Raw genomic sequence first — 144,179 nt, 5'->3', positions numbered from 1 at the left:
CACACTGAAAAGCAGAAGCTCAAAAGTGTTTGAGGTATAGACTGTCATGCCGAGAGAAACAAGCATGTACAGTAGTATATACGTGTGGTGATAGTCTGTCCGGTGTGCTGTTACATTGTCTACCTGAGTCAGTCGATCCCTTCTGGCAGCAGCAATGTGAGTGGAGTCTGCTTGTTGGCTAGAGGGGGGTGCTGGGATTTAGTAGAGGGGTAGGACTGGGATTTAGTATATGGGGGGATGGCTGGGATTTAGTAGAGGGGTAGGACTGGGATTTAGTATATGGGGGGATGGCTGGGATTTAGTAGAGGGGTAGGACTGGGATTTAGTATATGGGGGGATGGCTCGGATTTAGTAGAGGGGAAGGACTGGGATTTAGTATATGGGGGGATGGCTGGGATTTAGTAGAGGGGGAGGACTGTGATTTAGTAGAGGGGGGTGCTGTGGTTTAGTAGAGGGGAATGCTGTTTTTTTTTTTTAATACTGTAATTTTCAAAATAAACCTACTTTTGTATGAAGATTTATGGTTTTGCTTATGTGGCCTGTGCTAGACTTTGAGTTTGACATGCTTGGTGTAGTTGATTGGAGACATTAAAAGGTGTTCACAGTTATGTTGTGAGAGGGGGTACTAGAATTGTGAGTACGTCCCCTTATCAAGGGTGATCATGGGGGAGAGGGGAGGTATCGTTGAGAGAGCTTATGGACACATCGCTACTGAAAAGAGCCCACAGTATGGTGTGGGAGCCAGTCAATGGAAAATTAGTAGTGCCGGTTGGCTACCATGTGCCAGGTGCGTGTATGAAAGTAAGAATTTGGAACATAGAGAAACAAAAGTAGAAAAAATTATAACAAAACATGACAGTGGAGTAGATCATCATGCGGGCGTCTTGCAGTCAATTCAGGTTGGAGCTTCTTGCCTCTCGCCTTCTCTGGAGGTGAAGGGCACCGTTCTCTCTGGGTCCCAGGTATGTGAGGTGTAGAGGGTCACGGTCATCTTCGATCTTGTAGTGATCTCCAGGGCTTGGAGAAAGGAGTCTCCTTCTGTTAGTGAGGACGGTCTTTTTGTGATGCCCACTTTGGTTTCCATCAGGGTTCGTGGCAGTGTCCATCTATACACATTGCCTGCGTCACAGGTCCCATTGATTGGCATCATAGTAGTGTGTTGCGCTTTAGATCTTGAAAAAAGGTGAGTGGAGTCTTTCCACGGACTGCAGCCATGAATCGGTGTCAGTGGAAGAGTGACATCTGATTAGGACATCCTGGGAGGCTGTTGGTTGGTGCCTGCCTTGGTTTTGGGATTTGAAAGAAGCCATCAAAGGTAAGTTTCTTTGCTTTAGCATGTGGCATGAGGGAGGTGGTGAGGTCTTGACGATAGAGTCTGGTATGCCCCGAATCTTAAGGTTTGTGCGTCTGTGGCGGTTCTCTGATAGATCAACCCTTGTTGTTGGGGCATTTAGCGGATAGATTCTTTCAGGTCTTGTACCTCCTACCTCAGGTCTAAATATCATCCTTAGAGGAATGTGTGCATGCCGTTAATGCAAGTATTTACGTCTTGAGCAGTTCTAGGTCCACGGCGTGCAGCTGTCTCATTTCATGCAGTAAATCAGAGATGTCTTGCTTAGTAGCTGGAGTTGTTTCGTCCTACCGACTCAGTTTGCGGCAATCAGGAAGGAGAGGGCCCTGTATGTTCCTCTATGGGCCACTCAGAACCGTTCGATCTCTCATTGTGGTCTGGCGCGGCCGGCATCTTTGTGGTATCGGGGCGCTGTAACATGGTGCTTCTATCCTGGGTGTCTTTACTCTCACTCAGTTGTGGTCTTTGGGATCTTCTGCCCATGGTGTCCTTATCTCATGGGGGTACCGTGGACATAGACTAATATGGGAATGTTGCCGTTTTGTTCTGGTACCTCCAGCGTGGCCCGTGCAGTGCAGAACTCAAGGTAGGCCCCGGATCGCGGTAGTTTTTTCCTGCTTGATTGCAGGAACAAGAAAGGCATCTACATGCGGCTCACACCAAGTGGTGTCGAGGTATGTAATTTCACACCCGAATGACACAGTGGGGCTTTAGATTTAGGTCAGATTAATCGCCCGGTAACAGGAGCTTCCAGGAGTTGCAATCATTCCGTTCAGGCACCAGGCTCCGCCCCCCTAATTTTGCGCATTTAATAATTAATCATTTACAAAACACAATTTTTGGCAGTTTCCCTTTAAGTTATTTCACATTTTTTCCTGATAGGATCGCAGTGTTTGTAGCCTGTGTTGGAATTACAGACTACGCACTAGAAAGCAGCCTTGTTGTGTTACAGATATGGTATTGTTTGGTATAGATGAGGACAGCAATTTTTGCACCTACCACAAATTGTTTCCAGCCGCCCACCCCTGGTAAGCTGTAGCCCATGTGAGGAAATCTGATTCACAACACCTGATGGAAGAGAGACAGGGGTTTCTTTTAACAGGGTACTTGATGAGAGAGAAAATGGGATTAGAGAAGCTATGACAGATTATATACCTATTGCTGGAACCAAGAATTAAGATTTGGCCAGTTAGGATAAGAAGTTATTATGAAATCTATTGGGAGAGGGAGAGAAAACAGATGATTCAGGACTTCACACACACACACACGCACGCACACACACACACACACACACAAAGACCGCATGATGTCACATTCTCCTTCTCAATGGGATTTCTCTTGTCCTAAAAGCAACAGGATCAATAAATGTAGAAAATGTATTTGTATTTCGTGGAGTGAGGTCCCAGCAGAGAAAGAAGTGGAAGCACAAGAGAGACCGTTTTCACAGACAAATGATGATCAGAATGAAAAACTTTCTTATTCACTAAATGCCAAATATTAGACCATTAACCCCTTAAGACAGCAGCCAAATGTACGTGTATGATCTAAACATAACCTGGCATTTGCGCTATATGTCTGTCCAACCGTAATTCACCTCTTTCATATTAAATGCACCCACACTTATTATATATCATTTTATTCAGGGGAAACAGGGCTTTCATTTAACATCAAATATTTAGGTATGGAACATAATTTAATATGAATAAAATATAGAAAAATGGCAGAAAATAAGATTTTAAAAAAAATTCTTAGTTCTACGTGACATTTTAACTGTGAATGTCAAAATACTGTTTGCTTTTACTGCAATAAAATACACATATTTGTATTCAGCGATATCTCACGTGTAAAACAGTACCTCCTATGTCCAGGTTTTATGGTGTTTTGGGAAGTTACAGGGTCAAATATAGAGTGTTACATTTTTCCTTTTTTTCACATTGAAATTCGCCAGATTGGTTACGTTGCCTTTGAGACCATATGGTAGCCCAGGAATAAGAATTACCCCCATGATGGCATACCATTTGCAAAAGTAGACAACCCAAGGTATTGCAAATGGGGTATATGTCCAGTCTTTTTTTTTTTTCATATCACACAATTTTTAGTGTTTTAATTCACAAACATAAGTGATTTTTATAAATGACAAAATTAAACAATGCTTCCAGTCTAAATGTTGTCTAGTCTTTTTTAGTAGCCACTTGGTCACAAACACTGGCCAAAGTTAGTGTTAATATTTGAAAATGCAAAAAACTAATTTGAACGCCAATTTTGGCCAGTGTTTGTAACTAAGTGGCTACTAAAAAAGACTGAACATACCCCATTTGCAATACCCTGGGTTGTCTACTATTGCAAATGGTATGCCATCATGGGGGTAATTTTCATTCCTGGGCTACCGTACGGTCTCAAAGGCAACATAACCAACCTGGCGAATTTTAATGTGAAAAAACTAAAACGCAAGCCTTATATTTGACTCTGTAACTTTTGAAAACACCATAAAACCTGTACATGAGGTCTACTGTTGATTGACTGATACTGTGTATCAATATCATTGTACGTGTATTTTGATATTAATATATATAATTATATATATATATTAATATTAAAATACACTTAGACAGTGTATGTGTATGTGTGCATATGCGTGTATATATACTTAGCTCATATATATAATAAATATATATATGATCTAAGTATATATTATTTATTTTTACACTGATTTAAACAGTTTTATTTTATTTCCAGACAGCAGGTGGAGTACCTGTCATTACAGGCACCCACCCCCCCTGCTGGCACCGCCTTGGACGGCTATACCGTCCATGTGATCGCAAGGTCCTCGCGATCACATGGCCCAGGGGGGCCGAAGAGGACGGAGGGGGACTCCCTGGGCTCCCAGGTGAGTCTCCATACCGCGATCGCCGGCATGGGATCGCCAGCGACCGGGTAAGTACATAAGATCGGAGGGTTTTCTATGCCGCCGTGCGGCGTTTAAAGTCTTCTAAATAGGGACGGCATAGAACGCCCTGTGGTCTTAAGGGGTTAAAGGAACACTATACAATATGTATTCCTGACCCTATAGTGCAAAACCCACTATTATGGTGGCTTGGCCCTCCTCCCCCCCTTAAAAGTTAATAAAGATCACCTCATTTACAGCAATGCGCGGGTCTGCCGGCACTGGCTCCGTTCCCTTGGTGACATCAGAATTACCGATTTTTTGCCAATCCACTGCTTTCCCAAGGGGAAAGCATTGGATTGGCTAAAATCAGCAAGGGGCGGGACCAAAATTTGGCCAATCAGCACCTCCTCACAGAGATGCACTGAATCCATGCATCTCTATGAGGAAAATTCAATGTCCCCATGCAGAGCGTAGGGGCGCTGAATGGCAGAGCTGCCTATTGTGCAGCCCTGAGCCAGGAAGCCCCTCCAGTGGCCATCTAAAGAGTTTTTTTATCTCTGAAAAGGCAGTGTTTGCATTAAAATGCCTGAAGGCAATGAATATACTCACCAGAACAACTGCATTAGGCTGTAGTTGTTCTAGTGACTAGTGTCCCTTTAAAAAAAAAAAATAACAATGAAGCTTTGAACTACAGTCTAGCTGGAGATTTTTTTTTTTAAATCATACTTTAGACTACTTTTTCAGGGCACTGGTGGAATGGGTGAAGTTGGCAACATTTGCATTACTGGCACACCCACAGCTCTGATAGGTCTGTATGGTATGCATGCACGTCGGGCTGCCTGCCAATCAAATAGCTTATTTGCGTTTAATGATGTGCTTACACTATGCTTGTTGGGGACAGTTCCTGGTATCCAAAAGCAGGACACCAGGGAACAAAGTTGGGATGGTTAGGAAGCCGGGGTTGCCTATGGACTTTTAGGTGCAATAAAAAAAAATACAACTTTTTTTTTTTACTTTAGTTAGTTCTTATTTCCAGCTATGTTAACTGAACTTTAAAATTTGTTATCACCTGTTCTGTTACTTGCCTGCAGCAGACTGATTTTTTCCCCTAACACAATGTGCGAAAAGGGAAATTTAAATATATATATATATATATATATATATATATAAAAAATTATATATGCATATACACACACTATAGTCACCTAAATTACTTTAGCTAAATAAAGCAGTTTTAGTGTATAGATCATTCCCCTGCAATTGCACTGCTCAATTCACTGTCATTTAGGAGTTAAATCACTTTGTTTCTGTTTATGCAGCCCTAGCCACGCCTCCCCTGGCTATGATTGACAGAGCCTGCATGAAAAAAACAACTGGTTTCACTTTCAAACAGATGTAATTTACCTTAAATAATTGTATCTCAATCTCTAAATTGAACTTTAATCACATACAGGAGGTTCTTGCAGGGTCTAGGAAGCTATTAACATAGCAGGGGATAAGAAAATCTTAATTAAACAGAACTTGTAATAAAGAAAGCCTAAATAGGGCTCTCTTTACAGGAAGTGTTTATGGAAGGCTGTGCAAGTCACATGCAGGGAGGTGTGACTAGGGTTCATAAACAAAGGGATTTAACCCCTTAAGACCGCAGCCAAATGTACAAGTTGTGAACCAAAAAAAATGTAAACAAACCACAGATTTTGACTATATGTCTGTTCACCAATAATTTACCTCTTTCATATTAAATGCACCCACACTTATTATATATCATTTTATTCAGGGGAAACAGGGCTTTCATTTAACATCAAATATTTAGGTATGGAACATAACGTAATATGAATACAATATAAAAAAATGAGAGAAAATATGATTTTTTAAAATTTTCTTAGTTCTATGTGACATTCTAACTGTGAATGTCATAATACTGTTTGCTTTTACTGCAATAAAATACACATATTTGTATTCAGCGATGTCTCGCGTGTAAAACAGTACCCCCTATGTACAGGTTTTATTGTGTTTAGGGAAGTTACAGGGTCAAATATAGCATGTTACACTTTTCAGTTTTTTCACATTGAAATTTGCCAGTTTGGTTCTGTTGCCTTTGAGACCATAGGGTAGCCCAGGAATGAAAATTACCCCCATGATGGCATACCATTTGCAAAAGTAGACAACCCAAGGTATTGCAAATGGGGTATGTCCAGTCTTTTTTAGTAGCCACTTGGTCACAAACACTAGCCAAAGTTAACGTTAATATTTGTTTGTGTGTGAAAAATGCAAAAAACTAATTTGAAAGCCAATTTTGGCCAGTGTTTGTGACTAAGTGGCTACTAAAAATGACTGAACATACCCCATTTGCAATACCTTGGGTTGTCTACTTTTGCAAATGGTATGCCATTATGGAGGTAATTCTTATTTCTGGGCTACTATACGGTCTCAAAGCCAACGTAACCAATCTGGTGAATTTCATTGTGAAAAAACTGAAACGCAAGCCTTATATTTGACTCTGTAACTTTTGAAAACACCATAAAACCTGTACATGAGGGGTACTGTTATACTCAGGAGACTTTGCTGAACACAAATATTTGTGTTTCAAAACAGTAAAAAGTATGACAGCAAAAATATCGTCAGTGTAAGTGCCGTTTGTGTGCGAAAAATGCAATAAATTTCACTTTCCCTGACGATATCATTGTTGTAATAAATTTTACGGTTTTGTATTCAGCGATGTCTCCCGAGTAAAACAGTACCCCCCATGTACAGGTTTTATAGTGTCTTGGAAAGTTATAGGGTTAAATATAGTGCTAGCAAATTAAATTCCCTATACTTTCGGCCTGGGTTGTTAGGCAGGTCCTGCAAATTGTAATTAATAAAAGGACCTAATTATGTAAAATTATTACATAAATATATATGTAAAATTATTATATATACACGTGTGTGTGTATATATATGTATATATGTATATCATTTTTTTACTATTATTTTTATTTATATATGTGTATACATATAGTGATGTATACGTATATACTTAGGTATATATATATATTATTTCGTTCTACGTGTATTTTGATATCTATATCTATATATATATATATATATATATATTAATATCAAAATACAGTTAGAACGAAATTACACACATATATATTTTTAATTATAATTTTTTTTATTTATTTACGTATTTACATATTTTTTTATTATAATATATATATATAATTATAATTATGTATATATTTAATCAATATCCTTCTACGTGTATTTTGATATTAATATATATACAGTGGCGTACACACAACCCATGGGGCCCCGGCGCGAAAACTGATCTAACACTAACACACTCACATTAACACTAACACACTCACTAACACACTCTCTCACTAACACACACACACACTAACACTCACTAACACTAACACACTCACTAACACACTCACTAACACTAACACACTCACATTAACACTAACACACTCACTAACACACTCTCTCACTAACACACACACACACACACACACTAACACAAACTAACACTAACACACTCACTAACACACTCACATTAACACACTCACTAACACTAACACACTCACTAACACACTCACTCACTCACACTCTCACTCACACTCTCACTCACACTCTCACTAACACACTCACTAACACTAACACACTCACATTAACACACTCACTAACACTCTCACTAACACACTCACTAAACACACTCACTAAACACACACACACGTTTTTTCTGTTTTTTTTTTTTTAATTTAATCCCCCCAGCCTCCTTACCTGTGTGAGAGCTTGGGGGATTCCCTGGGGTCCAGTGGTGTTGCTGGTCACCCGGCTGGCGGGCGCGCGAGGGAGCACTGTCCCCTGGGTGCTCCCTCTTCAGCTCCCTCGCGCGCCGCGTACTGATACCGGAGCCGGAAGATGACGTCATCTTCCGGCTCCGGTTTCAGTGCGGTGCGCGAGGGAGCTGAAGAGGGAGCACCCAGGGGACAGTGCTCCCTCGCGCGCCCGCCAGCCGGGTGACAGCAGGGCCAGCCTCGGGGGGCCCGGAGGTGGCCGGCTCCTGGGCCCCCCAGCAGAAGAGGCTGGCTCTGTGGGTACATACCGGGTCGCAGGGGCGGCCGGGCCCCCTGGTGGGCCGGGCCCGGTCGCAGCCGCGACCCCTGCGACCCTGGTATGTACGCCACTGTATATATAATTATATATATCAATATTAAAATACACTTAGTGTATGTGTAAATGTGTGCGTATATATATATATATATATATATATATATATATACATACTTAGATCATATATATAATATATATAAATGATCTAAGTATATTTTATTTTTAACTTTAATTTTTATTTTTTTTTACTTTAAGGGGTTAAGAGGGGAGGAGAGGGGCAGAGACAGTGTCAGCCAGTGATTTTACATCACTGGCTGACACACAGGATCAGTGATCACAGTGACTGGCTGTCACTGTGATCACCTCCTGCAGATCGCGGTAATTGGCCACAGGGGGAGTGCCTGGGTGGCCAGGCATGCCCCCCACCGCGATCTGCAGGGGGATCCTGCCTGCAGTTACTATGCGTCAGCCAATAGGCTGACACATAGTAACTCTGATCGCAGTGACAGGCTGTCACTGCGATCAGATCGCAGGGAGAGGCTGTCTCTGCATTCAGATCGCAGAGACAGCCTCTCCCTGCGATCATACTCTGCAGATCGCGGTCACTGACCGCAGGGGGACTGCCTGGGGGGCCAGGCATGTCCTCCGACCGCGATCTGCAGAGTGAAAATGCGGCCGGCTCCATGTGTCAGCCGATTTTAAAATCGGCTGACACATGGTAAATACCGATCGCAGTGACAGCCTGTCACTGCGATCGGAAGCTGCAGACCGCGGTCCCCAGGCACAGGGGGGCTGCCTGGGGGGCCAGGCATGCCCCCCGACCGCGATCTGCAGCGGCCATGTTCCGCCGGCCACGTGGGGGGTAAGACCGCCCAGGCAGGACGTACCATGCCGTCCTGCGGCGTTTAGAGCCGCCCAAATAAGGACGGCATGGTACGTCCTGCGGTCTTAAGGGGTTAACTCCTAAATGGCAGAGGATTGAGCAGGGAGGCTGCAGGGGCATGTTCTATACACCAAAACTGCTTCATTAAGCTAAAGTTGTTCAGGTGACTATAGTGTCCCTTTAATTGTGCATTTTACAATTGATTTAAAATAAAAAAATTACTTGCAAAAGTCGCAGTAGTGCCTTTGCAAGCCCTCCCCTTCTAACCCCGCCCTGACTTTCTGTTGCTGTCCAATCACAGGCTTCCCAATGCAGCTCAATGAGAAGTTTTTGCAAGGGAGAAGCTCTGAGCTATTGTCTGCCTCTTGAATTTAGTTCCACTGAGCTACCCAAACCAATAACATTGCTGGTTGTCTGATTCAAAGCTAAGGTTAATTTATCAAAGTGCCAATTTCGAATGAAATCTGCACGCTTTGCAAAATGAAAGAGAAAAGACACCATCCTTCCAACAAAGCTTTTTAACAAGCTAAAGTGCTTTAGGGTCTGGAGTATCCCCCTTTAACTCCTAAACCACATATTTTAGCATATTTATCCATGCAATGCATAAAAAATAAATTTAAAAAAAAATACTAAATCTGCAGAGCAACACAGAGGATCATAAATAATCATACACTTGTTTTAGATCACAAGATTCCAGATTAGTATAAATATATTGGTGCACAAGTGTAATTTACATTGTTATTTGGATTGGAATGTGGGTTAAACGTTACATGAGGTGCAGATATTTAATGGCTCCATGTTGTGACAGGTCAGTAAAGATGATTTTCAATCAAGTTATTTAATAAAGTGAGAATTCAAAGTGAATTTCACATTTAAGACCAAATTAGCAAAACTGTAAGGATAGCAGGGAATTTTAGCAAGTAACCCCAAATATGATGGCTTGCTTCAAATGGAGAGGGGAATATTTAGTTCAAGATGGTTCACAGTCTATTAAATAGCTTAGTTTGTTTAAGGATGCTCTGATTGTTAAATAGGTGGTTCTGTTGTAGGGAGAACATTACTTTTTTAATAAGGAGCAGAGTTTACAGTAACCCCCCACCCTCCATGTAAAAAAAAAAGCACATGAGAATGGGAAATGATTAAATAATTAATCTAATAATATCGAAGTCAGACTTGTGTGTGAGTGAATGAGATGTGGAGGTATTCACACAGTGAAGACAGTGACCAAAATAAAGTCATTAACAGCTGAGGGTCTGTTAATCTATAATACTGCTTAATATGTACTGGGTAGTAAAATCTCCGGAACGGTAATCGGCAGTGGAACTGCATGAATCCCGCTAAGAGGCCGGTTGTCCCATCCGTTCAGCCCAAGATTGTACGAACAGACTTATATATCAGAACTCTGGCACATCGTTCGTGAGATCTGAGCGCGATTCATATATCTTGTGCGCTCAGATCTGAGCTATCCGGTGAATGGTCACATGGTCAAATTTTCGTATTAAAATATTAAAGTTGTATATTTTTATGTTATTTTCTCATGGGTGGTATTTCCATGTGCTTGGAGATAATTAGGTCATTGTAACCGTTAAGGCCAATTATCTCCAAGCTAGGTGGGGACATTTTCAAATGTTGCACTGTGTTTCCATTGGATAAACTATGTCAATGTCCTGTGTACCATCAGGTCCAGAAGGGGCTGTCCCTTGGTCTGAAATTTGCATAAATTGCCCAGCCTGAGTTCCATTAAATTCAGTTCGTGTTACCCTCAAATCGCAGCCTCGACTCGTTTTGTAGGGAACAGTGTATCCGAGCTGTGCCATAGCTAGTGGGATTATTCTACACTTTCAGAAGAATCTTGTGGATGCTGATAGGAGCGACGTTCTACCTCTCCAACATCGGGAACCAGGATATCCAAGCAGTCCAACCTCCAGCTAGCCCGGAGGTAACCGTAACAGGCTTATTCACAAAATCAGAGATTATGGAGAAATGACAAAAACGGCCAATTTTGGTAAAAAAAAAAAAAAGCAGGTCTATTAAAATGTAGTTTATTGTACAGCGCTACATAATTTGCTGGCGCTATGTTAATAATAACAATAAAAGCCAATAGGATGACAATCAAATTAAACAAGAAACATTGGTAGCAGCATTTAAATATAAGTGATGGGGAAGTTCAGTAACCTGCAGTTCCAAAAGAAAACCACAAGGCGGAGACATGGCGACCAAATTATTATTTATTTATTTTTTAAACACACAAACCTACATTTGAAACAAGAAATAAAAAAAAATTAAAAATTCTCCACTCGTATAGTGTAGGCTACCTTTGTGGAATTTATCTGTCCCAGGTGCCATTTCCATGGGGACTGGGTACCACATCTGTTTTTTGGGAACATCGTTCAGTTTGGGAAAACTATGAATCCTGCCCCATCCCCTTACTGAAAAGATTTTGCATTTGGAGAGAGAAAAAGAAGAGCATCTATCTAGACCCTCTGACCCCAAATATCATTAAAGACTCACCTTGGAGACTGAAGTCCCCAAACATCTGTAGTAGTGACCATCGCTAGTCTAAATTCACAGTCAATACAGCTTCTTCAATCCTTCACAAACTAGGATTCGGAGCAAGAGGCATGAAAAACAGAAAAACACACACGCTTAAAATTGTTACAGGATGCATTAAAATGGTGATGAGATTTTTTTTTTTTTTTTTTTTAAAGCCACTTGTAAATTGTCCACAGAAACCCCCCCACTGAAATAAATGTGCATAAGATAAATGTCCACACAGAATAATATGCACATATAGTAACTTGCAAGTCAAGGTAAAAATGTACGCACAGTTTAGCAATGTAATGTTATATTCGTTCCTTTTACCTACTCTTGCATGTTGGGTTCTATATGCGATGACTACTAACCCATTCCTTTCCCAACTATGACTTCTCGCTGCACTAAATACAAACTGGCTCCTATAGCACTGTAAGACATGTTGATACCTTAGGAATACATCAGGGTAGCCGAACTAGCATTGTTAAGCAACAATTATTCTTGTTCTTATAATCATTATATTAACCAAGCTTGTATTGTTATGTTTACATGACGCCTACAAAAAAACAAACATTTTGGCAGTCTTTCTTAGGGATGTATTGTATACCATCTTGCCGTCAATTACTCATGTTACCCCACAGTACCCCCTCTTTATATTCTGTACCCCATAATGCAAATGCCATAATAAAAGAAAGATTTACAAAAAAAAAATGTACGCACAGTTTAAAGTACTGTCGAGATATATATACAGTGGAAACACCCAGGGGCGGACTGAGAGCCTTTGGGGCCCCCGGGCAAAATTAGATCCCAGGCCCTTTGAAGGCCAAATATATGTGCATTAAATAAATGTTAAATATATCTCATAATACGGCATTCCTTTGGATGTGTATATTGTGGAGACCTGTGTATTAATGCATGTTTGTATTTGAGTCTGTGTGAATGCACTTGTGCATGTCTGGATGACTACATGTGCTTTTTTTTGTATATAGTGTCAGTGTGAATGCATATGTGACAGGTGACAGAGTGTGCGAGGGAGAGGGTGACAGGTGGAAGAGTGTGGGAGGTTGTGACAGGTGGCAGATTGAGGGGGTACCTGGTGGCAGAGTGAGGGAGGGAGGGGTTGAGTGGTGGCAGAGTGAGTGGGAGACACAGTGAGGGGGGGTGACTAGTGACAAAGTGGGGGGGTGACTAGTGACAGTGAAGGGGGGCAGAGGCGTAGCGTGGGGGTGCAGGGGGGACCGGCCGCACCGGGCGCAACATCTGGGGGGGCGCGCTCGCACTCGCAGCTCTCTGCCCCTGCCTGGCTCACTCACTCTCTCTGCAGTGCTGGCTGTGCGAATCCGATCCGAGCCGCCGGGTCGCCGCCCACTGTGGAGGGGGGGGGGGTGCCAGGCGTGCGGTGCGGTGGGTGCGAAGAGAGAGCGAGGGACTATCTGGGGGAGGGACAGTGCAGTGGCCGCCCAGCGCAGCGCTCAGCGCGGGAGAGAATCACACCAGACCAGCTCAGGCAGCAGCAAGAAGAAGCTGGCAGCGGCGGCAGGTGACACAGGCCAGAGAGGAGAGAGGGAGCCAGTGGTGACAGACGCTGCAGGAGGAAAACCTAGGAGGACCTGGAGGAGAAAACCTAGCCTGCTGACTGCTGTGATCGGGTCCGGGACAGCCGGTGAAAAAAAAGGTAGGAGTCAGGACTGACTGGAGTAGTACTGGGCTCAGTGGGCTGGCTGTGTAGTGCTAGCAGAGGCAGAGCATCTCCCAAACTGAAGTTTCTTTGGGATGTTCCCGGTCTGCAGGTCAAGACTGGCATGTTGAGCTGACCAGATGGATTGAAGTTTGGTTGGTTCAACAGTGACGAGACAGATTTCGATCCATATGTAGCTGCTCCAGCTCAACATAAGTTGATGTAAGCCAGTGGGTCTAGCAACCTTTAATTTATTTATTTATTTTTGCTGAAAGAGTAAGGCAATAGGCATGAAGGTGAATAAACATTATGTTAAGAGTAAAGAAATGGTTATACAATGAAGGGGTGCTAAAAGTGCAGCAAGGCAAGAAAGTGATTTTCTTTTTTTTTCTTTTTTTAGAATTTTAGCAGAATACTACTACGTCATGCCATACAAAAAAGAATCTGGTGCACAAGGCAGGAAAAGGAGAAAGATAGAGACAGAGCAACAAGCTAAGTTAGCTGGAAGCCTTCACCGGATTTTGGTGAGTACTGCTGAAATTACAGCAGGACCATCAGCAGCACCACAGGAGACTCGTAATCCTGATCCTGTGTCAGTAGAAATTCCTGTTCCTACATTAGAAGCAGAGACAGTTTAATCTAAGGATGTTTATACTCAGCCAAATCTGCCAGAAAATATTGACCAAAAAGTTTATACTGATATTGGCTATTGGCCTGAAACCATGGATGAAACCTTGAAAACTGAACTTGTCAGGCGAGGGACAGAGGAACTGCAGAATAAGGATGCATGGTTTCCAAGAGACATTAATGGCAGGTCATTTTCCAAGGATTGGTTCTACATACATTTGGACAATGGTGAGACTATGTTAAGGACATGGTTGGTGTTTTCTCCTGTAAACAATGCTGCATATTGCTTTCCTTGCATGCTTTTTCAGAATACATGTGCTTGGGGGGTAAGGGTTTCTTTAACTAATCTAGTTGGAAGAGACTCGAGTGCTAAAATCCACGGGTTAGGGGGCGCAAATTACTTGCCTTGCCCCGGGTGCTGACAACCCACGCTACGCCACTGAAGGGGGGTGACTAGTGACAGTGAGGGGGGTGACTAGTGACACAGTGGGGGGGGTGACTAGTGACACAGTGAGGGGGGTGACTAGTGACACAGTGGGGGGGGGTGACTAGTGACAGTGAGGGGGGTGACTAGTGACACAGTGGGGGGTGAGTAGTGACACGGGGGGGTGACTAGTGACACAGGGGGGGGGTGACTAGTGACACCGGGGGGTGACTAGTGACAGGGGCGGTGAGTAGTGACACGGGGGGGGTGAGTAGTGACACGGGGGGGGTGAGTAGTGACAAGGGGGGTGACTAGTGACAGGGGGGTGACTAGTGACAGGGGGGGTGACTAGTGACGGGGGGGTGACTAGTGATGGGGGTGAGTAGTGAGTGGGGTGAGTAGTGACACGGGGGGATGAGTAGTGACACGAGGGGGTGAGTAGTGACACGGGGGTGACTAGTGACACAGGGGAGGTGAGTAGTGACACGGGGGGTGACTAGTGACAGGGGGGGGTAAGTAGTGACACAGGGGGTTGACTAGTGACAGGTGGTTGACTAGTGACAGGGGGGTGACTAGTGACAGGGGGGTGACTAGTGACGGGGGGGTGACTAGTGACGGGGGGGTGACTAGTGAAACAGGAGGGGGGACTAGTGATACTGGGGGGGTGACTAGTGACACAGGGGGGGTGAGTAGTGACACGGGGGGTGAGTAGTGACAGGAGGGGTGACTAGTGACGGGGGGTGACTAGTGACAGGGGGTGAGTAGTGACACGGGGGGGTGACTAGTGACGGGGGTAAGTAGTGACAGGCGGGGTGAGTAGTGAGGGGGCCGAGTAGTGACAGGGGGGGTGAGTAGTGACATGGGGGGGTGACTAGTGACGGGGGGTGAGTAGTGACAGGGGGGGTGAGTAGTGACAGGGGGGTGAGTAGTGAGGGGGTGAGTAGTGACAGGGGGGTGAGTAGTGACACGGGGGGGTGAGTAGTGACACGGGGGTGATTAGTGACGGGGGTGAGTAGTGACACAGGAGGTTGACTAGTGACAGGGGGTTGACTAGTGACAGGGGGGTGACTAGTGACAGGGGGGTGACTAGTGACAGGGGGGGTGACTAGTGATACAGGAGGGGGGACTAGTGATACTGGGGGGGTGACTAGTGACACGGGGGGGTGAGTAGTGACACGGGGGGTGAGTAGTGACAGGAGGGGTGACTAGTGACGGGGGGTGACTAGTGACAGGGGGGTGAGTAGTGACACGGGGGGTGACTAGTGACGGGGGGTAAGTAGTGACAGGGGGGGTGAGTAGTGAGGGGGCCGAGTAGTGACAGGGGGGGGTGAGTAGTGACATGGGGGGGTGACTAGTGACGGGGGGTGAGTAGTGACAGGGGGGTGAGTAGTGAGGGGGTGAGTAGTGACAGGGGGTGAGTAGTGACACGGGGGGGTGAGTAGTGACACATGGGTGATTAGTGACGGGGGTGAGTAGTGACACAGGGGGGTGACTAGTGACAGTGAAGGGGGGTGACTAGTGACACAGGGGAGGTGAGTAGTGACAGAGGGGGTGACTAGTGACACGGGGGGTTGACTAGTGACAGAGGGGTGACAAGTGACAGGGGGGGTGACTAGTGATACAGGGGGTGACTAGTGACACGGGGGGGTGAGAAGTGACATGGGGGTGAGTAGTGACACGGGGGGGTGAGTAGTGACACGAGGGGTGACTAGTGACAGGGGGTGAGTAGTGACAGGGGGGGTGAGTAGTGACAGGGGGGGTGAGTAGTGACATGGGGGGTGAGTAGTGACATGGGGGGTGACTAGTGATGGGGGGTAAGTAGTGACAGGGGGTGAGTAGTGAGGGGGTGAGTAGTGATAGGGGGGGTGAGTAGTGACACGGGGGGGTGAGTACTGACGGGGGGTGAGTAGTGACACAGGGGGGGTGTAAGGAAACCAAGTTTAGACAAACCGCGTTCGGTAGTTTCCTCCCGAAAGGTCAGAGTCTAAGGTAGTGCGAGCTTGCTGTGATAGTTACAGGAACCGAAATCCATACGGAATGAAACAGCTGCATAAGATAATTCCCTTGTTACAGCATACGAATTCCAAATAACAGTCAGAGTCCAGGTTCAGGATACAAGTAGAACTAACGTTTATTCACACACATGGCTTTTTATGCAGGTCCCCATGCAAGGGGACATCCCACAGGGAGGAGTAACATTTATCCAATCCCGAACAGTAAAAATATAAAACACACCCAATACAAACAGGCAGTTCCCTCCCCTAGTCCTGGAGATAATCAGGTCTGATATAGTAACAACCTAATTATCTCCAGGCTGAAAATTCACTATTTTCCCCAATTTCTGGAACACCCCTTTATACCTGGGGTATCCCCACAAATGCTATATCCCCTGATAGCCCTGATCCGGGTGACCAACATATCCAAATTTCACCCGGATCGGTTCAGGGGTTCGCAAAAAGTATGGAAGTCCTTTGTGACCGGTCCACTGGGGGCGGACTGCCCAAAATAGTTCCAGAGGTTCGTGTGGTTTTGCCGGTCACTTCAGAAAAAGGGAAGAAATGCATAAAAGTACCGAATGAATTCCCCTGGCTCCTAGCAGCGATTGTTCCCCTCATTCGTGTGCGTATTTGTACCGATTAGCGCTCTCCTAGCTAATCGGTATCACTAGTTCCAGCGTTCGCATGATGGGGACCGGTGATTGGGAAGTCGAGTGTCCGATTTTAGTTCCAGACACTCGACGACCAAGTCCCGCTGCCTTTGTTTGGCGAAAACAAGATGGCCGCGGTTTTCTCTGCCACGTGGCGTTCGACAGTACGAACGCTGACCGCACACATAGAGGGTGAAAGTGATGCCGGCTTTGAAGTTAAGTGAGCCAGGGGTGGTCTCTGTTCGGCAGTCCCATCTGCCGAATGAAAAGTACACAAAAAGGCAAGAACTATGCAACAAAATATCTAATAATATAGTCATTTCTTCACACTGCTCCCCTATAAGTCCATAGGTCGGCATACCCGCCTAGACCCTGTCGGGTTGGCTTGGGGATGTCCGAGAAAAGTAGCGGTTTAGGAGTCCAGTTCGGTCTGGCGTGACAGGCCATCCGCATTACCATTTTGTTTTCCGGGCCGGTACTGCATAGTAAAATTATAAGGTTGAAGGGCTAGGCTCCACCGTAATAGCCTGGGATTGTCTCCAGCTACCCGGTTAAGCCATACCAGGGGGTTGTGGTCCGTCATAAGGGTAAATGCCCGCCCATACAAATAGGGCTGTAGCTTCTTGAGGGCCCACACGAGGGCCAAGCATTCTTTTTCTACGGTGGCATAGCTGACTTCTCGGGGTAACAGTTTACGGCTGAGGTATGCCACCGGGTGTTCCATGCCGTCTGTGCCCACTTGGCTTAGCACGGCGCCCAGTCCGAACATGGAGGCATCTGTGTGTACAAGAAATTGTTTAGTGTAGTCGGGTGCTGCCAACACAGGAGCCTCACTCAATGCCGCTTTAAGCTTCTGGAAAGCGTCCGTGCACTCTGGGGTCCAGGAAACCTGTTTGGGGAGGGCCTTTTTGGTAAGGTCGGTGAGGGGTTTGGCCAGGGCGCTGTACTCTGGGACAAACTTTCTATAATAACCGGCCGTCCCTAAGAAAGCTAGTACCTGGGTTTTGGTCCTAGGTTGGGGCCAGTTCGCTATGGCCTCTACCTTCGCTGGCTCTGGACGCTGTCTACCGGAGCCCACCCTGTGGCCGAGATACTGTACCTCGGCCAGACCTACGTGACATTTGTCGGGTTTTAACGTGAGCCCTGCGAGGTGGATTCGTTGGAGTACCCTGGACACATGGCCCAGATGATCTCCCCATGTGCGGCTGTAGACGGCAATATCGTCTAGATACGCGCATGCGAAGTCCTGAAACCCCTCCAGGAGCCTATCGGCCATCCTCTGAAAGGTAGCTGGGGCATTCTTCATCCCAAAGGGCATAACCTTGAATTGGTATAGCCCGAAAGGGGTGACGAATGCCGACTTGGGGATGGCCGCAGGCTCCAAGGGGATCTGCCAATAACCTTTGCACAGGTCCAGGGTAGTCAAGTAGTTCCCCCCCGCCATACGGTCTAAGAGCTCATCTATTCTGGGCATGGGGTAGGCGTCTGTTATGGTACGATCGTTAAGCCTCCGATAGTCTACACAGAAGCGCGTGGTACCGTCGCGCTTCGGTACTAGTACTACCGGGGAGGCCCAAGGACTTTGCGAGGGTTCTATTACCCCTAACTGTAACATATCCCTTAGCTCGGTGAGCATACTCTCACGCACTGCTTCCGGGATCCGATATGGTTGTTGCCGCAGTGGCGTCTCTCCCTGGGTTTCCACGCGGTGTACCGCAGCGGAGGTATAGCCTGGGGTGGCTGAAAACATCTCTTGGTATCTCTGCAGCAGTTGCGTGGCCTCACCTTTCTCCAGGGGGTTTAAATTTTGACCCAAGCTTACTTGGTCAATAGTACAGGGAGCGGTGTCTAGTAAATCGGGGAGGGGTAGTCCCTCACTATCTTCTGTGGCGGGCGCACACACGGCGCCCACATCCTCTGTTCTCTCAAAGTATGGTTTGAGCATATTCACATGGAAGGCTTTGGTCAGCCTTTCATCTGAGCATTTGCTCACGATGTAGGTGGTCTCGCTAACCCGTTCTACCACCTTAAATGGTCCCTGCCATGCGGCTTGTAGCTTATCCTTTTTAACTGGTTTCAAAGCTAACACCTTCTGCCCTAATTCTAGTACTCTATCTTGGGCTCCCCTATCGTACCATTTCCTCTGGTCCTCCTGGGCCGTCTGCAGGTTCTCCCGAACCGATGCGGTGAGCGCCCGCAGACGGTCCCGGAACTCCAGAACATACTGGACGATAGGGACTCCCCCCTCGTCTGTATTGCCCTCCCAGTGCTCCCGTACGAGCTCCAGTGGGCCCCGAACTTTTCTCCCATACAGGAGTTCGAAGGGGGAAAACCCAGTGGAGGCCTGGGGCACCTCACGGTAGGCAAACAGAAGGTGGGGGAGGAATTTTTCCCAGTTCTTGTGGGACTCCGTAAATGTTTTTAGCATCTGTTTTAGAGTGCCATTGAAACGTTCACAGAGCCCGTTAGTCTGGGGATGGTACGGGGCGCTGAACAGGGGTTTCACTCCACAGCTCTGCCACAATTGTTGTGTCAGGGTAGCCGTGAACTGAGTTCCCCGATCGGATAGGATCTCTTGTGGGAAACCTACTCGGGTGAAAATCTGAATAAGGGCTTCGGCCACGGTCTCGGCCTCTATATTGGTGAGGGCGACTGCCTCCGGGTACCGAGTGGCGTAGTCGACCACGGTTAGTATGAACTTTTTGCCCGACTGGCTGGGTCGGCTGAGGGGTCCTATTAAATCTACCGCTACTCGGTGAAAGGGCTGTTCTATAATAGGCAATGGGTGAAGTTTGGCCTTCCGAAGGTCTCCCCTTTTTCCCACCCTTTGGCAGACGTCGCACGTCCTGCAGTAATACTTGAGGTCCTGGGTGACCCTGGGCCAGAAGAAGGTTTGGGTTAACCGGTCTCTTGTCTTTTTAACCCCTAAATGTCCTGCTAGGGGAATGTCATGACTGAGTTTTAACAACTCAGCCCGGAATTTACGGGGTACAATTAATTGTCTTTTGATGACCTGGGTGGCCCCCTGTCCCACCCCCTCGGTCACTCTATACAGTAACCCCTTATACCACTCAAATTTTTCGTGCGGGTTGTTCCCTGGGGTAACGGCCGCTGCCTTCCTATAACCCTCTAATGTGGGGTCGGTACGCTGCTCTTGTTCAAACCCCTGGGGGGTATCCCAGAAAGGAAAGGTAGGATCGGGTAAGGGGGGTATTTCGACTCTTACCTGGTTTTCCTCAGAGTGCAGCGGAGCTTCCAGTCTGGCTTGAGCTCGGGTGGTAACTGGGTATGCCTCGGCAGGGGGGTCTCGGGCCAGTTGAGAGGTCAGGCATCCTACATCATTCCCCAACAAAACCTCGGCGGGTAGTTCTTGCATAATCCCCACCTCCAGCTGTTTGGACCCGGAACCCCAATCAACAAGGATATTAGCGGTGGGCAGTTTGTGAATAGCGCCCCCAGCCACCCTCACAGCGACTGTGCGTCCGGTGCGAGCTTGCGCTCTGATCGTGTGAGGTTGCACCACAGTCAAAGTAGCCCCAGAGTCTCTCAGAGCCCGGGCCCCCACGCCATCTACGGTAATCCATTGGCGGTGGTGGTCCCGGTTGTCACCCCCAGCTTGAACTGGGTTGACCTCGTGTAATACACTCCACTGTTCTTCCTGGTTAGGAACACCGGTTGTGCCTTCCTGTTGCACACAATGAGCAGCTGCCCTGGGTTGTTGTGGGGGTTGCCTTTCCCAGCTTCCCCGGTTTAAGCGAGGGCACTGATTCTTGTAATGCCCTGGTTGCTTGCAATAATGGCACACTGCAGGAGGACGTGGTGTGTTTGCTGGGTTCGGTGAAGGGTTATTCATGGAGGGTCTAGGAGGGGTAGGGGTTGTTGGAGCCTGGTAGTTAGGCTTAAAAGGTGGTCTGCTCACCCCTTGCTCCTTCCTCCTATTATCTTGATACTCATCCGCTAGCCTGGCGGCTTCCTCCACAGTTTTTGGTTTTCTATCTTTAACCCAGTCTTTTATGTCCTCTGCAGAGTGATTAAAAAATTGCTCCAGTAACATAAGTTGCAAAGCATCCTCCAGAGTGGTTGCTTGGCAGCCCTTCATCCAATTGCGGGCCGCCCGTTGTAGCCGAAAAGCCCATTCCGTATGGGAATCTCTCCCAGTCTTCCTCAGCTCTCTAAATTTTTTCCGGTATGCCTCCGGAGTTACAGCATATCTGGCCAACAAAATGTCTTTTACTTTTTCATAATTATGTATGTCCCCCTCAGGTACTGCTCGCAGCGCCTCGGCTGCTCTACCGGACAATTTACTGCTAATGACTGCAGCCCATTTTGTGGAGTCTAATCCCTCCAGCGCACATTGACGTTCAAAGTCTTGCAAGTAACTGTCAATTTCCATCTCATTGTCATTAAACGATTTAAAGGCTGCATAATTTACCTTCTTTGGTATCTCCCCAGTACTTCCCGGGGAGTGTAGTAAATCTCCTTGTGCCGGCCTATCCCGGTCCTCTCGTTCTTTTTGCGCTTGTCTGGCTTGTGCCATGACCTGCAAAAGCGCCTCTGTAGTTGGGTTGGGTCCCAATAGACTGACCATCCATCGGATGTCCTTTTGCATCACGGTTTCTTCCTCTTGATCCATCTCCGTATTACTGGTATTATCGCTCTGTATTAATTCCGCAATTAACGTGGCTTTTGTCTTGTTACTTGCCACTCTGCCTCGAGCTTCCAGTAAATCTTTTAGTGTGGTTCTTTTAAGTAGCTGGTACTGCTGAGCCATTCATTCCCTTGCTTGGTTTGTAACGTCCATTCGGGATTCGAATCCCTCCGCTTGCCACCAGTTGTAAGGAAACCAAGTTTAGACAAACCGCGTTCGGTAGTTTCCTCCCGAAAGGTCAGAGTCTAAGGTAGTGCGAGCTTGCTGTGATAGTTACAGGAACCGAAATCCATACGGAATGAAACAGCTGCATAAGATAATTCCCTTGTTACAGCATACGAATTCCAAATAACAGTCAGAGTCCAGGTTCAGGATACAAGTAGAACTAACGTTTATTCACACACATGGCTTTTTATGCAGGTCCCCATGCAAGGGGACATCCCACAGGGAGGAGTAACATTTATCCAATCCCGAACAGTAAAAATATAAAACACACCCAATACAAACAGGCAGTTCCCTCCCCTAGTCCTGGAGATAATCAGGTCTGATATAGTAACAACCTAATTATCTCCAGGCTGAAAATTCACTATTTTCCCCAATTTCTGGAACACCCCTTTATACCTGGGGTATCCCCACAAATGCTATATCCCCTGATAGCCCTGATCCGGGTGACCAACATATCCAAATTTCACCCGGATCGGTTCAGGGGTTCGCAAAAAGTATGGAAGTCCTTTGTGACCGGTCCACTGGGGGCGGACTGCCCAAAATAGTTCCAGAGGTTCGTGTGGTTTTGCCGGTCACTTCAGAAAAAGGGAAGAAATGCATAAAAGTACCGAATGAATTCCCCTGGCTCCTAGCAGCGATTGTTCCCCTCATTCGTGTGCGTATTTGTACCGATTAGCGCTCTCCTAGCTAATCGGTATCACTAGTTCCAGCGTTCGCATGATGGGGACCGGTGATTGGGAAGTCGAGTGTCCGATTTTAGTTCCAGACACTCGACGACCAAGTCCCGCTGCCTTTGTTTGGCGAAAACAAGATGGCCGCGGTTTTCTCTGCCACGTGGCGTTCGACAGTACGAACGCTGACCGCACACATAGAGGGTGAAAGTGATGCCGGCTTTGAAGTTAAGTGAGCCAGGGGTGGTCTCTGTTCGGCAGTCCCATCTGCCGAATGAAAAGTACACAAAAAGGCAAGAACTATGCAACAAAATATCTAATAATATAGTCATTTCTTCACAGGGGGTGACTAGTGACAGTGAATGGGGGGTGATTAGTGACACAGGGGAGGTGAGTAGTGACACGGGGGTGAGTAATGACAGAGGGGGTGACTAGTGACACAGGGGGGTAAGTAGTGACACGGGGGTTGACTAGTGACAGGGGGGTGACTAGTGACAGGGGGGTGACTAGTGATACAGGGGGGGAGACTAGTGACACGGGGGATGAGTAGTGACACGGGGGTGACTAGTGACAGGGGGGGGTGACTAGTGACACAGGGGGGTGACTAGTGACAGGAGGGGTGAGTAGTGACACAGTGGAAGGGGGGAGGGGGTGACTAGTGCCTACCTTTCTCTCTGCTTCCTCTTCTCTCCTCAGCTGCTGCTCCTTCCCCTGCTGGCTCTGTGTGAGAGTAAACAGGAAGTGGCCCGCCTCTCCCATCACACAGAGCCGCGAGGGACAGGAAGCAGACCTGGTAGAGAGGAGGTGAAGCTGCCAGGTCTCCTTTGAGGATGGGTGGGTGACATGCAGAGCGGTAGGTTGTGGGGCCCTGCACTCCATCATGCGAACAATCCTCGGTACCCAAACAAATCATGCCACAAACATGTGATTAGACACACTTTAGACATTTAAATGCCAGAAGAACAGTTACCTACCCCATCCAAACAATAATATCTCTTCTCCTTTCCACTTACACCATCAACTCTCATAATTACAGGTAAAGTAAAGTCATATTTTCATTTCCTGTACATTTTGTTTATTATTTCTTCCTATATGATTTTATGCATGCAAGGTATTTTTAAACTGTAAAACTTGTGTTAAAATGCTCTAATATTGGGGGGGGGTTGGAACGGATTAATTCAATTTACATTAATTCTTATGGGAAATATTGATATGAGTACCGAGGTATATAAATAAAATTGTAGATTCCCATTAATGAGCATGAATAGGTATTACCCATATTATATATGGTTATCGATATCTTATGTTTAACCCCTTAAGGACTAAACCAAATGTACACGTTGTGATCAAAACATAAACAAAACCTGGCATTTGCGCTATATGTCTGTTCAACCGTAATTCACCTCTTTCATATTAAGTGCACCCACACTTTTTATATATCATTTTATTCAGGGGAAACAGAGCTTTCATTTAAAATAAAATATTTAGCTATCAACAATTTCTTATGAATAAAATATAAAAAAAAAATTTAAATGGGAGAAAATAAGAAATGTTGTTATTTTTTTAGTTCTACGTGACATTTTAACTGTGAATGTCATACTACTGTTTGCTTTTACTGCAATAAATTACACATATTTGTATTCAGCGATATCTCACGTGTAAAAACGTCCCCCCTATGTACAGGTTTTATGGTGTTTTGGGAAGTTACAGGGTCAAATATAGCGTGTTAAAATTTTCAGTTTTCTCACACTAAAATTCGCCAGATTGGATACGTTGCCTTTGAGACCATATGGTAGCCCAGGAATGAGAACTACCCCCCAATCATGGCATACCATTTGCAATAGTAGACAACCCAAGGTATTGCAAATGGGATATGTCCAGTCTTTTTTAGTAGCCACTTGGTCACAAACACCATAAAACCTGTACATGAGCGGTACTGTTATCCTCGGGATTCTTCGCTGAACACAAATATTAGTGTTTCAAAACAGTAAAACGTATTACAACAATATCGTCAGTGTAAGTGCAGTTTGTGTTTGTAAAAATGCAAAAATTTCATTTCCACTGACGATATCATCGTCATAGTGTCTTTTTTTTTTTTTGTGTTTTTTTTGTCAATCTGTATTTTATTGAAGCATTGTGAGGGTAATACAGAGGAGAAGAAAAGGAGAAATATATCAGTGATAAAGCAGGGGTATACAGTGAACATTAACATCAATACATTCTCACATTAACATCGGCTTCATTTTTATGTTTTAAAGGACGTTATGTTAGTAAGTTAGACAGGTTGTTTTTTCTCTTTTTGATTACTATAGAGTAGCATTCAAGCTGATTGATACAGGCTAGGTCTATATTTTATATGAGAGTGAGTGGCGCGTGTGTGGGTTAAGCTTTGCACCAGAAATATAACACAAACTAGGCTATTATCTACTCAAGTAATGCAGGTATACATCGCTAGTTATGTAAACAGGCTAGTGCATTTAGACTCTAGAATAACATTCAAGCTAGGGCTAGTTATGTCGCTTTAGAAAAGTTGTCACCCTGGTTGATCGGGGATGTCTGCGCTGCTCTAGTGGAAATGAGCCGCCGTCTTGGTGGTTCCGAGACCTCACTGACAGGGGGGAGTCCCATAGCTATCCGATACCTGCTCTGCTATTTCTGGTTAGCAGGGGGCGAGCGTCCATCAGAGCAGGCATCAAAGCATAGTCCTTCCATGGTGTACGCTGGGTTCCTTTGGGCTGCTGCCGTGGGTCGTTGAGCTTGCTACTGTTGTGCCTCTGGAGGTTGGTATCCGCCCTATAAGGGAGCATGGTGTCGTCCGCATGATTTCGCAGCCTTCTGGGTCGTCTTGGTGCAGGCTGGATGGGGGGTGAGTGCGAGGTCTGTCTTCCCGCAGGAATATCTCGCTTGGAGGCTGGCTTGGTTATATCAGGCGGGAGTGGTCTTTGCACAACGTTCCTTCCTGTTGTCTGCATGCTTAGGCCACCTGTGTAGCTCCCTGTTGGCTTGGATGGCCGTGGGTGCAGGTGAGGGTTGTTCCGCCTCTCTGTGTTGCCGGACCGGAGCCGCGTTATGGTCTGTAAGCGCGGGGAAGGAGCAAGCCCTCCCCCGGCCCCCTGTGCACATGGCGTCCGCCATCTTAAGTGCAGCGCTCAGACCCCCCGGCCTGGATTGCGATATCTTGGTCCAGGCCACAGGGTGAGGCCCGGGATCACCCCCCGGTCAATAGGGGGGGAACAGAGCCGTGACCGCCCGGGTTTGTGCCTCTGGTCAGGGTTCGTGAAGCAGGATAGTGGGGCAGCGGCTGTCCGCCCCACTCACCGCCGGAGAAGGCCTCAGTCAGGGCAACGAGAGTCTCTCCGCCAGGGGACTGAAGCTCAATGAGCCAGCCTCTCCCTGGGTCCAACAGTCCCCTTGCTCTAAGCATCATCGCTGTCGTTCTGCTTTTGGGTAAAAAAAGGTGTTTTAGCAGTTTAAGTCTTGGTTTGTTGCAGGAGCTGCTCTTGCCTGCGACCGTGCAGTTCGGCGGTCTGGCCCCGCCCCCCCCTGTTTTGTTTTTTATTCTTAATTTTTTCATCTTGGCAGGAACAGTAGACAAATGATTAGCGTATCGGCTTGTGCAAAAGCCACCGAACATGTCATACACTCTCGTTTTATACAATATGTTACCCAGTACGAGGCCCCTTCCACTCTGCTCTTTTTACCGTCCGCCAAGGTTTTTTTTTGTTTTGTTTTTAATAAGAGTAAACATAGCGCACTGCTAACAATGAAACAATATACGTTGCCTCACTTTCTTATTCACTAATGCTTTCTCAGCCCTTCAGTTCGGCCTTTCGTACTCAACGTACGCTATTTCCCATGTAAAGCACAGCATAAATAGTGAAGTGGGAGGAAGAAGGAAAGAAAAGATAAGATAGACACGTAGAAAGAGAGGAGAAAGTGTCGGTACGGAGGGAGGGGTGGCGGGCCCTACTTACATGTGCACTTACGCTGCGGCTCGGGGGGTCTCTGTTGGGGGTGGCTTTCGGTCAAGTCTCTGCTGTGCTTCCGGACCTACCCACTTCCCAATGTGTTCGCTCCCCTATCCCAGAAGGCTGTTGTCCCGGGGTTTCCATATTCTCTGGAACGCTACCATGGTCCCTCTAACACTAGCCGTTAGATCGTCCATTAGTTTGCTATCTTTGATCCTGGAGATTACTCCTGAGAAATTCGGGCCTTCCGGGGACAGCCATGCCATTGCTATCGCTCTGCGCGCGCTGAGAGTGATTTTGTGCAGTAGTTTCTGTTCTCTCCTGGTCCACCCCTCCATTGACCTATTTAACAGATAAACCCATGGGTCTAAGACAGGTGAACTGTTGAAGATCTGTAACAGTAAGTTCTCAAACGATTTCCAGAATCTAATGATAGTTGGGCATTCCTACCACATATGTATGTATGTTCCTCTAGCTCCGCAGACCCTCCAGCAGTCATCTGTGTTTGTTTTGTGCGTTCTGAATAGTTTTACTGGTGTGGTGTACCATCGGAACATAGTTTTCCACAACTGTTCCTGTAGTGTCACGCACATCGACGTATTCTTGTTTGCTTCCCAAATTTCCTGCCACTCTACACCCTCTAAAGTCTAGCCCGGGTCTCGTTCCCATTGGTCAGTGTAAGTCAGTTTGCCCCATTCTGTGGTCTCTGCGCAGAGTTGGGCATACAACAGCGTTATCAATCCCTTGGGTGTAGTCCCTTTTGAGCACATACTCTCGTAAAAGGTCATTGACCTGCAGGCCGCCGCTTTAACATGAGGTTGGTTGGCAACGTGCCTAAGTTGCATATATGTGGAGAAATCCGAGGGCGTTAAGTGGTTGGATCATAGTGTTTTGAAACACTAATATTTGTGTTCAGCAAAGTCTTCAGAGTAAAACAGTAACCCCCCCCCCCCCCCCCATGTACAGGTTTTAGGGTGTCATAGGACGTTACATGGTTAAATATAGTGCTAGCAAATTAAATTCTCTGCACTGTCTGGGTTGTCAGGCACGTCAATCAAATTTTAATTAATTAAATCACATAATTATGTTAAAAGATTACTTAAATACACATACACATACACACACTTATGTATATAGAGATATATATTATTTCGTTCTGTGTGTATTTTGGTATCAATATTTAAATACAGTTAGAACGAAATTACACATTTATTTTAATGTATTTACATATTTTATACAGAAATATAATTATATATTTCATCAATATCATTCTACGTGTATTTTGATATTAATATGTATTAAAATACTTAGACCGTGCATACATACATACATATATATATATATATATATATATATAAAATTTATTTCAAAAACAGTTTTTAACTTTATTTCAGGCAGCAGGGGGACTCTGTCATTGCAGGCACTCCCCCTGCTGGCACTGCTATGGACAGCTATTCCATCCGCGTGGGAGGGCCGGAACGGCAGCAGGGGGACTCCCTGGTTTGCCAGGTAAGTCCCCCCCCCACTGGAATCGCCTGTGAGCGGGTAAGTAAATAGGATGGCGGGTATGTGCTATGCCGCCCGCCGGCGTTTAAAGCCAGGTCCCCAAGGACAGCATTGCACGCCCGCCGTCCTTAAGGGGTTTAAACATTTCATATCTATATGCAACAATTTGTGTTGCGATTTTATCGATGATAATTAAATAATAAATTAGCTGTATTATAAGTATACTAATTCAATGCTAAACAAAAAGGTCAGTTGTGTATGACAAGGGCTTTAATGCGCTCAAGCGTATATGTAAGGAAAAGTAGAGAAAATAAAAGTGAACTGCATTTTAACAATAAACTTTTAATCCACAGTTACACTTGTGAAACATGGTATAGCCCAGATCCCCTTACTATGATTTTAATTTCACCCTATTAGCCAGCTTCCCTTAAAGGGACTCTCCAGTGCCAGGAAAACAAACCGTTTTCCTGGCACTGCAGGTCCCCTTTACCTCCCACCCCTCATCCCAAGTTGATGAGGGGGTTAAAACCCCTTCAGTGACTTACCTGTATCCAGCACCTATGTCCTTCGGCGCTGGTTCAGTGTCTGCCCCCACTCCTCCCCCGCGGGAGACCTAATGCGCATGCGCGGCATTCCATTAGACCTCCCCACAGGAAAGCTTTCCTATGGGGATTTCAGCGACGCTGGAGGTCCCCACATAGCATGAGGACATCAAGCGAGGCTATAGCACACTTTTCGTGTGCTATAAGCCTGGAAGTGCCCTCTAGTGACAGCCACTAGAGGAGGAGTTAACCCTGCAAGGTAAATATTGCAGTTTATGAAAACTGCAATAATTACAGTTGCAGGGTTGAGGGTAGTGGGAGTTGGCACCCAGACCACTCCAAAGGGCAGAAGTGGTCTGGGTGCCTGGAGTGTCCCTTTAAAATCAATTTTTTTCTCTATTGGTTTCTCTCCCATTCCCTCTGACCTGCTTTATGTTCCCTCCCCTTTATTCAGGTTTCCATCCCTTCTGCCTGTGCAGAGCATTTACTGTCTCCTCCCCACAAAGCTACTTGTAATTTTTTTGGCCAATTTGTTTTATTGAGGTATAAAATGACATTTGTGCAAAGTGAAACAAAGCACAATCATGCAGCTAAGCAGTACCGAGTAACCACCTATTTTTCTGATTTTAGAACAACATTTCTCGATAATGAATTAACTACAGCGATCACATTCTGTGGCCGACAGACTTACGTTAGATTTAGCAATGCAGAACCCATTATTTGGTCAATCCTGCTAAGAATAGGAGTATGCTTGTGGAGACAGAATCAGCACACATGAGAATACTTAAAAGGCAGCTTTAGAAATACAGTAAATTCAAAGCTACCCTAATAACATATAGGACTAGGCAGACAGAATAGATAACCAATATTGGGAATTATTTTAATACCTTCCATTCCAGAAGAACAGCTCGTTAGCGTTTGATTAACGTCTTTGATTAGCACTAGTCTTGCTGTGTATGCGCCCATGTCTGAGTGGGTGTGATGAAACATTGGAGGGACTTTGGGCTTTATTCGTGAAAGAGGGAATTGAGAAGTAAACTGCAAAATTACTGCCAAAATAACACAGTTTAAAGTATAATTTAATGAGATAATTTGTCTAACTCTATATTACAATATGTGCATATTATTCCGTGTGGGCATTGATCCGTTGTAACAGTGGGGTTTTTTCCATGTGAACTTTTTCTTCATATAATCCATTAAACCAAGCCTAGCACTGGCAAATAAGCAGCTGCACACAAATAAACACAGAAAAACTATTTTGGCAAACAGAAAGTAGAATTGCAAGGAGATCACAGAAAAGAACCCCAAATCTAAATGAAGACAACACTCGCAACGTTCGTTCCAGTTGGATTTTATTAGAAAACCTGTCCCTTTATTTGGCCCATTCACCCACGCAGTTGTACAGGAGGCAATACGTCTGAATGGAGATCATATCACTAACTTAACGGAGAAAAATAAAAACTACTCATGAACGCAGGGCGACGGGAGAATCATTCAATTAGGAAAATGGAAAAATAAAGCCTACATTTTAGGAGAATTTATATGTTGGGACTAAAATGATGTCGAAATCGATTGCTGCGTTTTCAAGTGGCCTGAAAGTCATAGCAGCACTGTTAGGACTTTGCACAGCTAGTTGATACTGGGCTAAAATAAATATGCAGAATGCCTCCACATATCCAAATTCAGTAAGAGATGCATGTTAAAAAATGCCCTCTCCATCATTTAGAACAATGCCAATCTGGTATTGTTCACTTTTTAGAAAGTCTGTTTCAGGATATTGAGATCACAGTGACTGCCCAGTGCTTCCAGGACAATACACTGATGGTTTGGTTTTCGGTTTAGCTTTGGCTGCTGCATAATCCCAGAGAAACAGTCCAAGGAGGTGGATGAGGGTCTCCAGATTATAGTTCAGTGGAACGAGGCAGACACCCCACATGGTAGGCAGCTGTTCATGTAGGTCAGACAGAGATCTTCATTCATGGATTTTCTTCAGTTCTTTTTCGGTTTTGGGGTGTCGTACTTTCTTTTGCTGGAGTACCACAGCAAGAGAGGGATTCCGATGGATGGAAGTGTCATCACCCCAAATGCTGCCCAGTCCAGCTGAGAAAGCGGTAAAGGAAGGGAAGAGAAAAAGGACTTGTTTATTGGAGATGTCAAAATGGTCCAAAACGTATCACTGTAGGATACAAACTAAACACGGCCCTCCAATTTATTAAATATTAACCTAATTATAAAAATGTGTTTCACTGCTAAAAGTTTCAGCAGTAAAAGCAACTCTGTAAGTTACCCATGTGGAAATCAATACCTAGACATCACTTTGTGATTTGAGAGTCTCATCTCAACGATTTGATAGGAACCGAAAATAATGTTATTTCCTGTCCTATTGTGTTTTATACCCCACGTCCTCTAGACTGTAAGCTGATTTGAGCAGGGTCCGCTTCAACCTATTGTTACCTTAAGTTTTTGTAATGGTCTCATTTATTGTTAAATCTCTACCACTAATAGGGTAAAACGCTATGGAATATGCTAGCCTTATATGAATACTATTACAACTAATACTAATAATGCCTTGACCAAGTCAGATACTTTAAGACTACCGTGCATATGGTTAGCCTTACCACTAGTTAAAATAACAGTGTTCATACTTCTGACAATTCTTAAAATCAAATTATATCCATGGCATGTTACTGTACATTTGCAAGAAGAATGCTTGTCTATTGCATAAAGCTTAATTTCATACTATCAAACTTGAGTACAGAACCAGAGATATAGTGTTGCTTGCCAGAATCTGATGAGGGCTCAGTAGTGGCAACTCAGCAAAAGGACCCTAAATTGCCATCTCCCACTTCCACCAACATTCTAAAGCTTTTCTGATTCTGAATGGTGACTCAGGATCAACCATATAAACTTACAAAGTGAGGAGAGAATCGCCGGTCAAATTCACGCTGGGCCAGTATGCCTCCTTGTCCAGGCGCACTGGTGTAACCAACCTGTAACAAAAAGCACTGTTTATACACAGTAAAATTGGACAGAACAACCAGATCGAGAACAGCTCATATACAACAGATGACTAATTTAGGGAGTCACTCAATCAGCAGCAGATGGGAGAGAAAAAAATAATAAAAAACAAACAAAAAAAAAAAACACAATTTTTTTATGTATAACACATTAATACTCTATTGGCATTATTATTAATTTGATTCCTCACCCTCAAGAAACACTCAATCGTTTTAAAAATAAAGTATTACTTATCTCAAACCAAAGTCCCCGTCACACAATTATCAATAACACTGGAGGTGTAGTTTTTCAACCAGAAACTGCACATCCAGGCTCCTACCACCATCACCATTTCAAAAAGCAGATGTGCCCATGGTGGTTGTAGTGACCGGTTAATGTGTGTATATGGGTGGGAGAGGGAGGGGAACACACAGCTTGGATAACATGATAAGCAAAAATAACTGGGGTGGGTTAGCCCAGGATGATTGGCCTATAAACACCCAGAGTTTGGCAGCTAATGCCAAGACGTTGCCAAACTGCAGACAGAATATTCTGTTTCTTTTACCATAGAATGCCAGGTCACTTCTGTGTTTGCGCCCTTTTTAACAGTATGCCTAATCAAAATATTTCAGATATTTCCAATATATATCAGATTACTCACCACTACTTGTGCTCCTTCCTGGGCCAGGTAGGCAACTGTGGCAGATGTGAAGTTAAAATAGCCAGCTTTCAGTGGTCTCAGTACCACGGTGTGGGATACGTTGCTTGCACTGCATAAGTGCTGGTTAAGGACTCAATAGCCAGAATTATACTTTCAGATGCCAAGCTACAGCGTTGAGATACTAAGAGCACTATGCACTTCAGGTACAGTTACAAAATAAAGGGACACTCCACATTATAGTTTTCCATCAAAGTATCATACCACTCCATGCTGGTTTCTAGTTTCTTAGTACTGACTGGAAATGTGTCTTTGACTTATTTCACCTAGACCATCACATATTAAAATACTACACTATCGGCATTTCATTTGGGTACTTCTCTCCACATATCACCTATGAGATGCCCTATCAATCTATGGTCAAGATCACACCTCTCCACGCTTCCTGGTCTGAATGCGTATATTTCTACCATTTCCTAAGCGAGGAATGGATCACTACATGCTGTTGGCCCTAAGTTAGTTGGTAGTTCTTTATTTCGGAGTGCATTTCTGTCTCTCTTTATACAAACACGACACATATTGAAATTACTACACTATCAGAGATCTATTTTGTGTTTGTTTTCGTTACCTATTCCATATGTTGACTTGTTGAGGAAAACCGCTATTACTAAAATGACCATCTTGTAAGAAGTTACTTCCCACAAGGACCTACTTTAGACTAGTAAAAAGAACAAGGCACAACATAACAATTTGGACCTTTTTAGGGGGTGTAGGTGTATTGTCTGACTAGTACACATTTATTACTGCTAAGCGCAACCTAGAATAGTGAAGTTAGTGGTTATAAATTTAACAGTATTTTACTAGCAGCCCAGTAAAAAGCCAATAGAGAAAATATCACAGCTTTTCCATGTTTGTCTATTTAAGATTCTCTTACAGGGCTCCAGAATGCTTTTACATAAAGTCACTTAAAATGCCAGTCATTCCAAGAGACAAACTCAAGAAAAGAGTGAAAAAAGATACGGTGCAATTCTGTCCCATTTAACATTCAGCATACCGGACACTATTCCAAAGTCTTCCGGAGGGAAGGAATCATCTGACAGCTCCACTTCCAAGGCAGCACTGCAAACAGAAAGACGAAGAAGAGGTTTTGGGACAAGATAAGTAAAATAATGCTCTCAGCCTATCACAGGCCAACCAACAAACATTCCTCATACTACAGCATCAAGGAGAAAGTTGTGTTGGGTGCCAGGGGACCAAATTTGGTATTAAACGGATAGAAAAATTATTTAAACCCAGAAGACAAGAAAAGCCTGTACCACTCCTGCCCCCTGTGATTTCTATGAGCTCATGTTGTTATTGTTCCTTTAATGGCATGCAGTACCCAGTGTATAAAAGCAAAAAAATTAAATAAAAATGAGGTGATCTAGAACAGTTGTAAGAATGTATCGCTGTACTGAGAATATGTAGTGTGCTATTACGGTAGCACAGCAACATTAACATTTGAATCTGAAGATGCCAAGACCTAATGTGAATGCTTCTAGCACACAGGGTCAATTTATAAATGTGAAAATTGTCAGGAATTCATAGAGAATTACAAATTTTAGACCAAAAGAGTCAAACTGGAAGGAGAGCTAATTTAACTTTAAATTCACTATGAATCCTCGACAACTAACTTTAAAGGAACACTATAATCACGCAGAGCACTTCATCTCAATTAAGCGGTCTGGGTGCAGTGTCCCTGTCCTATAATATTGCAGATCTTGCATGGTTAAATGCTCTAGTGACTAAGCAAAAATGCCACTCGAGGTGCTTCAACTGCACCGAAACAGTAATACTCTGTCATGAGCTGCGGAAGCCTCATAGGAAAGCATTGATTCAATGCTTTCCCATGGAAAAGTTTGAATGCACGCTCTGCACTCCCTTGCGCATGCGCATTAGGTCCACAATTCTCTCTACTGGACTGGCCCATCACAGAAGAGGCTCTGTCTACTCCGTGACATTGCTGGGAGAGTAAAGGTAAGCAGCCCTGGAAAAAGGTAAGTAAACTTTTTGTATTCAGAATGCTAGCGCTCCTTCAAATAATCCTGCTAAATTCTACGGTCACTAGAACTTTGTGTACTATCTAGCAATCTATAACCTTCTAGAACACGCCTCTTGTCACATCAGCAGAGTAATTTACTACATTAAGAACTGAAAGGAACTTTCAAGTTGAGGGCCAATTTTTTCCTGATCAATTACCCTGGCCTTACAAATCACTTTGAATTCTTACTTTAGCAAATATCCCTGGAGTGACTAAACCAGTGGGAGGCAACCTTCAGCACTCCAGATGTTGTGGAATGCCTCCCCCATTACGCTCTTACACCCATAATGCTGGCAAAGCATCATGGGAGGTGTGGTTCAAAACATCTGCAGTGCCGAAGGTTGCCTATGCCTGGTCTAAACTATATTTCCCACGATGCAGTCAATATAAAAACTGGTTGAGCGTAGTGTAGTATTTCAAATACACCCAGGATGCCAACGTTGCCAATCTTTATCCTAGAGCAGGCTTCTCCAAACTGTGCTCCTCCAGATGTTGCTGAACTATATAGTTACATAGCTGAAGAGAGACTTGCGTCCAGCAAGTTCAGCCTTCCTCACATCTGTTTTTTGCTGTTGATCCAAAAGAAGGCAAAAAAACCCAGTTTGAAGCAATTCCAATTTTGCAACAAGCTAGGAAAAAAATTCCTTCTTGACCCCAGAATGGCAGTCAGATTTATCCTTGGATCAAGCAGTTATTACCCTACATTGAAAGATTATATCCTTGAATATTCTGTTTTTGCATCCAGTTGCTGTTTGAACATCTGTATGGACTCTGATAAAACCAATTATTCAGGCAGAGAATTCCACATCCTGATTGTTCTTACAGTAAAAACCTTTCCTTAGACGAAATCTTCTCTCTTCCAGTCTAAACGAATGGCCTCGTGTCCTATGTAAAGTCCGGTTTGTGAATAGATTTCCACACAATGGTTTGTATTGGCCCCGAATATATTTGTATAATGTTATCATATCCCCTCTCAGGTGACGTTTTTCTAAACTAAAATAGGTTTAAATTTGTTAACCTTTCTTCATAGCTGATATGTTCTATTCCTTTTATTAATTTTGTAGCCCGCCTCTGCACTTTTTCTAGTGCCATAATATCCTTCTTTAGAACAGGTGGCCAAAATTGCACAGCATATTCAATGTGTGGTCTTACCAGTGATTTATAAAGAGGCAAAATGATATTCTCGTCTCGAGAATGAATGCCCTTTTTCATGCATGACAATACCCTACTGGCCTTGGCCACTGCTGATTGACATTGCACATTGTTGCATAGTTTGTTGCCTATAACAATTCCCAAGTCCTTTTCGTGTGTGGTTATCCCTAATTCGCTTCCATTAAGGGTATACGTTGCTTGTGTATTCTTTACGCAGAAGTGCATAACTTTGCATTTTTCAACATTAAATTTCATCTGGCATTTGAGTGCCCAGTCCTCCAGTCTATCTAAATCCCTCTGCAGCAAAGTAATATCTATGACTCCCATGATTCTCTAGCAATTTACTTCCATCAAAGAACCATGGGTGTTGTAGTTCAGCAACATCTGGGAGGACCAGAGTTTGAAGAACCCTCTCCTAGAGTAAGAGATCTAAATGAATCATAACAAGGTCACTACATGATTGCTTCATGTTCCCCACATGATTAGCACAAAAAATATATAAATCTGACAATTTTCTGTGTTAGGATTGCAGTTGTTATAAATAATAAATTGTCCATACCTGGATCCTACATTGTAGATATTATATTGCAGAGTCAAGTCTTTCCCTTCTACAGCATATCTATTGAGAAGAGACTTTGAAGCCAGTAACCTGGCTCCTTCTTCACACTGGACAACTACCAGGAGACCCAAAAACGCGAGAAACAAGAACTTCATCTGCAAGAAAAATCACAAATAAACACAGCCAGAATGTTATTACAGGTCTGCATAAAATGTTAGCATTCCTCAAATAAGAAGGTGTGTGTTTGAGGGTCGAAGCAACACATAAAAGCGTCTAAGAATTCTCGATAGTTTACAGCATTGGTGTCCAATAATGGACCCAGGCTTCTATTAGAATAAAAGGAATTATATTCCAAAAACTGAGATTTTAAGTGTGGACCCCCCCTTGCTCTGCAGCATCATTCCATTGTAACGCTGATGTGTCACTCTAGGACGGCCAATGTTGTTATCAGCTCTTGTGCTTTACACTCACCACCTGGGGGTGATTCAAACCTAAGTGTACTATTATACAGTGACTATTGACTGTTCAACTTGGAAAACAAAAAACAAAATAAGAAACCATAGAACTAAAAAGATTTTAACTATTTAAGAAAATAATTTAAGTTAAAAAAATTATGAAAGATACACATCATTTTTTTTTTTTTTTTTTAGTTCATACAGTCACTAATAGAGGAGATACCACGACTGCCTTCTAAAGAAATCTCAATATCTCCACATGACAAACTCCTTTGTAAAGCTATGAATGAAGCAGTATCTGAGTGACATGTTATACATATAAACTGGAGAACCCCTGGGCTGTCTGTCAAAGAATGGAACAATGGCTGACCCCCTCAAAGCATACTCTACAAACCCCTCCACCCACATAATACAGAGACCACCAGGGTGGACTCCATTAATAGATACATTGTAACAGAGCTCCTGCAGGCCCTGGCGGAGGTGTAACACCAATAACTGTCCCCTGTGGCTCACTGTCCCACTCTGTCCCTATATATCAGTTCCTTGCCCCCCCCATCACCCTTTGGTGTCCCCCTCCATAGCAGAGCCCTGCCACCCCCGCTCTCACCGTGCCGGTATCCAGCTCACTGACTGTCCCAGCTCCAGCAGCTACTCTTACCCCGCCAGTAAGGACACGTCAGCCAGCGACTGCGCCGGATATCCGCTCTGCTCGGCGCGGAGCATCACGGGAAATGTAGTCCTTGAGCCACATTATCCATGTGACAGCTCTGGCTGCTGGCTAATCTTACACAAACCCTGGAATTAACAAGTTTATGCGGTGATTTCACTCTGTGCTGACACACCCTACCCCAGCAACGTTACTAAACATGTGATATTACCCTATAGCCCGTGGGACTGCCCTAGGAGCAAGGCTGTGGGGATGTGATTGGGGGGATACCTATACATAAAAAAATAAAAGCTATAGTTTAGAGTATTTATTAATAGTCAGTCAAAGTGCAGGGGGTATGAATACCAATGAGAGAATTGTGATATTAAAAGATTACTGCCAGAAATAACTACCTGGTCAGCTGCAGCAAAATACTAAAATGAACTAAAATGAATACTAAAAGGAACCTTTATTCTTATAGTATAGGAGAGTACCGGAACCTTTATTAGTATAGTATAGGAGAGTAGCGGAACCTTTATTACTATAATATAGGAGAATAGCGGAACTTTTATTACTATAATATAGAAGAGTACCGGAACCTTTATTCCTATAGTATAGGAGAATAGCGGAACTTTTATTACTATAATATAGAAGAGTACCGGAACCTTTATTCCTATAGTACAGGAGAGCAGGCCCGGACTGGCCATCGGGCACACCGGGCAAATGCCCGGCGGGCCGCGATGGCCGTGGGGCCGAGGCCGGCAGGGGAAGTCCCAGGATCTCCCCGGCCGGCCCCTGCAGGGCCAGCGCTATCCGAGCGCCGGCCCCGCTGGTTTCAATGATGGGCCGGTGGGGAGATCAAAGATCTCCCTCACCGGCCCACATACAGTATATTCCGGCCGCCAGCAGGGAGAGAGCGAGGGAGCCAGGAGAGGACCCGGCGGAGCTCTACCTTGCAGCTCCGCCGGGTTCCTCTCGCGAGATCCGGAGCGTTGCCATGGCAACGACCGGATCTCGCGAGAGTGAACTCTAGCCCGCAGGCTAGAGTTCACTCACCCACTGGACCACCAGGGATGGTGTCACCGTGCCGGTACCCCCCTCCCAGATACCAGCATGCCGGTCCCCCCCTCCCAGGCTAAAAGGTAAGAAGGGAGGGGGGGACATAATGCCTACTTGTTTTTTGTTTTTATATACCCTCCCAAACACACACACCACTCTCACACCCATCATCCACAGCACTCTAACATACACATCACACACAGCACTCTCACACCCATCATCCACAGCACTCTCACACACAGCACTCTCACACACAGCACTCTCACACCCATCATCCACAGCACTCTCACACACAGCACTCTAACATACACATCACACACAGCACTCTCACACCCATCATCCACACTCCACAGCACTCTCACACACAGCCCTCTAACATACACATCACACACAGCACTCTCACACCCATCATCCACACTCCACAGCACTCTCACACACAGCCCTCTAACATACACATCACACACAGCACTCTCACACCCATCATCCACAGCACTCTCACACCCATCATCCACAGCACTCTCACACACAGCACTCTAACATACACATCACACACAGCACTCTCACACACACAGCACTCACACACAGCACTCTCACACACAGCACTCTCACACACAGCACTCTCACACACAGCACTCTCACACACAGCACTCTCACACACACACAGCACTCTCTCACACACACAGCACTCTCTCACACACACAGCACTCTCTCACACACACAGCACTCTCACACACACACAGCACTCTCACACACAGCACTCTCACACACAGCACTCTCACACACAGCACTCTCACACACAGCACTCACACACAGCACTCTCACACACACAGCACTCTCTCACACACATCACACATAGCACTCTCACACACACATCACACACAGCACTCTCACACAGCACTCTCACACACACATCACACACAGCACTCTCACACACACATCACACACAGTACTCTCACACACATCATACACAGCACCCTCACACAAATAAATCACACACAGCACCCTCACACACCTCACATACACACAGAACCCCCCCCGACACACTGCACCACACACATACACAATACTTCCAAACATATTTATATAATATATATATATATATATATATATATATATACACAGTATATATATATATAATATTCACACACACAAACTATAGCCTGTATGCACACTCTTGCTACATCCCCTATACACACATTCTCTTCAGCCCCTAGCCACATATGCATTACATTACACCACAAACACAACACGACTAAAACCGACCTTATAACACAATACCACACCACAATCAGCTCACTCTGCACACACACAATGGCAGGCTCCAAAACATGCACAATACTCTTTCCTGGCATTTTTGTCTCCTGGTATCCATTTATAGAGACACCAGAGACAAGTTGCAAGGAAACACAGTGCAAGCATGTTATTAAATTTGCTTGCGCTGTGCAGAACAAATACAGGGCTTTTTTCTCATGCTAGAGCTCTTCAGCAGAGCTCTGCGCATGGTCTGCCCTGGAAGAGCATTGAACCAACATGCTCACTTTGAGAGGGGGCGTGTTTGTCATTAATGATGACAAAACACACTCTCTCTGCCCCGCCCTCTTCTTAGTGGGCCGCTGTGATAAAAAAATGCCCGGGCCGAATTTTTTTCCCAGTCCGGCCCTGCAGGAGAGTACTGGAACCTTTATTACTATAATATAGGAGAGTACCGGAACCTTTATTCCTATAGTATAGGAGAGTACCGGAACCTTTATTCCTATAGTACAGGAGAGTATCGGAACTTTTATTATTATAATATAGAAGAGTACCGGAACCTTTATTCCTATAGTACAGGAGAGTACTGGAACCTTTATTACTATAGTATAGGAGAGTAAAAAACAAACAAACATGTTTTTTAATTTACAAATCACTTTTTGTTTATGTAAATTAAAGAGACACTGTAGTCACCAAAACAACTTTAATTTAATGAGGTGATTTTGGTGTATAGATCATGCCAGTGCAGTCTCACGGCTCAATTCTCTGCCATTTAGGAACATTGCTCACTACTTTTGATACCGGAGAAACTGACGGAAGCAAAGCACAGAGAGATGGACACAGGTTTCTTCAGGAAGGAAGAGATTCTTTATTGGATCACCGATCGGGACTCAGAGGGACTAATGTCACCAAAATACAGCAAGTTCTGAGCCCCGGACAATAGTGCAGGCTCCTTATATAGGCACATAACTCCTCCCATATTAAGCTCCACCCGCACATTCTCTTGACCAATCAATACAAGTAAGAATTAACTTCCTGCTTGACCGCATGGCTTGTCCAGCACAATGGAGGAGGGGAATACTATATCCTGTATTCTTGCACATGCTCCGTACACTACTGATCGTATCTTGCCTCGTGCAACCAACTGATCGATACGTCAGCATATGCACGTACACATGCCACGTGGTAATCTCGGCCTACTAAATTTATTTTTACCGAGATTCCACCACACTTTGGCACCGAAAGCATGAGATCTCACCACAAGCAGGTAAGTAACCAGTGACTGCCTATGGCCTTTGCCACAGCCAGCATGCAGAGGCCTGTGAGCCATAAGTGCGCCATATTCGGGATAGATACCTGAGGCCAAGGGAGAGATTAAGGGATCTCCCCCTGTAGAACCGGCACTTGAGACGGGGCTCCACGACCGATGGTGCGATCAAAGATCTCCCTCACCGGGCAAGCTGCCCTGATCAAGTCCTACTTCTGCTGGGTTACCATGGAAACGCTCTCATACATTCCCCTGCTCTGGCTGGAAGGAAATGTCAGACAAGCAGCATCTCACACCGGACCACCAGACCAGGGATCAGTATTCCCCCTCCCTGGCCCAAAGTAAGCCAAAGGGAGGTGGAACACACTTGTTGTTTTTATTTATTTATTTTTATTAAAAATGTTTTTTCTTCTGTTTTTACACTTGCCCCTCAGCCTTTTTCTCCTCCTACCCCCCACTACATTCCCTATCCCCCCAGTCAGTATTCCCCCTCAGCCCATACCCACCCACTTACCAAAGCCCCTAGCCACCCACATATCTACCACTGCTCTATCCCCCAACACATGCCACTGACAGTCCCACAAATCACAGCTCTTAATCCCCCCACACGTCCACTACAGCCCCTAAACTCCACACAAAGACACACTACACTGCAAACTGACCTATTCACAGACACACAACCTCACAAGCAGCCTCCACCACACACAACTCAAACAGCCTACTACCCACATACTGCAACCCCACATACAGCTACTCCCACACACAAAACCTCACAAGAAGTCTACCCACATACAGGTACACAAAACACCACAAGCAGCCTCCCTCTATACACGCAGCCAGCCAGCCTCCACACACATACAAAATCACAGGCAAGCTCCATAAACACATGCCCAACACTGTCTCCCAGATCTGTCCCTCTTTTGTTTCCTAATATTGCACTTTTGGGGACAGCAGAGACAAGTCACCAACAAACGCAGAGCAAGCATCTCTCGCACTGTACTAAACAACTCAGGGCATTTTCCCTATTCCAGGGCATGACCTGCCCTGTAGGGGCATTAAATTGACATGCCCATTTTGTAAAGTGTGCGTGTTATGTCTCCCACCCACGTATTGGGCTGCTCAGCTTTCAAATGCCAGGGCCAAATTTTTGTCCCAGCACAACCCTGTGGAGACTGTTGTGTACATGCTTGCGGCTGTAGAAAAGTCAGCTGGACGTGACTGCTTACCCTAGCTTGTTTAACCCCTTAAGGACACATGACATGTGTGACATGTCATGATTCCCTTTTATTTCAGAAGTTTGGTCCTTAAGGGGTTAAAGAAAATTGCAAGAAATTCATGCTTTTATTTTTTATTTAAAATGTGAAGCTTCTCCGGAAGTTTTCTGACAACCCCCCTCCCTTCCGGCCTGCCCCATTTCTCCTACACCATACTTTTTCACCGACTGCTAAATATAAGAAATCTCTGGCAATTCGGATCTTAAATATGTCAAAACAGGTCGTCCCCCTATACTGGAAACAGGATATACCGCCACCTCTTACTGTCTGGCACCAGGCACCCAGACCACTTCTGCCCATTGGAGTGGTCTGGGTGCCAACTCCCACTACTCTTAACCCTGCAAGTGTAATTATTGCAGTTTTTTATAAACTGCAATAATTACCTTGCAGGGTTAACTTCACCTCTAGTGGCTGTCTACTAGACAGCCACTAGAGGTCACTTCCTGACTCATAGGACCTCCAGCATCGCTCATTTCCTCATAGGAAAGCATTGAAAATCTTTTTCAATGCTTTCCTATGGGGAGCGCTAATGCGCATGCGCGGCATTGCCGCGCATGCGCATTAGGTCTCCTCAGCCAGTGGGCGGGATCAGTCTCGCCCACCGGCCGACGTAGAAAGTAGGAGGAGCGGCACGGAGGAGGAGGCAGTGACGAGGGACATCGTCGCTGCCTCACGTAAGTGACTGAAGGGGTTTCCACCCCTTCAGCAACTGGGGATTGGGGGGTGGGAGGGAGAGGGAACCTCCAGTGCCAGGAAAACGGATTGTTTTCCTGGCACTGGAGTTTTCCTTTAATACGACTGGAAGAATTGATTTACATAGCACAGGACTGATCCCAATTATACGTAGATATTTGGACACATTGGCTGATGACTGCCTACAATATTGACTTTCAGAGGTTGCTGACATATGAAACCCGAGGAGAGTAGGGCGCAAAAGGAGGGAGGAGAAGGGGGTCACAGCGTGATGGGGTCTCGGGTTGACAGCCGTGAGCACCAGGAACATTTTTACAGAGCTCTAGGGATGTTGACCTCCCTTGCCTCTGACCTGTAACCCCCTACGTTAAGACACCTTGTATGTGATGGTATTGAAGACGACTGCAGTCCTATTCTTGGACCTCCTTAAGACGGATCCAAGGGGGTTACAGAGAAATGCTCCTCACTGCCCAGGACGGACTGGTGAGGGGATGGAGGGAGGTGCTCACAAACTATCTATGCTAATCTCTTCCCAGTGCTCCTTAGCTCTTGAAACATGAGTAGATAGAATTGGTGTATTAAACAGTGTTACATTATACTAGAAATACTTTAATTGATCGAAATTGACCTGCGCGTCCTGGCAAGTTTATTATGACGGTCCAGCGCGACCCACGAATTGTTGCTGATTTGGACCTGCGTGTCCACGAATGCTGCATCCGTTGCTCTACTGTACGACTAATAAAAATCTTATTCATAAAAAAATAAAAATAAACTGTGAAGCCGGACGCCTGTGTTTATGTGATTGCGAAATATTATACATTTCATTTTCTAAACATTGATGCTCTGTTTGCACTATAATTCACTAAAATGTGACTTGTGCTGAATTATCCAGAGAACTGCAAAATGCTAAGACAGCTGTTTAGGAAAAATTGTTAAATTGGGGATTTTTTTTTTCACTTCAACTATTTTAGACTAGATTTTGCCTTTACCAATGCTATAAAAATCAACTTTATTCTTAATAAAAATACGATTTTTTTTTTGTTTGTTACTATAATTAGTTTAGTTTTTTTTCAATTAGCGTTGACGGTCATGTTTTTGTCAATTAAAACTGTATCATTCAAACATCACTTTGAGCACTTGGGATCAAAAAGGTTCACCATCACTGACCTACGGTAACAAAGCAGAATTGTACCTCTGTCTCTCTTTCCAAAGAAGGGGGATGGTGTGGGTGAATGGCCACTGTAGGAATCTGACATCTAGAATTTTTATTGTCCCAATTGCCCTGAGCTATTGTTAAAATGCCTGATTTCACAGAGTATTGCTCCTACACACACACAAAAAAAAAGAAAAATGGGATGGACAATAAATAAAGTGGGCTGGTTTAGGTCAAGCCTCTTCAATAAAAAGTATAGTGCACACTCGCTCACTGCTGCTTGAATCAAAGAAGCCTTTGAATACAGCCATAATCCCCCCTAAGGACCAACATGGGTTTGGGCCCCTGGACGTGTCTTGCAGTTGCTCTGCTGTGTACCCAGAATTCGCTACTTCCCCCATTTTCCCTGGCATCTGTGCCAGTCAGCAGGGTACCACTCCTGGATGATTGGACTTTTCAGGAACATCTGGAGAGACGGAACATCCTGGCTGTGATGTTCATCACTCCAAGGTGAGTAAGAATGGAAACTGGGCTAAAGGGAATTTAACAAATTCTGTGTGCACTTTTTCGTTTTAACCCCAAGGCCTGTGAAACGCCACTTTTCTAAAAGGGAAAAGACAAAACTTTTGCAAGCCAATAATCAACTCACTGTTTGCTGAATAGATCTTTTGGATTTAAAAAAAATGGCTTTGGCAAAAGTTCTTGTGTATAAATCATTATTTCATGTTAGACTTAGAATTGCAAAAATGTACATTTGTTCAAAGATGCAGTCCAACCAACATAACCGCTACAGCTCAGCATTGTGGTTATAGTGGGAAGAGACTATAAGCATCGCCATACATTTTTTGCACAAGCTTTTTTTAACATCCGACAAAGGCACATTGACCGTGTACATGTCCAAGTTGCCAGTATTATTATTGCCATTTATATAGCGTCAACAGATTCCGTAGCTTTTTACAGTATTATAAGAGTGGGGGGGGGGGGGGGGGGGGGGGGATTTAACAATAAATTGGACAATTACAAAAAAAACTTACAGGAACGATAGGTTGAAGAGGACCCTGCTCAAACGAGCTTACAGTCTATAGGAGGTGGGATATAAAACACAATAGGACAGGACAATATCAGTTTCATTCAACCTGGATGGGGAAGAAGAGTGAAGAAATGCTTTGCCTTTTACACCAGAGAAGGGATCAAGAGGCCGTTAAAAGTTGCTAAAAATCAGTTTTTAGTTAAATCAATGTTTTTTCACTAAACCATGAATTCTTGAGATTCCAAACTGAATTTGAAGTTAATTTCACATTTAAGGGCAACAAAACTAAAAATATATCTGGCTTGAAAATTTTTCAAATTTGGCTATTTTGAATGAAACTTTAAAATCCACTGTGAATTCCTAAAAATCACTGGTTACTTAGTAACCCTGATAGTATCGCTTTTAACTAATTACGAACCATTGACATTTTACGGTATCATCTCAATCTGGTTCACAATGTTTACTCCTACTCACAATGTTTACATCAATTACTCCTGGTAAAAAAAAAAAAGCCTGAATTATATTGTCTGTTGTAAACAATGCTCTTGTGTTTTGCCCGTGCAGATGTGGAGAATGCATGCGTCTGTCCCCTGAATTCGAGGAAGCCGCTATAAGGCTGGAGGGCCTTTTCTTCTTGGCCAAGGTAAGGATATGGCATCGTTATTATCCCTGTTTTTTGTATGTCGTCAACATATTTAGCAGCGCTGTACAATGGGCATAGAAAAAAAATCGGAATAAACTAATGTAAGTGAGCACATGCCCAGGTTCAGCGCTAAAGTGTAAATTGTTGGAAAATCAAAGCGAATTTGAAATTTCACGGTAAAATAGTCTACCTGGAAAAACTCTCAAAGTTTTCAGTTCAACTATTTTGGTCTGAAATGTATAAAATTTTATTTAAACTCGCTTTGAATTCAAGACATATCACACTTCTTGGAATAACCCTGAGCATTATGAAGGCCCTGCTCAACAGAGCTTACAATCTAAATTATATTTGCTGATTTGCTTGTGATTTGTCAACACTGTTTACACACCCGCAGCGTTTTGAAGATGATTATATATAAAAGTCCAGCAACACACTTCTGCAGCCGTGCAGTACTGAATGTTTTCCTATAGTGTTTTCAGTCTCGTGTTTGGATTTTTTAGGTGGATTGTATGATATCCACACAGATCTGTCGTAGGTACAGTATCCACAAATACCCCACGCTGATGATTTTCCGTGGCAGTGAAGAATTTGGAACATACCATGGCTCTTACACTGCAGGTAATCTCAAACAATGGACAGAGAATTGTTCCAACAAACCCCACAAATTCAAATGTGTATACATAAATATTATGTTTTTGCAAGTATTTATCCAATTGCTGTTTGAACATCTGCATAGACTCTGATAAAAACACCTCTTCCGGCAGATAATTCCATATCCTTATTGCTCTTTCTGTAAAGAAAACATTTCCTTTGCCTTAGATCAAATCTCTTTTCTTCCAATCTAAATGTGAAACCTCATGTCCCATGTATATTCCTGTTCATGAGTAGAATTCCAGACAATTGTTTGTATTGGTCCTGAATATATTTGTATAATGTTATCATAGCCCCTGTGAGGCGCTGTTTTTCTAAACTAAACAGATTTGCATTTATTAACCCCTTAAGGACAAAACTTCTGGAATAAAAGGGAATCATGACATGTCACACATGTCATGTGTCCTTAAGGGGTTAAAGGGACGCTATAGTCACCAGAACAACTACAGCTTATTGAATTTGTTCTGGTGAGTAGAATCATTACCTCCAGGCTTTTTGCTGTAAACACTGTCTTTTCAGAGAAAATGGAGTGTTTACATTACAGCCGATTGATAACTTCACTGGCCACTCCTCAGATGGCTGTTAAGAGATCCTTCCTGGGTCATGGCTGCCTAAAATGCATCCAAACATTCAGTGTCTCCTCCCTCTGCATGCAGACACTGAACTTTCCTCATAGAGATTCATTGATTCAATTCATTTCTATGAGGAGATGCTGATTGGCCAGGGCTGTGTTTGAATCATGCTGGCCCTGCCCCTGATCTGCCTCTTTGTCAGTCTCAGCCAATCCTATGGGAAAGCATTGTGATTGGATCAGGCTACCACTTCTGCTGATGTCAGCAGGCAGTGGGCAGGTCAAAAGGAAACAGGGACAAAGCAAGCAGCTCCAGACTTGAATACAAGTAAGATTTTACTATTTTAGGGAGGCATGAGGGGACAGGGTGGCTAGATGGTGGTGTTAACACTATAGGGTCAGGAATACATGTTTGTGTTCCTGACTCTATAGTGCTCCTTTAACTTTTCTTCATAACTAATTTAACTAACTCCAGTTTTCTTAGGTGGTGTGCTCAAGATATTCGGAAGAATATTAAGATTTCATATGTATTTTTTTTTCAGATTTTTCAATAGAGCACTGCAATACCAAAGTCTAGAAGAAAGAGCATTCACAACTTGTCATGACAGATTAATTTGCGGGATAACATAGTAAACTATAATGTTCTTGAGCAGCCTGGATTGTGTGATCTTATGGGATATATATTGGGTTTTTTTCGTAGCTTCCATTGTTCGATACATAAGGAAAGAGGCTGATCCAAACTCCCAAGAGATTCGGTCCCTGGAGCAGTTAAAAGCCTTTACAAGCAACCCCGAAGCAGGCATTGTTGGTAAGCTTTCATAACATGTGTCTGCTACTATTGGGACGTGTGAAAATGGGAAACCATGCAAAAACACTGGAATTGGGGTATACCAGTGATACCAGTAATGGCCATCAATGCTAATGTGCTGAGGCCTGTATAGCAGCCGAGCCAATGAATGGTCTCATATGGGCAGAAACACCTGGCACAGTGTTGCTCCAACCACTGCTTTTTGAAGTGGTTATGGTGGTAGGAGTCAGTATGTGCAGTTTTCAGCTAAAAACACTGCATATCCAGAGATATTTTTAATTGTGTACCGGAGGCTAGTCGCATGTGATTCTGTTACGGGCTGAGTAATGTCAGTTGTAAGAATATTTTACGTCTGTAACTGCTTCTCTCTTTTAAGTTATTTTAAAATCCTCCCTACTGGAGCAGCCATTTTGGCTTGGTTTACAATATTAGTCTGCCTGTTAATTTACTAGGTTCACTTAAAAAAATACAATGAGAAGGGACTGCACTCATGGTTTTTCCTTCATACCCCACAAAGAAGTTTTGGTGCTCCTGGATCTCGGGATTGGCAATTCTCAATAGTTCCACTGCCCATGTTTCTGCCTATACTGACCTTTGTCAAGTAGGCCGAAATGTTGTCACCCTCTGATTTTTGTTTCCATTAAAAATCTGCACTTTATAGAAAATATTGAGTGTCTGAGTCTTCTATTTTATATGCAGTTTGAAAAAAAACCAAAAAAAATGACAACCCCTTAACATCATACATCATCACTCTAAAAGGCCCTGGTACTGAACATCATTACAGAGCTAGGGCCGGGGGGGCCACTGCTTGTTCGGGAGCGTTAATGACAGTGGTTACAGCAATGTACCCTGAGATAGAAGTTAAGAAGTTTTTGGTTAGTTAGGGTTTCACCTGGCTTAAGATCACAGGCTTTAAATAAATTAATCTACGAATCTTAATGTTTTATAGAATTTCTACATTGTTTTATATTTTAATTCTATCTCATGTCTTAATGATAAGTCTTTCACTGTATAACCCAAGATAAGATTAATTCTGATTTCACTGTTAAATAAACCCTTTTCGTCTTACAGGTTTCTTTGCTAATCGGAGAAATCCCAACTTGCCCAGGTTCCTAGAGGCAGAGAGGTCTCTGGAGATCTATAGATTTTCTTTTACCTGTGTTGCTGATCTTTTGCGTAGGCATGAAATTGATCATGAGTAAGTGGCTCGTGATTATTTCACAAAAGCACGGAGAGGAATGCTATGGTGAAATGTAGTCTTCAGGGGTTGGCTACTTATAAAAGTATTATTAGGGACAGCTATGTGGACAGCTTACCCATGGCCACTGGTGATTGTATGGACAATTCTGTCCAACCTAAAGGAAAACTATATCCTTGTTATATTTTTGTAATGAATATATATTTAGGTTAATAACGTGTTAATGCGTCTCGTGGTCTATCCTTGTTCCTCATGGGAGAGCTTTTTTAGAATTCTTTGGTCTGAAACATCTAACACCATTTATCTGCGAAGTCCAAGCATAAGCTCTGAGTGTCAAAACCCTAAGTAGGGTTCAAATTTTCTACTCACCCACTAGCCACTATAGAGTAAAAACTTGCCCCTGGTAAGTGTGCTATGGGCCCTTTCTTTTAAGCCTGTCTAATAGTGTGTAGGACCTGAATTATTGACCCCATGCATTTATTTTTAGATAGAAATTCACTTTACTTTTTTCTCTTATTTTGTTTAGAGGAGTTGTTCTCTTCCGACCATCCTACCTGCACAGCAAGTTTGAGAATAGCACAGTGAAATTTAGAGGTTCTATATCGGTGACTCAAATGAAGATGTTTATTCAGAAGAACTTGTAAGGAACATATCTGAAAACTTACAGAGAGCATAGATGGGGTAAAATATGCACTTGTTTTTTATTATGGCCAGCGAGACTGGAGCTAAAATCTCAGGTAATGAGGTAATTAGCTGAAGCTGGACTCTAACTTACTGATAGATTGGATGACAGTGGTGGGGGCGTCGGGTAACTCCTGGCATCATTATGGTGCTGCAGTGTTCCCGTGACCCACCTCCCTTGAAATAAAATAATATTGATAACTCTTATAATTGCCTAAACATGCATAATGATTTTAACTAAGTTATAAAAGCCAGAAAATCTGATAGAAAACTTTAGTAATTGGTCAGCCAATGTTTAATTGGGATTATTCATATTTTATGGAGACTTGGCTACACGATTCCTATATTTTTGTGCTCCTTATCTAAATATTTTCACAGTTTTTGATATTGCACCTTTTTAACAGTTTCGGCCTGTGTCCCGTCATGACATTGGAAAACCACAAGCAGCTTCATCAGAAGGATCTAATGATGGCATTTTACAATGTGGACTATAAAACCAACCCCCAAATGACTAGTTACTGGAGAAACAGGTGTGTTCCATCACAACCCATCACCTGTGCAATTTTGTCATACCACTGGTGCTCACAATAAAATATCCTTGTCCCTTGAGCCGTAGACTTTTGATGTCACCCATTTATGCTAATTGAACAGGTGTATTTCCTGTCCACTAACATTCTCATTCATAGAATACTGATGGTTGTCAAGAAGTTTCGGGATGCTGGAAAGAAACTAAATTATGCCATTGCAAATCGACAGGAGTTCTCATTCGAATTATCTGAGTATGGAATAGAAAACAGATCTGGTGAGACACCTACGATAGTCATACGGACCACAAAGAGACATAAATACCTTATGAGAGAAGAGTTCACGTAAGTCTTAGTGATAAATATTAGCAGAACAGAGGTAATTTCATACAAAGGATGTTAATCTGAGTGTTGTACAGGTGACCTATTTTTGAATTTATAATTGTGTGTTTCCATGCTGGGGTTACAATGTTAGACTAGATCCAACTCATGAAATGTAATTTGGCTTAAATGTTATTTAAGACACAAGTGCCTTGTACCATATTTTAAATAAATCAGTGTCCATCCTTTGAGCCTTCTGAATGTACCGTATATACTCGAGTATAAGCCGACCCGAATATAAGCCAAGGCCCCTAATTTTACCCCCAAAAACTGGGAAAACTTATTGACTCGAGTATAAGACTAGGGTGGGAAATGCAGCAGCTGCTGGTAAATTTCTAAATAAAATTAGATCCTTAAAAAATTATATTAATTGAATATTTATTTACAGTGTGTGTATATAATGAATGCAGTGTGTGTATGAGTGCAGTGTGTGTATGAGTGCAGTGTGTGTATGAGTGCAGTGTGTATATGAATGCAGTGTGTGTATATGAGTGCAGTGTGTGTGTATGAGAATGCTGTGTATGAGTGCAGTGTGTGTATGAGTGCAGTGTGTGTATGAGTGCAGTGTGTGTATGAGTGCAGTGTGTGTATGAATGCAGTGTGTGTGTATGAATGCAGTGTGTGTGTATGAATGCTGTGTGTGTGTATGAATGCTGTGTGTGTGTATGAATGCTGTGTGTATGAGTGCAGTGTGTGTATGAATGCTGTGTGTATGAGTGCAGTGTGTGTTTGAGAATGCTGTGTGTATGAGTGCAGTGTGTGTGTATGAATGCAGTGTGTGTGTGTATGAGTGCAGTGTGTGTGTATGAATGCAGTGTGTGTGTATGAGAATGCTGTGTATGAGTGCAGTGTGTGTGTATGAGTGCAGTGTGTGTGTATGAGTGCAGTGTGTGTGTGTATGAGTGCAGTGTGTGTGTGTATGAGTGCAGTGTGTGTGTGTATGAGTGCAGTGTGTGTGTGTATGAATGCAGTGTGTGTGTGTATGAATGCAGTGTGTGTGTATATGAGTGCAGTGTGTGTGTATGAATGCAGTGTGTGTATGTGTGTGTGTGTAATGCAGAGTGTGATGCAGAGCCTTGGTGGGGGGTGGGCATTTTTATTTTTTAATTATTATTTTAATATTTTTTTGTTTCATTACATTTTTTTATTATTATTTTTTTATTTTATTATAATTTTTTATTTAATTATTATTTTTATTTTATTATTTGTATTTTTTTTATTATTATTATTGCTATATATAATTTTTTTCGTCCCCCCTCCCTGCTTGCTAGCTGGCCAGGGAGGGGGGCTCTCCTTCCCTGATGGTCCAGTGGATGGGCACTGTGTAGGAGGGGGCTGTGGGGGCTGCAGAGAGATGTTACTTACCTTTCCTGCAGCTCCTGTCAGCTCTCTCCTCCTCCGCCGGTCCGTTCAGCACCTCGGTCAGCTCCCAGTGTAAATCTCGTGAGAGCCGCGGCTCTCGCGAGATTTACACTGTGAGCTGACAGAAGAGCTGAACGGACCGGCGGAGGAGGAGAGAGCTGACAGGAGCTGCAGGAAAGGTAAGTAACCTGTCTCTGCAGCCCCCACAGCCCCCAGTCTGTATTATGGCAATGCAAATTGCCATAATACAGACAATTGACTCGAGTATAAGCCGAGTTGGGGTTTTTCAGCACAAAAAATGTGCTGAAAAACTCGGCTTATACTCGAGTATATACGGTAATCTAATTTACAATTCCTTATGATATCCTTAGTTATTAAATGGAGTGGATACTTCTTCAGAAATGGCAAACTCCCAGTCACTAGAATTTATTTAATGATATTAATGTTGACGTTTGTGAGCAACTTGAAAAGTTGGTCAAGATCTGGAACTCCTCATTGGTGGTCCTCATTTAGCGATTTACCTGTTTTATGACGGCTCGCACTTACGACCAGATGTAAGTGCAAGCCGTCGTGGGGATTCCCTGCTCTGGTGCGCATGTCTATGTTCGGAGAAACTTCCCCGAACATAGAGGAACGCACAAGAGCAGGGAATCCCTCTAATCTGTATTCAGGGAAATTTCCCCGAGCATAGATTAGAGTGGTTCCCTACTCTGGAGCGTTAGTCTATGTTCAGGGAAGTTTCCCCAAACATAGAAAAGCGCACCAGAGCAGGGAATCCCTTAAATCTATGTTTCGGGAAATTTCCCTGAACGTAGATTAGAGGGGTTCCCTGCTCTGGTGTATTCGTCTATGTTCGGGGAAGTTTCCCAGAACATAGACGAACGCACCAGAGCAGGGAATCCCTTAACTCCTCACTTACCGACCAACTCGTTCTACGACCGGGTCGTAGGAACGTAACCCGGTCGGTAAGTGAGGAGTGTCTGTATTATAATTTTCATGTTTCATTATAACATTTTTATTGAACTAACAGAATTTTGGAATGGCAAGCTGTTGGGAGAACCTCACTATCTCAAGTCTAAAGCATCAAAGTTGAGTTATGATATAGAGGTTAGAGCGGCATGAGTGTTTGAAAGAGAGGTTCTCCTTGAAGTGATGTATCATTTGTTCATAGTTACATACTGGCACAATCTTGATTATGGGTAGATTCTGAATCTTTTTAATCCATATCCGAATGAATTGATTTCTAATTCATTGAATAACACTCCCGTACATTTTGAATTTTGATTCAGATAAACCACCCAAAACAAATGTTGGCACATGTCTACTGGGAGCCACATATTGAATGATATCATTGTAATGTTTATATCTTTGGTCCAACTAGGAGAGATGGTAAAGCTCTGGAACGGTTCCTATCGGAATATTTCAGTGGGAGGTTAAAACGTTACTTTAGATCTCAGCCAATCCCTGCAAAGAACGATAGCGCTGTACAGGTTAGTATATCAATACCATACATCCTATCCAGGGCCGGCGCGTCCATAAGGCGGCACAGGTGGCTGCCTTAGGGCGCACGGGCTCTGGGGGCGCAAGATTTCAGTGACCGGCAGGAGGGAAGCTCTCCCTCCTGCCAGCCACCATCTCTGCCCCCGGCGCGGCTGTGCTGTGCTGAGATCAGACGTGGCGAGGGAGCTCTAATCTCACCTCTCTGCTCCCTCGCGCGCTGTCTGCTGATACCGCGGGATCAGCAGACAGCGCGCGAGGGAGCAGAGCAGAGAGGTTAGAGCTCCCTCGCCGCGTCTGATCTCAGCACTGCCGCACGCCGCCCAGCAGCCCCACTGGACCAGGGAAGGATTCATCATCCACACCAGCTCTCCAGGTAGGGAGGCTGGGTGGAAAATATTTATTTATAAAATAATTAGTGAGTGTATGTGTCTGTGTGTGTGAGTGTATGTGTCTGTGTGTGTGAGTGCGCGTCTGTGTGTGACAGAGTGCGCGTCTGTGTGTGACAGAGTGCGCGTCTGTGTGTGACAGAGTGCGCGTCTGTGTGTGACAGAGTGCGCGTCTGTGTGTGACAGAGTGCGCGTCTGTGTGTGACAGAGTGCGCGTCTGTGAGTGACAGAGTCCGCGTCTGTGAGTGACAGAGTGCGCGTCTGTGAGTGACAGTGTGCGCGTCTGTGAGTGACAGTGTGTGCGTCTGTGAGTGACAGTATGTGTGTGAGTGACAGCGTATGTCTGTGAGTGACAGCGTGAGTGTGAGTGAGTGCGTCTGTGTGTGTGCATGTGAGTGTATGAGTGTGTCTGTCAGTGTATGATGAGTGTGTTTGTCAGTGTATGAGTGTGTGTCTGTCAAATCAGTGAGAGTATGTTTGTCATTGAGTCTGTGTGTAACTATCAGTGTGTCTGTCAATGAGTCTGTGTCTGTCAGTGACGTCTGTGTGTTTGTCATTGAGTGTGTGACTTTCAGTGTGTACAGAGTGTAGCGGAGCGGAGCGCGGTACAGGAGCTTCTGTTTCCTGTACCTGGCCAGACTGACAGGAGGTGCTCACAGAGAGAGCACTCCCTGTCAGTTCGGCCGGGTACAGAAAACTGAAGCTCCTGTACCGCGCTCCGCTCCGCTACACTCAGTACACACTGACACACCATGAAGGGGAGTGTGACCACTAAAGGGGTGTGGGGTGCACCAAGGGACAGGGAGGGAATGGGAGAGAAACACCAAGAGACAGGGAAAAGAGGGGGGAGGGGAGAAGAACACTAAGGGACAGGGAAGGGACCCTTAATGGTCGGGGAGGGGAGAGGGGCTGGTTAAGAGGCACATAGGTGAAGATGTTTTTTTGGGGGGAGGTGGGGGGGCGGAAAAATGCATCTTCGCCTATGTACCTAAAAATCCAAGCACCGGCCCTGATCCTATCAATCTTAGCCAAGTGTTTTTGAGAAACGATTGTGCCGCTGGCGAACTTGGCAGCTTCATACCCATTGGCTGACACTATGATACAAAGTTTGCCTGTCTATAAACGGGAAGCAATTTCCAATGTATATTAGTTAAAATAAAGTAGCTCAAACAACCTACATGGCTGATGTAGACTTGGACGTGATTGTAATGTTTCCTCAGATAATTGTCGCTGACACTTTCAATAAGATTGTCAATAACCAAGAGAAGGACGTGATGATAAACTTCTTCGCTCCGTGGTGTGGTCTATGTCAGAGCCTGGATGCAACATACAAAGAAGTAGCTGAAAAGGTACAGAGAGATGGTTTAATAAAATGTTTCGCCCAACTAAAATTTCAATATTATTAAAGGTTTATTCCAAGCATCATAACTGCTACAAACGGCTGTAGTGGTTATGAAGTTAGGAGTACTCTGGCACACTTCCCTGGTAATGGGGCAAAGCATTTTGCCTTGGTTTGCCTCTTACCTGGGTCCTAGCTTCTAAATGTGAGACAGGAGGCTCACATCTAGCTTCTGCAGCTTCAATAGCCATTGGCAAGTGAATATTTAGCCCTGTCGAGTAGAAATTTACCACTGCTGACTGTGCTATGGATATTCCAGGCTTAGCATTTGAAAGGCTACTCCAACTCTTTGGAGGTCTGTGTAAAACGCCCTACTGGGCACGAGTAATTAGGTCCCCTCCGTTTGCAGCAAAACCTACAAAAAAATAAATATTTACTTACCTGAAATGCAGTGTGTCACGATTCGGGGAACCCAACACGCTAACACACACACACACACACACAGAAAAGGTGCAGTACCGGACCTTAGAGTGGCCGGGCTAAGCACACAGAGAATAGTCAGGAGACAAGCCGAGTAAGGGGAACCAGAAGACAGAATAACGAGAAACAAGCTGAGGTCAAAGGGTAGGAGAAAGTCACAAAGTCAGATTAACAAGCCAGAGAGTACGTAACCAGAAACACAAGTTTCAGTAGCGATACTAGCAAGCAAAGACCACAACAGGGCAGGGAGGAACAGGAAAGGTAAGTATTTAAATCATAATGTTAATTCTGATTGGATAATTTCCAATCAGAATTAACAATCACACGTGGGAGATATCTAAACCTCCCACTGTGATTGAGGCACTGTGCCTTTAACGCCGGGTCAGGTGACTGACCCCAGCGTGTAATATATGGGGCGGTCTCCCAGCGTGCAGCGTCATGCATGCTGCCGCTGGGGGACGTGGAGGAAGCCGCGGGCGGCATCCGAGGCTGGAAGGATGCCGCTCGCCGAACCCACGAAGAGGAGGGGACCGCGGACGGCTGGAGGGTGAGTACTGCGAGCGGAGTGCAGCCTCCCCTCGCAGCCGTCTGCGGGATCCCGACACAGTGCCAGATGTTCCTGGCACTGACTTCTACACCCCCTTCTGATGTCAGCTAGGTCCTCACACGGTCCGATCACAGGCTTCTCATAAAGAAAAACACTTGACAATGGACATATTTTATGCATAGAATTGGCATTAGGCAGCCTGGAAAGAGTTCAAGGCTTCTTAAGTCATGAGCTCTAGCAACTAGCCACGGAACACAAGTGCAGAGTACTCAGTATGTACAGTGTTTCAAGCTGAAACAAACACTGCACATACATACTCCTACCACCATGACCACTTCAAGCCACCTAATGTGGTCTTGGTGTTTGGAGTAAACCATTGATGCCTGGCTAGTAGCATAGGACATGACATTTTAAGGCCTGCTGCCATTTATTGGCTAAGAGCATCAGCTGACCGCTCTCAGGAAATGAATGTCTATGCACAGAAAATGCTCAGAATTGACATTAGCCACACCAGAGCTCTCATTCCAGGCTAGCTAATGACATTGCTGGAGGTGTAACTCAACCTCCAGCAGATAGCCTAAATATCTCCATATGTGCAGCTTTTCATACTGATACGCTGCACATGTAGACTCCAAGGACCATGAACATTTTTAAAACACTGACGTAATCAGGGTGCTTGGACTAACCCTCTAATATCTATATCGACCTATCCAATCAGATACATGTCCTTGCATTCTCCTGTAACCTCCTCTTTGATACACATCATGCGTTAGTTTTTGAGATAGCTCAAGTTTGTCAATGTGCACGGTAGTAAAAGTTCAAATTTTAGGGATCTACTCTTCAAATGAGTAGGAGTAGGGTAATATCTATAGCTCAGAGCATATTTGAAAACAATAAAGTTTCTCAGTATTAATCACTGATTATGTTTGTAGCTCATGCACGATCCGCATGTGGTTATTGCAAAGATGGATGCAACCGCAAATGATGTACCTCCGCCTTATGAAATCACAGGGTAAGAGCTTAAAAAGGCCAAGATATTCAAATAAACTTGTATTCTGTTTTAACATCATATATACAGTTGCTAAAAACAATTACGTATATAAGTATTTATTCAAATAATACAAACAAATTCTGCGTTGCTAGATAGTTACTTTATCGTAATTTGTGTTGTTAAACAAAACCAAACCAAACATACCTGTGTCCGATCCCAAATCACTATGTCCATTTATATAACAGGTGTTTGGTATTACTGAAATGGCCAATATCAAGGCAGGTGAGCTTACACTTTAATGGCCATTATGGTACTACAAACCTTGTTTACTTTAGACTGATGAATTCTATAGATATTGTTGCCACCCAAGAGGAGCAATAGTTTGACAGCAAGGCGAATTCCTATATTTTATTTACTTTTTGTATAACTCTCGTTACTGAGGCAAAGAGGACTTAAATAGGGCTAATATGCCTAAAATTTGTTTGCGTCATTCGTACAATGCAAAATGATGTGCAATCGATGTTGCAGGAGTGCACCGGAGTGTTTTCATTGGAAATAAAACAAGGTGTCCAAGCATCATAACCTGATGAGGGTTAGGAGACCAATGTCCAATTCTATGCCGGAAGGACATAAGAATGGGAGGAGTTGGGGGCGGAGCCTGGAGTCTGAACGGAGAGGTCGCCATTTTCCAGAGCTCCGGAGAAAAAACGGCAAAAACGACTAAAATACTCGGAACCCGTAAAAAAACTCACCTCACACCGAGGGTACCGGCTTCAGCACAGCGTACTGAGCCCACCGATGCCCTTCTTTTCCACACCGGGCAGGAAAACCCGAAAACGAGGCGCCAAGGCCTACCCCGGGTGCGGACACGCGGCTGGACTTGCGTGGGGATTCAGCCCGCATTACACACCGGACTATCCCGACATAACTGAGGCAAGTGATATGGGGCGCAGGTCGCAAAAGCAGCCCCTACACGACACGAAAACACAGAGGGACATAAGCTTAATGCTGCAGACCCCACCATCCCCAGTGAACCTGGCACCGCCGGCCTGTCAGATGGAGGGAGACAACGCAGGCAACCTCCCCCCTAATACTCACCTGGTAAAGGCACTACCAAGACCAGGAGACCGCACAGACCCTCTCCCCTACACTGCTCACCCTCAGGAGGCAACGCCAAAGACAAGTGACCACACTCCTGCCTCCAGAAGTGACATCCGTGAAATGCTTACGAGCTTACAGGACAACCTTAAAAGCATGTGGGAGAAGGATCTGGCAGTACTCACCGCAGAAGTACACTCTGTAACAGCCCGCACACTGGCAACAGAAACAGGCCTGGCGGACTTGAAGCAAGACCTGCAATCCCTTGGGGAAACTGTACTCACTCTGCAAACATCACAGGCCCTGATGGCCAAACAACTTAATGTAATAGATGACAGAGGCAGAAGGAAAAACATAAAAATACGGGGCGTCCAAGAAAACCTGCAACTAGAAGAGCTGCCCCACTTCGTCAGGCGCCTGGTGGCAACGATCCTGCCATCCAAGCAAGCCAAACAATTTCAGTTTGATGGAGTATATAGGATTGCAAAATCGCCTAAGGCCCCCACCTCAGCACCACGAGATGTTATCCTGCGCTGCTGCACTATGACCGACAAACTGGGACTAATGGCAGCATTTCGAGGACAAACCCCCTTCGAGTTTGAAAATAGCCAACTTTCCCTATTTCAGGACTTGAGCAGAGACACTCTCATATGGCGCAAGACCATGAGGCCACTCACTGCAACCCTCCAGGAAGCAGGCATTAACTACCGATGGGCGACACCACAGACCTTATGGGTAACCAAAGAGGGAACACACTACAAAATCTTGGACCCTGCAGAAGGACCGGCACTGCTAAACACATTGGGTCTAAAGAACCAGCGCACCAATGTACCTTCAAGCCACCGGCGAGAGCCAGCGAAGAGCGGAGAAGCTCCTGACAACGGGGAACTACAAGAAGAGACTACCTAATTGGAAACCTACTTCACTCAACCCCAGTTGAAAAACGGGACAATACAAGTTCTACAGGACATTCTCTCATACTGCCCAAACCCCAACCAAAAGAAAGGTTCCACACAATCCGGAGCTCGAACACCCCTCCTACCTCCCCCCCCCCCCCCGCCCCTGGGTTACAGGGGAATAGCAACAGATGGAGCCCAAATACCTCCCAAGCGATCCCACACTCATTAATGCCTGACACTAGCAAAGTCACAATCAGACGGAACAGGTAGGCTGCCACCACAGGCTTCGCAATAGACATGTAAGGACCCACTTTAGCTAAACCCTCCTTGGCTCGGACCTAACATACACGACTAGACCACCCACGAATAGACCTCACCTAGCGAGTCACCACACGACAAAAGCCTACTCGACTCCCTCATAGGTACACATGCTAAGCCCTGCTCCGCCCACGGAGAAATACCCCGGTATTATCGCCTGGCAGAGGGCACTGACGAACACCAGTCTCAATAGACTTGGTGCTTGAGGCATACCAATACGACCAGGCCAAGTCAGTGGTGACAACGTCTACTGTATGTCTCACACACTACTATTAGGTAGCGACTACACACCGTTAAAACCCAATAGCCCTGCTATAACAAAAACATGTGCCAAAATGTACCTTCAATATGCATCACCTGTAACATGTTATACTGTTGATTTTTTGATATAGCCATTACGGCAAAAAGTTGTAAAACCAATACATTTTGCACGGAAAATAAAGAATTTAAAAAAAAAAAAAAAAAGAATGGGAGGAGTTGCCTGTCAGCATTCGAATTGATGTGGAGGTGACATGTGGCCAGAGTGGGTGCCAGAATGATGCACAGATATAGCAGGTGCTGTGACACTCCATTTCTGTTTCAATACCGATTTTTCCTTAACGTTGAAAGCAGCAAGGTGAATTTTTAGCATAGGACTCACCTAAGAGGTTTGCCTTGATGTTGGTAGGTGGACTTACACTTTAATGGCTATTGCAGTGGTAAAAAGTCTCTGTTATTTAAAAAGGACATGGCGATTTGGGGACAATCTGCAGGTACCTATGCTTTGCTCTTAGTATTTTATTTATACATTTATGCTAATAATTACTATAACAGTTGCTGGCAGTTTAAAACACAGGACTCTGTGTTTTTGATTTTTATTGCTAGTTTACAGTAATTTATTTTTTTCTAAATTAAACGATTGGACTATTAAGGTAATTATTTTAGAATTATCTGCAGCAGTGATTCCATACTGAGGTCACCTTCTTGTATTGTGGCAAGGTTTTTTTTTTTATCTCTATTCTGCTACATTTGAAATGCCTATTTAATTTTTTTAGGTTTCCCACAATATACTTTGTCCCAATGGAAAGCAAACATGCCCCGACTCTGTACGAGGTAAGAAAATTGTAAAACGCGTCAGTTAAAACATATTGTTAATGTTTGCTTGTAATCTGGTGTAACTGTTTATTGTAGGGAGAATGGCAAATGAATGATATTCTCAGGTTCTTAAAGAAGACATCTACCCTTAAATTGAACATCTATGAATCAAAAAAACTAAATAAAAAAACTGAGTTGTAATGCAGATAAATTGGAAACAGACTGATCCAGCATTGATGGTGTTTTTAAAACTCGAGCATGAAATAAGGCGCTTAACAGGAACCAAAGAATGGATATATCTAAAAAAAAAAAAAAAAGTAATTGATTGCGATTGAGAGATGTATTCAAGATTTGAAGTGTTGGAAATTGGCTGAAATTTTTGATCACAGGAAATGGCTTAGTGGACGCCCCAGATGTTTTTTTATATGATGCCATCTTTATTGAACTTTTCATTACAGGAGGGGAGAAGAGAAAAGGTGGACAGACAATTGTCCTGTTTTAAGATTAAAAGATTATCAAAGATAACTTTCTTGAACGACTGAGACTATAGTTACTACCGAAAAGAACTGTGACTTTGTTCTTTGAAAAAGAGAGGGATTCAAAATGTATTCTGGTAAAAAAAAAAAAAAAAAAAACGGTCAAAAATAAAATAAATAAATGAATTTTTGAGTGAGTGCACATATTGCACATAATTACATGTGGACCCATAATATATATATGTGTGTGTGTGTGTAAAATAAAAAAAAATTACAAATGAAATTGTGAGGGGATCTCAGCTAGCTAGGCCCAAAATGTAGTAGACCTAAAATCTCCACATGGTATATACAAGCACATGTATCTGTTAGCTAGTTATACGTAGTCAGGAAACTGTCATCAATGTACTGAGCATGTGCAACAATTGAAACCACATTCCATTCTCTCCTAAGTTCCATATTGCCTGTCCATTTAAGGTAATCCTGTGTATCCTTGATTATTTACTAGCAGTAGAAAGAGGTGTGTGCGGAAAATTTAATTTAAGTACTTGTCTACAGATAGACGACGAAGGACAATCTTACTAGTCACATGGTTAAATTGACACACTTACCTACTCAGAGCTGGAACTGGTATAATCCAGGTAGTTGATTCCGAAGCTGGTATGAACAGTTTGGAGGGTTAAAGGCACTGGTAGGAGGAGTGGTAGTTATCATTGTCTTATGTCTCTTACTACCCTGCATGATTCCTTTAATAATACGGTCTGTACGTAGTTTTATCGAGGACACTATTGAGAGAAAGACGGCAGCCCATGCAATGGCCATCTGGAGATATAAACCTCTATTCCAGAGAGAAGCAACCTGTAATCAAGTAGTTGAGTTTTAATAAGTTTACATAGGAACTTCTAGGGTTAAGTTTGAAAAGCTTCTATAGTTTTTCCTGTTCTGTATTTACCTGAGTGGTATTGGCAAAGTATGGTAAGTGATGCATCTGGAGTACATAGTATCAGAAGCATCAAAGGGGGGAATGTGAGGGGATCACAGCTAGGCCCAAAATTTAGTAGGCCTAAAATCTCCACATGGCATATACAAGCGCATGTATCCGTTAGTTAGTTGTACGTAGTCAGGAAACTGTCATCAATGTACTACAATTGAAACCACATTCCATTCTCTTCTAACTTCCATATTGCCTGTCCATATAAGGTAATCCTGTGTAACCTGTTTGCTGATTGGTGTAAGGGTACAGATGGGGGATGTATAGTCTATAAAAAACCTGTACTCCATGTGATCATGGCTCAGACCTTGGACACTAGTCGACTGAGACCCGATCGGTGAAAATAAAGATCTTTGCTTCCCGAACTGACCTGCGTCCGGACTCTCTGTGTGTGGCATCTTCAGTGTTCCCCTATAACAAAATGAATATCCAAAGGATTTCTGAGCAATAAAGCGACACATAAATTCAAAGTAGAGTTGTGATTCAGGAGTTAAAGAGACATAAGTGCCGATAAGACACAGGTATGATAGAAAATAGACACCATTCTCACAGAGGGTTGAAAATATCCTGTGTGAGGATCACAGAATGAGGGGAGAGAGAAAAAAAAAACAATTAACAAACAGCGCAGGAGATGGTGATAGGAGGGGAAAAGTTAAAAAAAATGAATTACACAGATTAAGAATACATTTACTCACATCTAAGAATCCAGAATATACATGCAGGCCTATATACAACCTACATATACATATATACACATATACCTATATATGAATTCAATATACATTCAACATAAAACATATATATATAGGAGGTAGTGTCAGGAAGCAGCGCCTGTAGTAGTCTTCTCAAGCTCAGTAAGCTATAAGGGAGAGAGGAGAGGACAATGGTATAGTGTAGTATGTTAAATAGCTGTTAGTGGTAAATAAAGAAAAATTTGCAATTACAATTTTCTGGAGCTTATTTTCAGCTCCAGATATATGCGCCTGGACGGTACAAAATTTTAACTACTTCTTTTGTTGCCAGAGTGTCATTTCTTTTGTTGCCAAGGGTTTAGACATTAATGGCTGTGTATTAAGTTATTTTGAGGGGACAGCAAATTTACACTGTTATACAGGCTGTACACTTACTACTTTACATTGTAGCAGAGTGTCATTTCCTCAGCTTTGTCACATGAAAAGATATACATATATATATATATGTATACACATATATGTACATACATACACTCATATATATACAGACAAACACACATAAATGTATATACACATACATGCGCATAAATTCACATACTGTCACGGGAGCTGTAACCCAACACGCAGGAAAGAGGAAATCCAAAAAAGGTGGATCCAAAAGGCGTATTACCGAGCTTTAGTGTGGCCAGACTTAACATATTAATATAACAAGAATCAAGGTCAAGGATACAGAAATACACAAAGTCAAGAAAAATGATAGGACAAAGAATATGGGCTACAGCAAGCCTGAAATAGGCTCACCTGTTTACTGATTGGTCCACGTCATCATTGCGACTCAAAATAGATTAGGATCGCAATGATGACGTGGCCACTTTAAGAACAAATGTGGCATAAAGCCTACACTCTATATAAGGGAGTCCTGCTACGCGGCCACATGGACCCGCTGGACCACGCGGCATGAGGAGGGCTGCGCGGCCGGAGGTAAGTACATGCCACACATACACATATAGAAATGCACACACACATATACGCCTACATCCAGGGCCGCCATCAGGGGGTGACAACCATAACGGTTGTCACGGGCCCGGTGGCCCTGGGGGGCCTGGCTGCCCTGGACCCCATGTGGTGGGCCCATCGGGTGGCCCACACACTTAGGGCCACCCGATGGGCCCCCTCCTTTAGGGGCCCGGTCAGCGCTGTGGCCGTAGTATAGCACGACCGGGCCCCTTTAAAAAAAAAAAAAAAGCAGCCGCAAGTGCTGCTGGGAGGAAGTGGTTACTTCCTCCCAGCTCACTCCGCGCGGGAGGAGCGCGCGTGCAAGTGAAGAGGGAGCCGCGCCGACTCCCATCATCCCCAGCCACCCTCCTGTAAAAGGTAAGAGACAGGAGGGTGGCTGGAAAATGAGCAGTGTGTGTCTGTCTGTCTGTGTATGTCTGTCTGTATATGTATGTATGCATGTATGTGTATGTATGTGTATGTATGTATGTCTGTCTGTGTATGTCTATGTATGTATGTCTGTGTATGTATGTATATGTATGTATGTCTCTGTGTATGTGTATGTATGTTTATATGTATGTATGGCTGTATGTCTGTGTATGTCTATGTATGTATGTGTATGTATGTATGTCTGTCTGTGTATGTCTATATGTCTATGTATTTATGTCTGTCTGTATGCATGTATGTATATGTCTGTCTGTATGTATATCTGTATACATGTATGTCTATGTCTGTCTGTATGCATGCATGTGTCTGTCTGTGTATGTATGTCTGTCTGTATGCCTGTCTGTATGTATGTATTTCTATGTATGTCTGTCTGGATGCATGCATGCATGTCTGTCTGTCTATGTATGTATGTATGTGTGTATGTATGTCTATGTATGTATGTATGTATGTATGTATGCATGCATGTATGTCTATGTATGTATATATGTATGTCATTATATATGTATGTCTGTATGTCAGTATGAATGTATGTCTGCATATCATTATGAACGTATGTCTGTGTGTATGTGTGTATGTATGTCTGTATGCATGTATGTCTGTCAGTAGGTCTGTATATATGCATGTATGTCAGTCTGTATGTATGAATGTATGTCTGTATGCCATTATGAATGTATGTGTGTATGGATGTCAGTGTCTGTATGTATGAATGTGTGTATGTATGTGTGTGTGTATGTATGTCGGTGTCTGAATGTATGTATGTGTCTTTATGTCCTCATACATGTGTCTGTATGTATGTTAGTATGTGTCTGTCTTTTACTATGTATGCCTGTGTGTATATGTCTCAGTATGTGTGTGTCAGTATGTATGCCTGTATGCGTGTATGTCTGTTTCAGTATGTGTGTCTGTTAGTATGTATCTGTGTCCTTTTGTATCAGTGTGTGTGTTTGTGTCTGTGTGTGTATTCCTGTGGGCGGTATTTGGAGGCGGACCCAGTGGGCGGTATTTGGAGGCGGACACACACCCTGAGCTGAGTTAGGGGCCCCAAAATTTCTGGTGGCGGCCCTGCCTACATCCATTTGAGTATGGGAAAGCATATGTCTACACATGTAACTATATACACAGGTATGCCAATAATCAACATGCCATTAGCATGTATCTTAACATGTGGATACATATGACAGAAAAGTAAGATTACAATGATGAGGAGTCATGTAAACCTTTGGTAATATGATAGGAACCCTAAATCAACATTTAGTCCTCTATTCGCGAATAAATTAATCGTTGCAGCTTCAAAAGTTTTTCTTCCTTGGGTATTTCTAAAATCCCCTTTGAGCACTCTGATTTTTAGGTCCTGAATTGAAATGTCAGGCTGGGTAAAATGGTGTCCCACGGGAGTGCAGTTAAGACTTACTCCTGAAGAAATATGTAAAATTATTATAGATCTGCAACTAATGCTAGCAGAAGATGAGTCTCTGAAAAATTTTTTATTCGAAACACCAATTTTGGCCTTCAGGCAACCCCCATACCTTCAACCAAAATTAGCCAAGCTCAAATAATGGGAAGAATAAAGACCAGACAATGCAAAAAAAAATACCTCGCTGCAAACGGTGCCAGACAACACAGCTACCCACAATAAAACCTATAGCAGTAAAGGATCATATTCCTGCACATGCATTAATGTATGATACAAGTCACAATGCAGCCTGGGGTGCTATACTGGGGAAACCACCCAGCAATTATATATCAGAATGACACTCCATTAAACACAAATCTTACTGCACTCCCGTGGGACACCATTTTTAACAGCAAAAATAGAGGACTACGGAATTTGCTGGCGCTATATAAATAATAATAATAATATGTATACACATGTTAAGGCATTCTAATGACATGTTGATTATTGTTATACTGTCTTTGTTTTGTCTTTTGGACCATAATAAAATATTCCTGACTCTTCACCCTGCACCATGTAGCCTGCGCAGTTGCGCCCTAAGGGTATTTCTGAAAAGGAGCCCGGTCGGACTTGACTGGGCCCCTTTTATATTGGTATGCTGGGAGAAAGTGAGATCAGTGTGCGGGCCGGGCCGGAACACATGGCGGCGGGCACCCTGTCGCAGATGTCCACAGGGCGGCTAGGCCTCCTGAAGTGACCGGCCCGGTCGCATCTGCGACCGCGGTAGTCCCGCCACTGGATGTGTGTATTAGTGTGCGTGCACGTAGATGTAGTGCATTTATATGTATGTATCTGTTTGTTTGTATGTATATATGTTTGTATGTATATGTATAAGTAGGTTGTACATGTGCTTTTATACATATTCTGAATTCTTGGATGTGAATTCATACATTATATTCTGTTTAATTGTTTTATCGCTACCCTTTCTAGTCCCATGTCTGGCGCTGTGTGTTTCTCTGGCCCTCACACTGGGTATTTCGGACTCTCTGCCGTGTGTTTCTCTGGCCCTCACACCAGGTATTTCAGACTCTCCGCTGTGTGTTTCTCTGGACCCTCACACTGGGTATTTCAGACTCTCTGCCGTGTGTTTCTCTGGCCCTCACACCGGGTATTTCAGACTCTCGCTGTGTGTTTCTCTGAACCTCACACCAGGTATTTCGGACTCTGGGTATTTCGGACTCTCCGCCGTGCGTGTCTCTGGCCCTCACGCTGGGTATTTCGGACTCTCCGCTGTGTGTTTCTCTGGCCCTCACACCGGGTATTTCGGAATCTCCGCTGTGTGTTTCTCTGGCCCTCACGCTGGGTATTTCGGTCTCTCCGCCGTGTGTTTCTCTGGCCCTCACACTGGGTATTTCGGACTCTCCGCTGTGTGTTTCTCTCGCCCTCACACTGGGTATTTCGGACTCTCCGCCGTGTGTTTCTCTCGCCCTCACACTGGGTATTTCGGACTCTCCGCCGTGTGTTTCTCTGGTCCTCACACCGGGTATTTCGGACTCTCCGCCGTGTGTTTCTCTGGCCCTCACGCTGGGTATTTCGGACTCTCTGCTGTGTGTTTCTCTGGTCCTCACTCCGGGTATTTCGGACTCTCCGCGGTGTGTTTCTCTGGCCCTCACACTGGGTATTTCAGACTCTCTGCTGTGTGTTTCTCTGGTCCTCACACCGGGTATTTCGGACTCTCCGCCGTGTGTTTCTCTGGCCCTCACGCTGGGTATTTCGGACTCTCTGCTGTGTGTTTCTCTGGTCCTCACTCCGGGTATTTCGGACTCTCCGCGGTGTGTTTCTCTGGCCCTCACACTGGGTATTTCAGACTCTCTGCTGTGTGTTTCTCTGGTCCTCACTCCGGGTATTTCGGACTCTCTGCCGTGTGTTTCTCTGGTCCTCACATCGGGTATTTCGGACTCTCCGCCGTGTGTTTCTGTGGCCCTCACACTGGGTATTTCGGACTCTCTGCTGTGTGTTTCTCTGGCCCTCACACCGGGTATTTCGGACTCTCTGCCGTGTGTTTCTCTGGCCCTCACACCGGGTATTTCGGACTCTCCGCCGTGTGTTTCTCTGGCCCTCACACCGGGTATTTCGGACTCTCCGCCGTGTGTTTCTCTGGCCCTCACGCTGGGTATTTTGGACTCTCCGCCGTGTGTTTCTCTGGCCCTCACACTGGGTATTTCGGACTCTCCGCTGTGTGTTTCTCTGGCCCTCACACTGGGTATTTCGGACTCTCCGCCGTGCATTTCTCTGGCCCTCACACTGGGTATTTCGGACTCTCTGCCGTGTGTTTCTCTGGCCCTCACACCGGGTATTTCGGACTCTCCGCCATGCGTTTCTCTGGCCCTCACGCTGGGTATTTCGGACTCTCCGCCATGCGTTTCTCTGGCCCTCACGCTGGGTACTTCGGACTCTCCGCCATGCGTTTCTCTGGCCCTCACGCTGGGTATTTCGGACTCTCCGCCGTGTGTTTCTCTGGCCCTCACACTGGGTATTTCGGACTCTCCGCCGTGTGTTTCTCTGGCCCTCACACCGGGTATTTCGGACTCTCCGCCGTGTGTTTCTCTCGCCCTCACGCTGGGTATTTTGGACTCTCCGCTGTGTGTTTCTCTGGCCATCACGCTGGGTATTTCGGACTCTCCGCCGTGCGTTTCTCTGGCCCTCACGCTGGGTATTTGGGACTCTCCGCTGTGTGTTTCTCTGGCCCTCACGCTGGGTATTTCTGACTCTCCACCGTGTGTTTCTCTGGCCCTCACACTGGGTATTTCGGACTCTCTGCTGTGTGTTTCTCTGGCCCTCACACTGGGTATTTCAGACTCTCCGCTGTGTGTTTCTCTCGCCCTCACACTGGGTATTTTGGACTCTCCGCCGTGAGTTTCTCTGGCCCTCACATTGGGTATTTCAGACTCTCCGCTGTGTGTTTCTCTCGCCCTCACACTGGGTATTTTGGACTCTCCGCCGTGCGTTTCTTTGGCCCTCACACCGGGTATTTCGGACTCTCCGCTGTGTGTTTCTCTGGCCCTCACACCGGGTATTTCGGACTCTCCGCTGTGTGTTTCTCTCGCCCTCACGCTGGGTATTTCGGACTCTCCGCTGTGTGTTTCTCTGGCCCTCACACCGGGTATTTCGGACTCTCCGCTGTGTGTTTCTCTGGCCCTCACACCGGGTATTTCGGACTCTCCGCTGTGTGTTTCTCTGGCCCTCACACTGGGTATTTCAGACTCTCCGCTGTGTGTTTCTCTGGCCCTCACGCTGGGTATTTCGGACTCTCCACTGTGTGTTTCTCTCGCCCTCACACTGGGTATTTTGGACTCTCCGCTGTGTGTTTCTCTCGCCCTCACACTGGGTATTTTGGACTCTCCGCCGTGCGTTTCTTTGGCCCTCACACCGGGTATTTCGGACTCTCCGCTGTGTGTTTCTCTCACCCTCACACCGGGTATTTCAGACTCTCCGCTGTGTTTCTCTCGCCCTCACACCGGGTATTTTGGACTCTCCGCTGTGTGTTTCTCTCACCCTCACACTGGGTATTTTGGACTCTCCGCTGTGTGTTTCTCTGGCCCTCACGCTGGGTATTTCGGACTCTCCGCTGTGTGTTTCTCTGGCCCTCACGCTGGGTATTTCGGACTCTCCGCCGTGTGTTTCTCTGGCCCTCACGCTGGGTATTTTGGACTCTCCGCTGTGTGTTTCTCTGGCCCTCACACCGGGTATTTTGGACTCTCCGCTGTGTGTTTCTCTGGCCCTCACACCGGGTATTTCGGACTCTCCGCTGTGTGTTTCTCTGGCCCTCACACTGGGTATTTTGGACTCTCCGCCGTGCGTTTCTTTGGCCCTCACACCGGGTATTTCGGACTCTCCGCCGTGCGTTTCTCTGGCCCTCACACTGGGTATTTTGGACTCTCCGCCGTGCGTTTCTTTGGCCCTCACACCGGGTATTTCGGACTCTCCGCCGTGCGTTTCTTTGGCCCTCACACCGGGTATTTCGGACTCTCCGCCGTGTGTTTCTCTGGCCCTCACGCTGGGTATTTCAGACTCTCCGCTGTGTGTTTCTCTGGCCCTCACACCGGGTATTTCGGACTCTCCGCTGTGTGTTTCTCTGGCCCTCACACCGGGTATTTCGGACTCTCCGCTGTGTGTTTCTCTGGCCCTCACACTGGGTATTTCGGACTCTCCGCTGTGTGTTTCTCTGGCCCTCACACTGGGTATTTCGGACTCTCCGCTGTGTGTTTCTCTGGTCCTCACACCGGGTATTTCGGACTCTCCGCGGTGTGTTTCTCTGGCCCTCACACTGGGTATTTCGGACTCTCTGCTGTGTGTTTCTCTGGCCCTCACACTGGGTATTTCGGACTCTCCGCTGTGTGTTTCTCTGGCCCTCACACTGGGTATTTCGGACTCTCCGCTGTGTGTTTCTCTGGCCCTCACACCGGGTATTTCGGACTCTCCGCCGTGCGTTTCTCTGGCCCTCACGCTGGGTATTTCGGACTCTCCGCTGTGTGTTTCTCTGGCCCTCACGCTGGGTATTTCGGACTCTCCGCTGTGTGTTTCTCTGGCCCTCACACCGGGTATTTCGGACTCTCCGCCGTGCGTTTCTCTGGCCCTCACGCTGGGTATTTCGGACTCTCCGCTGTGTGTTTCTCTCGCCCTCACGCTGGGTATTTCGGACTCTCCGCTGTGTGTTTCTCTGGCCCTCACACCGGGTATTTCGGACTCTCCGCCGTGCGTTTCTCTGGCCCTCACGCTGGGTATTTCGGACTCTCCGCTGTGCGTTTCTCTGGCCCTCACGCTGGGTATTTCGGACTCTCCGCTGTGCGTTTCTCTGGCCCTCACGCTGGGTATTTCGGACTCTCCGCTGTGTGTTTCTCTGGCCCTCACACCGGGTATTTCGGACTCTCCGCTGTGCGTTTCTCTGGCCCTCACGCTGGGTATTTCGGACTCTCCGCTGTGTGTTTCTCTGGCCCTCACACCGGGTATTTCGGACTCTCCGCTGTGTGTTTCTCTCGCCCTCACGCTGGGTATTTCGGACTCTCCGCTGTGTGTTTCTCTGGCCCTCACACCGGGTATTTCGGACTCTCCGCCGTGCGTTTCTCTGGCCCTCACGCTGGGTATTTCGGACTCTCCGCTGTGCGTTTCTCTGGCCCTCACGCTGGGTATTTCGGACTCTCCGCTGTGTGTTTCTCTGGCCCTCACGCTGGGTATTTCGGACTCTCCACTGTGTGTTTCTCTGGCCCTCACGCTGGGTATTTCGGACTCTCCGCCGTGTGTTTCTCTCGCCCTCACGCTGGGTATTTCGGACTCTCCGCTGTGTGTTTCTCTGGCCCTCACGCTGGGTATTTCGGTCTCTCCGCCGTGTGTTTCTCTGGCCCTCACACCGGGTATTTCGGACTCTCCGCTGTGTGTTTCTCTGGCCCTCACGCTGGGTATTTCGGTCTCTCCGCTGTGCGTTTCTCTGGCCCTCACGCTGGGTATTTCGGACTCTCCGCCGTGTGTTTCTCTGGCCCTCACGCTGGGTATTTCGGACTCTCTATTTTCTATCCGCCCTGTGTATTATCTGCACTCATGTCGCTTTACCCCTAGTATTATAACTGTGCTCTGAATTCAGTGTATGTGGGAGCTTCTCTCACCCTATCCCCTTACCCTATACCTAATTTAGTCATCAGACACTTTCTTACGTTAGGGGCGGGCCTCAAAATATAAATCTACAAACTGCAACACCCTGCATGCCACTCCCAGGCCTGCAATGAAATAAACTGTCACTAGGGGTTCTGAAACTACAACTCCCGGCATGCTTCGCGAAGCATCGCGCAGGCGCACTGTCCCAACGGTCACCACGCGGCTTCCATCTCCATGCTGCGCGGCCAACCAAGCTTGCCAAGGCGAGCCCGCTGTTCCCGCCCTCCCCCCCTCCCGAGCTCCCATTGGACGGAGATGTCCTGCGGCGGGTTCTGATTGGTCAGACGGACGTCACGTGCCGTTAGGGTGCGCACGCAGGGGGAGGAGCCGTTTTTTTCTTTCTCCAGAAGCTTCTTCTTCCTTTTGCCGGTACGCAGCGCAGTTTGTCCGCCGCCAAGATGATGGGCCGCCCGGTGCTAGTGCTCAGTGAGTGGGGGCTGGGGGAACGGCACACGGGGGGTGCGGGGAGTATTTCTTATAATAGAGGGGAAGGAATCCGCCATGTCATTACCACAGCACGGCGGGGCCGGACACGGACAGACACCCAGTATGACAGGATAGACCCTCACTGTGAGATTACTATAACAGTCACAGCAGGGCCTGAGATGGACAGACACCCTGTATGACAGGATAGATCCTCACTGTGAGATTACTATAACAGTCACAGCAGGGCCGGAGATGGACAGACACCCTGTATGACAGGATAGACCCTCACTGTGAGATTACTATAACAGTCACAGCAGGGCCTGAGATGGACAGACACCCTGTATGACAGGATAGACCCTCACTGTGAGATTACTATAACAGTCACAGCAGGGCCTGAGATGGACAGACACCCAGTATGACAGGATAGACCCTCACTGTGAGATTACTATAACAGCCACAGCAGGGCCAGAGATGGACAGACACCCAGTATGACAGGATAGACCCTCACTGTGAGATTACTATAACAGTCACAGCAGGGCCAGAGATGGACAGACACCCAGTATGACAGGATAGACCCTCACTGTGAGATTACTATAACAGTCACAGCAGGGCCTGAGATGGACAGACACCCAGTATGACAGGATAGACCCTCACTGTGAGATTACTATAACAGCCACAGCAGGGCCAGAGATGGACAGACACCCAGTATGACAGGATAGACCCTCACTGTGAGATTACTATAACAGTCACAGCAGGGCCTGAGATGGACAGACACCCTGTATGACAGGATAGACCCTCACTGTGAGATTACTATAACAGTCACAGCAGGGCCTGAGATGGACAGACACCCTGTATGACAGGATAGACCCTCACTGTGAGATTACTATAACAGTCACAGCAGGGCCTGAGATGGACAGACACCCTGTATGACAGGATAGACCAGGGGTAGGCAACCTACGGCACTAGTGCCATGCACGGCACTCGTGGTGTCTTTGCACGGCACTCAAGGCTGCTAGAGTCAAACAGGCTCTGGCCTATCAGGAGTCCCAGTAAAACTTCAGATATCTGCTAATCCGAAAAGGTGGTGAAGGACAATCCTCAATTTATGCATTGCAGCACATAGAGGTAGTGATCTTAGATCACTTCCTCCCAACACTTGTGAATAGGAAACCACACTGTAGTAGAGCAGCTCGCAGTTGCTGTTGCAGCTCCTGTCCTTGACCTGTACCTGGCCAGACTAGTCCCCACTGGAACCCAGGGAAGCCACCCACACTGCTATATATACACAGAGCTGCAGAATAACCCTCCCCTCATACAAATAATACGGACAGCCCACACACAAACATACACACAATCCACAACGAAACACCACTAACAATCCACATACATGCACACAACCCCACATGCAATACCCCAAACAGCCCCCACACACTACCAAACACACACTTTGACATATCCATCCACACACACACAATTCCACAAGCAGCACCCATACACAGCTTACATTCATTAGTATCATACACAATACCATAAACTACTCATGAACATAAACAATATAATAGCTCATATACGCAGGGCCTTCTTTAACGTGGGGCAAACTGGGCAGCTGCACCGTGAGCCCTGCTGGCCTCAACTATTTCTAACCCTCTGGCTGGTAATCTGCACACTAAGGAGGCCCACCGGGTGGCCCATGCACAAAGGACCACCCACTGGGCTTCTGTCAGCAGGGATCCGGCACACGCTGAGGTGCTTTAACAGCGCGAGCAGGCCCCTTGCTTTTCGGCAGCAGGCTGGGAGGAAGTGACGGCCACGCATCACTTCCTCCCACAAAGAGAGGAGCACGCAGGAAAGAAGAGTAGGCAGATTGGAGGGGGGCTGGCCAAGAGCTCTAGACCCCAACTCCGAACGCCTTCAGCCACCAGCAGGAAAGGTAGGAAACTGGAGGGTGAGTTTTAAAGTGTATGTCTGTGTCAGTATGTCTGTCAGTGTGTGTGTGTCAGTATGTTTGTGTGTGTGTCAGTATGTCTGTGTGTCAGCATGTCTGTGTGTCAGCATGTCTGTGTGTCAGTATGTGTCAGTATGTCTTTGTGTGTGTCAGTATGTCTGTGTGTGTGTCAGTATATCTGTGTCAGTATATCTGTGAGTGTGTGTGTCAGTATGTTTGTATGACAGCATGTCTGTGTGTATGTCAGTATGTCTCTGTGTGTGTCAGTATATCTGTGTGTATGTGTGTGTGTGTGCTTGCAATCACGCCAACACCACATACAAACATATTCCACAAAAACACACAAAAACTGCTTAGTGCTAAATACAGACCTGCAAACATGAGTAAATGGTAGAGCCCCAGCTGTCAATGCATTTCTGGAGTTGCACGACAGATGGGGATCTACCTTTTTATCACCCGTGCAACAGGGAGACCGCCAAGAATTCTTGCACCTCTCTACTTTAGGTCTGCCACTGTGTTGAGGTGGAGGACGTGATTGCATGCCTGGGAGGGGGGACAAGGTCCAGGGGGCCCTAAGCAAATGCTTTGCCCAGGGTCCAGTCATTATTAAAGACAGCCCTGCATATATACGCACAAATACAACGATACAAAGCAATTACAGTACAAATAACACAAGCAGAATACGGCAGCACACACACCTCGATTTATAAAAAAAATAGGACCGGCACGCTACGGGACATCACAATCCTATATCGGCACAGTGCTGCTAAAAGGTTGCCTACCCCTGGGATAGACCCTCACTGTGAGATTACTATAACAGTCACAGCAGGGCCTGAGATGGACAGACACCCTGTATGACAGGATAGACCCTCACTGTGAGATTACTATAACAGTCACAGCAGGGCCTGAGATGGACAGACACCCTGTATGACAGGATAGACCCTCACTGTGAGATTACTATAACAGTCACAGCAGGGCCGGAGATGGACAGACACCCAGTATGACAGTATAGACCCTCACTGTGAGATTACTATAACAGTCACAGCAGGGCCAGAGATGGACAGACACCCAGTATAACAGGATAGACCCTCACTGTGAGATTACTATAACAGTCACAGCAGGACCTGAGATGGACAGACACCCAGTATAACAGGATAGACCCTCACTGTGAGATTACTATAACAGTCACAGCAGGGTAGTGATGGACAGACACCCAGTATGACAGGATAGACCCTCACTGTGAGATTACTATAACAGTCATAGCAGGGCCGGAGATGGACAGACACCCAGTATGACAGGATAGACCCTCACTGTGAGATTACTATAACAGTCACAGCAGGGCCTGAGATGGACAGACACCCAGTATGACAGGATAGACCCTCACTGTGAGATTACTATAACAGTCACAGCAGGGCCAGAGATGGACAGACACCCAGTATGACAGGATAGACCCTCACTGTGAGATTACTATAACAGTCACAGCAGGGCCTGAGATGGACAGACACCCTGTATGACAGGATAGACCCTCACTGTGAGATTACTATAACAGTCACAGCAGGGCCTGAGATGGACAGACACCCTGTATGACAGGATAGACCCTCACTGTGAGATTACTATAACAGTCACAGCAGGGCCTGAGATGGACAGACACCCAGTATGACAGGATAGACCCTCACTGTGAGATTACTATAACAGTCACAGCAGGGCCTGAGATGGACAGACACCCAGTATGACAGGATAGACCCTCACTGTGAGATTACTATAACAGTCACAGCAGGGCCTGAGATGGACAGACACCCAGTATGACAGGATAGACCCTCACTGTGAGATTACTATAACACTCACAGCAGGGCCTGAGATGGACAGACACCCAGTATGACAGGATAGACCCTCACTGTGAGATTACTATAACAGCCACAGCAGGGCTTGAGATGGACAGACACCCTGTATGACAGGATAGACCCTCACTGTGAGATTACTATAACACTCACAGCAGGGCCGGAGATGGACAGACACCCTGTATGACAGGATAGACCCTCACTGTGAGATTACTATAACAGTCACAGCAGGGCCAGAGATGGACAGACACCCAGTATGACAGGATAGACCCTCACTGTGAGATTACTATAACAGTCACAGCAGGGCCAGAGATGGACAGACACCATGTATGACAGGATAGACCCTCACTGTGAGATTACTATAACAGTCACAGCAGGACCTGAGATGGACAGACACCCTGTATGACAGGATAGACCCTCACTGTGAGATTACTATAACAGTCACAGCAGGGCCTGAGATGGACAGACACTCTGTATGACAGGATAGACCCTCACTGTGAGATTACTGTAACAGTCACAGCAGGGCCTGAGATGGACAGACACCCAGTATGACAGGATAGACCCTCACTGTGAGATTACTATAACAGTCACAGCAGGGCCGCAGATGGACAGACACCCAGTATAACAGGATAGACCCTCACTGTGAGATTACTATAACAGTCACAGCAGGGCCTGAGATGGACAGACACCCTGTATGACAGGATAGACCCTCACTGTGAGATTACTATAACAGTCACAGCAGGGCCTGAGATGGACAGACACCCTGTATGACAGGATAGACCCTCACTGTGAGATTACTATAACAGTCACAGCAGGGCCTGAGATGGACAGACACCCTGTATGACAGGATAGACCCTCACTGTGAGATTACTATAACAGTCACAGCAGGGCCGGAGATGGACAGACACCCAGTATGACAGTATAGACCCTCACTGTGAGATTACTATAACAGTCACAGCAGGGCCAGAGATGGACAGACACCCAGTATAACAGGATAGACCCTCACTGTGAGATTACTATAACAGTCACAGCAGGACCTGAGATGGACAGACACCCAGTATAACAGGATAGACCCTCACTGTGAGATTACTATAACAGTCACAGCAGGGTAGTGATGGACAGACACCCAGTATGACAGGATAGACCCTCACTGTGAGATTACTATAACAGTCATAGCAGGGCCGGAGATGGACAGACACCCAGTATGACAGGATAGACCCTCACTGTGAGATTACTATAACAGTCACAGCAGGGCCTGAGATGGACAGACACCCAGTATGACAGGATAGACCCTCACTGTGAGATTACTATAACAGTCACAGCAGGGCCAGAGATGGACAGACACCCAGTATGACAGGATAGACCCTCACTGTGAGATTACTATAACAGTCACAGCAGGGCCTGAGATGGACAGACACCCTGTATGACAGGATAGACCCTCACTGTGAGATTACTATAACAGTCACAGCAGGGCCTGAGATGGACAGACACCCTGTATGACAGGATAGACCCTCACTGTGAGATTACTATAACAGTCACAGCAGGGCCTGAGATGGACAGACACCCAGTATGACAGGATAGACCCTCACTGTGAGATTACTATAACAGTCACAGCAGGGCCTGAGATGGACAGACACCCAGTATGACAGGATAGACCCTCACTGTGAGATTACTATAACAGTCACAGCAGGGCCTGAGATGGACAGACACCCAGTATGACAGGATAGACCCTCACTGTGAGATTACTATAACACTCACAGCAGGGCCTGAGATGGACAGACACCCAGTATGACAGGATAGACCCTCACTGTGAGATTACTATAACAGCCACAGCAGGGCTTGAGATGGACAGACACCCTGTATGACAGGATAGACCCTCACTGTGAGATTACTATAACACTCACAGCAGGGCCGGAGATGGACAGACACCCTGTATGACAGGATAGACCCTCACTGTGAGATTACTATAACAGTCACAGCAGGGCCAGAGATGGACAGACACCCAGTATGACAGGATAGACCCTCACTGTGAGATTACTATAACAGTCACAGCAGGGCCAGAGATGGACAGACACCATGTATGACAGGATAGACCCTCACTGTGAGATTACTATAACAGTCACAGCAGGACCTGAGATGGACAGACACCCTGTATGACAGGATAGACCCTCACTGTGAGATTACTATAACAGTCACAGCAGGGCCTGAGATGGACAGACACTCTGTATGACAGGATAGACCCTCACTGTGAGATTACTGTAACAGTCACAGCAGGGCCTGAGATGGACAGACACCCAGTATGACAGGATAGACCCTCACTGTGAGATTACTATAACAGTCACAGCAGGGCCGCAGATGGACAGACACCCAGTATAACAGGATAGACCCTCACTGTGAGATTACTATAACAGTCACAGCAGGGCCGGAGATGGACAGACACCCAGTATAACAGGATAGACCCTCACTGTGAGATTACTATAACAGTCACAGCAGGGCCGGAGATGGACAGACACCCTATATGACAGGATAGACCCTCACTGCGAGATTACTGTAACAGTCACAGCAGGGCCTGAGATGGACAGACACCATGTATGACAGGATAGACCCTTACTGTGAGATTACTATAACAGTCACAGCAGGACCTGAGATGGACAGACACCCTGTATGACAGGATAGATCCTCACTGTGAGATTACTATAACAGTCACAGCAGGGCCGGAGATGGACAGACACCCTGTATGACAGGATAGACCCTCACTGTGAGATTACTATAACAGTCACAGCAGGGCCTGAGATGGACATACACCCTGTATGACAGGATAGACCCTCACTGTGAGATTACTATAACAGTCACAGCAGGGCCTGAGATGGACAGACACCCTATATGAGAGGATAGACCCACACTGTGAGATTACTATAACAGTCACAGCAGGGCCTGAGATGGACAGACACCCAGTATGACAGGATAGACCCTCACTGTGAGATTACTATAACAGCCACAGCAGGGCCTGAGATGGACAGACACCCAGTATGACAGGATAGACCCTCACTGTGAGATTACTATAACAGCCACAGCAGGGCCTGAGATGGACAGACACCCAGTATGACAGGATAGACCCTCACTGTGAGATTACTTTTTATGATACTCCATATACAGATAAATAGATAAATTTATAAACTGAGATCATTTTACCTTTCATCTATAGAGAGATATGGAAATAGGTTAGAGCAAGACCATCTAACATATCGTTTACACATGGTTTTCTAATGTAAATAAATAAGGTTAAGTGCATAACCTTGGGCTATAATAGTAAATCAGTTACCCGTATACAGAGTGTCATCATTTGTGTATGTGTGTGCATGGACCATGCAGACTGGTATCAATTACACATGTATTTGCATGTACCTAGACAGTGGCGCTGAATCTGACATTCCTCACTTTAACGTTTGAATGCAGTGCAACAGCTTAATTAGCATTTTACTTAGTGTTGTGTGTATGTGACCAGTCAACTTGAGTCAGATGTAATATTATAGGCATGTGTGTTACCGTCCTCTGCTCATATTATTTATACACACTTGTCTAGGTCATCTCTGATTTTGTGTGTATGTACATAGACTAATCAGCCATAACATTAAAACCACCTGCCTAATATTGTGTAGGTCACCCTTCTGTTGTCAAAACAGCTATAATGGGGGGCGGGGCCGGACCGCCGAGCGGGAAAGTCGCATGAAAGAGCAGCTCCTGCTAATTTACAGCCAAAACCGTGCATAAAATCGACAAAAAATGTTAATTTCGGACCGACAGCAACAGTTCTCAATGCCGAAGAGGTGCTGGTTCCAGGGAGAGGCCGGCTATTCAAGTTTCAGTCCCCTGGAGGGAAGGTCGCCGTCAGACCGGGCGAGGCCTTCACCGGCGGTGAGTGGGGCAGACGGCCGCTGCCCCACTATCCTGCCAGAAAGCACCCGGCCAGAGACCCAGCCCCGGGCGGAACCGGCCCCGCTTCCCCCCCCTATGGACCGGGGGGGTGATCCCGGTCCTCACCCAAAGGCTACACGAGCAAGGCCCAGGGAGATTGTCGCCCCGCATGGGGACCCAGGCGCACTACCTAAAATGGCGGACGCCATGTGTACTGCAGCGGGAGAAACGGGCCACCACCACAACGAGCCCTCGGCAAAGATCAGCACTGCGGGTAGGAGCCTTGATGGAGCGGAGAGGCCTGCGACCCTCATACCTCGCACCATAGCTCACCAAGCGAGGCCTACACTATCTCGCCACCGAGAGATACCACGGGTAAGCGGGGCACGTAATGGGACGAAACTGCTGAAAGTGCTTACCTACCATGGCGTACAGGGACTACTACACACAGCGACATGCCCTCACAAACCGACCACAAGCTTGCCCGCTGACCATAAGCTCTGCAAGGCGGCAGCCCAAACGAAGGGGCGCAGACGACACCAAGCGACAGACCTCCTCAGACATAAAATGTATCCCAATGGACTCTGCCAAGCTGAGGCCCGACCCGGGCGGCCTGCAGGACACCAAACACTTGACTCTGCCCAAACGTCCACTCCGGCGGAAAAGTGTACCCGACAACCCTATCTAGCCCAACGAGTCATCAGCTGTACAAGAAGCGACGCATATCGAAGAGGCAGCTTCTCCGTCCCACGGACATTTCCCAGGGCCTACACCAGCAAGCGCAAATCAGACCAGCCTGGGTGATACTACTCATCTAGACCCATCTTAAGAGCATGTTAAACCTCAGAACACCTGAGTAAATATATTGAGGCTAATACATGGTTAAACATAGCCCACTTAAACGCCACGTACAGCCTAACCGAGCGCATGACCTTTATTTTGGCCTACCACTTATATTTTTTGTTTTCCTCACTATACATCTCAATTGCATCTAGCATGTTCCAACGTAATACAAAAAAACAAAATGTGCAGTTTTTACGTGCCTATCTGAAAAATCTGTTGACTAATCTATGCGTGCTGTTGTGGCACTTTTGCTATACTTGTAATTCTTCTTGCACAGTAAAAATAAAGAATTTAAAAAAAAAAAAAAAAAAAAAAAAAAAAAAAAAAATAAAAAAAAACAGCTATAATGCATTGAGCCGTTGATTCCACAAGATCTGTGTGTCCTTTGGTATCTGGCACCAAGGCATTAAAGGGACTCTATAGTCACCATATAAAAGCAAGAAAGACAGGTCCCCCAGCCTTCCTTCTTGCTTTTATATGTACTTTCATTTATTTAAGGGGGACCTACTGCCCCCCCCCACCCCTGAGCGGCGGGTGGGGGCCATAAAATTATCAATAAGGGGGGGGACCTATTGTCGGCCCCCACCCCTGAGCGGCGGGTGGGGGCCCTAAAATTATCAATAAGGGGGGGGGGGAATCTACTGTCCCCCCCGGCCCCCACCCCAGTGCTCTGTGTCATTTTACAAGCGTGGGAAAGTTCTTTGGAATTTTTCAATAAGGGGGGGGACCTATTGTCCCCGGCCCCCACCCCTGAGCGGCGGATGGGGGCCCTAAATACAAAGGGGGGGGACGACGACCCTAGTTAACCCCCCCCCCCCCCCCCCCCCAAAAATTATCTCCCTACCTACCCCCCTCACCCTAAAAATAATGAGGGGGGGACCATTTTCTTGAGCCCCAAAAAAGGGCAAATAAAAAGCTATAATATCCGACGCAAAAAAACCAATCCATGTTCACCCATGGAGGGCTCTGCGCAGACTGAGCTCCGCAGGGCCTCTTGCCCCGCCCTGCAGTTAGGCTAAGAACACTCTGATTGGTGGGTTTAAGCCAATCAGAGTGCTCTTTGTCATTTTACAAGTGTGGGAAAGTTCGTTTGGAATTTTCCCACGCTTGTAAAATGACACAGAGCACTGTGATTGGATGGCTTGAAATCCATCCAATCACAGTGCTCTGTGTCATTTTACAAGCGTGGGAAAATTCCAAAGAACTTTCCCACGCTTGTAAAATGACACAGAGCACTGGGGTGGGGGCCGGGGGGGACAGTAGGTCCCCCCCTTATTGATCATTTTAGGGCCCCCATCTGCCGCACAGGGGTGGGGGCCGGGGGGGGGGGAAGGAGAGTAGATCCCCCCCCCCCCCCTTCAACCACAATTGTGGACAGACAGCATCCCTGTGGGTTCGGGCTTCAGCTGTCAGCTGAAGCCACGCCCACAGCAGTGCTGACAGGCTATCAGCACACAAAGCGCGTTCACAGTGCTTTGTGTGCTGTTAGCCCGTCTGAAGTATTCACCCCGAATGCATCAGACGAGAGGCCTTTTTAGGGCCTCTGAACTCGGAAGTCCCTCTGGTGGCCGTCTGATTGACTGCAACAAGAGGTGTTCCAAGCTTCCAATGTAAACACATTTTCTCAGAAAATACAGTGCTTACAAGAAAAAGGCTCCGGGTAGCTGTAGCACTCACCAGAACAACCTCATTAAGCTGAAGTTGTTCAGGTGACTATAGTGTCCCTTTAACAGCAGAATCTTTAAAGTCCTGCGAGGTGGGGTGTCCATGAATTTGATTTATTCTTCCAACACATCCCACAGATTCTCAATTGGATTGAGTTCGGGTGAGTTTGGAGGCAAAGGCAACATCTTGAACTGTTATGTTCCTCAAACCATTCCTGAACAATATTCACAGGGTGCATGATCCTGCTGAAAGAGGCCACTGCCATCAGGGAACACTATTCCTATGATGGGGTGTATGTGGTTTGCAACACTCATGAATACCAGGACCAAAGGTTTCCCAGCAGAACATTGCCCAAAGCTTAACACTCCCTAAGCCAGCCTGCCTTCTTCCTATAGTGCATCTCTTCTCTGCCTGATTTAAAAGAAAACTTAATTCATCAGACCAGGCAACTTTCTTCCATTGCTCTATGGTCCAGTTCTGACCCTCACGTCACCGTTGAAGGCACTTTTAGTGGAGGACAGGGGTAATCATGGGCACTCTGACAGTCTGTGGCTGCATAGCTCCATACGCAGCAAACTGCGATGTAATGTGTGTTCTGACTCCTTTCTATCATGGCCAGCATTACGTTTTAATCAATATGTGCTACAGTAGCTCTTCTGTGTGACGGAACCAGACAGGCTAGCCTTCGCTCCCCACAATGTGCATCAATGAGCCTTGTTTGTATATGACCCTGACGCCAGGTCACCAGTAGTCCTTCTTTGCACCACTTGTGGTAGGTACTAACAACTGCATACCTGGAATACCCCACAAGACTTGCCAGTTTGGAGATGCTCTGACCCAGCAAGAACTATATGGACCTTGTCAAAGTCACTCAGATTTTTTTCATTTGTCCATGTCTCCTGCTTCCAACACTTGAAATTCAATAACTGACTGTTAACTTGCTGCCTAGTATATCCCACCCCATGACAGATGCCATTGTGATGATATAACCACTGTTATTCACTTTACCTCTCAGTGGTTTTAATGTTGTGCCTGATGTGTTGCTCTCTATAGCACCAGGCTACATATAGCTGCCAGCACATGCTAATTGGTTCTCTACTTCCCCCTTGAAAAAAATTAGAGGGACACTCAAAGCTTCAAAACCACTTAAAACAAAAACAAAATTACTCCAACAAAAAAAGTGTTTTTTCTTTCCTTGATCTATGTTACTTGTAGCAGATTAGAGAAAAGCCAACTCTTCAAATCATAGATAATCATAAACAATCTCTTAATGCATCTGTGTGGGTAACAAAATGATGTTTGCCAAATGAAGGGAAGACTTATTTAGTCGCACTTGGTATGTTTAGCGTGGCCATGAAAATAATCTAAGTTCCTGCACACTTTGTAGACTATATCACAGGCATTTCACCAATAAAAAAAATATTTCAGCTCTTGCGGGAGTAGAATTTCTAATTGCCAAAATATATATGGTTACATTCTAATTATCATTCACTTGCATGATTGTGAGCAATCCATACCATTAAATTGGGTAGATTTGATGATAAAACACATAAGGAATGATTCATATTTAAGAATTCCTTCTCACCTCTGTCTTACAGGTCAGAACGTCAGGAGAGAGTCCGGAAGAAAGGTCCAGTCTGGGAACATTAATGCTGCCAAGGTACAAATCAGTGTCACAAATGTTTTTAGAATTGAGTGTAACTCCTAAATGGTCTGGTTTACCAACCGCCGTCTCTTTAAATTTCCAGACTATTGCAGACATCATCCGGACATGCTTGGGACCAAGAGCCATGATGAAGGTGAGCTGTCATCTGTAGTGGAAAAAGTATTAATTATGCTGATTTAAAGGGCACTGGTCCTCTTTTTGTTGCAGATAATCTTGTTTTCTAGCATATCCTGTTTTCTATGCATTTGTTAACAATGTGCTAAATACAAGATATAAATTAAGTTCTGTTTTCCATATATCTATGATTGGTACACCTTATTGTGACTTTATATTTAGACACCCAGATCCTAAAGGTGTGAGTAGTCTATTTAAAAGATCGCTCAGGCAGTGTAGCCAGCACAGCCCATTGTAGTGGTCATGATGCCAGAGTTGCCCTGTTGCTGTCCGACGGTAAGTAATGGAATTATTTTTAGCACTGTGACACCACTTACCTGTGTCCCCAGAGTGTAACCTGCATTTGGTCTTCTGTTGGAGAAGCTGGATGTCTTTTCAGAATAAAGCACGTCCCTCAATGGCCCTGCTTAGTGCTGTAGAGCTATCCGGATTCTCCTGCAGAAGAATGCTTGGGCTTTGGCCATCGGCATTCTGAGTGACTCAAGTAAGTTTTACAACGTACTACTAAAACAGTTTGCTTAGTATAGGAGGTTGCAAGTGCACTCTTGGCACCATAACCACTACAGCGGGCTGTATTGTTTGTGATCAGTGGTTTATATACCCGTATATACTAGAGTATAAGTCGACCCGAATATAAGTAGAGACCCCTAATTTTACCCCCCAAAACTGGGAAAACTTATTGACTATATGTATATGATGCAGTGTGTGTAACCTTGGGGGGGGCATTTTTATTTTTTTAAAAAAATATTATTTTGATATTAAATTTTTTTTTTTTATATTTTTATTTTAATAGAAAATTTTTAATTATATTATTATTTAGATTTTTTTTTGTCCCTGGTGGTCCAGTGGCATGGCCTGTGCAGGATGTGGGCTGACAGCGAGCTGTTACTTACTTTTCCTGCAGCTCCCTTCCCCTTCTCCTCCTCCTCGGTCTGAGTGCCGTGTGGAGCGTTGCCATGGCTCTCGCAAGACTTACAGTGGAGGAGAAGGGAGCTGACAGGAGCTGCGGGAAAGGTAAGTAACAGCTCGCTGCCAGCCCCCAACAAGACCGCCGGGCTTGTAATGAGCCCGGCGGTCCTGGTCTGTATTATGGCAATGTAAGTTTTCATAATACAGACATTGACTCGAGTATAAGACGAGTGGGGGTTTTTCAGCACAAAAAATGTGCTAAAAAACTAATCTTATACTCGAGTATATACGGTAATGTATCACATATAAATATTTATATATTTTATTGCTTTAGGGACTGATAAAATCTTACCTGTTGCCATTTGCTCTTTGAAAGGTGCATACTTGAACTCTGTGCAGTTGTAACTGCTTGGGGACCCTCCCTTAAGCAGGGCATTCATTACGGGTGACGCAGACAATCCTAGCTTCATAGCCAACATGTCTGCCCCAGTCAGTGTGAGAGTGACACTGTGACACAGAGCAAGAGAGGTGCTTGAGGGAGACTTCTACTGCTTTCTTTGTTACCCAATACTTCTTTATAAGACCTGTGTACTGCCGGCATATAGCTCTAATTCCGCAAATTGACAGGTGGGCAAGTGGCTAAACTGTGGCTTTAAATTAAACTCTATACTTCAGCTAGCAATGTAATGCTCTTTAAATGAAAGTCAGCAGTGTGTGCCATGAGTTACACTTTAATAAATTATTGTATATGTTCACATATTTTGATATAGCAACTGAGCTATAATTAAATTCCAGTTTATTTGCTGTTTCCTCACTAATTACTAAAGGTAGTGATTTAACAAATGAATTGTAAATGGTCAGTCGGTTTAGTACTTACTTGGGTGCCCAGGACCGGCTCCTTTTTAGAGATCATTAATGCAGAATTCCCTACTTCCTCATTAGTGACACATTTTTGCCCATTTTTTGGATAGAATTCTTTGGCTGTAGACTACAGCTGATGCTCTCAATTTATGAATTCCATCCAAATAGAGGCAAAATTGCTATCTAATCCGAAAGGCAACATTTCTCTTCTAGTACATCTGAAGAGGGTGGAATATTGTAGGTGACTATAGGAATCGTGTAAATCACAAACCATTCGAAAACAGTTATTTCTGGGACGGCTCCAGGGGGCACCTGGTAGCATCACCACAATAGCAACCTGTAGTGATTGTAGTGCTTAGACTGACTCCTTAATGGCAAGATCTTTTTTTTTTTTTTATGTTAATACCCTTTTACTTTTCTGTTCATTATACAACATAATAGCTACATTTCTTTTTCCTTTTCAGATGCTGTTGGATCCGATGGGTGGGATTGTTATGACCAATGATGGCAATGCTATTCTACGAGAGGTCCGTGTGCACTACTTTGGCAGATACAATATCACTTTACCTAAAATCTTCTGTGTTTTTAAGAAACAATGCTATGAATGTGTTCTTGTTAGTCACACTGATAACCAGGAGAAGAGCTTCCACGTGGAAGAATGCTTCCTTATGATAGCAAATTATTGTGCAATCTCACTGCATTTGATTGGTGCGCTTGGGGCATTTGCCATAAAGCACCAATTTTGCTGCACTGGAAGGGGGAGACTGTTGTCACTGACAGTTTTCCCCTGGGCAGAATAGCTGGGAGAGGGGACTTTCTATTTGATAAAAGTGTGAGTAAAAAGATTTACTGTTTGTTTTTGTTTTTTTTCTAAATTGTTTTTTATTTAGTTTTGTGTGATTGAGAGTACATTTACAACCATAGATATTGAATGTTCAAGTAACATACTGTGGGTAAACGGCATGTGTACGATGACCAAAAGTTCCAGAGGGGTAGTATGTGTCAATAAGCTAGGAATCTCCATGGTTTATTTATTTCTTTTTAGTCAGGATTAAGGTTAGGAAGGTGGCTCAGAATAACTAGCTGGGCATAGTATACCAGCGTTGTTTGCTGTGTAGTGTGGGCAATACTATAGGTCTTTATGTTAAATCTTGTTGGTAGTCGTTGGATAGGAGACTTCAGCCCTTGGTCCTTTTGGCCATCAATAGCCAGAAGGCGGCGAGCTAATTTGTGAAAAATCTGTGTAAAGCACGAGTAAAAGGTATTACTGCAAATTTTTGAAGTGTTCCTTAAAGTGTGTTGGATATTCAATTTTTTGGCTTGTTTTAACTTTAACGTTCCTTGTTTCCCGTATTAGATCCAGGTGCAGCACCCGGCAGCCAAATCCATGATTGAGATCAGCCGAACCCAAGATGAGGAGGTTGGAGATGGGACCACATCTGTCATCATTCTGGGTAAGTGTCCTGGATGTTTCAACCACTTCCTAAACGGTATTCACAAAGTTCTGTATGTCTAAATGTTCCGCTTATTTTATTTTTATATTCCCCAGCCGGTGAAATGCTGTCTGTCGCTGAGCAATTTTTAGAGCAGCAAATGCATCCGACTGTGATAATCAGCGCCTACCGCAAGGCTTTGGATGATATGATAAATCATCTTAATGAGTTAAGGTAAGACTGACGAACACTGCATTTTGTGTGGCAGGTAGGCGCTCTGGCAGCAGACGAGACAGTGTTTTGACTTCTAGGTACAGTGCTTGCACCTCTGTCTGTGAATGTCTTGATCCCACTTAGGGACATGAGAAAAAAACCACTAAAACACAATTTATTTGGGGGTTCACAATATCTTGGTCTATCTACCTTATCTATATCATGCCTCTTGGGGATACCCACTTCTGAGACAGACTTTCTGGGTAATTGGGATATGAGCCACACAAATAGCTGGGAAATATAATTTAATATACGTTTATTGAATAACTTGTTGATTAAAATGTACTGGTTATGGTAAAGCAATTTAGGCTTAGGTTTTAAAAAAAAATTCAGGTAAGTGACAGAAGGGACCTGTTGGATACTACGGTGCTATGAATAGAACTTTGTATTCCTTGCACTATAGTTTTCCTTTAATGTTTTAGAAACGTAGAAAATGTCACTTTAAGTAAATAACGCCCATCCCTGCAATTGTAGCAGCTTAAAATAAAGTTCTCACAGCATGCCATCACTAAGCATTTCTTTAAAAGAATCAATTTGTTTCCATCTTTTTTTTTTTGTTTTTATTCCAGTTTGAAAATCTGTTATTCTTTAGCCATGCTGCTGTGTTCATTGTATTTTCTTTTTTTCGCAGCACACCGGTTGATGTTAATAACAGGGAGCTGATGCTGAAAATCATTAACAGTGCTGTCACCACTAAGGCGATCAAGCTCTGGGCAGACTTGGCCTGTAATATTGCTCTGGATGCCGTGAAAACTGTGGAGTTTGAGGAGAATGGCAAAACGGAGTTTGACATCAAAAAATATGCTAAAGTAGAAAAGGTAAGTCAAAAACTGCTTTATAAGCATCAAATGTCTGCCTGTAGACGTGTTGGGCATGTTCTCTCTTACTTTGAAACATAAAGCCTGGTGCTTTTAGATAGAGGGATGAGAGAACATCATAGGTTAATTCATTGGAGTGTTGTGATTGGTCTGAATCCCCTAGCCAATCAGAATACCAATGCTGGTCAGTGACTATATAAGGCACAGATTACAACTTCTCTTTGTAAATATAAGTAAAACATACAAAGATCTTGGCTACATCTCCTTTCCTTGCTGAAGTACTCAATGCCTATTAAGTATCCCATTTTTAATAATCCGCCTCTCCGGCAGTCATTTAAACTTACGGGAGGTTCTCTTCCTCTTTCTGTTTGCTTTACTACCTCTGCCATCTCCCACAATGTAACGTGTTCCCTCTTACTCCTGAGCACAAGCCAGCGTATGTGTGTCATTTTGCGTGTTCTCATCCCCTGTTTTCTGCAGCACCCCTTCCTTTCTAAAAGGGCAGCTCTTCTAGGGGAAAAGAGGGGCTTGTAGAGGCTGCAGCCATAAGAACTTAAGCATTCACAGGCTCTTACTAGAAATAACCACAATGACTACATGCATACAAAACTTAGGCATGTATTAATTTGGGGTTTATCTACTAAACAGTTTTTTACTGTAAAATTGTACTTTTTTTTTATTTTATTTTTATTTAAAGCTGTACTGTTCTTGTAATGGCAGCCCTCAAGCTGTTGTAGTTGTATGATTCACAGTGATTGCTCTGTCCTTGGAACCCCAGTTTATAACACAGGGCTTTGTCTCTGTTGCATATCTGCTCCTTCTCCCCCCACTGAACCCCTCACACTATATATCCTGGCATATTCTCTGTTTGGTAACAGGCCGCTTATGGACGAGGATGTCCTTGGAATAAAGTTAAAAAGAAAAGTTAACTTGAAAATGTCTCTTGGTGCACTGCTCAGTGTGCCTGCAAACCTCTACCCCATCAGGTTGTGAATTTAATCGTTAGCAACTGGTTAGTAGGGAGGGATTATTATCTTTGAAAGCTCTCTCCAGCAGGGGTTTATGATTCCGGGGTGCCCAATAGCCAGATCCCCAGATGTTGTAGGACTACAACTCCCATGATACTGTGCATGTCTTTAGAATTCCTTAATGGGTTTAAAACCTCTGGGGATCTACCTTTTTGGTAACTCTGATTTTAAACTAAGGAGCTCTCCGATGTTAAAACCAAGATCCTGTTTTAACTTTGTCTGTGTTCCTTTATCCTATTACGAACCAGGCACCAATAATACATTAAGGCTTACTCATCTTGACATCCGGTGGGGAGCCGCTTCTTGTGGCAGTGCTGCTCTGTCCAAGGATACTGTTTGTCTGTGACGACAGTTTCCTCATCCGGTCCGGCAAAAGCAAGCTGAAGTGATTTAGGGTGTCTCTTTAACTCCTTAAGGACCAAACTTCTGGAATAAAAGGGAATCATGACATGTCACACATGTCATGTGTCCTTAAGGGGTTAAGTAAGATCATTTTAAACCATCATAAATGCTTTTTCAGTTTATATCCAGCCCAGTTAACTGTTTAGAGTTGACCTGGAGGACATTGCAGTACGTTTGAAGTGCTTATGGTACTGAGATTTTCATACATGTTCGCCTACTTTCTTTTGTCATTGTGATAGCGCCCATTTCTTTCTTCAGCACAATAGGCTTTGCAGTAGGTTGAGGCTCTCTGTTTTTTTCAGTTGGTTTCTAATGGACAAATGTAAAGTGTTTGCATAGCAACAAGGTGGGTCCATATTAGACCGCCACATTTATTGTTTTAGTCTGAAAGGACTAAGGCGGAGTGCATTGCAGAATAACCGGAATATGAATGAATGGGTTGTGTGTGAACAGTTGATCTGTAACATTTCTGACTCTCTTTGCTGTTAAAATGTTGGTGTCAACAAGCTTAAAGGGCCAGTAATGTCTGTAAATGGCTGTTTATATAAAGTAGCACACAAATTCAGATAGTTGTACAAAATGGAATAATCTAACTGGCTGCTTGATGTCGCCCGCCAATCAGAGAGCACATTTAGGCTTTGAATAAACTGTCAGATACTTGCCTCCAACATGAATGAGTTAATGTGGAGGTTCATTTCTGCATTAGTGGTGCCCCAACAGAGACGCCATGGTTTAGGACTTTGACTGGTGCACCCCATTTTTGTTAATCAGCTCATGCAATTTCACACAAACCATGATGACTCCAGCCACTTTGCACTAGAACCACTCGAGTACAGTTTGGTGAATTGGCATCACTGCCATGCTTTTCCAGTTCACTGGTAGATGCTGACTTAATGCTCCTGTTTTGACAGATACCTGGAGGGATCATTGAAGACTCCCAAGTTCTGCGAGGTGTCATGGTGAACAAGGACGTCACTCACCCAAAAATGCGTCGGTATATCAAGAACCCACGTATCGTTCTCCTTGACTGCTCGTTGGAGTACAAGAAAGGGGAGAGCCAGGTGAGATTAAAGGCACAGTGTTAATCAGTCAGAATCAATGTAGTACAGTTAGGATAACAGTTTAAATGTTTACACCTGTCACTGAATCACCCCCCCCCCCCCCCCCCCTTTCCTACAGACTGAAATTGAGATTACACGCGAAGAGGACTTCAATAGACTTCTGCAGATGGAAGAGGAGTACATCCAGCAGGTCTGTGAAGACATCATCCGCCTCAAGCCAGACCTTGTTATTACCGAGAAGGGAATCTCTGGTAAGGAGGGGAAATGTATACATTATTGCACATGACCTGTCACCTATAGGATAATACTTAATGCTTGTCTATATCGGAGACTTGGAATTTGTCCATAGCAAACCCAATTGGGTTCTGAGAATCTTCTGTACATCTGTGAATTGTAAGTTTGTAGGAATTGGGATTTCAAGTCAATAAGTTATACAAGGCCTCCTCTATATAGAACACCCTCTAGTTCCTCGTATATTTTACTGTCTAGTTTGCAATTGCAGGGCTCAGGCCACTAGGTGGCGGTGTAGTCTAACAAACCTGTTTTATTTGTGGCATGCTGAAGTCTGCACAGAGAAGTGTTTCTCCATATATAGACATCTATAGCATGTATATCAAGGGCTAAACATTTTCACTTACTATTCACCATGGCACATACTAATTCACCACGGAGAATGCTATGACTTGCAGCATCAAGCTAATTTTAAGGCCTGGCTAGTAGCCCAGGACATAAAATGTTAAGCCCTGTATATTTATCCAGATGTTTTGACTAGGAGATTGTCCTAAACTCAGTTCCACCAAAGTGTGAGTAAAGTGTAGTGATGCTTACCTAGGTCAGAACCCAAAAGCTGGTCTCCATGCAATTTCTGTAAGTTTACAATAACACGTCATAGTGATCACACCCAAGGTGGTTGTGTTTCTGTACAATCTCCCCCAGTCCAGTGGGGACTCCTTTGACTCTAGGGAGGGAGTAATGACTGGGTTTTTCAGACTTTTTAGAAATATTCCTGTTGATCGATTAGTAATAAGCCCAGTCCTGTGTGTGTTCTTTGGTTCCCTGTCTAAAAAGATTAAGAACCAGTGCTTTAGATGGTCCATGGACCTCACTATTCTGGCTGTTACTTTTCCGGAGGTAACAGTTTATCATCTCTCGCCCCACTAAATGTTTTCTAAGGGCTTACAGGGGTGCGTTGTGGAGGCAAGCAAAGACTCCATATATAGCAGCATGACCATGGCCAAGATGGTGGTGATATCCCGTAATGCTCTGGGCTCACTATAGCATTCCATCCATAGTGCCATACTCGTGCTGCAGTGTGAGGGTTAAATTAATTTACATGGTGTACTCTGGACAGGGCTGCCACGTGTGGAGTCTAAATTAGAATCCCAAAAAACTATGTAGACTTTTTAACATAAATGAAAGCACAGTCCATAACAAGTTTTAGTTGGTTATCAGGCTGTGCAAGAAAATGGGAATGTGACAGTTTCACTTAATAAAGTTTACACGAACATGAGTCATCCATAAGGTTTGAGTTAAAGCCTTTTCTCCTTTCCCAGGAATTAAATTGGCATAAGCCTGAATTCCAATCAAGCTCTCTGTCCTTGGCCGTTGTACGATCAACTGTTCTCATGCTACGTTTTTTTTTTTTTTGTTTCCTCAGATCTGGCTCAGCATTACCTGGTAAAAGCCAACATAACAGCCATTCGCAGAGTACGCAAGACGGACAACAACAGAATAGCCAGGTAAATGGATGGGTTGAGCGTATGTAGCCGAGATGAACTGCAATCTCTAATTACGGAGAATAAAAACCCATTTATTACACTGGCTTGCATTAAAGTGATTTTTTTTTTTCTAAGTTTCTTAGGGTCCTGCTTGCGTTCTTAGTAGTTTCTTGAAATCATCTCCCACTGTATTGTTCTATTTAGTAACTCTGCATTATTAGAACGAGACCGCTGGTATAAAGAGACCCCTAAGGTCTTTGTAAGAGTATTCTTTTGGACTGCAACACGCTTAACACCCGCGTCCTTCTAAGACATGTATGTAGCAACCGTTCTACTGCTTGGGCCTATATAGTGTTTAACTCTGGTTTATATACCACCATGGAGATAAGACAATATGAAAACCATTCTGTCTTCCACTGCATTAATGTTGGTAAATGCGTGTCCTGAAAGTCTTAGTGTTTTATTTTGAATGTTTTTTTAAGATTGAAACTGAGTCCTTTCTGTTCTTTAACACAGAGCCTGCGGTGCCCGTATTGCCAGCCGCACAGACGAACTTAAGGAGGAAGATGTGGGGACTGGATCTGGACTATTTGAAATCAAAAAGATAGGCGATGAGTATTTTGCTTTCGTAACAGAGTGCAAAGAACCAAAAGCATGCACCATTGTTCTCCGAGGAGCCAGCAAAGAGATTCTTGCGGTGAGTGTGTTCTAGCATGTTGACCAGTAATTGTTTTGAGGGAGAAAAAAAATCTGTTTTGCATTTAATTATTTTTTCTTCTTGCACCATAAACTGTACTAGGATCAGATGTCTTTTATGGTACATGGAGTGTTCCTTTAATTGTGGATACAAATATTTCTGAAAATGGGCATGCAATTATGTTAGGGGCTATGTACAGAACAGATCATTATCTAAATGTGCCAGTGGTATATTCACACTCAGACAACACATCCTAGTGAAACAAAGTGTGATTTTTGTCTCTAACTTTAAATTCTATCCCCTGCAGGAAGTGGAACGCAATCTTCAGGATGCCATGCAAGTCTGCCGCAATGTGATGATCAGTCCCTACCTGGTGCCAGGAGGAGGAGCCACTGAGATGAGTGTGGCACACAGCCTTACCGAGAAATCCAAGGGCATGACTGGGGTGGAGCAGTGGCCATACCGCGCAGTGGCTAACGCACTCGAAGTCATTCCAAGGACGCTAATACAGAACTGCGGAGCTAGCACTATTCGTCTGTTAACATCTCTCAGAGTAAGAAGGATTCAGTGTTTCTGATTGCTAGTTAGTAAATGCTTTTCTGGAGAAGTCCTCTGCAACGTCTCTAAAGACGTATTATCTGTTAACCACTGATTTCAAATGTGCGTCTCTGCTCCCTGCTGTGTGCCTGGTTTTGACCTGGTTCTTCAGTATCAAGATTATTGTATTTCTTTACGCGCAATTGTTTCTAGGATTAAAAAAAACAAAACTCAAATTGCTAAATATTTTTGACTAATGACTGCAACCTGTTTCCCCCATCCCTCTCCCAGGCAAAGCATACTCAGGAGGGATGTCAAAGCTGGGGTGTAGATGGCGAGGCTGGTGTAATTGTGGACATGAAGGAATTGGGAATTTGGGAACCAATGGCTGTTAAATTGCAAACTTACAAAACTGCTGTAGAGGTAAGTGTTACAGCCCCCTTTGATTTTTTTTTTTTTTCTTCTTTAATGTCAATTAAATGTCAATGTCCTTTTCTTTATACATCGGCTTCCCTCCCCATTACATCCTGCATATTCACCCATCATTTTGGGTGGTTTGCTATAATTGATGCAAGGTACCCCTAACGAGATCTAAAATGCAACATTACTTGTATACACACAGCTTACCTGTACATTTGTCTTGCTCACAAATTCTTCCTTCCTCCCCCGCAGACTGCTATTCTGCTGCTGCGTATAGATGACATAGTGTCCGGCCAGAAGAAGAAGGGAGAAGACCAGGGCCGACCTGCCCCAGAAGCACCTCAGCATGAATGAAGACCATAAGAAGACTAGATGGTATTGTCTGGATGTCCCATCTGAAATGGCACTTGTTACAGCTCTCCCTGAAGCTGTTCGAGAATACTCGGTCCTCTTCCATTATACTGTGACCTGGCGGGGGAAACGTTTTGTATTTATTTCTGTATGAGATAAGGGTCATAGAGAAGTGTGTAGAATGAGATTACCTGTAACGTCACTTGGCGCAAAAATAAAAACGACTTGAAATCTGACTGTGTATATTTCTCTTTGGCCTTATGTGAATAATGAAGTGAGGGCTGTGCCCAAATAGACCTAAACTCCCAGAGTACCTGCCTTGCACAGACTTCTCATGGATCTGCATTGGGTAGTCCTGTGATTGGACAGCCACAGAATGTCTGGGTGGGGTTAGAAGTAGAACGAAAGCTTTTGACAGCTGTTTAGATATGCACCCAATGAAAAAATATTTAATGGCATGCCTGTTTTCAGGGGGGTATAGCTACTAAATTGTAGAAGTTTAATTGGAGTGTTAATTTAATACAACACAGGACATAATTGTTAGGTAATGGGTAATTTTTTTTATAACATTTTCGGGTGTCCTCTCTCATCTATACATTGATACCCCTGGACCATCTTGGGGTTATAAACGAAATTGTGAATGTCAAATTCTGGCCGTAGTGGTTACAGTGCCAGGAGTGCCCTTGCGAACCCTCCCTTCTCCTGAGCTAAACCATGCAATGCAGGACTAGCTGGATAAGGACATAAGTCGATCTTACTCAGCCAATGAGCGAAGTCCTGCACTGCTGGGTCTATCTTGGACAGGCTCTGGTTCCCTTTTGTATTTGAGCTGTAGAGCCAAACTGTTAAAAAATGGTTTTGACTACTTACATTGTGGGTGTCAGGGCTCTCTTGGCACCATAACTACTACAGCACACTATAGTTATGGTGCCTGGAATTTTTTTTACATTTTATTTAAATAAAGTGACAATCCATTTACCCCTAATGCAAAATGGCACCGGGGTTCACTAGACACTGCCGCAAGAAAATAGTTTTGCACATTAATCACCGACTGAAGGAATTTCATATATTCTACCTGTTAGAGGTCAACTTTTTTATTTTATTTATTATTTGAATTCTCCAAAATAAAAATGTAACCTTGCAAAAAAAAAAAAATTAACCATCAGCCCAAGAAGCCATGCTCCCTGGCTGTGTGTGATGGGAGTTGCAGTCCCCGGCGTTTGCATATCACTCAGGGACTTTGTATTTGTGTTTTTGAAAGAGCAGTACACCCCACCTCCCCTCCCACGCAGTCAGCTGACTGATCACATGACACACCGGAAGTGGCCGGCAGAACGTTCGAAAACATGTGGCTGGAGGTCTGGCTGGCAGCGCTGAGCACACTGTGTGCTGGCCTGGGGGCTCGGGGGGAGCACACCGACTACAGCCGGAGGGTGAGTGTCTATGACTGGCCGAGGAGGGGGGGTGCCCATTTTATTTAGCAGCCTCCTGCACCTCTCATTGCATGTTATTGGACAGTAACAGGAGGGTGGGGGGTACATACCTTACACGGTGAGTAGTTACTGGGGGAGGGATGGCTTCTAAGGGTACTTACTAAATAATACGTGGAATGATTGGGGTGGTAGCGGCCAGAAGGAACGTTCTGGGTAAATGGAGGGAAGGGAGCTGGTGAGGGAACATATCTGGAATTAAATAGTCTGGTGATAAAGTCATTGTAAACAATGGCGTTTGGGGCAGGGAGAGGATTTAAAATGAGAACTGTCAATCTTCAAGGGGCTGGTCTGTTACCTTCATTGAGAGGTTTGAAAATGAAACAATGGAATGAGGGGAGTTTATCTCTTATATGTTGAAAGCTAGATACCTGCAGGTGGTGTAAGGTTTATCCTTGTTATACAGAGGTACTTTTAACAGAATGGTGCATTCAAATATTCTGAATAAAACGTGTGATGGGACAGGTTTGTTAAATGGTCATGCAAGCTGAAGAGGCACGTGTGTTTTTAGTAAAAATCCAGCTAGTATTTGTTTTAGATTAGAGGTGCAGGCACTGCAGGATCTGTGTGCTCATCTGGTGATGAGAAATCTATTTAATCAAGATAGCTGTACTTTTTATGTTCTGCCTTACTATCCCCCAGCTCTCTGATAAATGCTAACTACGTAGTACTGATTAAGGAACACATGATCCCCTTTAGCACCACATCCCTCCCCCTTACTCTCTGACACTCCATCCTGGCTCTATAGTAACAGATTTATGCACACTGTGAAGGGTTACATCAGAATTTACATTATTTGTGGAAATGAAAGTTAAACCATAGCCAGCCTCGTTACCACAACCTCAAATGGAGATCACGAAAAACTTGCAGGAAATAGCGAGTGTCTCCTCTTATTGCTGCGTCTAGCTTGGTCTGTCCAGGGGGGGTATGAAATGTGTTTTAGTTAAAGTATGTGACCACACCTTACTATGTTTTTATTTTTTTAAATTTTAGGTTTCACTGCAGTACAATCCTGGAACCAGTGACCAGTCTGTGAACCTTTTGCATGTACGTGCTGTGGACAATGTCAGCACCATTCACTATGTATGGAGTACCATTGGGGTCCCCACTGCTCTCCTCATATACACCTCCAGTCCGACAAGTGAGCTGAACATTAATTGGACCAAATTAACATCACGAGAACCATACGGTGCTATCGCAATACAGCCGTCCAGCAGTGTCCTTTACTCTACTGCCCTGATGTTCACAAGAGTAAGTGCATGGTGATTAGAGGATTTTTCATGTAACTATTTCATGGCTAGGTTGGCAGAAGTGTAAACGAATACTCCAAGCACATAAACAATAGACTAGAGTGTGCTGTAATTCATACACCCCAACATTGCTTCCCTTGAAGTGGGACACGGTTGGATGGAATAGAATGATGCACTAGTGCTATGTTTTTTGGAGTCAGTCCCCTCGTATCCCCAAGAGCAGCACAGCAGGGAGCCAAGTCAGAGCAGCGGTATAGGATCCTAAAATTGAGACTGTTTTGGTCCCTGGTAATGGTTATTTGTCTCCCATTGTAAATAGTCAGACCTTTCTTTTATCAGGAATCCGACGGCTGCTTGCCGCCTCCACTACTGGAGACATGGACACTTTAGTGTTAGGAATAGTTGTTGTACTGATTTACTAACCTTTTTCCAGCGCCACGCAGGGCTCCTCATGTATGGCCCCATTCCTGATCCGCCTCTTTGGCATAATCAGAATTGGTAATCTCAGCCACTCACAATGCTTAGCCATAAGAAAGCTTTGGATTGGCTGAAATTGTCAATTCTGATGATCTCAGCCAAGGAGGCGGGGCAGAGCCAAACTCTGCCCTTGTCCGATCAGCATCTCCTTATATAGATGCATTCAATCAATACATCTCTATGGGGAAAGTTCAGCGTCTCCATGCAGAGGATGGAGACACTGAATGGCGGTGCTGCACATTGTGTAGCACTGCCCAGGAAGCACCTTCATTGGCTGTCTGAGGAGTGGCCACTTGGTGTTCCTAGGCTGTAATGTAAACACTGCCTTTTCTCTGAAAAGAGAGTGTTTACATGAAAATGCCTGCAGGGACTTACTATATTCACTAGAACAACTACATTAAGCTGTAGTTGTTCTAGTGACTATAGTGTCACTTTAATGTTCAAATGTTCTTGCAATTAGAGTTCAAATGGCAACATTTAGGCTAACATAACCCAACTGTGACTATCTGAGTAGAAACGTTTCTAGGCTAGCAGAACTGAAAACAAAGTTAACAGATGATTTCTCAATTTCAATATTTAGGCCACTTTTTGGGGGGACAAAAGAAAAAAGCTGTCCCACATATGTTTTGCTGCATATAGATAAACAGATATGTTCGTATAAAGCATGGGTCGTCAACCTGGTCCCTACCGCCCACTAGTGGGCGTTTTAGGATTTCAGGTGGGCGGTAGGGATTTCCAGGTTTTGACGACCTGACGACCGGGCGGGCGGGTGCGAGCCGGCGGTACCCCTGCGACTGGGTACCGCCGTGACAAATTGCGGCTCCGGCCCGCGCGGCAAACTGCCGGGGCTGCATATGGAGGGGACCATCGGGTGGCCCATGCTGTCAGGGCCACCCGATGGATGTGGATTGTGAGGGGGCCCGGTCAGCGCTGGGCGCTTTAACAGCGCGACCGGGCCCCCTGTGATGACATCGCAGAGCTGGGAGGAAGTGACTGCACATCACTCCTCCCAGCTAACCCTGAGAGCCGCGCGGGAGGAAGACCAGGGAGTCAGAGTGGGAACTCTGACTCCCATCCACCTGAGCCACCACTGGACCCCAGGGAAAGTCACCCTCCTGAATCTAAAAGGTAGGAAACAGGAGGGTGACTTAAATATAATGTGTGTGTGTGTGTGTGTCTTTGTATGTATGTCTTGTGTGTGTCTGTATATATGTGTGTCTTGTGTGTGTGTGTGTGTGTATGCATGTGTGACTGTCTGTTGGTATGTGTCTTGTGTGTGTCTGTATGTATGTGTCTTGTGTGTATGTGTGTCTGTCTGTGTTCCTGTATGTGTCGTGTGTGTCTTGAGTATGTGTGTGTATGTGTCTGTATGTGTCGTATTTGTGTCTGTATGTGTGTTGTGTGTGTTTTGTGTGTGTGTATGTGTGTCGTGTGTGTGTGTCGTGTGTGTCTGTATGTGTTGTGTGTGTCTGTATGTGTCATGTGTGTCTGTATGTGTCGTGTATGTATGTGTCGTATGTGTATGTGTCGTGTGTGTGTGTGTATGTATGTGTCGTGTGTGTGTATGTATGTGTCGTGTGTGTGTATCTATGTGTCTGTATTTGTGTATCTATGTGTCTGTATTTGTGTATGTGTGTCTGTATGTGTGTTGTGTGTATGTGTGTGTGTATGTATGTGTTGTGTGTGTGTATGTATGTGTCGTGTGTGTGTATGTATGTGTCGTGTGTGTGTGTGTATGTGTCGTGTGTATTTGTCGTGTGTGTGTGTGTATGTATGTGTCGTGTGTGTGTATGTGTCATGTGTGTGTGTATGTATGTGTCGTGTGTGTGTATGTATGTGATGTGTGTGTGTCTGTATGTGTGGTGTGTGTGTCTGTATGTGTGTCTGTATGTGTGTCTTGTACGTGTGTCTGTCTGTTATAGTGGACTATATAGTAAGTGGGCTACCTAGCTCAGCCTTCCTACTGGGCATTGCTACAAGGAAGGTTAAAAAATAGAAAAAAGGGGGAAAAAAAGGTGGGGAGGGGAATTGAGGAGGGAGAGGAGATGAGCTGACGCACAAGAAAAATCATAGAGAGATAATATGAGAAATCATATTATGCGCAAACAGAGAAGTCGTCTGAATATCACTGAAAGAGACCTTCGTTTGTTCCTTACGAAAATCGAACCAGATATCAAATATTTAGTCTCGCAGCATCAACCTCAAGGATCTCATTAATCACTAGTAAAGGTAATTTCAATTTACTTTATTGTTTTCTCATTAAACTTTATAAAGTTAAAAACCGTATAAACCTGCATTAAGTAGAAATAAAAAGATAAATGTACGTACATTTATTTTTTGTAAAACACCCTCCTTTCTAAAAAATATTCCGCATTTGCGCGAAAACTGGTGGGCGGTAAGGAAATTTTTTCAACCAAAAAGTTGCATTAGTGGGCGGTAGGTAAAAAAAGGTTGACTACCACTGGTATAAAGGCTTCTGATTAGGTAGGATGTAATCTAGTTTACACCCCACACTGTGTTGTGGAAAGTCCCACTGTTCTGTCCCTGACATGGCTGTGACTATGACCCTGATGAGTCATTTTTATATTATTTAAACTTCAAGATCGCAAATGCTATATTCTCTGTGTGAATTATTTTGTACAAGTAAACACCTCCTTCTCAGTGCATTCCCGGCGTTTGTTTGCAGTTGGAGAGGGTAGTGCTTTGAGAAATTCTTCTTGGCCAACTATAGACCAGGTATTAAAAGATCACCAGTGTGTTTTCACAAGTCCTGAAATTATATATACACTGAGAACATGTGTATACTTACGTATGTGCAGTACAAGAAAGTGCACAGGAGCTATAACAATAATATTTAAAACCATAAAAGATGTGCCTTTAGGATCGGACCTAAGAACGTGCTGGCATTACATTTCCTATATTTATTTTCTTTGCAGATCTTTGAGTATTCTGATGTAAATAACACCGCAAATTTCTCGGGGACCGCTGAGAAATCCTTCTACCCCACCTACGACTTGTCTGACTTCAAGTGGGAAAATGCAAATGCCACTTTAAATACCTCTTCCTTGACTGCCAACCTGACCGGGAGATACGAGTCGGAGAGCTTCCAGAATGGAAGTGTGACTTTCCGAGTGAGTTATGGGATTTTAGGGAATCGTTTGGGGTTAAAATTTTCTGTCATTAGCTAAGGCAATGATGATCCGTAAATGCCACAAATATGTTCCTAATTCCTGAACTGCAATTGGACCCAATGCAGACTACACAATGGGTGTGACTAGGCAGTTCCTAATGTTGGGCCGTCTTGCTCTCTCTGTCGCCATACCTTTTGCATTAACATTGGTTGCTGATAATCTGAGTCAAGATTAAGACCATGGATTTCAACAGTACATTTAGAGGGACACTATAGTCACCTGAACAACTTTAGCTTAATGAAGCAGTTATGGTGTATAGATCATGCCCCTGCAGTCTCACTGCTCAATTCGCTGCCACTTAGGAGTTAAATCACTTATATTTATGCAGCCCTAGCCACACCTTCCCTGGTTGTAACTTACTTTAAAAGTTTTTGTCTCCTGCTCTGTAGATTGGACTTTAATCTCACGTAGGAGGCTTCGGCAGGGTCTAGCAGGCTATTAACAGAGCAGGAGATAACACATTCTAAATAAACAGAATTTGCAATAAAGGAAGTGTAAACATTAGATGACTGTTTACAGGAAGTGTTTAGGAACGCTGTGTAAGTCACATGTATGCAGAGGTGACTAGGGCTGTATAAACATAGTATAAACCCCCCATAATAAAAGACTTGAGCAGTGAGACTGCAGGGGCATGATCTATACACCAAAACTGCCTTATTAAGCTGTTGTTTTGGTGATTATAGTGTCCCTTGAAAAATATATATATATATATATATATATATTATATTTATCACTGAGCAGTGTGTGTATTATTTTTTACTTCACCTAATATTGAAACTTTTTTTTTTTTTTTACACATCATCTTATAAATAAGACTTTTCCTGTAACGCGGGACAGTATGGGTAACGCAACTAAAAACTTGTATGACAAAATATCTGTACTGTAAAGAAGTTGTTTAACTCGGCTATTTTCCCCACGTGGCTCTTTTATCCTAATGTTTTAATTTCTGTGACCTTTATTTGATGATCCCTGCTTAACCCTTCTTCACCTATTTTCTGATAGGTATCGGCTTTTGGCAGTTCTGGGAGGGATCTCGCCTCTCCTCGCCTGCTCCACACAGCAAACTCTTCCAAGCTTGAGTTTTTGATGTCAGAGGTCAAACCTCGGGGGAACAACTCCCGTTTTGCCCTTGAGATGTTCACCTTGGAGAAGAAGAAGGGACGTAAGAAGATGGTGTCTGTACGCTCAATCGATGACGAATATACCCCAACGATTTTTGAGGTGACCCGTTGTTTTACCCCCAGAAGAAACTAATTTGTTTCGTCATTTTAATCATTGGTGACACTCCATGAAATCTCACATTTCATAATTTCCCTTTTAATTATATATCTGAGCACATTTATAGTTCGCTGTACCTGGTGTAGGCAGCTTGCAGCTTTCCAGGAGCCTCCTGTACTTGGACTCCCATAATTCTTCCTATGTCTGGTATGTGCTCCTGGACCTTTAGTGCAACATCTGCAAAAGGAAGATGTGTTTGTGATGAAAGGCCTGTGTTCCTATGCTCCTTCATGTGCCTTTCCATACATCGAGTGGCCATTGTACGGAGTTCCTGTTACCATGTCTCTTAATCAGAACCTTTGTTTTGCAGGTCGCACAGCTTATTGCAAACATGCCGAATGACAGCCATGCCCAGGGTTATTTCCAGTGGAAGTCTGTGGCCTATGGTGCCGTCGACGGCAAAAGAGCGGATTCACTTCCATGCCAGTACTATGACTTGAGGCTAGTGAATGAATCTCTGCAGTTTCCCAGCATTGTCCATGCCTTCTTTGGAAAAGACCTGATTGAGAGATACAATGTGGAGGCCTTCAACGTTTCCTTTGGGATTGCAGATGGGGACTTCTATGATAAACACAATTTTTTAAGTTGGTGAGTGGAATTCTACCTGTTCTAAGAATGTTGCCTCCGCCATGCTGCGTACCAGTTAATCTGTTGCTTCTGCTGTTATTTTTTTTTTTGCTTTTTATACATATTGTGTAACTTTAGGTAACACTAAGGGCACTATGACAAATTAATCCGAATTAAGTTGTTATGGTGCCTGGAGGTCCCTGGCACCGGCATTTCTTCATGGGTTAAAGCGTTAAAGAACAGTTTTATCACCAAAGTGCTGAATCCAGTGCCTGTTGGCTCTGACCCCCCTCCTTTAACATTTGCTATTGGCTTGAAACAGGAAGCCTTGGACGGCCACAGACAGGCACCCCTGATTGGCTGAGAGCGTCAGCATTAAGCTAATCCGTAGCTCCCCATTCACACGAAGACTGAATTAAAATATGCAACGCTTCTCAAACCTTTTTGTGAATGGGGAGCTATGGATTGATTTAGAACTGAGCCTCTCAGTCAGTCAGTGATGCACCTGTCCGAAGCCTTTCGAGACTTCCTGTTTCAAGCCAATAATAAATGTAGAAGGTGGGGGGGGCATAGCTGACCGGTGCTGGATTCAGCACTTTTGGATTAAACTGTTCGTTAATGCGTTAACCCATAAACGTATGCTGATGCCATAAACCTGCTGGCACCATAACAACACTATTCCAATTTAGTTATTGTGTCTGGAGGGTCCTTTTAATCTTGAAATTAAGATTTCACCCCTTTTTTAAAGGATATATAATATATACACGCTGTAGGCACAAAGCAATGTTTACATAGCCGGGTTAAGATTGCCTCTAGTGGGGGGGTGGGGGGGGGGCAGGGGCAGGTTGCCAGAGGACGCTCTAGTGTTAGAAATACAGTTTTGTATTTCTAACACTATAGTTTTCCTTTAGAATCAGTAGGAAGAAGCCGGCTTCTCCCTCAAAAGGAAGAGACTCCATCCACCAGTATCATCTCCTGCTGGCCCATGGTGTCTTCTGATACCCCATAACGTCCAGTATACAGAAATGTTATCCCACCAGGAGTAGTCTCTTAAGATGAGTGGAACGTCTCTATAACATGACAACAGACCATGTCTGCTGTCATCTTACTCACAACCCAGATAACGGTTTGCTGTCGGGCAAAAAAAAAAAGAGAAAAAATGGGGAAATGAAAAATACAGCCACAGCAATTTTTTTTTTATTATTGCAAGTAATTGCAGTACTAAGACACTCCAACCTAGGTGTAGGATAGCCTCTGTGTTATAGCTTTACAGACAAACAAAGTTTTCATGGTGCTTAGACTGACCCTTTTTAATCTTCAAATAGAATGTCACGACAAGTTTTTATTTTATTATTATTATATGACATACCTCTTTTTTTTGTGTTGCAGGTCAGCTCTGATTGGTTACGGAACACCTCCCAAGGACACCTTTTCCACCCTGGTTATCTGTATCATGGCAGTGGCCCTTGGCACTCCGTTGCTGCTGTTGATCGTTGGTGCAGTCGTTGTCTTCTCTTTGCGAAATAGAGTGTACTCTAGTTATGAGCCTATTAATTAGCTGGTGGCTGGCGGTGGTGTAGTGCGGTCACAACTCACGCCTTGTACACTTGAAGATGGGCTTTTTTTTAGTTTGCACATGGACTCTTTAAGAATCGAATTTGTGGTAGCAACATGGCACTGCAGGAGATTGGTCGCCCTACTTACCACCACTAGAAGTAAACTATTCCAGATAGACTATCTCCTATGGTGCCAGCAAGCATTAGATTTTGGATTACTGGGGAGGGGGAGTGAGCAGTTTTGTGTAACGGGTATTATTTTTCTCTTTCTGCTTATCTCCTCTCTCCCACGAAGAGTTAAGGTTAAAAGACGATTGGATTTATTTTTTCGTCTGGCCAGTTGTCTTGCCTTGTGCATGTTTGTTATTGTATTTGATTAGGTACACTCAGCAATCACTTGTGTTTTTCAAGATCAGATGGAGCCAGAGAAGTGACCATTAGGGAACTTTTTTTTTTTTTTTTTTAACCCCCTGAATGCTGCATCCACTCCCTATCGTTTATAGTTCTTTTTATTTACTAAGACGTGTTATTTTCTGATAATTTATGAACATTTGAAAGTTCTAAAGGTTAATGCTCTTTTTTTTTTCCCCTTCATATTTTACACCTACTTTTTAAGCAGATAGCAAATTGACATTAATTTCCTCTGGTATTTAAATCCTCAGGGCGGTTTTCAATGGGTTTGCTATAAAGCTCACAGAAAGAGCCTTTGCGAACACGGGTACTAGTTAAATAAATTCCATAGCGCATTGTTTAAATCCTCAGGCGTCAGATGAATGATTTGTGCGTCTGAACATTCTTCTGACGGCGAAAAACGATTAAGAATTGTTTTGTGATGTTTTCTTTATTTATAGAATGTGTATATGGCACTCTGCCTAACTTTACAGAACTAATTGTAGTATTAACTTATGTCCTAACATGCATCATCAAGTGCTTTATCTTTGCCGTATTCATTGATATTGGCGCTAAAGTTCAGCCATCTTGTTTGCTAGGCATGGCTGTAAATTTGTCACACTTGATTTGCATGGTCCGGTGGCTTTAAGGTCCGATAACCCAGAAAATCGACCTTCACTTTATATGAAAGTCCCAATAACGGGTAGCCAACTAGGTGTTTTCAGCCTGCACTATCTTATCTGTTACATTCCGCTTGCCTTTTACATCATTCTTCTGTTATTGGTGCTGTTTCCTGTACGTCATAATGACATCACTAAAACACAGGAAGTGACAAACTGCTAGCCACGAGACAGCAGGCAATTTACATCAATTCATCCATTCCTATCCACTAAACTCACTCTGGATAGTGTGTGTATATGATTGTCTGTACACAGTAATTATGTTTTTCATTATGTTGATGATCTTATGTCAGTTTAAAAATATATATATAATCTGTGTGTTCAGTTTTTTTGTTTGTGGTTTTTTTTTTAATTTTTTTTTTTTAGGTTTACTGAAGCCAATCAATGTTCTCTGATTTACAGACTAACTTTTTTTGTGTTTTACAAACTGAAATTGTTTTGTATCTGCTTCCTCGACGTACGTGCCACTTATTGATAATTGCCATTTTATTTTAACGTTGTGTATTTTTTTAATTAAAAAAATGTATAAAATGCTATTTTTCGTATCTTCAAAGTAAAGTGCTCCTGCAAATTAGTTATTGATGTTTAAATAAATACAACTATTCTTTTGAAAACCAATGTATTTATTGAAAACGGACAGTCAGAACACAATTTAGCAGATAAATTACAGTGATCTGATAGCTACAATTCAATTAACCACACAATATAGAAAATGTGTTCAAGTAACAATCTGATTCTCTTATATCCAGAAAGAATCATATTTGGTGCATAAATTAAACTAGTGTAGTAACTGTAACACTATTAAAGGGATAATATAAACACCATAACAACTTTAGTATAGTGTAGTGATTATGGTACCGGGTATTCCTTGGCGCTGTCAAACGGTAGTGTTTGACACTTACCTGGCCACACAAGGCACTTACTTCCTTTTGGTCTGCATGTATATACCAAACTTTTATTCATATGCTTTAGCAATACCAATTTTGTGCCACAAGTGGCATTCTTAGCCAATGAATGACCTGAAAAGTAAAAAAAAAAATGGACATAACTAAAGCGGAATTAGAACGTCTTCATTAGCCACGCCGAAGACTGTAAGCTGTACAGACACCCTGGGTGTGGGCCCGGAGAAGTATCAAACCATTCATAAAACTGGGACTACAGTGCGTTGTAGTGGTTATTATGTTTAGCATACCCCTTTTAATTTGTAATTGGAAAGTTGTAGATCAGAATTGGGAAGTTTTATTAACACAAGTGTTTTTCGTGTATAACACAATGATCTTTCGGGGAGCTGTTCACGCTTTGCAAGGCAGTCCTACATCACTCAGATGACCCTGCATATTTTTCCCATGGTGTCCTCTTGTATTGCTATGTAAGCTAAGAGTATGTGTTGTAGTTCTGCTATATTATGCAGACAAACCTGGTGCACCCTGCGTGCTATTACCTGGACTGCTTTAATCTAGCAGACTCCACCGTACCAAAGGAATTCCCTCCATGATTAAATCAAACCGCTGAACTTGAACAAGGAGCACAGCCATGCCGCTTCCAAGGACACAACGATCTGGAATTGTAGATTTTTATTGACAGACTGTTTCTGAATACATTTTGCACTAGACACTGGCTCATGCCATGCAGATTGAATCCATGCTCTGGGCAGGTCCATATTGAAGAACTTTTGGGTAGAGCATCCATGCTTGTCATGCCATGTGCTTGGCCCTCCATATTCACTACAGAGCTAACAGCTGTGCATCTCTTAAGATTTACATTCCACTGAGACGGTGTTCCTTTTGGCCACTCGTGTTTTCTACCCGTTTCTTGTAAATTATACCAACTGCAAAAAAACAACAACTTACCTACTACAACTAATGCAAGCTAAATTCATGATTAAAATTTCCCCAGAACGCTCTTTCCCAGCACAATACTCTCATTATGGATGCATCTTCTATGTAATAAGACTTATTCCATGTTCTAACCTGCGTTACGCACCCCAAAATCCTCAGAGCAGATTAGAGGAACTCGAAATCAAGGCACTTTGAAGAATAGTAGAAATATGTTCTGATAAAATTAGCAACTCAAATTCATAGTAATTTTGAGTTACATTCCATATGTTGCCACGGTGATCAGTCCTCTTTTAGAATGTTGCTCCAGTTTTAACCTTGATAAATATGGGTACAGGCATGGCTTTGGTCTTTTCTTGTGGGTTTAGAATTTAGGCATGCTTAAAGGAACACTATAGTTCCCGGAAAACAAACCCGTTTTCCTGTCACTATAGGGTTATTAGGTGTCACCCTCCCGCTGGTTAAAACCCCTTCCGCCACTTATCTTAATCCAGCGCCGGGCTCTGGCGCTGGTGACCTCTCCTCCCCCGCCGCCGTCAGCTCCCGAGTGGAGCTGAATGCGCATGCACGGCCAGAGCCGTGCGCACATTCAAACCGCCCATAGGAAAGCATTACTCAATGCTTTCCTATGGGGATCTGAACTCACTCTGCATGAGTTCAACGCAATTTTCTCACTGAGAATCGCGGAAGCGCCTCTAGTGGCCGTCAGGGAGACAGCCACTGGAGGCTGGATTAACCCTCAATGTAAACATAGCAGTTTCTCTGACTTTTCAGCTGCAGAGTTAAAACTGGGGGGACCTGGCACCCAGACCACTTCATTGAGCTGAAGTGGTCTGGGTGCCTATATTGGTCCTTTAAATTTCAGGCTTCATTAGGCAAGATCCTGTATATCAACCTTTACCGACGTCTGAGCTAGTGGGCCAGGATTTTTTATATCAATCTTTAACCAATCCGGGCAGGATTCTTTAAATGACTCCTTGACCAAGTCAATCTTTAGTACAGTGGAGTACTATGTATTGTCGTTTCAAGTAAATCTTGCAGGGTTCAGCAAATCATTCCTCTTCATCAAGTCTGGCCTTCTGTATATCGCCCATCTAATTAGCTCTGACCTACAAAGGCACGGTACAGTTTTATTCCCCTTTAACAAAGCCTGATCTAGACTGGCCGAATTCTGTATGCAATCAATTTGGCTAAATATGGCCAACTCAGGATTCTCTATCTTGCTTTTCTGACCATTTATGGGCGGGTAGGATATTGTACAGGCTGGGCAAAAGTTCAGAGTAGGAGTTGACAGGTAAATGACCTGTTGGTAGTTTATTTTGTTGTTGTTGCAGGTACATATTATAATGGGTACTTGGAAGATTGATCATGGGTAATTTCACAAAAGTACAATGAGTTACACAAAGAAAACAATGCATTTAATCATCAACTCATGTCTGACAATGCCCATTTTCATTTAAATGGCTTTGTCAACAAGCAAAACTGTTGTTTCTTGGGTATAGAAAATTAACTGATAATTCATCAGCGCCAATTGCATCCTATGGAGTGCACAGTCTGGTGCGGGGTGACCTCACAGGAGAAATTTGAACGCTAGAGGCTCAAACTTTAACTAATGTTCAAAAGAACCCGATTTTGTGAGGCTGCAAATATCGCTAATTTAAAAGATGTCATCTTCTGCACCTAGTCAGACAAATCTCCATACGTTAAGCATTCATTGTATGTAATATTTAAATTAATTATAAAAATGTTATGGATTCCTCAAACACTACTCTGAATTTTGGGCCACCTTGTAGATCACCCTTAGACAAGTCTGGCTTACAAAGACAGGTGTTTCATTGCAGACATGTAATAACCAGGTTCTACCATGGTAGGGTCATGATTATCACCCTTCTGACAAAGTTTGGCCTTATCAGGGAGGGTGATTTGTAATCAGGTCTGACTGCGTATGGCAGTGTTACGCACATCACCCCTTTGCCCAGTCTAGTAACAGAACGTTTCCTGTGTATAAAAAATAATAATAAACTATAGCATGAAAAATATGCTTTCTAAAAAGAAATGTCCAGTATGGAGTAAGTCGTTTTTTTTTGTTGTATTCTGGTTGTAACTATGCTGTAAAACCCAAGTGATCACTTGTACACTATTTTCTAGGTAAATTTGGTCAATAGTGATCAGGGTTAAAAGAACCTTCCACGTTACCATATTACACAGTAGTAGAAGAAATTGTTGGATTATCCAATTTTAGAAGGTCTTTGCTCCTCTGGTGTAAATCTCCCAGTTTTGTTTTCCGAATGTTTACATTCTTCTGCGGTTATTTACATCCATGTTTAATGGTTTTTGTCCACCGCAACAGAAATGCACATTGCTAGGAAAATCGCAGAACGGAATATGATAGGAATCTTTTACTTCAGTCAATATGATGTCATCAGACTAATCCATGGCTCGTTCTCCGGTCTCTGGGTCCACTTCAACATCTGTCTCTGTAACAAAAATACAAATTAGGAATAGGATAGGTTTGAACTCTACAGTCTTCTTGTCCCTAGCTAGTTTTGAGCCCTCTTAATGTGCTTGCCATGATCCACCAATGATTGACTTATCATAGACCATTATTGAATGACATGATTCTGAATGACAAGCTGTGACAGAACTGCACATGTGCACGTGGTATGCCTGGGTATGAGAGCCGGGCAGTGAAAGTTATGCCTCTCCTATCTAGAAGGCTTTGAGGCACCCTTCCAAGCCTTCTAATTATTAAACTTAAAGGGACACTCCAGGCACCCAGACCACTTCTACCCATTGGAGTGGTCTGGGTGCCAACTCCCACTACCCTTAACCCTGCACGTGTAATTTTTGCAGTTTTCATAAACTGCAATATTTACATTGCAGGGTTAAGTCCTCCTCTAGTGGCTGTCTACTAGACAGCCACTAGAGGGACTTGCGTGTTCATAGAACACGAAAAGTGTTTTAAACCGACGCTGGACGTCCTCGCGCTATGTGAGGACCTCCAGCATCTCCGAAATCCCTGTAGGAAAGCACTGAGTAATGCTTTCCTATGAGGAGGTCTGATGCATGTGCGCGGCCATTGCCGCGCATTAGGTCTCCCCCACAGCTGACGTCGGCAGGGGAGGAGCGTAGGCAGAGCCTGACCTCAGTAACTTGGGATGGTGGGTGGGAGGGAGAGGGGCACTACAGGGTCCTGCAGTGCCAGGAAAACAAATGTTTTCCTGGCACTGAAGAATCCCTTTAAATGTTTTAGGGGCACTTACAAGGTGGAACCTACTGTAGGCACTATAACAACTTAAAATAGATTCAGTTGTAATAGTGAGTACAGTTTTCCTTTAACATCAAAAATGACATTCAATAAACAAAATGGAAATTATTTTCCAAAACTCACTTCAATAAATAAATAAAAAATATCCATTTAACAAAATGTTGAAAAAAAGAACAAGTAAACGTGTATTCACTGGAATGGGAATTGTTGAAAATGAAAAGTATATTTCAAATGATGTAAATAAATATGAGAACTGAAAACATAGCGGGATTAGCGGACTTGGACACATTTTCCAATTTGGCAATTCTGGCCAAAAATATAAAAATTTACTTTGAATTCTCATTAGATCACACTTTAGTGATAACACCATTGGACATGGGGCGGAGTCTGACCACCGAGCCGTGCAGACGCATCTGACACGAGCTCCGGCCGGGCGGGTAGAAACCGGCAAAAAACGGAGGCTATGAAGCTTGAAATTGCTCGAGGGTGCGGCACCCACGTCGGGGATGCCCAGCTGAGTACGATGACACCATTCCGGTGTATGCCGATGCCGGGAATACAGAGCTCCTATTGGGGCTGAAGCAGGGGGGAGACGGCCACTCCCTTCGACGCACGAGCCCACCCTTCCCCCCCCCCCCCGGACCGGTGGGGGATATCCCGGTCCCTTCTGGCCACACAGACCAGCAAGGAAAGCGTGTAACATAGCCACAAGACATGGCGGGACAACGGGCCCACAAAGTACAGCCAAAATAGCCGCCCAGCCGAGATCTACTAAATGGAGCAACCGCCCACAAGCACATATATCCCCTTTGGAAGTGTTTGACCAGCTATTCGCAGGCCTCAGGAAAGCCCCGCAGGCCTCAGGTAACCCACCGACAAGCTGACCTAACGGTGGCCTCATGGATAAGACCAGCGGCGAGACGCAGATATTATAAACAGGTACCCCGAGCATCCAAAATGGCAGTCAGGCAATTCAGATACCAGAGAGCTCTGAGAGACACACGCTTCCACCCGCACACAAGCAACACGGGGACCTTAAAGCACACAAAAAAAGCGTCTGACCCCGATTCCGGCTACCAGCGCAACACCAAGCACCTCTCCCTGACCAATGCCTCAACACAAGCGGCTCAGAGGCCACACATCATAAAGAGAATTGCCAGAGATGACCCCTACAAGAGAAACACCGAACCCAGCGGCCCTTATGAGCCTGCGACACTCCGCAGCCGCGCTACCGTATCCGGCCCGTGGGGGCCCAGCGAGAGGGAGGTCTGGCGGGGAGACATCACTGGAGACCAGCATAACAACAACCATACCAGCGACACCCTCCACGCTTCGGGCGTCGGTTGAACATCCAGGACTTACCTACAATAATCGTGAGCTCCATGTTGTGCAATATATGGAACCACGAGATGCAATGCTTTAGCATTGTTTACGTCTATGCACTCACCTTTTACCATCAGAACGGGCCTGTCCCCTGAGTAATCAAGTGACAAAATGCCTTTGAAAATTATAATTTTCTCTTACCTGTAGCCTACAATAACTATAGGGCTAAATGTGACGCAATTTACTATTGTCTATATTTTTACTCTCCCTGAATCCTGCTGCTGAGACCAGAATAGCGAGGGAATAGAATTGTTAACAGGCCTTTGCATTGCTCTGGCAAATATACCAGCTTTTACATAAAAAAAAAAAAAAACACCCTTGGACATCATTTATTTTAAATAAACAAATGCTAAGGTGCAATGTCCCTGTCTCACGCAATCCAGCAATGTGAATCATTGCCATTTTAGAGAAACTGCACTGATCACATTACAGCACTAAGACTGCCTGTAGTGGCTGGCAGACCGTCACTAGAGGCACATCCGGGATCTTACCGATCTTTTGGACACCTAACTGGCGCTGGACATAATCATGCTCTGCATGAGGACATCCAGGCCAGTTAAATCCTCATAGGAAAGCATTGAAGCAATGCACATTAGTCACCCCTGTTGGATAACATCAGAGGAGGCAGAGCGCCAACCCAGCAACGAGTAAATAGATGGTTTTATAACCTTTTCTGTGGCGGGGGCAAGGACAAAAAATAAAAATCTGAAAACAAATATTATTAACCAATGAAATTGCACTTTTTCTGCATACACTGTGGGAGGTGGTCTCAATGCAATTTCTTCAACATAAATGCTTAATATTTGTTCCAGTGTTTGTTACCCTATGAGATATTTGTATTCCTTACATATCTGAGACTAATTTGAGAGAACGTTTCTTTTAGACACTGTATGAAAAGTTCTGCCGTTTGGATATTTCTGGAGAGATGGTGGTATGCCTTTAAATTCTGCTTTTTTTGTGAGTGCATTTCTAATAGCATTTGGTATAGGTGTTAGGATTTGAGATATTTGTTGTTTTTTTTTGTAGCACCTGCCCTTGTTTTTTGTATCCATAACTAAATGCATGCATGTTTTAATTGGGGGTATATGTACTAAATAGTCACCTTGTTTTCTCTTATTATGGTTTTTCACGTGGAGTGTTCCTTTAAAAAAAAGTTGTGTTTTTCAGCGCAAGACGCCTTAGGGTATACCATTGAATATGGTGGAGGGGGGAGGTCAACCACATTCCAGCAGTTGGTTTCTCCCATTCCTCAGGCTCTGTTACACCGGCTCATTGGCTCTCAGTATGTAGAGCTGCTCCGCAGGGGAGGAGTCTCTCCACCTGGCTGATCGCTAGATCATGGCTGCAAGTTGACGCTTGGAACTGCATGTCACTGTGGGTTAGCAGGTAAAGGAAAATGATGGCGTTATTGGGAGTATAGGTATGGTATCACTTTCCTTGTGGGGATTTTTCTATTGTGCCTCCAGAGGCAATACTCAAGAGAAAAACATAGGATCATGGGACAGTGGTTAAAAATCATGCCTGTCTTTCTTGGTTTATGACAGCTGACACCTATTGCCTAGACCAGGGATAGGCAACCTTCGACACTCCAGATGTTGTGGACTATATCCCCCATAATGCTCTTACACCCACAATGCTGGCAATGCAACAAGGGAGGTGTAGTCCAAAACTTCTGAAGTGCTGAAGGTTGCCTATGCCTGGCCTAAACAGAACCAACAAGACAAGTTAGGGAATTGCACATTTTAGTGGTAGGTACCCGTGTCAGAAAGACGTATATAGAAGAAAAGGTCTTACCCATGCTGGAAATGCTGGGGGATGGTGGCAGTGCTACAGAAAGAGGGTCCTCGTCTTCTGCAGGAGACAGCGGTGGGAATTCAGAAACCAAGCCCTCCACTCCTCCTCTGTTATGCGAAAACTGCATAGAGTCACTGTGATGTCCATCAAGGGGAAGCGAAGGGATTGAGAAGCCAGGTGGGACCCCGTTACTGTCAAACATTCTGTGAGAGTTCTGCATGGGGTCTGCGGCATGTGGTATCAGAGTCCTGTTATGTCCCTCCGAGTCCATTATAGCCAATGGAAGCATCGGGGGCTTGCTCAGAGAGGAGACCACTTGATCGGTGGGAGACCACTTTTCTGCTGTCTGCTGTGGTGGATCTTTGGCGTGGACATCTGCAAAACATGTAGATTATGTCCTGCGAGTCACAGAATCTTATAAATTAACATCTGCACTCCAACTCGCTAATATTTCTTACTTTTTAGGTTTTACCGTGACTTTCTAACCTTCACTGATCGCTTTCCTCACTCTTCCTTCTTCCCCGTGTTGTACCCCTTCACCTGTTGAGATTTTTTATAAAAAAATTTAAACACGTATGTGGCTATTTACATCTAGTTCGATAATTTGCTATGCAAATCTTAGGACAAAATAGCCAAGATGAATAAATGGCTTAGTTGTAGAATTTTTCCAGTGTGGCTAATTTTGCTTAAAATTTACAATTCCCTTTGCCAAGTCTCCCCAACTCCTGGTTTAATAAATATACCCTAGATAACACATGCTTTTATAGTTTAATTTATCCACACCACTCATGTCTCTTCTTAAACTCTACATTTATGTAGATCTGCTAGCTATCATGTACCCAGACCTGTTGGCTTTACAGAGGAGCAGGATGTTTGGATATAGCATTGTTTGCATGAGAAACAAGCCGCCCTCTAAAAACAAAAGCAGAGAATTTAACATTTTCCGGAGAGCAGAACGAGCTGGGATCACATGATGGGGTGGAAAAACCAGCTGGGCCACTTCTCTTAACTGACAAAGGAGGAACGCTTTCTATCCCAAACGATTAACCCTTACCGCTGTCCGATGGCTCTGGCCTACTACCAGTGTCAAAACCTGCAAACCTAGCTAAAGTTTATTTCTATCATTTTACTTTTACCATTACATTGCTGCATGTTTGCCATATTCATGCGACATAATGACTGCTGTTTAATTCGTTTTTTTTGTTTGGTTTTTGTTCACTAATCTCTTGGCTCATGTCGGTTTGCTGGATAAAACTAGCAAGGCCTCATCTTGCTGCATTGTGACAAACAATACAATATGTGGGTGTTATTACCCAAAGGTGACAGTTTGCTAAATATTATACGTGTAAGTTCAGATATTATTTCACAGTTTATTTTGCTTCTAATGAGTCTAATGTTTGTTTTGCTATTTAAACACATAATGAAAATCCCCCTTTTCTTACAATGTTTACACGTTATGCCAGATATTCTTGCGTTAAGTTTTACATTATTATCCAAGTAATGGAATTTGGAAAACCCCCCAATTGTTTGGAGGTGAATCACTCCGTTACAATAAACAAAAACTGCATGTTCACAATGACCACCATAACTGCATTGATGCAGTAAGATGGCTGAAGTCAATAAGTGTGTATAATAGAATCCTTCAACGTTCTATCATAGGTTACAGGGGTGTAGCGCTAACATTTTTTGAATAGTCTGCAAACCCACAGGGCTTTTCACTAAAGTAAGAATTGTCATGATTTAAAATTGAAATTAAAAGTTAAGGCTCAAATAGCCAAACCGGAAAAAATCTCCAAATAGTCTGCTTCTGGTTCAACTACTTTGGTCTTAAATTTGAAATTCACTTTGAATTCACAAAAAAAAAAAGAATTTCGCTTTAACGACTAACCGTGCAAGTATCATGATTTGAGCGATGCTTAACAGTGCTCCACACATAAGAGCACCGGGTCTTTGAGAACGCACAAAATGGCGGTATTTTTCATACTGAGGTAAGAACCAGCAGTATTTTGTATGTTAGGTTGGCGATAAGATGCTGTGGCCCATAACAGCGACCATCCTCTGCCAGATTGATATTACCATGGTTATTTACAAAAGTGAGCAAATTGAAGGCCAAAATAGTCGATGTAGAAAAATTCTCTAAGTCAGCTGTGTTTCCAGTCCAGTGGCTTTATCTTAATTTTAGAACTCACTTGGAATTCTCACCTTTGTGAATAACCTTGACTACTATTAATAATAATTATTATTATTTATATAGCGCCATCAGGTTTGGTAGCGCTGTACAATGGGTATGGTCGTAATGTGTTGTTTTAACTATATTATCTTAAATTAATTTACCTCTGGCGGTTTCTTCACCTTATTTGAACTGCCTATTCCAATAGATAGGCCGGGGATATATTGCCATGATTAATTCTCATACGAGGTTGTTTTTTAAAGTGTGAATTGTCAGGAATTTACCATTTTAGCGAAATTTGGCTAAAATTAATTTTTCCAATTTGACAATTTTGGCCTCATATTCTACATTTCGCTTCTAGTTCACAACAAATTACACTCTGGTGAATTTTCCTGCCTGTGAATGTTATCGCACCTTTCAAGATTTTGGTTAACTCGTAGGTTTTAAAATGTTTTTTTTATATAATTCTAACAAAATAAAAAAATTGCATGTATTGTAAGGCATACCTTGTATGCAAATACCTATTTTTCTTTCGGTGGTACTCCCATAAATATCCAATATGGCTGCAATCAGTGGGGTTGTATTATTATTAGTTATTTTTTTTGTTTTTACACAGTTATCTTATATACAATCTTCTCTGCCTCTGTCAGCTCTATATTAATTGAAACCTAGCCCGCCCTGTCTATCTGATGGCAATTAATGTAGAACACACTGGGTTAAGGGCACAGCAAATGCTTCACTATAAAAAGCCATGCCTAAACATGCCTGAATTTTTAGCATTTGAGCAGTAAGCCCTTACCACAGCACAGAGATAATAAGGGGATTAACAAATACAATCTGTTGTCGACTTATTACACAGAGGGGTACGGCGACTAAATTGCAGCAAACGGAAAACTGAATTAGGACCTAAATAGCTTTTTTGGAAAAATTCTCCAACTCTGCTTTAAATCCCAGTTTGGCTATTTTAGACTTAAGTTTTAAGATTTGTGCTATACTTTATACGGTCTAGTGAATAACCCAGAGTGTGAGTGTTAACGGCCTAAATGCGGTAATTAAAGGAGCACTATAGTGCCCTGAGGGTGCCCCCACCCTCAGGGTCCCGCTCCCGTGGCGCTGAAAGGGGGAGGAAGGGGTTAATCCCTTACCTTTTCTCCAGCGCCGGACTCCCTCGGCGTTGGGTCTCTCCTCCCTCTTCTGACGTCACTGGCTGAATGCGCGTCAAGAGCCGCGCGCGCATTCAGCCAGTCTCATAGGAAAGCATTCACAATGCTTTTCTATGGACGCTGGCGTCTTCTCTGAAACTGCTATGTTTACAGCAAAAAGGGTTAAACCTAGAGGGACCTGGCACCCAGACCACCTTATTGAGTTGAAGTGGTCTGGGTGCCTATAGTGGTCCTTTAAATCCCAAAGAGGCAGCACGGGGATAATACTGGGGGAACACAGATATTCAATACCTCCAAACACTGAAGGGTGTGTATGAAGGATCGGCCACAAAGGGGTGTGCTAGTAAAGACTCAAGTGCTGGGTCTGTCGAAGAAAAGGGATTGGCGATGTCTCAAATTGGGGCATGTTGGCTGTCAGCCGCACTGGCCAGCAGCAGCTAGAGTGGCTCATTCTGAATCGCTCTTCTATGAACTCAATGCCTTAGTTTAGTTTGAATGGTGTGAGCCGCGTATTTAATGATTAGTTTATGCTGCCATAATTGGGGAAGCACAGAAAAGACACAACCTCCCAAGTGTCCCTATTTAGGAGGGACAGTCCCTCTGTCACACTTTTCTATCCTAATGTCCCTCTTCTCTAGGAGCTCCATATTGTTGGTGTGTCTGAGCGTATAACAGAGCTCCACAGCAATAATACTCCCAGTAATGTGTCTGGGTGTATAACAGAGCTCCACAGCAATAATACTGCCAGTAATGTGTCTGTGTATAACAGAGCTCCACAACAATACTACTCCCAGTAATGTGTCTGAGTGTATAACAGAGCCCCACAGCAATAATACTCCCAGTAATGTGTCTGAGTGTATAACAGAGCTCCACAGCAATAATACTGCCAGTAATGTGTCTGGGTGTATAACAGAGCTCCACAGCAATAATACTCCCAGTAATGTGTCTGAGTGTATAGCAGAGCTCCACGGCAATAATACTCCCAGTAATGTGTCTGAGTGTCTAACAGAGCTCCACAGCAATAATACTCCCAGTAATGTGTCTGAGTGTATAACAGAGCTCCACAGCAATAATACTCCCAGTAATGTGTCTGAGTGTATAACAGAGCTCCACAGCAATAATACTCCCAGTAATGTGTCTGAGTGTATAACAGAGCTCCACAGCAATAATACTCCCAGTAATGTGTCTGAGTGTATAACAGAGCTCCACAGCAATAATACTCCCAGTAATGTGTCTGAGTGTATAACAGAGCTCCACAGTAATAATACTCCCAGTAATGTGTCTGAGTGTATAACAGAGCTCCACAGCAATAATACTCCCAGTAATGTGTCTGAGTGTATAACAGAGCTCCACAGCAATAATACTCCCAGTAATGTGTCTGAGTGTATAACAGAGCTCCACAGCAATAATACTCCCAGTAATGTGTCTGAGAGTATAACAGAGCTCCACAGCAATAATACTCCCAGTAATGTGTCTGAGTGTATAACAGAGCTCCACAGCAATAATACTCCCATTAATGTGTCTGAGTGTATAACAGAGCTCCACAGCGATAACACTCCCAGTAATGTGTCTGAGTGTATAATAGAGCTCCACGGCAATAATACTCCCAGTAATGTGTCTGAGTGTATAACAGAGCTCCACAGCGATAACACTCCCAGTAATGTGTCTGAGTGTATAACAGGCTCCACAGCAATAATACTGCCAGTAATGTGTCTGAGTGTATAACAGAGCTCCACAGTAATAATACTCCCAGTAATGTGTCTTTAAACTACAATAAATGTGTTTAGAAATCAGACTGTGTAAATAAGATACATTGTTCTTGTTCGAAATTACCTTCTAGTTCCATAAATTATTATTAGTAAGTAACCAAAATGTAAAGTGTGCTCTTTGTCCATTTGAAATGTTAGGACACATGGATGGTGGGTGGCTTTCAATCTCACTGGCCGCTGTGTAGACCAGCCCCATTTATCGCATCCGACGCGCTCTTATATGAGTGCCCCGTTTCACATGTCTTTGATGGGTATCAATTAGGCACATCTGTGGAGGGGCTTTAAAAAAGCAGCCTTCCCTCTCCTTATTGCCAGTTCTGACCTCTTGGACGTGTTCTGCAGCATTCTCTATATGTTAACTAATTCAATTTTATTATGTCTTGCGGACTCCTCTGTTTATTTGACCACTCTCTGTTGAGTTTGTCTGTTCCCATTTCTGGCGTCCCTGACCTTGGCTTTTACTAGTTTATTCTACCTCGTTTACACCTATTAGGGGTGTCATAATTGTGCGTTCACATCAACCACTCTGTTTGGTAATACACCGTACCATCACTGTCTACATTTAGGGATCCAACCTTGTCAGTCCTGGCTGAGCCCGATAGGCAGTTACGCAGCTATGGGTGGCTGCCCTTTATATAGGTCCCAATATGTGCCAGTAAGAGTATATGCATGGGGGGAGGGGAGAAATAAAATTAGGAAAAGAGACATCCGTCTCTGACTATACAGAATAATTTAATTGCAATTACATTACGTTACATTTAATAGTTTAGTTCTCCTAAGTAATTAAATTCCTTAACAAAAGAATAGCTGTGTTTTTCAAATTTCTCATTCCCACTCAACTCCTAAAATCTGATCTTAGAATCCAGTTATTATTTGACTGGAGCGAATATCCTGATAATTTAAAAATCAACGTGACTTTTAAAGGCCTGAGTAAGCAATAGCTAATATATAGACCTGTGTGGGAGAAGCTAGCTAGCAAGCCGCACCTGCAATGTGGTGGTAGTTGTCCTCAAAAACTAAGACTGTAGTCTAGTAGTGTATAGTGCTCCCTGTAAGAAATAGAATTATTTCTTTATTAAATGGTTATTCAAACCACTATGACCACTTCAGTGATTTGAAGTGGTTACGGTGGTTGAAGTATGCATTTGCATTGTTTTAGCTTGAAATAGTGCACATACAGAGTTATTGCACAAATGACCTTGGCAGCCCAGAACTGTGTTGTGGGCTGCTTAATGCCAATTCTGTGCATATTTGCAGCATGCTGGGAACAGACTTGCTAGTCTTCCCTTCAGTCCCTGTGGGCGCTCCCTCCGCTTCTTTTATTCCCTTTTTTAAGATTTGGAAATTTAAAGTGACATTAAAACTGAATTTCTGCTTGTTGTTTAAATAGTCTTATTATCATGTTAAACTGTACCATATTAATGTGTATATTATCTTCTGTCATTGTCTTGGCTGAGGCACTTTTCCAGATCCTTTTAGATTGTAAGCTCACGGGCTATCTAGCTAAGCACATTGTATAAAAGAGCTTGAATGACTAGAGCTCAGCTTACGGGCAGGGCCCTCTCCACCTTTTGTATTTGTCTGTGTATATAGTACGCTCTCCTCCATTAATTGTACAGCGCTGCGGAATATGTTGGCGCTTTATACATACCAGAAATAAATAATTGCAGTGTCCCTACGGTGACTCTAAATACAGAGGATTCAGATATTTTTGTGTGTGACTCTGAAGTGATTACAGTTTGCACGCCATGGAACAGTTTCAGGGAAAGACTACGTAAATATAATTTTAAGCACCATTCTCCAGGATTTTTACCCCATAATATGTGGCCCTTCAGGAGCAGACAGGGATAAATTGACTAAATAGACCAATTGCTGAACGAGCATGACTGTGGTATAGAAAAATTAAAAACCTGGAACGGTCACTAAAAATCTGATATTATTGGCAAGAACGACAAGTCCCACAAGCTGGCTAGTCAGATGACAAAAAATGCAGTGTAGCCATTAGGGTTAAATGTAGTTAAAAAAGCAGTGGGGCGGCAAAGTTAACCTTAACTGCGACCTAAACTATAATGGTGAGAGGCACATGGGTCAGACCTTATGATCTAACCTGTCACATGAGCAACTGGGGAAACTCTCTGCTAGAGTAATGCATACACTCCCAGCCAGTAGTGGAACCGAGCTTTGTAGTGGTTATGGTGTCTGGAGTGCCCTGTCGACTACAAATTGTAATTGTATTTTAGAACAGGACAGGCGGAATATCTCAATCTGTTTGGAGTATTTCCTCTTAAGTGTTGTGTGAGTTATTGTCTCTGAACAGCAGGAGTTGCACAACTTGTTTGTTACTGAAATTCTGATTATTTCACTTTTTGTTTGTTAGATTCTATTTGGTCACTAAACAAAAAAAATGTTCCTAGCGCCTACTGCAGCACCGTTGTTTGACTTACTAGCCTGGTTAATCAGTAACTGTACACAAACTGATATTGTATTGATCTGGGAGCTGTAATACCTCATTTAAGGCCGTGTTTTGAAATAAATGGGGTAATACACAGAGATTTATTTATAAAGTCCAAAGTAGCAATTTGAAATATCTGTACCATTGCTGCAGTCACAGCGTGACTATTTCAGACTGAATTTTTGCAATTCTGTTTTCCGTTTCCTTAGATTTTCTGGTTTTTGAATGAACGCGAAAATCTGTTGACTGCGTCCTTTTGGTTTACCTCACTGACCGCACGCTTGAGGGATTATTCGCTAAACGGTGAACTGGGGTGGAATAAAAAAAACCTGATTGCATAATTCAAATTAAAAAAGTCAAACTGTGACTGACAGCTTGCCTCTTTTAATTATTATTATTATTATTGTTATTATTATTAATTGGAGATATTTTCCATAGTGGCTATGTTGGCCTTGATTTTTCCAATGTGGTTTTAAATCCACTATAATTCACTGTTTATTTAATAAACTCTCCTTGCTCTTTCTTAGAGGTTACCAACTGGGAGTGTTTGCCTATGTTCTGTTTGTTGTCATAAAGGTTCTTTTCCAAACCAAGGACTCCAATGCTCTTCTGTAGTGTTGCTGCGATTTTTAATAGGAGTAGCTATGAGCAGTTAGCTTGCCAGATACACAGATAGTAAATATCTCTTCTAAATGCTGATGGGCAGGAAATGAAAAGTGCTGGCCGGTGGTATGTAGCATTCATATACTGCAAGAACAAAATCTGTTACCGTGAGCAGCACAAAGTGTAGCGCTCACGACACACAGATTTTGTGTGTGTGTGTATGGTTTCTTTTTTTATATCTGTTTTCAAGCTGTGAAATGATGGTATCCCCTGATGTCTTTAACCCCTTAAAGACACATGACATGTGTGACATGTCATGATTCCCTTTTATTCCAGAAGTTTGATCCTTAAGGGGTTAATTAATCCACCCTTGAAATGTCGTTCTCTGTCAAAGTGTTCATACAAGGCTGCATGTGAGGCTGTAAATACTTGAGTAGAGTTTGACAGAGCTGAATTGCAATTGATCCTTTTGACATTGCTTCTTGCATTCATTTTCTGTGTCAATACCCCTATACCCATATACCCCACCGCTTCCAGCCTCCCCTGCGGCTGTGCCAACACATGCAGCATTATTCTATCTGACATTTAATGAATTTTAATTGGAACAACCTTCCACCTCTGCTGTAGTCAGTGCTCGATTTTATCTATTATTTTTTTTCTTTTCTAATTTGCTAAAATTAAAGTTTAGTAACCGATTCAAAGTAAACGTCACTTCCTCAATGTTGACATCTCAAGCTGCATGGGTGGGCTTTAGATTCAGAGGAGAATCCCTCCCCCCCCCCATTTCTGTCAAAATGCTTGAGAATGTTTTAATAAAAAGCAGAAGGCCAGCATCCGTAGTTTCCTTGAACGATAACCACTACTTTTAGCTGCAGTGCTTATGGTGCTCGGAGAGTTCCCTTTAACTGACCATGGCAATTCTTTTGGGATTCTTCTGGGACTGGCCTTCTTTATTTCCTTCCTACAAATTCTCCAAACTAGAATCCAGCACTTTTCATGTACCGCTCGGCAGCACGAATAATCCAGCCCTGTCCATGGGGTGGGGGAAATGGTGGATCTGACAGCCCTACACACAGTGCTGTTGGTTCGTCTCGCTCAGGTGTGCAGTGTATTGTGGAACAGGTGGGGCCAGTCTTACCGTAGCTGCTGTTGCTTCGTGTTTTCCTCTCGCATTTGCCAAAGGGGAATCTCTGAAAAGCCTTGCGGAAAATGCACTGCTTCCTCCTGCTGGGTGTACGCTCTGCAGCCATATCTGCCAACTCCTTCAGCGATGCACTGTTTCCGTCACTCTCTTCCTGGGTTAGGACCAAGAAGGAGGGGCCGCCGGGGAGCCAAGGCTTTACTGACTGCCGACGACAACAACAAAACTATTTAATTTGCCCTGGGGTGCTCGTACTGCTGGGAAGAATAAAACTGTCTAACTGTTGCGTTCATTGAACTCTCACTGCAATCGTTTAGATTTCTATCGGTTTTAAAGTTAAAAAGTGTGTGTGTGTGTATGTGTGTATATATATATATATATTTAAATGGTTATTTGGCAACCCTCTGCTGTTGTGTTTTTTTTTTTTTTGTTTTTTTTTTAAACTCCACAAAGGAGAAAAAACAACCAGTGAGTTACGTTGTTACGTTAAATAGGGAAGTATAAAGTTCTGTGTAATGGTTCCTATGCATTCTTTACGAGGGGTATTACAGTGTTAAGAGTAGTAGATTCATGGAAGAGGCTCTGAGCACAGACAGACAGAGTAACAAACGCAATCCCTCGTAACTCTTCTTTTCTGTTTTCTCTCCACTTTTTTTTTTTTTTTGCACAAGTTACCCTAAAATTACTATATATATATTTTTTTTTATGTTAGATTGAAACAATTGTGGACTATAATTCCTATAATCCATATAATTCATGCTGCAGTATAATATGTGTTCTGGCAGGTCACAGGTTGGCTATCCTTGGTGATTTTTGATGGACTTGTTATCTGCTGTCTGAGTTAAATCCTAACGTGGATTAATTTATTTTTTATTTTTAATCTTATTATTAATATTATTGTGCACTGTCTAGCTGTAGCGTTACTTACCTTATCCGGGGGCCGGCCGCGGTCCTCTCTTCAAGCCGCGCGCGGTCCTGCGGCTGCACGAGCCGCGCGCGGCTCATCCGACTCGCCTAACAGGAAGACGGGCAGTGACCGCGAGATGCGGTCACGTGTCCCGCCTGTAGCTAAGAGCGCGCCGCGAGTCTCGGGCGCGCTCTTAAAGAGACAGTGGGAGCCTAAATTGCAAAAAGGCTCCCATTGGCTCCTGTCATGCCAATCACCCCATACACTTACCTGTTGGGGGTGTGGAAGTGACAGGAGCCAATCACATTAGTTTGAAGGCTACTTATACTCACCCTTTTCCCTTAGTTCCTTGCCCTATCGTGGTTTCTGCTACAGTTCCCTTTAGTGCTTGTTGTGTTCAGTTGTGTTTCTCCGTATTTGACCTTGGCTTTGTATTCTGACTTCGTTTTCGCTTTATCCTTGTCTGTACTGTTTGCCGGCTTGCTGATTCCTGTGTACCAGACCCCGGCTAGTTCTCGTTTACGCTGTCTCTTTGTGCCCTTGACCTCGGATCGTTCCTGACTCTGTACTTCTCCTATTACGTCGAGTCCGGCCACTCTAAGGTCCGGTAGACGTATCTCTCCTCTGTGCTGTCTTCTGTTTGGCTGGATCCTGCGTGTAGGGGTATATACTCGTTACACTAGCATCCCCTGGCAGAGTTTAATATCTTAAATAAAGCTTGGTAAAGCTAAGCAGCAAAATAGTGTGGGTGGGAATGAGACATGTGGAGGTGCAGGGGGGAATGAGACACGGGGACGGGTTGGGAGGGGGGGAATGAGGGACGGGTTGGGAGGGGGGAATGAGATGAGGGGGGGGATGAGACACGGGGAGGGGCTGGGAGGGGGGGAAATGAGACACTGGGAGGGGGGAATGAGACACTGGGAGGGGGGGAATGAGACACGGGGAGGGGCTGGGAGGGGGGGGAATGAGACACTGGGAGGGGGGGAATGAGACACGGGGAAGGGCTGGGAGGGGGGGGAATGAGACACGGGGAGGGGCTGGGAGGGGGGGGAATGAGACACTGGGAGGGGGGAATGAGACACGGGGAGGGGCTGGGAGGGGGGGGAATGAGACACGGGGAAGGGCTGGGAGGGGGGGAATGAGACACGGGGAAGGGCTGGGAGGGGGGGAATGAGACACGGGGAAGGGCTGGGAGGGGGGGAATGAGACACGGGGAAGGGCTGGGAGGGGGGGAATGAGACACGGGGCGGGGCTGGGAGGGGGGAATGAGACACGTGGAGGGGCTGGGAGGGGGGGAATGAGACACGTGGAGGGGCTGGGAGGGGGGGGATGAGACACGTGGAGGGGAATGAGACACGTGGAGGGGCTGGGAGGGGGGGAATGAGACACGTGGAGGGGCTGGGAGGGGGGGGATGAGACACGTGGAGGGGAATGAGACACGTGGAGGGGCTGGGAGGGGGGGAATGAGACACGTGGAGGGGCTGGGAGGGGGGATGAGACACGTGGAGGGGAATGAGACACGTGGAGGGGCTGGGGGGAAGGAGAAACGTGGAGTGGTTGGGGGGAATGAGAAACGTGGAGTGGTTGGGGGGAATGAGAAACGTGCAGTGGTTGGGGGGGAATGAGAAACGTGCAGTGGTTGGGGGGGGAATGAGACACGTAGAGGGGCTGGGAGGGGGGAATGAGACACGTAGAGGGGCTGGGAGGGGGAATGAGACACGTAGAGGGGCTGGGAGGGGGGAATGAGACACGTGGAGGGGCTGGGAGGGGGGAAGGAGACACGTGGAGTGGTTGGGGTGGAAGGAGACACGTGGAGTGGTTGGGGGTGGAAGGAGACACGTGGAGTGGTTGGGGGTGGAAGGAGACACGTGGAGTGGTTGGGGGGTAGGAGACACATGAAACAGGGAGGTGAGACAAATGTAAAGGCTGGGGGAAATGAGACACATGGAGGGGCTGGGGGATGGAACGTGGGGGGTGGGCAGGGGGGATTAGCTACATCGAGGGGATTGGAGTGATTAGACACATGGAGGGACTGGGTGGGGGGATGAGACACATGGAGTGGCTGCTGGAAAAAAGGCACACAGAGGTGTTGGGGAAGGGAAGAGTGACACAGAGGGACTGAGAAAAGGGACAGTGGCGCACACTGAGGAGCTGAGAAAAGGGACAGTGGCGAACACAAAGGAGCTGAGAAGGAGACCGTGACACACACTGAGGGTCTGGGGAAGGGAACAATGACACATAAATGCACTGGGTGGTAAGAGACCTGTTAGGGGCTGGAGGGAAATAAGAGACCCACAAATGGGCTGGTGAAAAGTAAGCCACCCAAAGTTGAAACGTAAAAACGTTGCCATGTTTGGAAGAGTGATTGTGACAGAACGAGGGGAGACAAGTGTGACAAAGTTAAAGGGGGATTATGTGAAAGGGTGGGTGTGACAGGATTAGAGGCATTAATGTGACGGGGCGAGTGTGGCAGGGTTGGGGTGAGTGTGGCACAGTTGGAGGACACTATTGGAGGGGTTTATGTGGTAGAGTGAGTGTGACAGGGTGAAAGGCGTAAGTGGTACATACTGATAGACGATGAGTGTGACAGTGCGAGAGAAATGGAGTCTGACAGGATTGGCTGTTGTATAGGGTATGTGTGGCAAAGCAAGGGCAGGTGACTTTGCTATTGTTGAAGGGTGTGAGAGTGACAGGATTAGGAAGGGTTATTGTGATTGTGGCTGGGTAAAGGGGGTGACCATGTGGGGGTGCTGAAAGTGTTTGGGGATGGTGATAGTGTAGGGGTCGGGGGTGTGCGTGTGGGGGTGACAGTGTGTGTGGAGGGGGTGTCATTGGAATCAGTGGGGGGACTGCAACAGGGTGGGGGGGGGCAGTGCCAGGGTGTGTGGAGAGCTATGACAGGGTGAGGGGAGAGACAGGGCTGGGGTGGCTGTGACAATGTGTGTGGGGGGCTGAGACAGGGTGAATATGGGGTGACAGGATGTGATGGGTGCTGTGACAGGGTAGGGGATTTGTGACAGGGTAGAGGGTGCGGACTGTGACCGGGTTGGGGCTGTTAGAGGGTGTGGACTGTGACCGGGTTGGGGCTGTGAGAGGGTGTTGGGCTTTGACAAGGTGCGGGCACTGTGAAAGGGTGGGAGGCCGTGACAAGGTGGGAGGGTTGGGAGAGGGTAGGAGGACTGGGAGGGGGGGGGGGGGCTGTGACAGCATAGGGTGTTGTGGGAGGATGGGGTCTGTGACAGGGTGGATGTGGGGTGACTAGGTGTAGAAAGGAGAAAAAAACAAAAAAAACTAAATATCACAAACAGCAAGGATTTAATTCAAGAACAGGTTCCTAGCACCACAACCACAAAAATAAGGAGATGAGATGCAGTGATATGAAACCTATTCACAGTTGATTCACGGAACGATGATAACACTGTAATAAAGGACATTTCATCAATTAGTGGGACTAAAATACACCTTCATTTTAAACTGGCTTTTAAAATAAGAAGATGTGATTATGGGACATGGTGTTGAGGAGGTTATAAAAAACCTTTTTTCCCCTTTATCGATTCCCTGGTGGTCTGGTTGGAGCACACTCCCTGGTGGTCCGGTGGGCTGACCCGCGGGCTGCAGCTGCGCCCGGTGCAGAGCTGCAGGCCACGTGGTAAGTGTTTTGCGATCTCCAGTAGGGTCAGAGCCTTGCCATGGTAACCTGCGGCAATGGTCTGATTGGCTGGAGATCGTGAGACTACTCAGTCTGCAGCTCTTCACCCGGCTGAGCTGCAGACAGGAGGCTGTGCTCGGCTCTCCCCCAGGGCAGACTGTACAGGGGGGCCTCGAACCCAGTGACCTAATGGGCAAGCCGCTGGGTCCCCTAACCTGTCAGGCCTTAGGTCAGTCTGCCCTAAGGCGATTGAGGTGGCCACGAGGCTCCAGTCAGTGCGAGGCCTTAAGCGGCCGCCTAAATCGCCTAATTATAAAGCCGCCTCTGTGTGCCAGTGTTTATATCTATGTATCTGCATGCTTGTCATTGTATCTGTTTCTCTGTGTGTCTGTGTATTTACATGTGTCAGTGTTTTTATCTGTGTGTGTGTGTGTGTGTGTGTGTGTGTCTGTGTATCTACACTGTATATACTCTAATATAATATGCCTGGGACAGAGGAGAAGCAGGGAGAGTCTGGGGTGAATAAAAATGGGTGCCGGGACAAAGAAAAATGTATAAATGTGAAATACCTGGAACTATATGAATTACAAACATTTTGTTAATATGAGTGTTACAATTTATGAAAATAAGCTAAACCAATGGCAGACGTAGAATTATAGCAATAGAAAACAAAACTGCTAACTATAATAGAAAACAGAAAAGAGGGAGTCAGACTGTTAGACAAAAGCTCTGAAACTGGAAAGGTATAGGGATTCACCAAGAACATATGAGAGAATATAGACAGATTATAGATACTATACAAGATAGTAACCGTTATCCAGGAGCTTACTTAGTAGAATAAATGAGATAAATTAAATAAAAATTAATAAAACATTGAATTTAATAAAACTGGAGAGTGAAAAGAGTAATATAAAATATAGGTTACGTGACGTCCTTACGTATGCTTAGTATGGATTAACCCTTAAATGTCTAATATAACTGTATAGTGAGACACAATTGTGTGGAACCCAAGTAGGTAGAAAAAATATATGAAGAAAATAGGATAAATTGTAACCTTACTGCTCAACTGCAGAAATAAAAAATAGAAATAAGTATCAATTTAGAGGATTCAATAACCAGATGGTTTTATGTGTTCACAAAGTATCCACTATCATCTATTCAAACAAATAGTTTATAGAGTGAGCGAGCTCAGTACAACAAAACTGGTTTGTATTAGGCAATATATATATATATCTCTCGCTGGAAACAACTGTAGGTATCAAAGTATTATTTATTATAAATTATTAAAAATCGAAAATTCAAAAAATAAAGTAAATAACATATCCACAATGTTAATGCCAGTCAATTACGGGTAAAAAATGCAAGACCACCTTATGATTAAGTTTAGATGGATACGGATGCTGTTTGTAATCCTCTTGCCCCGATCCTAATCGCCGGTGAGGACGGCGTGCGTTCCACAGTGTGTTCCACCTCGAGCCTCACTTTGGGGGAACAGCACTGCTTTTGCGGCGGTGTCAGTGATGCGCCTGGGATCCGGGATAGGTGAGTTCTTCTGCAGAGGTACCCTGGCTGGATAAAGATCATGTGGATATTCCTTCTGGCTGTTCAGTGCTGTTCCCCCGAAGTGAGGCTTGAGGTGGAACGCACGCCGTCCTCACCGGCGATTAGGATCGGGGCAAGAGGATTACAAACAGCATCCGTATCCATCTAAACTTAATCATAAGGTGGTCTTGCATTTTTTACCCGTAATTGACTGGCATTAACATTGTGGATATGTTATTTACTTTATTTTTTGAATTTTCGATTTTTAATAATTTATAATAAATAATACTTTGATACCTACAGTTGTTTCCAGCGATATATATATATATATATATATATATATATCTCAAGTCCAGTTTCTGGCACTCACCATAACATCCAAAACAAAGTGTAATAATACTCGAGTGCTTCTAAGTACAAAAAATCTATAAAGTAAATGAAAGAGCGCTCCATAGGATTTATTCAAAGTACATAATACGACATCAACATTTCGGTCTTTATCAAGATTGATATACATTTTTTAATAAATCCTGCAAATGGTATGCCATGACGGGAGTAATTCTCATTCCGTGGCTGCCATACAGTCCTAAAGGCAACATAGGCCCAGCTTCGGACTACAAGCTGGCAGGCATCAGACTAAGGCAACCGGGGGATATTTGGCGACACAGACAGGGCCGGCGCAAACATTTTTGACTACTTGCTATAATATATATAAACGGCCCACTGAAAAGGGGGCAGGGCCATATGGGGTGTAATTACAAGCACACCCCATCTCAAAGTAAGCCTATTTTTTCAATGCTCTTTTAGGGCAGACCATGTGCAGAGCTCTGCTGAAGAACTCTAGCGTGAGAAAAAGGCCCTGTATTTGTTCTGCGCAGCACAAGCAAATTTAATAACATGCTTGCACTGTGTTTGCTTGAAACTTGACTTGAAACTTGATACCAGGAGACAAAAATGCCAGGAAAGACTACTGTGCATGTGTTTGGAGCCTGTTGATAGGATTGCGCATGTGTACAGTGAGCTGATTGTGGTGTGGTTTTGTGTTACTAGGTTGGTTTCAGTCATGTTGTGTTTGTGGTGTAATGTATGTGTGTCGAGGTGCTGTAGACTGTGTGTATAGGGGATGTAGCGAGTGTGTGCATACAGGCTGTATTTTGTGTGTGTGTGTGTGTATGTATATATATGTGTGTGTGTATGTGTGTGTTTAGGGAATGTAGTATGAGTATGCTTACATGGAATCTAATGTGTGAATAGGGGATCCAGAGTGTGTATGTCAGAAATGTAGTGTGTGTTTGAAGGACCCAGACTGTGTGTGTGTGGAGGATTCAGAGTGTATATAGGAATCTAGTGTGTGTGTGTGTGTGTGTGTATATGTAGATGATCTAGAGTTGGGTAAGGGATCTAGTGTGTGTCTCCAATGTAATGTGTTTAGGGGTGCAGTCTGTGTGTAAGGGTTTCTGTAGTGTGTGTGTGTGTGTTAATAATAATATGTATTGTGTGTTTGGGGGCTGCTGTGTGTGAGGTGTTTGCATTGTGTGTGTGTGTTAGGGTGCCGCGTGAGGGTGCTTTTGTGTTTGGAGGGATTGTGTGTTGGCAGCCGCATAACACTGCCTGTGGGCTGGTGAGGGAGATCTTTGATCTCCCCACTGGCCCGTCATGGAACACAGTGCAGCCGGCACTCTTATAGTGTCGGCCCTGCATGGACTGGCCAAGGAGATCCTGAAACCTCCCCTGCCAGCCTCTGCCCATGGCCAACGTGGCTCGTGGCCCACCAAGCTTTTGCCTGGTGTGGCCGATGGCCAGTCCAGGCCTGCACCCCTCACATTTTTGTAAACATTTTATTATATCTTTTCATGTGACAACACTGAAGAAATGACACTCTGCTACAATGTAAAGTAGTAAGTGTACAGCCTGTATAACAGTGTAAATTTGCTGTCCCCTCAAAATAACTTAATACACAGCCATTAATGTCTAAACCATTGGCAACAAAGGTGAGTACACCCCTAAGTGAAAATGTCCAAATTGGGCCCAATTAGCCATTTCCCTCCCCGGTGTCATGTGACTCATTAGTGTTACAAGGTCTCAGGTGTGAATGGAAAGCAGGTGTGTTAAATTTGGTGTTATCGCTCTCACACTCTCTCATATTGGTCACTGGAAGTTCAACATGGCACCTCATGGCAAAGAACTTTCTGAGGATTTGAAAAAAAAAATTGCTGCTCTACATAAAGATGGCCAAGGCTATAAGAAGATTGCCAAGACCCTGAAACTGAGCTGCCACTCAGAACAGGCCTTGCTGTGGTCGACCAAAGAAGTTGAGTGCACATGCTCAGCGTTATATCCGGAGGTTGTCTTTGGGAAATAGAAGTATGCTGCAGAGGTTGAAGGGGTGGGGGGTCAGCCTGTCAGTGCTCAGACCATACGCTGTACACTGCATCAAATTGGTCTGCATGCAGTGGCGTACATACCGCCCTGCGGACCTCTGCGACTGGGTACCCTCCGCCATCTTTTGCGGCCCGGTCGCTGAAGATGGGGTCCGTCAGGTGGCCAATGCTGTTAAGGCAACCCAATGGAGAAGGATTTTCAGGGGGCCGAGTCAGCGCTGGGTGATTTATCAGCGCGACCGAGCCCCCTGTGATGACATCATCACACGCTGGGAGGAAGTGATTGCCCCGGTCACTCCTACCAGCTATCAGAGAGCCACACGGGAGGAAGCAAAAGAGGGAGTCAGAGTGATAACTCTGACTCCCATCAATCTGAGCCACCACTGGACCCCAGGGAAAGTCACCCTCCTGCACCGAAAAGGTAGGAAACAGGAGGGTGACTTAAACATTTTGTGTGTGTGTGTGTGTGTGTTTGTGTCTATGTGTGTGTGTGTCTGTATGTATGTGTCAGGATTACAGTGTGATCCAGCACGTAGAATTGTGTAACACAGAGGACTGATAGGTAACGTATACTGGACCTTAGAATGGCCGGACTAACGTATCAAAGAATAGTTAGGAATCGCCGAGGTCAAGGGATACAGAAAGAGACACAACAATAAGGAAAAGCCAGAGGTCAGGGATGCCAGAAAACAGGGAAGTCAAAAACAATGCCAAAGTCAAATAACCAGAATTACCAGAATCAATAACGCGCTCTCGGACAACCACAAGGAAAACCACGACAGGGCACTGAGCAGGATGAGAACTGGGCCTAAATACCCCGCCTGTAGAATCCGATTGGTTGTAACCGGCCTTTGATCCAAAAGGCAGTTACCAGGTTCCTATTTGCATTATTGCTGCTCAGCACAAACCCTCCTGTGGGTTGATTGCTGCTCGGCACAACTTTTCCTGTCAGAACAGTAACTGCCATTAATCACATTTTTATGCGCGGAATACGTGACATTACCCCCCACCTGAAGAACTCCCACCGGGCGGGCAGGACCAAGCTTGAGCGGAAACTTGGCGTGAAAATAGCGAATCTTGCGGCCAGCATGCATATCAGAACCCAAACACAATCGGCTGGTCCATAACCTTTCCAATCCACCAAGTACTGTAAAGTGCCCCGAAAAAACCTGGAATCAATTAGGGAGGAGACCTCATACTCTTCCTGTCCAGAAACAACTAAGGGAGGAGGAGGGACACTTGAGACAGTATATTTATTGCAAACAAGAGGTTTGAGTAAGGAGACATGAAAGGTATTCGGTTTTTTATTAGGTATTGGGAAAGGAAGGTCCAGAGAGTACGCAACAGGATTGAGCCTACGAAGGACACAAAAAGGTTCAAGGAACCTAGGAGCAAATTTCATGCTAGGGACTTTGAGCCTGATGTTACGAGAAGATAACCAAACCCTCTCACCCACTTGGTAAACAGGGTTGGCACCTCGACGTGCACCAGCATAATGCTTGCAATGGTCAGCAGCAGTACCCAGAGCAGATTGAACTTTAACCCAGGTATCCCTGATGGAAGCCAGACGGTCATCCAAAGCAGGAATAGCCGTATCATAAAAAACAGCCGGTAGGACAGTAGGATGCCGGCCATTATTAACAAGAATGGACTATGCCCAGAGGAGTCATGGTCAGCATTGTTCCTATTGTTCCAAACTGGGCCCATGGTAGTAATTCGGACCAATTGTCTTGAGTGCTATTAACGAAACAACGCAAATATAATTCCAAGGACTAGTTAGCTCTCTCAGCTGTACCATTGGTCTGGGGGTGGTAAGAGGATGAAAAAGACAATTCAATCCCTAATTGTTTATTGAAGGCCCTCCAAAACAGGGACACAGGGGGCGGGGCCGGGCCGCCAAGCGGAGCGGCAGCACACCAAGCCAGCTCCGACCATACACTGTTTAAAACCCGGATTAAACAGCCTTAAAAACCCGCCGGCAATCAGGAACAAGTAGGGAGCTGAAGGGGGACACACCCAGGAGCGGTGCGATGGGACTTTTGACCCGATGACCGTGAGCAAAGAGCATGGTAGCTCCACGTGGCCCTCGACTAAGTGAGCATAAGAGGCCCACAACATGTGACAGAAGAGAGGGAGAAGGGGGCCCCGTTCCCCCCCCCCTGGCCGACCAAGATGGCAGACTGATGACCCACACCCGCTCGATGATCTCTGCTTACCAGTGGTGGGAACTTTTGCTGGGACGCCTTGGCCCCAGGAATGGCGAATCCCTCGGCTGGACGTCCCCAGGCGGCGGACTGGTTGACACAGAGCCGGCCCAGACATCCGGATTTGGTGGTGGTCCTGGAGAAGATGCCCCCGATCCTGTGACCCCTGTGGTGCTGAAAAGCGCGGGGACCCCGGTGGAACGGTGGCCGGGGGGACGAGCCAGCACAAAGCATGAGACTGGGAGCGGGTGATGCATGATGGGGCTGGAGCTCCCGGGAGGCTCCGCTGGAACTGGGGAGGTGCAGAAGACGGGCGCCACATGGACCTACTGGGGGAGGGGGAACCGCTGGACTGCCAGTGTCTCTGAGAGCCCACAGCGCAGTGGGGCTCTACGCCGACACGGAGGCCTGCCTTGGGGGGAAAAAAGGGGTAGACCCGCCAGACTGGGGGAGCAACATGCTAGCCGTACATATAACAATCCTGCGTACCCTTAACCAAGAATAGTGACTGAGGGAGATCCGCAGTGCGGACATTCAGAAATTATCGACTCCACGCCGCACAGCATCCCCACGCCGGGTACCTTATTGCCTCCCCCAGTGAAGTGACTCAAGTCTTATTGTTATTTACCTTTGATGCAACAGATCTTAATTAAGGCCAGCCCTGCTCCCTTAATGTAAAAAGTTTGAAAGTTTTTTTTATTTTTATACATTTCATAGCATGCTTATTTCGTAATTAATTAGACACTGCTATAACGCTAATATCTATGATTCCTTATTGCCTTATGATGCTTAATTAATCCACTGCTTCTGCCATATACGCTTACCGTACCATACGATTAAGCAATTATTTGAGCCCTTCTAAAGTATTTATAGTTTGTTTATTTTAAGTAATCCACTACATTAATTACATATGTAGCAAATGTATACGCCTGATTGCGGTATTGTATGTTGAATTTTTATATTAGCGTACCTCGGCCTAAAACTGAATAAGTTCCTTATGTTATCAGAGCCCCCATGGGCTAAAGTATGAAGTCAACTGCAAACTTCAGCAATTGTTTAGCTTAACATGTTGGCAAGTATTAGTGATAAACATATGCCACTTTATACATGAGAATTGAAGGCCCCAGTCAGCGTGATGCATACTTACTCTCATTATTCATGTTAAAAATGAACACGTTGTTAATGCTACAGTGCCCGCATGGGCTCAAGCATACTGTAGGTCCATAATGCTTACTTACCAGACACAGTCTTAAGATACGCATCCTGATATAGAAATTACCTTTTCTCCCTCACGTTCTTAAGCCCTACATTTTTAGTTGCTAGGTTTGCTGTACGGGCGATATATGGGTTATCAGACAAGTGTGCTTTCTCAGCAGGTCAACAGCAATAAATATTAGACCACATGACTGTTTGGTTAAAAGTACCCAGAAAAATGTTGGAGTGCTCAATAGTGTAACGGCCTACAATGCATAATGAAGGCACACTATCCTATGAATGGTCAAATCGTTTTTAATCGCTTCCTTTATTATACTAGCTTATTACAACATGCTTTAGATTGTGATGTTTAATTTCGTAAAGCTTATGTATACCTAATACTTGCGAATACTTGCCTAGGTTGAAGCATACGCCTCTGCGCAGGCAACTGCATGATAATCAGATAAAACCGCAATATGTGTGCACAAGGCTAACCATAATTTCAACACGCACGCCTCTGCGTAGGCGACTAACTGCATTAATTGTTAATACTTGAAGCCCGCGTTTATATTGTGATACAATAAAAACATTTAAAACAAAACAGGGACACAAACTGAGAACCTTTATCAGATACTATATTGTGAGGAATGCCATGCAGACGGACAATTTCTCGTATAAAGATTAGTACCAGGTCTTGAGATGACGGCAATTTCTTAAGAGGAATAAAATGAGCCATTTTAGAAAAACGGTCCACAACCATGAAAATAGTGGTATAACCTTTAGAGCTAGGAAGTTCAACAATGAAGTCCATGGACAAGTGGGACCATAGGACCTCAGGAATAGGAAGAGGTTGTAACAAGCCACAAGGGAGTTTGAGGCATTTTAGAAACCGCACAAACTGAACAAGCCTGCACATACTCATTAACATCCTTCCAGAGGGAATCCCACCAGAATGACCTCATGATGGCAGAAGTGGATTTGTTAATACCTGAGTGACCAGCAGACACATTGTCGTGAGGTCGTGTCCTGAGGTTTACTATAGGTGGAGGTACATATGGTGGAGCTGAGGCCACAGGTTGCAGGTGCGCTGTTCGGGTAAGCGTACTGAAGGCCTGGGCAAATTGATCCATGCGGTGATCATTATCCTCCAGTTTCCTTTCCCAAACAGCTATGTGCTTACACAATTCTACAGGATTTTTGGCCCTGTTGTAATGTCAGGATTACATTATGACAGTGGCGTACTAAGGGGAGGGCGGGGGGGGGCGGCCCGCCCCGGGTGCCACTGACTAGGGGGGTGCCATGACGTCCGGTGTCATGTGTCACCCCCCGGCCCCCATCATTACGCTGCGCACAGCCGCAGCACCTTTGCGGCCCGGCAGGACTTACATGGATGAGAAAGGGAGGAGTGTTGCGAGCCGCGGCGTCGCGCAACGTGATGACGTCGTGCGCAGCGCCGTCAGCCCGCCTTCACGGATCTTCAGCGGAAGGATCCGGGCGGTGAGGCACCCAGTCGGTCAAGGCATCAATAAAATGTAAGTAGTCATTTTATGTGATGGGGCTAAATTAATTAAAGGGGGGGGGGGGTGGATAATGGATTAAAGAATTAAAGGGGAGGGAGGTTTAATTAAGGGGGGGTGTATTCATTAAGGGGGGTGTATTAATTAAGGGGGGAGTGAGTATTAATTAAGGGGGTGTATTAAGGGGGAGTGAGTATTAATTAAGGGGGGTGTATTAATTAAGGGGGGAGTGAGTATTAAGGGGGTGTATTAATTAAGGGGGTGTATTGATTAAGGGGGTGTGGGTTAATTAAGGGGGTGTGGGTTAATTAAGGGGTGTGTGGATTAATTAAGAGGGAGTGAGTATTAATTAAGGGGGGTGTATTAATTAAGGGGGTGTGGGTTAATTAAGGGGGTGTGGGTTAATTAAGGGGTGTGTGGATTAATTAAGGGGAGAGTGAGTATTAATTAAGGGTGGTGTATTAAGGGGGAGTGAGGATTAATTAAGGGGTGAGTGGATTAATTAAGGGGGAGTGGATTAATTAAGGGGGGTGGAGTAATTAAGGGGGGTGTATTAAGGGGGAGTGAGGATTAATTAAGGGGGTGTATTAATTAAGGGGGTGTATTAATTAAGGGTGTGTGGATTAATTAAGGGGGGTGTATTAATTAAGGGATGTGTTGATTAATTAAGGGGTGTATTAATTAAGGGGGAGTGAAAATTAATTAAGGGGGGTGTATTAATTAAGGGGGCGAGGATTTATTAAGGGGGGTGTATTAATTAAGGGGGGTGTGGATTAATTAAAGGGGGCTGTGGATTAAAGAATTAAAGGGGGAGGTTTAAATAATGGGGGTGCAGGGTTTTTTTTGATTAAGGGGGTTGCAGTATTCTATTTATTAAGGGAGGATGTGCACTGCAGATTTTTGTTTTTTATTAAGGGGGTGTGCAGGGTTTTTATAAGGGGGTGTGCAGGTTTTTTGTTATTAAGAGGGGTTGTGCACGTTTTTGTTTTTTATTAAGGGGGTGTGCAGGGCTTTTTATTAAGGGGGTGTGCAGGGTTTTTATGTGTAGGGAGTGAATGAAATTTATGTGATCGGGGTGCAGGGTTTTTATGTGTAGGGAGTGAATGAAATTTATGTGATCGGGGTGCAGGGTTTTTATATGAAGGGCGAGACAAGGGGCTTTGTAGAAAGGGGCAGGGCAGGAGTTTTCTAGAAGGTTCTCACCAGCCCCTTTCTACAAAAGCACTGGTATTGAAAATATTGAAAAAATATGTGGGTGTTTTCTTACATTTTTATTATGGGGGGGGTGCCACACTCGGGGTCCGCCCCGGGTGCCAAATGCTCTAGGTACGCCCCTGCAGTATGATCCAGCATGTAGAATTGTGTAACACAGAGGACTGATGGGTAACGTATACCGGACCTTAGAATGGCCGGACTAACGTATCAAAGAATAGTCAGGAATAGCCGAGGTCAAGGGACACAGAAAGAGACACAATGATAAGGAAATGCCAGGAGTCAGGGACACCAGAAAACAGGGAAGTCAAAAACAATGCCAAAGTCAAATAACCAGAATTGCTCTCGGACAACCACAAGGATCAGTTTCACACCGGGGCTCCATGGATTGTGTGTATGCCACTGTCTGCATGGCAGTCGTACCAGAAGGAAGCCTCTTCTAAAGATGACGCACAAGAAGGCCCGCAAACAGTTTGCTGAAGACAAACAGACTAAGGACATGGATCACTGGAACCATGTCCTGTGGTCCGATGAGACCAAGATAAACCTATTTGGTTCAGATGGTGTCAAGCGTGTGTGGTGGCAACCAGCTAAGGAGTACACACACAAGTGTGTCTTGCCTACAGTCAAGCATGGTGGTGGGAGTGTCATGGTCTGGGCCTGCATGAGAGCTGCCAGCACTGGGAAGCTACATGAGGGAACCATGAATGCCAACATGTACTGTGACGTACTTAAGCAGAGCATGATCTCCTCCCTTCGGAGACTGTGCCGCAGGGCAGTATTCCAACATAACAACCCCAAACACACCTCCAAGACGACCACTGCCTTGCTAAACAAGCTGTAAAGGTGATGGACTGGCCAAGCATGTCTCCAGACTTAACCCTATTGAGCATCTGTGGGGCATCCTCAAATGGAAGGTGGGGGAGTGCAAGGTCTCTAACATCCACCAGCTGCGTGATGTCATCATTGAGGAGTGGACGAGGACTCTGGTGGCAACCTGTGAAGCTCTGGTGAGCTCCATGCCCATGAGGGTTAAGGCAGTGCTGGAGAATAATGGTGGCCATAAAAAATATTGACACTTTGGGGCCAATTTGGACATTTCCACTTAGGGGTGTACTCACTTTTGTTGCCAACGGTTTAGACATTAATGGCTGTGTGTTTTGAGTGTTGTCACATGAAAAGACATGATAAAATATTTACAAAAATGTGATGGGTGTACTCACTTTTGTGAGATACTGTGTGTATGTATGTGTGTGTATATGTGTGTATAAAATGTGTGTATATATGGAAGGCGTGGCCTGAAGTTGTGGGAGGGGCTTGGTCCCCTTCTTAAGGAGCACCAACCCTTCCCTCATTACCTGTTAGGTCTGGCGAATTGTGTGGATAGAGATTGTCACTTCCAGTCGGTCCTTACACCATTCTGCTTACCTGTATCTCCGTGGTCGGCTTCCAGGGTCCCAATAAGTCCTTTTCCTCCGGTTTTGGCTGTCTGACTTCATTCCAGGCCGGGCGGTTCGTGGGGCTTTTTTCTTTTCGGCAAAATCGTAAGTTGCACCACCGTCGCAATTTTCGGCGCGCCCGTTTTACGTCATTCTAGTACGACGATTGCACGCATGGTATCAGTTCGGCAATTATTTACACAAATTTCGTCATTCGGTTACGGTTATATACGGTATATAGCTATGTTTAACCCCTTAAGGACCAAACTTCTGGAATAAAAGGGAATCATGACATGTCACACATGTCATGTGTCCTTAAGGGGTTAAACATTTATTTGTGCGGGGCAATTCGTTACATATTTGGTCATCTTATGACCGTTCGTTTACAGAAACTCCTTTCAAAGTCAATTATAAACTTGTCATAGGCACTAAGGCGATCTCTGGTGGCTGGTTTCATTACTGATTTTCTCTCATTTGTTTCCACGACCCCTGGTGGTCATAAGGGTTATAACCATGGTATAAATTGCATTTTGTTTCAGGTATTATTAAGGTATTGGTAGACTTATGTTATGTGCACCATAGGAGTATCAATATATATACGGGACATATTGTCACAAGCATGCTTAATGGTCAATGATTATGGACCTCTTATGTTTACAGTGTTCTACAGCAATTCAACAGTGTTCTGCTACTCCACCAACTTTGTCACACAACATAGGTCAGTAATCACTATTAATTATACATTAAGGGGCACGCAAGACCTGAGTCCTCACATGTGTTTTCTGTATTACTAGGTATAGGCATCCTTGCACTTTTTAGCTCATCCTTGCACTTTTGAGTATTTTGGTTCCAGTCCCCTACTGTTGGAATAATTACTGGTAGGTATCTGGATAGCAAGGGATTGAGTGCTGCTTATTTTAACCCTTACAAAATGTCCCCATACAAACGTAAATTACTCTTGTAGGTTACTACATATCGCCTGTACATCCTTTTCATACTATCTGGAAACTTGCTCATCAGGTACGTCACGTTTTTCTCGACTATTTCTCCCTCCCTACCCTTTCGGGTTTTAGTACAGATATACTGGCATACTAAAAAGGACCCACTAGGTATGTTTTTCTGGCCTTCTACGCCTTACGTTAGTGGTCCCGCGAAGCCAACATCCATCCTCATTTCGGAGGTACGGCATCCCCTCGGGCCAATTCATAGCTAGCCGCCTTGCTTGGTTGCATAGGGAGGGCCTCACTTGTCACTCCCATTCGGTCTTATGCTTTTACAAGTCACAGAGAGGCCATCACCCCGCCATATTGCCAATGGCCACGTACCCCACACGAGCCAAATCATAGATAGTGCCTCTCAAAGCCGCTTGGCTACTAGCAGGGCCTCACCTGTCACGTTGCTTAGTAATTCTTTGCCGCTTGGCATTAGTTATAATAGCCAGCTGAGTAGCACCCCAGGTAACATATTGTTTTATGTTGTAGCATGTCACAAGTTCCTGAAGAAAGGGAAGATGTGTCCATAGCCAGTACACCGGCTAGATCGGTCAATCCGTCTCGGGGTGACGACAACGCGAGCTCTGCATCACTCAGGGCATGGACTATTCCCAGGATCACGGCCGAATTAAGGAAGATAAATATTCCTTTCCCTGCTATGGCTAGGAAAGCAGAGTTGTTTAGACTATTGAATACACAGACTGATAATGCTGGGGCAGGGGAAGGGTCCAGCGGGAACCAGTCTTCAGATCTGCAGTCGGTTTTGTCCTCAGTCCTGACCTCTTTGGGTCGTATCACGGACAGACTCGACAAAATGGATGCAGATAGCCAGCAAAGGTCGCCTGCTGCTGCAGGGAATCCAGTCGCTTCTGTGCGCTTGGACCCCCTACTGGGTAATTTACCAACTAGTATAAAAGACCCGCATATCATTAACCCCGTACACATGGTGCCTGCTAAAACTAAAAAGGACATCTTGGAAGGAAAGGATATCAATCTGGTATCACTTCTGATAGCCTCACAAGATGTCCTTGAGAATAAGACCTATGCAAATGGGGATGTGTCGGTGGTATTGAAGTCCAGAGATCCCAGGTTGAATCAGAAGCTATAGATTCCTGAATTTGTGCTGGCTTTCGGGATATACAGGGATGTGCTATGCTCTGTATATCCGGATAGGAGGGAGGAATTGGACCTTTACCTCCACAAGCTGGTGGATTTGGGGCACAAGTACGGTGGTACGTCTTTTTACGACTACCACCGTGCTTTTTCCGCAAAGGCGTCGGCCACCCTATCACAGTTCAATATTCAAGCTAATTGGGGTGTGCTTGATACAGAGCTTTTTTGCCGACACTTTGCGGGCCTAAAAACTCCAGCTTGTGCCATTTGCTCGTCCAATTCCCACACGGCTAATCTGTGCCCTAATTCTCCAGAGGTGAATGCTGTTTTTTCACCTACTAATGTGGTACCCACAGGGAGATCTGGCAGGGTGCTTAAAGATAAACTAGGCCGTGATATAGTGTTCTTGGGTAAATCGCAGGTCTGTAACAATTTCAACACCGGCACTTGCGGTTACAGTGCCTGCAGACTTCTGCATGTCTGTTCAATATGTTTCAGGGCTTACTCCAAGGCAATGTGCCCCAATAAATTATTCCCTAAGCAGTATTTATCGTCTCTTCATGTCTCCCTACTGAAAGAGCTTTTAGGTGATCACCCATCACAACATCTCGTTGACTTTTTGGTGGCAGAGTTTAAGATGGAGTTTCACACGGGTATTATTCACATGCCTACGGGGATCCTGGAATGTAAAAACTTACAGACAGCCCTAGCAGCACCTGACACTATTGACCTACTCCTACAGAAGGAAATTGACCAAGGTTTCTTGTTAGGCCCTTTTGACTCCCCGCCGTTCGCGGTTTGGAGAACTAATCCCATAGGACTGGTCACTAATAAGTCCTCAAATAAACAAAGGTTAATTCTCGACCTGTCAGCCCCCCATGCATCTCCTACCCCAAGTCTAAATTCACTAATACCATCTGAATAATTTTCCCTTCAATATGCCGACATAGATAATGCAGTCACAGCCATCCTCTCGGCCGGGGTAGGGGCATGGCTAAGTAAACCGGATATTGTGAACGCTTTTAAACTACTCCCTATTCATCCATCCCTATAGCATTTACATGGTGTTAAGTGGCAAGGCTCATATTACTTTTTCACACGTCTCACGTTTGGTTCAAAAAGCAGCCCCAGGATTTTGATATTTTTGCTGAGACGTTGTGTTGGATGCTGCTTAACGTTTGTAAATGCCCCACTGTTATCCATTACCTGGATGATTTCCTGACCATAGAAAGTAACTTAGCACCTCCTACTAGCCTCCAGTCAATAATACGACTGTTTACACAATTAGGAGTTCCTGTTTCACCAGCAAAGACTGAAGGTCCAGATACGATCATCAACTTCTTAGGGGTAGTGCTGGACTCTGTGCACATGCAGGCTAGCCTCCCCAGGGAGAAGATTGAACGCATTCTGGCAGCCATCGACCTTTACTTGGGAGGAGGCTCATGTAATAAGAAGGAGTTGCAATCCCTGTTGGGTTCATTACATTTCGCTATGAAAATTATTCCACAGGGAAGAGCATTCATTTCCAGGTTACTTAGCCTGTTTCCAATGTTACAATCTGACGCATCCCGCATTACCTTAGACGTACATGCCACCGCTGATCTACATATGTGGAGGGAGTTTTTGCTGAATTGGAACAGGAAAAGCATTTTTATCCCGGTTTGGTCAGAGAAGTCGGTATCAGTCTGGACGGATGCCGTGGCCACTTTAGGATTTGCCGCGATTTGGGGCAATAAATGGATGTGGGGTAAATGGCCGGGGGAGATTGCTGAGATCACCAGGTTTAAAGAAACTTCAACCTTATTTGAGCTCTATCCAATCGTAGCGGCAGCAGTTAAGTGGGGAGCAGGCTGGTCTGGGAATACGGTTCGTTGCTTCTCGGACAACATGGCTACATGCCATGTTATAAATAAGGGACGTTCCTCTTCCCTGGCCATCATGCGGTTCATGAGGACTCTCACATGGCTAGCCGCTAAACACAGTTTTCTTTTGACTTGCGTTCATGTGCCGGGGGTTCTCAATGTTGCAGCTGATCACTTATCACGGTCTCGGTTTCAGAAGTTCCGGGAAGCTCTACCAACATCTACCCTAATACCAACTCCGGTACCACAGTGGCAGAAGATGGTCTGGGACTAAAAGAACTGCTATGTCACGGGCAGCAACTCTCACAGCTCGGTCTTTCTGATAACACTAGGAAGGCATATGGCAGAGCTTTTTATGTTTTCAATAAATTCTTGTTGGACTTTAATGTCACTGACCAGTTTTCCATGGAAACCATTATTGCTTTAATTTCTTTTTGCCATCTTCGTCTAACATTATCGTACAATACCATTAAATTGTATATCACAGGTATTCAACACCACATACTCACTACTTGGCCTAACAGACAACGCTTTCTGTCATCCTACCAAGTTAAGGCTATTCTTAAAGGTATCAAAGACTCCACTCCTATACCCGCACCAGCTAGACTACCCATCCACGATCTATTATTCCAGGCACTATCAAATCTACTAGACACCTCACCATTCGAAGCCCATACTAATCGTGTAATTAAAACAGCCATCTATTTGGCGTTTTACGGTTTTCTGCGGCCCAGAGAATTCACCACTACTAGCTTTAACTCGCCCACCTTCATCACAAGGTCAGATCTGGTAAAGGTTCAAGATCACTATCTACTATCCCTACACCATACCAAAACTGGCGCCAAAGGTCAGACGGTCATTATCCCCTATTACCCCACTAGTAATACATGGTGTCCGGTGGAAGTTTTCGACACTCTTCTTGCTTTCTCTAATATGGCTCCGACACAACCACTCCTATCCTTGCACGGTAATCAGCTCACTATGAGCAAATTCATGATATATGTTAGGATGTTGTTGATCCGGTTAGGTATGAACCCGGCCAGCTATTCTGGACACTCTTTCAGAATAGGAGCCGCCACTACCGCTTCAAAAAAGAATATCCCGGCTCACATCATTAAGATATTAGGCCGATGGAAATCCACGGCATACACCAGATACATCCCTCAGCCTGTACAAGAAGTGCGCCTGGCATTCAAAACTATGAATATGTAATGTGTATTGTTGGGTTGTAGAACAAATAAATGGTTATCTTTTTTTGCCCTCTTTTATTTCAGGCCTACTTCCTCGTCAGTTCCGGCACTCCACAACTGACATTTCCATTCTATGTTTGTCTTATGTAAATAATACTACAGTTTATGCCATGACCACAAATATATATATATATTTGCGTTTTTCACACAACTGCACTTTTACTGATGGTATCATTGTCATTATACGTTTTACTGTTTTAAAACACTCCTATTTAAAGTCTCATGAGTTCAACAGTACCCCCATGTACATATTTTATGGTGTCCTGGAAAGATGCATTTTTAAATACAGGGCTTGCAAATTAAATTCTCTGGACTTTCTTTCTGGATTGTCAGGCAGATCCCTCAAATTATAATTAATAAA

At 44.6% G+C, this 144,179-nt stretch overlaps 4 protein-coding genes across 4 annotated transcripts; 3 read left to right on the top strand and 1 right to left on the bottom strand.

Moving 5' to 3' along the window:
* Positions 1-30,028: 30,028 nt before the first annotated feature.
* Positions 30,029-37,296, bottom strand: SSR2 (signal sequence receptor subunit 2). The gene is made up of 6 exons (XM_063440155.1): positions 37,202-37,296; positions 36,140-36,294; positions 33,369-33,467; positions 32,352-32,460; positions 31,606-31,683; positions 30,029-30,793 (listed from the first exon to the last, which is right to left on the bottom strand). The coding sequence occupies exons 2-6, from the start codon at positions 36,292-36,294 to the stop codon at positions 30,683-30,685; spliced, it is 552 nt and encodes a 183-aa protein (XP_063296225.1). The 5' UTR covers positions 37,202-37,296; the 3' UTR covers positions 30,029-30,682.
* Positions 37,297-44,268: 6,972 nt separating this feature from the next.
* On the top strand, positions 44,269-60,619 carry LOC134582648 (protein disulfide-isomerase A3-like). The gene is made up of 13 exons (XM_063439304.1): positions 44,269-44,447; positions 45,532-45,610; positions 46,111-46,228; positions 47,533-47,640; positions 48,712-48,838; positions 49,365-49,478; positions 49,924-50,049; positions 50,206-50,388; positions 53,168-53,276; positions 54,893-55,021; positions 56,971-57,050; positions 60,379-60,436; positions 60,515-60,619. The coding sequence occupies exons 1-13, from the start codon at positions 44,269-44,271 to the stop codon at positions 60,617-60,619; spliced, it is 1,515 nt and encodes a 504-aa protein (XP_063295374.1).
* A 10,817-nt stretch (positions 60,620-71,436) lies between these two features.
* Positions 71,437-94,320, top strand: CCT3 (chaperonin containing TCP1 subunit 3). Its single transcript, XM_063439238.1, has 14 exons — positions 71,437-71,545; positions 83,350-83,411; positions 83,500-83,550; positions 85,826-85,888; positions 86,719-86,815; positions 86,911-87,028; positions 87,699-87,885; positions 90,227-90,376; positions 90,495-90,627; positions 92,034-92,115; positions 92,611-92,791; positions 93,099-93,344; positions 93,620-93,751; positions 94,001-94,320. The coding sequence occupies exons 1-14, from the start codon at positions 71,518-71,520 to the stop codon at positions 94,100-94,102; spliced, it is 1,632 nt and encodes a 543-aa protein (XP_063295308.1). The 5' UTR covers positions 71,437-71,517; the 3' UTR covers positions 94,103-94,320.
* Positions 94,321-95,427: 1,107 nt separating this feature from the next.
* Positions 95,428-104,388, top strand: GLMP (glycosylated lysosomal membrane protein). Its single transcript, XM_063440460.1, has 6 exons — positions 95,428-95,532; positions 96,583-96,840; positions 100,253-100,447; positions 101,510-101,728; positions 102,096-102,373; positions 103,742-104,388. The coding sequence occupies exons 1-6, from the start codon at positions 95,446-95,448 to the stop codon at positions 103,908-103,910; spliced, it is 1,206 nt and encodes a 401-aa protein (XP_063296530.1). The 5' UTR covers positions 95,428-95,445; the 3' UTR covers positions 103,911-104,388.
* Positions 104,389-144,179: the final 39,791 nt, after the last annotated feature.

This window comes from Pelobates fuscus, chromosome 13 (assembly GCF_036172605.1).
Source record: "Pelobates fuscus isolate aPelFus1 chromosome 13, aPelFus1.pri, whole genome shotgun sequence".
Taxonomy (NCBI): domain Eukaryota; kingdom Metazoa; phylum Chordata; class Amphibia; order Anura; family Pelobatidae; genus Pelobates; species Pelobates fuscus.
This window is presented reverse-complemented; position numbering and strand designations above follow the sequence as displayed.

Excerpts from the sequence above, each read along its gene's own strand:
- GLMP (XM_063440460.1), top strand. The coding sequence starts at position 95,446 with ATGTGGCTGGAGGTCTGGCTGGCAGCGCTGAGCACACTGTGTGCTGGC. Across the intron at positions 95,533-96,582 it reads ACACCGACTACAGCCGGAGG|GTTTCACTGCAGTACAATCC; the intron begins GTGAGTGTCTAT and ends TTTAAATTTTAG. Across the intron at positions 96,841-100,252 it reads CTGCCCTGATGTTCACAAGA|ATCTTTGAGTATTCTGATGT; the intron begins GTAAGTGCATGG and ends TTTTCTTTGCAG.
- LOC134582648 (XM_063439304.1), top strand. The coding sequence starts at position 44,269 with ATGGGTTTGGGCCCCTGGACGTGTCTTGCAGTTGCTCTGCTGTGTACC. Across the intron at positions 44,448-45,531 it reads GTGATGTTCATCACTCCAAG|ATGTGGAGAATGCATGCGTC; the intron begins GTGAGTAAGAAT and ends TTGCCCGTGCAG. Across the intron at positions 45,611-46,110 it reads GCCTTTTCTTCTTGGCCAAG|GTGGATTGTATGATATCCAC; the intron begins GTAAGGATATGG and ends TGGATTTTTTAG.
- SSR2 (XM_063440155.1), bottom strand. The coding sequence starts at position 36,294 with ATGAAGTTCTTGTTTCTCGCGTTTTTGGGTCTCCTGGTAGTTGTCCAG. Across the intron at positions 32,461-33,368 it reads AAATGGGACAGAATTGCACC|TGCAAGCAACGTATCCCACA; the intron begins GTATCTTTTTTC and ends GCACTTATGCAG. Across the intron at positions 30,794-31,605 it reads GGCGATTCTCTCCTCACTTT|CTGGACTGGGCAGCATTTGG; the intron begins GTAAGTTTATAT and ends CCGCTTTCTCAG.
- CCT3 (XM_063439238.1), top strand. The coding sequence starts at position 71,518 with ATGATGGGCCGCCCGGTGCTAGTGCTCA. Across the intron at positions 93,345-93,619 it reads GTCTGTTAACATCTCTCAGA|GCAAAGCATACTCAGGAGGG; the intron begins GTAAGAAGGATT and ends TCCCTCTCCCAG. Across the intron at positions 93,752-94,000 it reads CTTACAAAACTGCTGTAGAG|ACTGCTATTCTGCTGCTGCG; the intron begins GTAAGTGTTACA and ends CCTCCCCCGCAG.